This window comes from Megalops cyprinoides, chromosome 7, assembly GCF_013368585.1.
Source record: "Megalops cyprinoides isolate fMegCyp1 chromosome 7, fMegCyp1.pri, whole genome shotgun sequence".
Classification (NCBI taxonomy): domain Eukaryota; kingdom Metazoa; phylum Chordata; class Actinopteri; order Elopiformes; family Megalopidae; genus Megalops; species Megalops cyprinoides.
In genome coordinates, this window is record NC_050589.1 from 32,574,710 (window position 1) to 32,718,564 (window position 143,855).

General features: G+C 43.8%; 6 protein-coding genes and 1 long non-coding RNA gene across 10 annotated transcripts; 2 read left to right on the forward strand and 5 right to left on the reverse strand.

Annotated features, from left to right (window-relative positions):
• Positions 1-4,219: 4,219 nt before the first annotated feature.
• On the reverse strand, positions 4,220-19,576 carry eif4ba (eukaryotic translation initiation factor 4Ba). 3 transcript variants are annotated; one of them, XM_036534027.1, is made up of 15 exons: positions 19,552-19,576; positions 16,055-16,195; positions 15,565-15,770; positions 14,410-14,526; positions 12,912-12,966; positions 11,947-12,084; positions 11,726-11,857; positions 11,099-11,260; positions 10,642-10,882; positions 10,174-10,262; positions 9,458-9,707; positions 9,102-9,136; positions 6,678-6,807; positions 5,111-5,183; positions 4,220-4,588 (listed from the first exon to the last, which is right to left on the reverse strand). In XM_036534027.1, the coding sequence occupies exons 1-15, from the start codon at positions 19,562-19,564 to the stop codon at positions 4,508-4,510; spliced, it is 1,863 nt and encodes a 620-aa protein (XP_036389920.1). In that variant the 5' UTR covers positions 19,565-19,576; the 3' UTR covers positions 4,220-4,507. The 3 variants fall into 3 exon arrangements, with proteins under 3 accessions (XP_036389920.1, XP_036389919.1, XP_036389922.1); XM_036534026.1 differs by having other exon boundaries at positions 9,096-9,136; XM_036534029.1 differs by lacking the exon at positions 6,678-6,807 and having other exon boundaries at positions 9,096-9,136.
• Positions 19,577-28,489: 8,913 nt separating this feature from the next.
• LOC118780159 lies at positions 28,490-40,748 on the reverse strand. Of its 2 annotated transcripts, XR_005005068.1 has the most exons (4): positions 40,605-40,748; positions 39,309-39,389; positions 34,462-34,583; positions 28,490-29,150 (listed from the first exon to the last, which is right to left on the reverse strand). It is a non-coding gene; the product is annotated as an uncharacterized LOC118780159 (long non-coding RNA). The 2 variants fall into 2 exon arrangements; XR_005005069.1 differs by lacking the exons at positions 28,490-29,150; positions 34,462-34,583 and adding an exon at positions 37,301-38,438.
• A 10,605-nt stretch (positions 40,749-51,353) lies between these two features.
• LOC118780133 (keratin, type I cytoskeletal 18-like) lies at positions 51,354-54,796 on the reverse strand. Its single transcript, XM_036532455.1, has 7 exons — positions 54,587-54,796; positions 53,978-54,060; positions 53,433-53,589; positions 52,511-52,675; positions 52,056-52,181; positions 51,657-51,877; positions 51,354-51,570 (listed from the first exon to the last, which is right to left on the reverse strand). The coding sequence occupies exons 1-7, from the start codon at positions 54,785-54,787 to the stop codon at positions 51,450-51,452; spliced, it is 1,074 nt and encodes a 357-aa protein (XP_036388348.1). The 5' UTR covers positions 54,788-54,796; the 3' UTR covers positions 51,354-51,449.
• A 2,475-nt stretch (positions 54,797-57,271) lies between these two features.
• krt18a.1 (keratin 18a, tandem duplicate 1) lies at positions 57,272-62,406 on the reverse strand. Its single transcript, XM_036532454.1, has 7 exons — positions 61,899-62,406; positions 59,641-59,723; positions 59,374-59,530; positions 59,007-59,171; positions 58,548-58,673; positions 58,150-58,370; positions 57,272-57,733 (listed from the first exon to the last, which is right to left on the reverse strand). Exons 1-7 carry the CDS (start codon positions 62,322-62,324, stop codon positions 57,610-57,612), a joined length of 1,302 nt encoding a protein of 433 aa, XP_036388347.1. The 5' UTR covers positions 62,325-62,406; the 3' UTR covers positions 57,272-57,609.
• A 19,235-nt stretch (positions 62,407-81,641) lies between these two features.
• Positions 81,642-88,047, forward strand: krt8 (keratin 8). Its single transcript, XM_036532932.1, has 9 exons — positions 81,642-82,124; positions 83,814-84,022; positions 84,728-84,788; positions 84,924-85,019; positions 85,453-85,617; positions 85,895-86,020; positions 86,184-86,404; positions 86,549-86,598; positions 87,178-88,047. Exons 1-9 carry the CDS (start codon positions 81,714-81,716, stop codon positions 87,411-87,413), a joined length of 1,575 nt encoding a protein of 524 aa, XP_036388825.1. The 5' UTR covers positions 81,642-81,713; the 3' UTR covers positions 87,414-88,047.
• Positions 88,048-121,998: 33,951 nt separating this feature from the next.
• On the forward strand, positions 121,999-127,682 carry krt5 (keratin 5). The gene is made up of 9 exons (XM_036532930.1): positions 121,999-122,681; positions 124,526-124,734; positions 125,011-125,071; positions 125,183-125,278; positions 125,462-125,626; positions 125,746-125,871; positions 126,039-126,259; positions 126,420-126,490; positions 126,843-127,682. The coding sequence occupies exons 1-9, from the start codon at positions 122,109-122,111 to the stop codon at positions 127,070-127,072; spliced, it is 1,752 nt and encodes a 583-aa protein (XP_036388823.1). The 5' UTR covers positions 121,999-122,108; the 3' UTR covers positions 127,073-127,682.
• Positions 127,683-130,580: 2,898 nt separating this feature from the next.
• zgc:171775 (STKc_p38 domain-containing protein) lies at positions 130,581-140,146 on the reverse strand. The gene is made up of 12 exons (XM_036532933.1): positions 139,960-140,146; positions 139,123-139,252; positions 137,476-137,534; positions 136,590-136,701; positions 136,381-136,410; positions 135,928-135,975; positions 135,033-135,147; positions 134,343-134,414; positions 132,636-132,715; positions 132,048-132,126; positions 131,303-131,476; positions 130,581-131,211 (listed from the first exon to the last, which is right to left on the reverse strand). The coding sequence occupies exons 1-12, from the start codon at positions 140,076-140,078 to the stop codon at positions 131,150-131,152; spliced, it is 1,080 nt and encodes a 359-aa protein (XP_036388826.1). The 5' UTR covers positions 140,079-140,146; the 3' UTR covers positions 130,581-131,149.
• Positions 140,147-143,855: the final 3,709 nt, after the last annotated feature.

A 143,855-nucleotide genomic window follows, 5' to 3' on the forward strand; every position in this document is an offset into this window, starting at 1 on the left:
ATTTTGTGCCCAGGATGGACAATTAAATCCATCTATAGCCAAAGTGAATTGCCTCTGTGTAGACAGGGGCAAACTAGTTTTTGCAGTTTCGCGATATTTGCAGGGGTACCTACAGTCCCCGGAGTGCACTGGGAGACACATCCAAAACCTTTCCTCTTAGCCAAAAGAATTATTACACTTTCAACGAGCTTTCCTGTTTGAATGCTTGCTTCATGTTAATGTCATTATTTTACTTGCAAGTTGTGCAGCTAATTCTGCCCCACTGGATTCTTGTCCCCCTGCAGTCCTGGTGGACCGGAGACAAGCATCCATGTGAATGTGGTGATGCGTGGACGATCTGAGGAACAAATCTTTTTGGGCTTGTTGAGAAAAAGAGGGAAAGGAAAACAACAGAAAGGCACTGGATTAAGAAAGACTGAAGGCTCCTTGCAGATACGTCAATATTAAATGTGAATGTTACATTGCTTCATTTGGTTTAAATCTGCTGGAAATGCTTTTGCTCAAAACATAACACACCCATAACTACTATCCAAGTGTAGTTTGGTGAATTTAAAGGACCAGTCTCATTCCAGTGGCCACTGCTCCGAGGTGCTTCGCAACACGTTATCACTGGAATTTTAAGAAAGGGCGACATAATTTGGTCTCTATTTAAAATTCCAGCTTTCCGGCTGGTGGCAAAGGACAAACGCAGAGTTGAGCCCGAGCCAGGGTGTGGGCACCATTTCAAACCCAGCAATCAACAATTTACGCAAAAATGCATCAACAGGAAGGGATGCAGAGCTGTCCAGCTCCAAAAAAGAGATTACAAGCCACAAAATAAAATAAAACAAAACACGCAAATTCTTCGCAATAACGGTCTTAAATTGGACCTTCTTTCCCCCAAACATCGCCTTCCCTTAGTGGACACTTCCAGACAGATACACTCCCATCCTGTTGCATTACGCAAGAGTAATCAAATCAAAATAAATATGGAGACTGCCACCACGCTGACAACTCCCTTTTGTGTGTGTGTGTGTGTGTGTGTGTTTAAGGGGGGGGTGGCAATTTGGCAACTGCTTAAATTTCAAAGTTCTGGCTGCCCAAACTGGCCAGTCAGGAAGGAAAGGAACAAACACCAATCAATCCCCTGCAAAAAGAGGGTGATTTCAAACAGTCATGTATGGATTACTGCCGGCCAGGAACTTGAAACAAAGGTTCATTATTCTCAGACTCTGGCATACAGAAGTCGGAAATGGAACAGGCTATTAATAGTGATAGAGGCAGTATTAACGTCAACAACAGAGGATGCCCAGATGGCCAGTAGTAGTATGTATGTACCTGTGTATGCGTGCGTGTGTGTGTGTGTGTGTGTATATATATATATATATATATATATATATATATATACTGTCTATAGCATATGTACCGTATATAGCATATAATACAAATATATAGAGCATATTGCCAACTTATCTTTGAGGCTTAATAAAGCAACCAACAGCTTAGAGGACATCAACCTCCTGAGCAAATGTTGGTTACAGAGGTTAAAGGTCAGAACAGGAGTGTTTTTGTAGCAAACAATCCAGAAATGTCGAAAGAGTTGTGTTGTCAGTTGTCACTTTAGATAACACATGCTGCTGGTTCCCCCTGGGGGGGGGGGGGGGGGGGGGGGGGGTATTTGGTGAAGGAAAAAAAAAATTCAGACCCATTTGAATCTTGAAAACTTTCCCATCTTGATTTGAGGCGACTGCATTTGGTTTCATTTAGTGGAACACGCTGCACTTTGTATGGGAATCAAATGACAGGAAAAGAAGGGGGTTGCGATGGGCACGCTGCCTATACGGTGTGTCCCTTGGAGGGGTTTTGCAGCGCTTGGTGGGCTAGACGTTTTACAGCTGGAACAGAACGAGCTCATAAAGTATCCCGTTCTGATCCCAGATCAGCTCAACACGGACGCGTCCTCCTCTGTTTATGACCACCTTTTCACCTCCACAGCGCCTGGTGCAGGCTTAATTTACGGGCAGGCCGGCCCGCGAGGCTTCCTCGAGTGAGGGCCCGTCCGCCGCGCGTCTGAGAATAGACTATATGGGAGCGGGGTGAGGAGACGCTGGGAAAATGTCAGAGTTTAAAGAGCAACATGCGGTACAGGCAGCTGTTGGGCTCGACTCGCTGGAAACTGTGGGTTCTCGCCGCCTTCCCTCGCCGGGGGTCCCATGGCACGGCCAGTTTCCCGTCCGCATTCCTCAGCTAAAAACTGAAACGTTCCGAGGGAAGGGGGGGCAAGTGGGGGGGGGGGTAGCTCTCCGCTTAATGGCCATCTCAGCCCAGGCCAAAGGTCAAAGCCCAGGCCCCCGCACAGCTGAGGGCAACAGGGACACTGGGGAAGGGGGGGGGGCAGTGCTTGGGATAGACAGGATGTTACCAGATGACCCTTTGTACAAATTCTTTTAAGTCATGGAAAAGATCTCTCCCGTCTTGGTCCCTCTCCAATTCACAGACACACGGCTTTGAGCACATCATTTTTTTAAAAAACAAAATACAGCAAGCTGTTCAGCTCTTGTTTAAATGAGACTGATTTCTCTTTTTCCTTAGCCAACCAAAACATCCTTTGTCAGATAATTGGAGCTACTTTTTAAATATCTGATAATGTAGCATGCTTGCTCGTTGTTACTGTTGTTGTAACTTCTTTAACCAGATACGTAGTGACCTATGTTTGGGTGTGTATTACAACACAAGGCAGATAAGTCCAGTTCCTTTGCAGGAAATGGAGATGGAGACCTCCAGGAATCTGCTCTAAAAAAGGAAAAAATACACACATAAAAGCCAAAGAGAATGCCCTGTGAATGACCGCCTAAGGGTATGAAACAGGGCCCAGATTCAATCCATCAAGTCACTCCACAGACCAAGATCAGACCGTGTCAAACTATACTCACATTGTCGGCCAGGACATATTGGGTGTGGTCTATATGCACGCACACACACACACACACCCTGGGGTTTGCTTTGTGATGAAATCTTTTTCATCCTTTCTGGTAAACATTCCTTGCTCTGGTAGAAAAAGTCCACATGCAGCATTCATTACGGGAACCTCATTCCACCACAGTGAATGAACTAGTTGGGTCATTTCATATTCTCATGGAATTCAAGGTTACATATTTGAACCCCGAGTTAGAAATATGCAGTGTGATGAAACCTATTGTACACAATTTTTAGCTTTAACCTTGGCTGCGGCCCACAGCTATAATTTTGCGTGGGTTTTAGAGGATCGCTTATGAAAACCTGCAATAGCACAAATTAAACAGGCGGCCCACCACAAAGTAAATGAGTTTAGTGACATTAGAAAAGCCAACCCTTTCACAGGCGCTTAAAACCCTCCATGGTTTATTTTGTGCCTTGGGTTGGCCTACCAAATACTGGGGAGCGGAAAAAAAAAAACAAAAAACAAAAACCACACACCAAAAAACACAGTGCCTCAACATCACCACACGAAACACCACCTACACGATGTGATTCAAAGGGTGCCCTGGGACTCCCCCTGGAGGCGGGTGTGTTTGTGCGTATGTCTGTGGTGAAGCCTGCTCTTCTGCTCCTCCGCTCTGAGTCACCAGCCTCCTCCTGCCAGCCGCAGCTCTGAGGATGCCGCCTCCGCTGCGACGAGCATATCGCTTTACCACTCAAGCCCAAGACAATGGCACATTTCAGGGCGATACCCTTCGGTGAAAAATCAATAAATGGCCCTCTGCCCCTGCCAAGCACACATGCTCTTCTGCAAAGTGAGGAAATGGGTATTAATTTTAGGAGCTGGTGTATCCATTATCTACTGCAGCTCGGTGTGTAGTGTAAGGTCAAATGCGAGGCTGGAAGTACAGAGCCGACCGCCACCAGATCAAATGAACAGAAACTGCAGGGGTCTCAGTCTGCAATGAGGATCAGAACAGACCAGAGGAACATGCACAGAGAAACAGTTTAAAAAAAAAAAAAAAAAAAAAAAAGAAAATTAGAGATGCACATTTACCAATGTGGTCCTCTCACTGCACAGAGGCAGCACCCCAGAGAAGGGGGTCCACGCTACCCTCCATGGCCCCCCTGTGGTGTGGACAGGGGTGCGACTCTGAGCCGGGAGGCGATGAAGGCTGGTCCCCTTTTCCCCCACACTGGAACCAGGACCATAGCAATGACTTAACCAAGGTTTTCCCAACTTTTTTTTATTTATTATAATTATTTATTCCAACTTATTCCAACTTTTTTGCGCTTTCCATTTTATTTTAAAACAAGTCCAGTATTTTGCTATGTTTAGATACAGAGTCCTGAAGAGGGACTGAGGACTGGGCTGTTTGGGGGCAGGGGCTGGGTGGGGGTGGGTGAGATTACGTATGTGTGTGTGCGTGTGTGCATGTGTGTGTGTGTGTCTCTGTATGGAAGGTGGGGGTTTGGGGAGGGAGAGGCTTCGGTTCTGCTCCGGTGTAGAGGTTGGATTTATTTCTCATGAACTTCCTTTAATTCATTCATTTTTCTCGATCCTGTTTTATTATTCGCCGTTATCTTCCGCTTCGTCTCCTTGCTCGCCGTCCATTAGCAACGCGGCGTACTTACTGGCGGAGCTGAATTTCTGTGCGGAAAGACAGGAGACAGAGACAGCTCATGGCACAGCAGCATGGAGTAAACCTTAAACGTACCTGTACAAACCAACACTTAACTGTTTTCTTACAAAGTGAAGCCAGCTGGAATAAGCCTTGGACGTGTCTTATCTTCAGCAGCTAGTTTTGTTGAAGCTATGTTAACCCAGCCATGTTTGTGCAAGACTAAGATTTGCCTCAAAAAAAGTGTAGAAATGAACCTGTTTGCTGCCTGTATCGAGTTAGAGGCTTAAGATGAACTGCTTGAATAACACCCCCAGGAACAGCCTGACTTCAGATGGACACAGCCCAAAGACTGCACTTTCCAACATAAGATCACAGAAGTAGCTAGAAGCATGTGTCAAATTTATCAAATCATTTTCAGTTTTTTTTAAGGACTAATTGGAAGACAGACCACACGAGGGTGCCAAGTAAAGTTTCGAAGAGGACTTTGAAGATAAGAGGAATGAGGATGGCTGGGTGACTTGGGAAGAGGACGCAGCACTGAGACTTACAGGGCTGGGAGACTCCTCGTATTTCTTTGGCTCTGGTGCTGGTCTGAAGTCTCGTTCTCTTCTGCCGTCCTTTCTGCAAGCAACACACGGCAATGAGACCGCGCCACTGGCCCTGTCAGGGCGAGCACCTGACTGTCACACAGACACACGCACGTACAAGCACAGAGCCACACACACACACACACACACACACAGACATCCCATCTTAATTACAGTCAGACACACATAAACAACCACACAAAGGAACACACAAGCACATGGTCTGACACACAGACACAAAGGTATCTTATCTTGAGCACACGGTGAGATGCATGTACACACGCACACACAGAAATGTACTTGCACAGTCAGTCACACAGACAAAAACATCTCGTCTTATCATAAGCACACAGACATACGTGTACACACACGTACACAGAAAAATACAAGCACGTGGTCAGTCGCACTGCATACAGTCACGCAAGAGAAGAAATAATACAAGCACACCGTCTCTCTCGCTCACACACACACACACACACACACACACACACACACAAAAACACCTCTTCTTAAACGCACGGTCAGACACGCATACAAAAACACACGCAGAAACATACAGGCAAACAGTCAGACGCACGATGTACAGAGAGGAATGTCTCAGCGCGTGGTCAGGTGCATGTGTACAGACACACAGGAACATACAAACACACAGTCAGGCACACACAAACTACTCGTCCTCAACCGAAGGCGGGCACAATGCAGGGCTTTCACGAACCTTGCCCGCTACAACTGACATTTGTATTATTTGGTATGCTCAATGCCATCACACCTCTGACCTGATTCATTCGTCAATCCGGTGACTCTGAACAGAGTTCTGACAGGTTTACATGTCCCTCTAAGCTGCCCTCAAAACCAGCTCTTATTTTAAAGTGAAAAGGTACAAATTATCTGACTGGAACCTCAATGAATTCAAACAGACTTGTACAAAATGAAAGTCAGGAATGCTTTCAGCTATAATTGTGCATGTCCTGCTAATGCATGAAAACAAAATAAAAATAAATGGGCTAAGCTACTTACAAACGTAAGGGACGCTGGCCATTTCCTGACCAATTGCATCAAACCCTTTTGGCATTTCACAGTTCGACTGAATTTTTCAATTAACCTTTTGCTCTTAAATCCTCAGGCTTACTGAGAGAGGAAGGAGGGGCCGTGATGCAAGTGGGCACAGGAAACGCCAACAGCGCTGACACTAATGCAGGGTTCTTAAACTCCGCCTATCTCAGGGTACAGGGGTGGACCCAACTGGCTCCTTTCGGAGTCCAAAACTGAATCATACAGCTTCCAGCCCAAAAAGCTGCGCGTCGCCCTCCACACCGCTGGGCAGAAAGCCCATTGAGCCCTTATGGTTCTGTAGCTCACGTGAGACTGGCTGCCTGTGGGTATCTGAACACAGGCGTGGTGTTGAATGGAAAGACAGGGTGACAGAACCCATACTCCCACAACCCCCCTGCTCACGGCTGGGAGAACGGCGGAGCTGAAGGACCCTGCACCGCTTCTGCCCCTGCACTAGGGGGCGCCAGTGGCTGACCTGTCTGCCTCCTTCCGCCGGTCTCTGCTGGCCGCGTCTCCTCTCCCCCTGCCCGTCCCGGGACCCGCTGCCCCTCCCCTCCCCCGCGGAGGGACCCGGTCCCGACGCACGCCTTCCGCCTTGTTCTCGTCTGTAAGGAGAGCCCGACATTTAGGAAGGGGTAAAGGGGGCGGCGGCTGGAACTCCTGGGCAGCACTGCCTCATTCCCTGGCCTCGCGGCATCCTCCCCTGACCCACCGGTGATCAAAGCAGGCTTCTCCGTCACTGACCCCAGCTTCAACTGGTATTACATGCCGGGTCACCACCATCCCCAACTCAGCATCATGGCTGGCCATACGTGACAAAAGGGGCAGCAGTGTTGTATAGTGGTACTGAGCAGGGCTTGTAACCGAAAGGTTGCTAGTTCTACTCCACTCTGGGGCAGTGCTGTTGTACCCTTGGGCAAGACACTTAACCCACAACTGCCTCAGTACAACATCCAGCTGTATAAATGGGTAAAATATACAAACTGTAACCTGTGCAAGTTGCTCTGGACAAGAGCATCTGCTGAATGACAATAATGTAATGCAATGTAATGTAAGAGACTGTTGTTATGATAAACGCTGATGGGGTCAATTGCAACTCATCTTCCAATGCCGGGGGGTCATTTTACATGCAACCGTAACAGACTTGTGGCTTTGCTGAAATCAACCCCCTTCTCAAATACACGGCTACCACGTGGGTCTCATTACACTGCAAACCAGCAGGATTCAGGGTGTGACTTTTATTGACTCAGAGTTCAACAGAGGCACAGAGAACTGTGGGGGTGGCATGAGCATTTTCCCATGCTGTCGCAAATTACTACAGTAAAATGCTGATGAATATTCTTTAAAAATAAGACACCATGTCCCCTTCCACCTTAATGTTCCTACACCTAGAATCCATGAACGCTTTCAACTGTCCACTGCAATGACACGTACTTATATCAACTGCTGTGACTGAATGCATTTTAACGATTCATTCATACGCAGCACCGATCAGAGTAACCCCTATCACTGAAAATGCTGCGCAGAAAAAGCTGATATTTTCCTCCCCAGAAGGAAAGTTAAAATGTGCACCAGCACCTGTGGTTATTAAGTCCTCCAGCGCCAGCTCAGAGTGTAAATTTAAACACTAAGTGACGGCCATTTCCTGAGCGGCACAGATCGGTTTCCAGCGCACACAAACTGGCGGTACTCCGCACCGATTGGGCGAAACGTCTGCAAGCTGGTCACGTGACGGAGAAGAAAGCGGTCTTAAGGTGGGCTGGGATTAACCCTCCGAGTGCCGAGGGGCCGCGGGAGAGTGGAATGGAGCAGTGCTGGTCCGCAAAACACAGGGGGAGGCAAAGCGCAGGCAGACGCACCCACCCCACCCAAACACCCCCCCCCTCCCCCTTAAAGGAGCGACAGGAATGGACACCTCTCTGGATGTGTCCTTATCCTCCATTACCGATTCAAACAGTATACAGTATACATGCTATTTAAGAGGCTGCAGCTGCTGACGAGGTCCATTTTGTAATGTATTTATCCCCTTGACGTCAGACCCCCCCCCCCCCCCCCCCCCCAATTTTCTCCACTGCGAGTGCTTTTCAATACACAAAAGACTGAAAGAAACCCACCGGAGGGGTGACGCGGACGTGTTTACAGTTCAGGGTGATTACACTGGCGGACACTGACGCAAAAATCTCAGTGGAGGGGTGACCCACAGCTGTGCAGTGGGCAGTTCACCGAGTTTTAGCGTAGAGGAGCCAGAACTCACTCTCCTGCTCCTACGCCCAGGGCGTGAGCCTTGGCCTGCTGGACCTGTCCACAGTGATGAGTGTGTGAACCCTGAAATGGGTGGAGCTGTCATCTGTCACCACTGACCGCTCATTTTAACAGGTTCCAATGTTTTAAACAACTGCATTCACAGAGTGAGTTTTACGGATCTTGAAGCTCGTTACTGAGGGTAACGAGTGTTCCAGTAACTTCACTGTGGAATCTGGCCTTCTGCTCAGTCCAGAAGGAACAGTGCCCCCTACTGGCACACCGTCACCACTTCTGGCAGCAGGCGGGTTTTCCCAGGAGGCCTCCAAGCACAATGCAGGAAAAAGGTACAAACAGATGCACTGCTGGTGATTGGTTCAGACAAGCCAGTGACAGCTATGAGGAGGGCGGAGCTTCGTACATCCCATTACGGATGGCACACCGTAATGACAGTTACACTCAGTCGGACTGCACAGCACAGCACTGCTCTCCACAGCAGAACAGTATGCACAACTGATGGCAGTCACTGATGGAATATGACAGCTGCCCCCACTAAGGGGTTAACGAAACCTCGCCCATCACTCTCCGTTCTCAGTTAGTTCTGGCTTGTGTGTGTCACTCGGATCACTGGCGAGGGGTTGACCGTCCTTACCTTTACCTTTCACTGAGACTTTCTCATCAATGGAGCTCGAGCTGTGGAGAGAGAGAGACACTCATCAGGCACCAAATACAATATCTCTAGTTAGGGATGATACCAAGGGAGCTTGCTATTATTCAACCACACAGCAAAAAATGCTATTTTTACTGCGCCATAATTATATTCAATTTACACTCTTTAGAGAAAAACAGCAGGGTCTCAATACTGAAACGTTAACAGAAACAGAGTATTAACAAATTGGATTAATGGAAATGCACTTCCTTAGAATACACAGCAGAAATAAAAATAAAAATGTGACAAGCAATTTAAAATTAAGGGTTATTAAGATTAGGGTTATGACCGCAGAGGGGGCTGACCTGCTGAGTTTCGGGGGCGTGTTGCTGCTGGGGGAGATGGGGGAGCGGCCCTCGCCCTCAGAGGAGCCCCCGCTGATGGCGCTGCGCTTGGCCCACGCGTTCTCCTTGGGGGGCGGCGCCGGCACCACCTTTAAGGGCAGGCCCTCCTGCTTGGAGGGCGGGGCCCGGGTGCCCGGGGAAGGGGGGTCCTCCTCGCGGCCGCTGAACACCTCATTCTCCACCGAGCGCTCGCTCTCCCTACGCCGAGAGCCTGGAGGAGGGAAGGAGGGGTGTTACCATCCAAAACTGGATATAAGGGAATTTCTGATACAGCAAAGTGACCCTGGTTTAGGGCAACCTTGGCTGGTAGAGTGCCACAGATGTTACTGATTTTATTGTCCAATCGGTTCTCTTAATCACATAACTGGATCAATCATTGAAGTTAAACTGATGCAGGTGACCGTGCGCTCAAAATATTAAGTCTCTAAATCAACTCCATTAAATTAACGTAGAAATCAATCTGTTTACATGATTCAGAGCCTGGACTGGAGCAAAAACCAGAAGCGTCTCAGCGCTGTGGGACCGGGGTGGCCTAAGCCTAAGTCAACTCATATCCAAGATGGTGCACCACGAAACTGCGTAACAACTGCTGCCTTTAAACGGAACTGAGAGTGAAACTCCACAAGCTCTGACAAGGCCACCGACAGGTCTCCTGGCAACGGTCGGCGATCCCTTACCTCTGCCAGAAGTGCTGCCTGGCTGCGATGACTCACTTCCTGTCCGGGAACGCTCTGCAGGTTGGTCCTCGTTGCGCCAGCTTGGGTGCCTGAGGGGGGTGAGGAGGAGGAACACACAAAAAAAAAACCAAAATGAAGCCAAATTTAGACTGTAGGGAGGCTTCAGTCTTCAAGGGTGTAGTAAAATAAGAGGCTTTTGGAAAGGTGGTGTCGTCATGGGTACAGAGGCGTCATCGTTTAAAAATGGAACCCCCAGGATCTTTAGCTTTTCATATTTGCATGTATTGCTTTTTCCCCCTCACAAAAAGCATGATGTCAATCAGCTTACATTTCCAATATTGACTTATCTCCAGCCTAGGACAGCTCCCAAGTTCCAAACCAATGCTGTAACAGGCATGCAGTGAGTGTTCCAGGCCCGGATCTGGGCAGACCGGCACACGGCTCCCTCCTTCCCCCCAGGGCCCTCACCTCTCCCGGGGCTTGCGCTCCGGTCCCCTGCCCTTGTCCTCCTCCAGCTGTCTCTGGAGCTTCTCCTGCTCCTTCTTCAGCCGCTCCTCCACCTCCCGCTCCTTGGCCGCCGTGTCCACGGGTTTGGCCCCGCCGAAGATGGAGGCGGCGCGGCCCGTCTGGGCGGAGGGCGCCCCGCCCTGGTCCTCCTCCTTGGGCACGCTGCGGGGCTTCAGGTTCAGCTTGGGCCTCTGAGGGGGGCCTGCGCAGGGGAGGGGACGGGGTTAACGCACAGCGGGTTCGGCTGGCCGTTCTAACGCCTGCTCTCCGGCGCGTCGCATTTTAGAGCTGGTCTGCAGAGCGCCAGGTGGGTCTCTGCTCTGCTCACTGTGCATAAAGCCATGAAAAGCTGCCTGCGCTTAGCGTGTTAGCGCTGACCTCTCCTGGCTGGCTCTTTTTCGGAGGCCGATTCCCTCACCTCTCTCCTCGCGCCTATCGTCCCGTCTCTCGAACCGGTCTTCACGGTCACCGTACCGGTCGCCATACCGGTCCCCGCTCCGGTAGTCATCACGCCGGTCGTCGTAGTCGCGACGGAAGCCGCTGCCAAACGGGCGCCGACCCCCGCTACGAGAGTCATAGCCTGGAGGGAGGGGTTAAGCAGGTTAAAAAAAAAAAAAAAAAAAAAAAAAAACATTAAATTCAGGCAATGTTTTATTCAATGAGATGTACTATGTAGGGGCACAAGGTACGTGCTCATAACTGAACAGACACTAAAACCCAACACACATTGATTATTTAGATGGTGCATCAGCTCATTCAGGTTTATCCGTTATATCCAGATTTTTGTAAAATTTTGTAATTTTTATAATGCTAGAATCACATCTTTCCTCTGTGCTTGGATAACCATGAACTCTGTAGTACACTTTTTAACAGTGCAATGTGCAATATATCCTGTACTGTATATAGGAAGAGCATTACAGAATTGAGTTGTGGTTTTTGAATGTGTGTTTACAATAGGAGTGCTATGCGAGATCTCAGCTGTGTGCCACTGTCCAACTGCAGTTCGGACAGCAGCAGGTTACAGACACAGGATGTTTAAACTGACCTCTGTCGTAGTCTCTGCGGTCCCGGTCGTCGTAACGCTCGCGGTACCGGTCTCTGCCGCCGCCGTCGTAGCGGTCGTTGTCCCGGCGCGGGCCGTCTCGGTACCGGTCCGACTCGTAGCGGTCCCGTGACCCTGCGGGGGGGGGGGGTATCAGAACGGGTCAGCCACTGCGCGAGTGGCGGTGCGGGTCTTGACGGCGGCGCGGGCCGATCGGTACTCACGCTCCCCGAAGGCGTCGTCCCTCCGTGGCCCCTCATCGCTGTCACCGCTCGGTCGCGCCCGCCAGTCCGAGTCTGTCTTGTCGGGGCCGCCGTCGCCCCGGTTCCTGTCCCGCCCGGACATGGAGCGGTCCTCTCGCTCTGCGGGGGGGGGGGGGGGGGGGGAGTTTGGATCACACTTTAGTAAAGATGAAACGGACTCCCCCTGTGTGCTGGTGTTGGGGAATATCTGTCATAGCAGAGGTGCCTCAGCCACTCACAACTATCTCTATTACGCTGGGCCTTCCGTAGCACAGTGTCGTCCTCAGAGAAAAGAGAGGGCCAGAGGGGGGACCTTCCACAGGGCTCAGTGTTTCTCACAGTGTTCACCCTACCACTTTAAGCACAGAGCAGAACTATGCTTATTCAGCTGGGATAATTAGCGCTATCTGGATTTTCACTGGGCCCTGGGGATGGGATTTCACACACGAAAAAGGGGGAGATTCGAAGATGAGGGTTGAACAGATTCATGTTTAACCAATACTAGATACCAGCACCACAGATATTCTACATTATGCCCAGATATTGAGTTCCAGCATGCTTATGGTTTGTACTTCCTTTGTACTTCCTTATCTTGATTTCAGCTTGGTAACAGGAGAACAGGGTACTGTCTGTGTGGCTATGCTAATTATGAATCCTCTGAATTAGCCCATGCACCTTCAGGAACGGACCTTCATCACCTATGAGCACACCAGAGCACTTACAGCTTCAACAAACAGGAGAGCCAGAAACTTGTGAATGTGAAGCACACAGAGTTGACCATCTGGCCAATATATGGAATGTCTTGTGCTGCAATAAGCTGGTTCGAGTGTGAAGGGGCCTCTGTTTAAACCTATGATCTCTGTGAATATACGGCGAGAGGGGAAACATATGGTGCCCCTCGATCCACAGTCACGCAGAGGCTGACTGGTAAACCTCCATTCGCTTACCTTTCTCATTAGACTGGTCTGCAATGTCCACACGGATCCTCCGGTTCCCAAGATTCTGCAGGGAGTTCACAAGAGTAAAGTGAGACACAGAAAGCAAACACTGAAAAAGGCAGCCTTGCTTTAAGTATCTAAGTTAAGAACTTCTTTCTGAAATGGTTAACTTGCGCCATCTGGTGGTGCCAGGTGTTTTGTTCAATTTTCTCTGCCTTTTTCCAGAAGCATTCAGTGGCCTGTGGTTGTATTATCCACTGGTTTGACATTTACACCCAACAAACTGAAAATAATGCAGGCTGGTAGGAATTAAACTGCCCCAAAACATCCAGCAACACATGACTTCTAGTAATTCATATGGTCTTTCAGTAGACTTGGTCATACTCTTGCAAAGAGAAAAAGCTCGCAAAACCGAAAAGGGAAACTGTCTAATTACCATACTTGCTTAGTAGAAAGCCTAAATCTAGGGTGAATGACAGATCTGACATTTCGCATGCATACATTCATACAGCCTGATATTAACTGAAGCAATTCAGGTTTTGTACCTTGTTTAAGATCCTTGACTAAAATAGCACAGCTCTGCCTACGATTCGAACATGCAACCCTCTGGATTCAAGTCCAAGCCCCTCACACTATTCTGCCTTAAAGGCACCGCCTTAGCCAACTCTGCAAATGAATGTGGGGGTTTATCAGAAAAAAATAAGACTATTCAGGATTCAGGATTACAGTTAGCAGTCGAGGTCTCTAACTTCAATGCTACACTGATCTTCCTGAAGAGATCATTATTCTCATTCATATTCGCATTCAAATGCATATGACAACACTTGATTCTACTCCACTGAAGGGTAAATGACACACTGAAATGCCTTCCACAAAACGCCTGCATAATCCCAGCACTGAGAGTCCACCATTGGACTCTGCTCATTCACACCAATGACCAAAGCCTGAACTTTGCTTGCAAATTACTGTATCAGCCATTCATAGCGCACTGGCTACTGTGTCTCCAACATTTTATCACAATCATTCTTTTATTAAAATTATGATGAAACAAATTCAGATTACAACATTGCACTCACTTCTCTTCCCTTAGTAAATGAGGCAGAATTAAAAGCAGCCGAATTCATTGTTTCAAAATAAAATGATCATTTTTTCTAAATCACTACAAAGCACACTCTTGGACACAAGAATAAATAGTGCATATGACTTTCTCTTACGTGCAGCTAAAAAAGAGACTTATTACCAGACCAAGCTTGTGTCAGTGTATCCACAGCAGGGAAAAACCAGCATTATGCATTAAAGAAAACCAGTCATTGCCTGCTTCATAAATGTGTGGACAATTTAAAGTCATAAACTGGAGCTATGGACACAGCCAACAAGTTCCAGCAAGCCATTTGCCAACCAGTCAGGCTGTGCTTTCCCTTTGACTGGCGGAGTAGAGTGACGTTTTGGGCGCATTTGAGAGGGGCTGGTGGACTGAACCCCCCCCCCCCCCCAGCATGTGACTCACCTCCTCATTGAGGCTGAGGGCCCGCAGGAGGGAGTCCACGTCGTCAAACTCGGCGTAGCCGAAGCCCTTCAGCCGCTCCGGGTTACTGGGCTCTCGCGGGAGACGCACGGCGCTGATCTGCAGAGAGGGGCGCAAGGGAGCTGGGGGTGAGGGGCGCACCATGGAGACACTTCCAAAATGGGATAGCAATGCACGCTCACTTTTCCTCACTTCAGATGCTCACAATCAACACATACCGCTCATTTGTAACAACATACACTGTTACACTGCCTTAAGTAAGAACCAACAGAATTATACTGAGCCAGAGTCTGTGTGGGGAGAAAAGGGACATTAGCACCTGGAATTAAAACATTATTATAGTTTTAAAAAATTAAACAATAAAAGAACATAAAAAACCCTTCCTGGTACCCGCTTCCCTCCCAGCCGCAGAGCACACAGAAGAAACACACACTGCCTCTAAGCCACGTAACCTGCGGCCATGTTTACACCAGAGAGAGGCGCTGTGCCAACGAGTATCACTGACTCTGTAATGCTACACACCGCAGCACTACTTAACACAGCTAAATATAAGCTTGCGGTCTCAAATACAACTCGGCGCTGCGTCCAAATGCTGGGAACAACAATGCCAAACCCTCTGAGCACCTAGGAAAATGTATTCTGAACAGCAGCTAGGTGGCACGTAGTCTCTAACTAGAGTCCAGCAAGATTTTGATATTTTTCTTATAAGACGTTCGGGACCATGTCAACAATATAACTGAATAAATACTAAAAATCCACCATGAAAAGTGTAACTAGCAGCTCTGCTCGTGCTATGGATTTTGCAATAGAGATGACGTACGGCACACTGTGCCATGACATTGTTTTATCTTGAGGGCAGAAAAACGTTACATACGTTAGGGTTCCCGTATATTTAGCTTATCTGACCAGCGCAGCCATGAAGCAGAGAGGGGAAGTATACATGACTGTGCAGAGGTTCTTCATCAAGTATGGAATACGCTCACTTACCATGGTATTTAGATTAAATATACAAATGACAAAAAAAAGGTTACACACATCATTGCTGGGCCCTCCCTCAAACATTAAACCACCTCTTGCTTCTCTCTGATTTGCAGGGGCACCTGTGACCGGACCGGTGAGCGGCTCTGTGACACTCACACTGAGTCCGCGGAAGAAGTCCTTGATGGAGTCCTCGGTGACGTCGTAGGGGAGGTTCCCCAGGAAGGCCGTGTAGGGGGGGCTGCGGGGCAGGCGCGACCGGTCCACGTTCGGCTCCCGCGCGGCCCGGGGGGCCGTGGGCAGGATGGAGCGGTCGATGGGAGGGGCACGGTAAATATCATCCTCTGTGTGCCAGGAGGTGGAGACTAAGGGGGAGGAGTGGGGGAGACACAGGGGGAGGGGTGATTCAAATAAGATGCAGTAGTCTCACATAAATCCCACATGCTGCACATCTCCAGATACTTATAAGAAGCTGGAGGGGTGTGGTTCTGCACATCCCTCAATCTCATCCAATGAGCAATCTGCTCTTATTTAAGTCTCATTTAACAGTCACCAGTTTCAAACATGAAAAACTGGAATTGAAAAGAGACATAGGGAGGTGGTGGTGGTGGTGGGGGGTGCCGAGGAGGTATTGCTCCCTGTTCCTTACCGTCACCTTCCAGGTCATCTGTCTCATCTGCCCAGCTAGTGGGCTTGGTGGGGGGGTAGCTTGGGGGGGCACTGCCCCCGCTGTCCTCCGCAAGGAAATCAGTCAGGGTCAGGGTCTTCCCCTTCTTATTCTTCTTCTTAGCTGCACAGGCGGAGTCAGAGAGAGGTTAACAAAACGTTAACGCGCTTTCAAAAACATGACCAACACACTGTCTCTGAAGACTCTGAAGAAGGACATTAAGTTAATGTTTGACTTAACAGTAGATTCGACAAACTATGAATGTTCTTTAATCAGCAAAAATTTAACACCTGAAACAGGTGTGGTTAAGTGCTATTGCATCAAAATTGATTCTTGGAAAGGCACATAGCCCCGCCCCCAGCTGGCTAGGCCAACATTTACAAATGAACACGCAGTCACAGTTGCTCAACACGACGTGGGAACTCAAAAGTCCCCATCGATTTTGACAGCTGAGGGCAAAGATGATGTGCACGCACATTTCCCAGGAAGAGGACAGAAAGAAAATACAGGCAAATGCAGAAATTTGGCAAAATGCTGAGACAACAATGATTGTTCCGCAGTTTCACAAAACTCCTTGGCTTCGCTTAAAAAAAAAAAAAAAACCTCAGGCACCCCTGTAACAGCAGACCAATTGATAATGTTAAAAAACCTGAGTCTCTTTAACATTTCTACCTTTAAGGCTGTGATATTGAGTCTACCCAATGAGCACTGCTGCAGAGCCGTGTTGTGATACCCAGTCCGTCTGACAGGGGAGAGGCACAAAGGGACAGTCAGACAGGTGAGCAACAGGTGACACTTCATTTATACGATTTTGACTATCTTGAGGAGATAGGCAAACACACCGACACCCCCAGTCCTAAAGCAATAGGTCTGTGTGTGGGCTATGGCAGTGGTTCTCAAACTGGGCTGGAGAACTCCACAGGGTTTTCTGAGATGTCTCCAGGGAAACATTCACAGAATGTGTGAGTTTAATTCAAGACTTTATTTCCTGCTGTTTTCATGAAATGCTGCTCAATGTGTTTGAGTTTCTGATACTCAGGAGTGCACTTACAATTGGCCAAAGAGCACACCCACGTACCATTAACGACACATCATTGTCATCTCCCCCTTTACATCTTAGACACAATCCATACAAATGGTGAGCACTCTGACGTCATCTAAATCCTCACTCTGTTGCTCGAAGGACTGTTATTCGAATATAGAAAAAGCACCTAAACTATAAAAACTAACTGCAAGACTAATATGTCCGAACATGTCACGAATTACATCCTGCGCAGCAGCAATTCCTGACGATGGTGTTACGTGATCCTCAACGTGTCAAGGTACGGAGAAGGGAGGATCGGACGGGTGTAGATTTCAGACAACGCACATCAATGACAACAACAGTACGGGCGCAGCACACCCTTTGTCAGGTACACTACACAGCTGTGACATCACGGCCACACGTTGTTTCAGACACGGGCTGTTGTGATCGTTTAACAAAGAGGCCGCGGAGTCTATTGTGAGAAAGCCTACAGTCAGGACATTCTTTTAATGGGCAGTGGAGAATACAGTGTGTTTACAGACAGCGCGGGACTCCTGAAAAAGGGGTCACAATGACCACAACAAAGTCAAAAACACGTTAGTTGTAATAGTCATTAGGGTAGTTGAGCTGCTTGAAGAGGGCGTAGCCGAAGTCAAGCAACTTACTCATTGCTAGCCGAAGTCACAAGAACATTTGGTGATGTAGTTGGCTACAAAATGGGTAACAATTTGTAACCTAGCCAGACTGCAACTAGAGTACGTCTGACTAAAAGCAAGCAACAGGCTAATTAAATATCTCCATATCACCTTTGACTTGAGTAATATTACAACAAACCAAAAGGACAGAGACCGAGAAACCAGTATAACATGCTATCTAATTAAGCTAGTAAGATAATGTGCATTATGTCAGTCATATATCTGAATTGAATAAGAACACGTTTAGCCTTCTCAGACCCAATTTCAATTCGTCAAGAACTGCAGAATAGACGTTATCTATGTATCTGATGTATCAAGCGAGTAAGGTGATTAGCTGCCAACGTCACAATAATGACAAAGATAAAATTATTTGCAAGCAAGATAGTGAATTCATAGCCACATGTGGGCAACACCCATACGCTTATCTGTAGGAGCACTAACGTTAAACACCAAAATGGCTTAGCTGCAAGCGAGGTAAATTAAAATGAAACCATGCGGACTTCTTTCGCTTTCTTCCACGCAACGAAGCATTAATTCGGCAACGTGCAACTAGCTGGCGGGCTAGTGAATTCAACGTCATCGGGGAGCAAGCCAATTACAATAAACAACACTGTTAAAATACAAAATCGGTACATCTAGTTGGCAACCAGCTAGTCAGTTTGCTCGCTAGATAGCCGTGTCTCGTCAAAACTTGTGCTGGGTTTCGTCGTGATCAACGTGTGCAAGATTACCAATGCGTATGCAGTGCTCACGTTATTCGACAATGCTGCCCAGGCCTCAATTAAATAACACTTCTTGACGAAGTAAGCAACCCCTTTTGAAAACCGCATTTGATGTGAAACACAGCACTAGAGCCGTTTCGGGCCTACACATATGGTACTGTTAGGCTAACTGCTAAGATAGCAATTAGGCGCTCCCTTGCCAAATAGTGTCCTCCCCCTCCCTCCCGACTCCACGTTAGCCTAGCAGGCCTAGCATGACTACTTGCTCTGGGACAGTTTCATTTGTGATTACGGTCGGGTAAAAACTAGTCAGACAACAGCAAGGCGACGTTAGCGACGACCGACACATCGCCATCCGACGCCAACGATAATCAGAATATGAAGGAGCGAATGAACTTGGATTAACTGATCACCCCGTCTCAATTAGCTAGTTTACCTCCCTTGTCCCCCCCCCTCCCACCAGTAGTACACGTGGGGACTTGCTAGCCCCCTCCACAACACACAGCCCCTCCTTCTCTGCCACGACGCATGCGTGTAACAGCACCATTGAACAGTGCGCTTACTTAGCTAGCTGGCTAATTCAGCGCCAGGAGGCGGACACAATGTGGCAAGCCCTCCAAGTACTGGCGCAGCAATACCCTCAGATGGCTACATTAGGTTTGCCGACCACTACCGCCAGAAATACGAACAAACACTCGGACAAACAAGAAGCCTTATTATCTGCAATACCTCGATGTTGCGTGCCATCTGTGCGATGTGGCGCACATAGGTAGGAGGCTCGTTAAAGAGTAAAATCGCTGTATGTTCACCCCCTGGCTACCCCTCGCCTCTACTTCCCGGCGCTGCGTCTAGTCCTCACAAACCAAAAACCTTTCCGATCCACCTCTTATCCGAATAATACAAGCAACGCTGACATTCCCGTGCTCAGCAGTTAACACATATGTTACCACTCTCGGGCTACATGTGTCCCGCCACCAACCGCCCATTCCCTCCGTATTATCCACACCGGCCCAGCTTGCCTCCCCACATAATCCTCACCTGACGCCGCCATGATGGAGAGTGAGTCCGCATCAGTGTCCCGGATGGAGGCGTCACATGCTTACCGTCGGGGGCGCGCATCGGTGTCCGCGTGCAAAGTGTCCGAGTCGGTACAACCAATGGTATGCATTAGGATTATTTTTATTTATCAAATAAGATTAAATGCTATTTTGTTTCCGTGACAACAAAGATGAATAAAAAAAAAAACAACAAAAAACGTCCGTCTGACTTCAGCAAGAATTACCTTTACAATTGCGGCCACTGCTCCAGCTCGCTAGTAACTCTGCTACCTGTAACGGGCATCATTATCCATAAAATGTCATTTTTCCATAATTGCAATTTACACATCATAATATAGTCACATATTGTTATCTATCTATATCAATACTCGACAGCCTCCTTTCATGTGGCATATTATGTCCATGAATTTGGTCTAAGCAAATCATAGACTGTCATACTTTCTTGTAGAATGCAAATGCAGCTGTTACTAAATTGATTGAAAGTGATTCATGGTCTAACCTCCTTCTCTTTTGAACTTTAAAATCTGAATATTTCCCCATGAAGACGACGGGAAACTTAAAGAAACAATAGAACACGAATTTCTAGGACAACACTAGCAAAACAATCAAATCAAAGAAAACAATCAAAGGAAGAAGCGGGAGGGGCCCTGAGTTGAAACAAGGTGGACCTCATTCCACTCTCGATCATTGCAATTGCAGCGTTCAACCAACAGCTGTACCATTCTGTAGTTCCCTCTTTTCAAGCCGCTGAAACCAAACAGATCAATTGAGTGGATTGGAGACCTCCGAGGAACACCGTAGTTGAATTTAATGCCGACAGTATTTGTTAAGTGATGTTTTGCAATGATATGGGTCGCCCACTGCTGATTTAACAATGGATTTTTACTAGCTTTGGCACCTATTATCAGCGAATCCATGGCATGTTGCGTAATGTTTTACGTGTTGCATTAACTCAAGGTTGCTCCTTAAAGTTCAGGTAGCAGACCAGTAGGGGTCACTCTTCCCCTTGGCATGCAGAGTCAAAAACAGGGTTGTCATGGTAGTGTACCATAGGTGGCTTAAAAATGTCAGATGGGTAGGTAGAAGAACATTCCTAAAACATTTTAAAAGATGAACGTTTTTGTTTGTTTGTCTTTCTTAGCATGGTGTAGCACTTCTTATTACCACAATGTCTATATTTGGTGTTTGTTGGGCTCTGAGAAAATTATATACAGATAAGGTATATCCAAACAACAGGAAATTTGAGCACTCTAGTTGAATAGCTTGATGGTGGGAAGACATGAATGCATTTTGGGTGAATGTGAAGGAAATCACATTCACCCAAATAAGTACTTTGCAGCAATAGAGAAATAATAATGGTAAAATAACTGTTAGAAGTTTTAGGTGCAGTCTCTTATCTGTTCTTATTGTTTGAACAGGTCATGCCATAATCTATGTCCCAGTGAAGTGTGGGAAATCTTGTAATATTAGGGACATTGTTTTCCTATGAGATGTTCAACTGAGGTTTCAAATCTCTGAGATTGCCACAGTAAAAATCCCTTGGTGCTTATCAGTGATTCTCATGTCTCATTCATTGCTGTGGGTGCACAAACAGATATGTAATAAACATAGAATTTAGAGGTTGATGGTAAGGAACAATGGTTGGGCCAGAAAGGGGGTCCAGGACACATATTTAATGGCAAACGTCTTACAAAGTCAGACTTGAACAGTCAAAAATCTGACTGTATCTCCTGTGAACCTCAGACATTAGTAGTTACACAGTATAAAACCCATTTTGAATTTACTGGTTAAGTCTGACTAAAGAACTTACTGTCTGTAAATCCTCTGCCTTTTGATGAGACCACTCTTCAAAAGATACCCTCCTGTTGTGGGCTGAACTTCTGCACATCAACGTGATGAGCCGTGGTAAGCAGGGGTTGTTTTGGAATTCCCCACAGGTATTGTTTTTGATGCCTCCTTTTGCCTTTATCCTTCTTTATAGGGGTACCCCAAGGCTCAGTCCTTAGTTCATTATTATTTTCCATTAGTAACCCCTTGGCCTCATTTTTAAATATTTATTATTTTTTCTTGTTTTTCATGATGATACAATAGTGGTTGCATCTCTCAACAAGGGTATTGTGACTTGGATTGGGCTTGAAACCAGTCAATGGCTGTCTCTTTTAAATATCTGGACCAAGTGAAAATGTTGTAATGCCGCCATGGCATGGCATGGCAGGAGAGAAAAAGGCCCCATTCCTAACAATACATTCTGCCAACATTTAAATGATACATGTCTTTCTCAAAACATTTCACGCCTGGAGAAGTGACTGAACTTCAATTACTGTAGTTCATTAGGGTTCCACTAGAGTGCAGTCTTTCTATTGTGTAGCCTGCTCTGAAATACTATTCTGGAAATTACATCTCTTATTCAACAACATGTTAAAGCCATGTTTGTGTTTGCTCATCAACCACAAATTGACATTTGTGTACAATAATAGACAATAGGCTAGTGTCTGATTTAATCAACAAATAAATGAGAGGTTCTTGGAAGGCCAATGCTTTAGTCTGATTTGTCAGTCTTTTGCAAATCAGTTGCACTTCCCAGTATTGGCTTCATTTTTTAATCACCTCATTCATTTATTTTGTTAGTTGACTGCATTGGCTGTCTGAGCTGTGGATGGTTTGTTAAATGCAGCCTAGAATTTTCTGTCTTATTTGCAGAGACACTTTGCAAATATATTGTTCTAGTATTGCATGTTGTACTAGTCTATTGTACTAGCTACTTGCACTAGTCTTATTTGCCACTTATTTACTTGTAATATCACTATGTGTTATGGATATTGGTTTAGTGACATTGAGATATATGGTAGTGTATGTACATAATGGCTCTCCATAGTTTGCTAGGCTGTCTAGTTTCGCTTAACTTGTTTTAGTGCTTGAATGGTGTTGTACATGTATTCACTGGTCTGGGAGTATTGTTAGCCTGGTGTGACACTGTTGCTCATTTAACTTTAATTGATAGACTTCTATTCTCTTGTGCTGGAAGTCACTCTGGAAAAGAGAATCTGCTAAAAGAAAGTAATGTAATTCCTAATGCTAGCATTATGTCAATCTAGTCATGATGATTTATAGTAAGGTTATATCCTGCAAACTAGTAGTGATGGCCAGAGTTAAAGGGAGGCAAAGTTCTACTCCTCCGTGCATGCTTCTGTATTGTCATGGAGACCAAGTTCTGGAAAAAATTCACGCCCACCAATGTTTTGACAACGGAAATTCTTCCCAAGCTGATAAACTCCATAGCCTTGAACTCACAAGTGCAGATGATTTACATCACGCAATAGCTGTGGCTTGGGTAGTCAAAGTCAAAGTAATGCAATCTACTGACTCCTGTGAAACCTACAGCTAATACAGCGGGATTGTAAGAAAACTACCAAAAATGTATCTCCCGTACATGCATCAGCCCCAATACAGGTTATCAAGGAATTCCTCTGCTTGCTTTTACGTCTTATATACTCAAACTATTTGATAAACCTGCAGGAAGTATTAAGTTAATCTTTGTGGTTAGTACCTATGTTGAACATGGGAAAGTTGCAATTTTAATGCTTATAATACTTATAGAAAGACTAGAATCAAATTAAACTGGAACATTATTGTTATCATTATTGCTTTAAAAGGTGTATATACATACTACCACGAATCAGAATCAGAATCAGAACAGACTTTATTGTCATTGACAGTGGAATTGTACAGTTGTATTGAGGTAAAGGTTTGGGGGGGGGGTCAGTGTTTGTTAGCAGTCCGTATGGCCCAGGGGAAGAAGCTATTAGTTAGTCTGGTGGTGTGGGACTTGATTGACCTGAAGCGCCGTCCAGAGGGAAACAGGTCAAACAGGTGATAGGCGGGATGTGAGGGGTCTCCTGTGATGGCCTTAATTTTACTGAGGCAGCAGGATCTGGATATGTTGGCCAGGGAGGGCAGAGGGCAGCCGATAATTTTTTGGGTGGTGTTAATGAACAATGCTGTGACACAACAGATTACACATAGAATAGAATACCCAAAAGAAGATAAGACAAAGCAGAAAAGAAAGTCAAAAATAAAAGAAAGAGCTACACATACACAGAGCACAATTTTCAGTGTATTTAGTATAGCATTGTACATACTGTATTGCATCCTATAGTACACATAACACTGTCCATAGAACAGTTATAAATGATATGTGTCAGGCTGATAGAGATTATTCCTACTGATTCCTACCTTATTTCTGAAATAAATCTGAAATCATGCTTAAGTAGGGGCTCTCTATCTCCTCACACATATTTATTTTGTGATTTATTCTGGAGATATGTTGCTTATGCAGCTGTTGGAGCTGAACTGGGCTATTAAATGGAATAGGAATTTCTCATATACCTATATATTAAAAAGATACACAGTGTATGTATGTACATAGAAAGTAAAAGTTTCTTAAAGAGTGTTGAATATTCTCTAGCTTGTCTGTGAGGGATGTAGCTTCCAGATGAGAGACCTTGGCCATAATACTTGGGAACAGTTAGTTTAACACCTAACTCAGTATCATACTGACCTCTTGTAAGACTTCTCGATAACTACTCGGCATAGTGATGCACTTATTTGGAAGTCACTCTGGATAAGAGCGTCTGCTAAATGATGTAACATAATGTGATGGAACAGGCTTAAAAAGGTAATTAAACCAGCCTGGCAACAACTGTTGGCCAATAGAAATACCATGAGAGCACATGGTGGTATGCAGAACAGAAAAGATGATAACATGAAGCAATCTAGTCCAGTGTTCATTAAAGTTCATCTCACTTAGTCTTTGCATATAGCTGCAGGTGGTAATTACAACGATAAGACAGATCACACTAGTGTTACATTAGTGCAGCAAATGTTTTAAAAGTGCAGTTCTGAGAGTTTCCCTCTCTTAATTTGTCTGAATATTAGTGTAAAGTCATTTAATTTTCCCGAGAAGAAACACTCACCCGTACTCTGCATGTCAGTTGGTCAAATTAGTGCCTGGTTTGGCTTTGGAGCAAATCAGCACACCAGTAAATTTTGTGCTGACTGCACTGTGTGTGCTTAGTGACAAAACAGCCAACACCTGGTGTTCCCCAGGAGCCCGATCTGGGCAAGCACACTCAGTGTTACTGCGTCTGAATTTGCCTTGTGTGCACTTTGTGTTCTGCCAGCACTCCGTCGCATTTAACACGGACAGCGCTGTTTAAGGGAAGCCCGTCGGGCAGACTTGATAAACAACAGGAGGAAATGTCGGAGGCCAAGATACTATTAACGAGCTGGCCGAGGAAGCCAGATATGCTTACTGTAGTTTTAAATCCCTTAAAACGAGGGAGGTGATCTGCTGTGAGGCACACTACTTATCAACAGCTGCTGCAGCGGCAATAACCATTGACTCTGTGGATTCTGAGGTACAATGAAGGGTGACGCACACTACTGTTCCGTTCAGCTCAGGCCTGCCACTTCCGACTAATTCTATGTTTGAGCTTTGTTCTTTGCCCACTCAGCCTCTGCTACCGTAATGTGAATGTCACTTGAGTGTTGCCCCTGAACCTGAAACGAGCAAATAGGTTTTCTGTCCAGGGATTTGTCATCGCTGACAAATCTCTCTGGAATTTTCCAATGAGTCTGCAGTGTTGTTGTTTTTTCCTGTGAGAGCTTAGGGACTTATGAGAGGAAGATGCTGCTTATTTTTGTTGCGTGAGTGTTATTAGTTGGTCACAGATTCTGGAGCAGTGTACACATCTAAAACTCTGTACAGGAAAAATCTTAATTTGTTATATGGATTCTTGCATATTAAATGGCCTGTATTTTTTCTTGACGTGACAAATAACCCCCTGAGCCATGGTACCACTTCATTAACAGGGCATGTTGTCATATTTTGTGCATCATGGGTTAAGTGCTGTTGAATAGCTCTTGAACAGTCAGTAGCCTTACAACAATATTTATAGATTTTTTAGGTGCTGTCGTAATGCATCTGTTTTTTACAGGAGCTCTTCACAAGAGTCTGGGCTAGGTGCTTTACTCATAACATTGCTATCATGCTGTCATGTTTTAGATCAGGGGTACGCAATCCAGGACCTGGAAGTATAGATAATGACATTATCACTGTGTTCTGATGTGCAATCCACACTGTATCAGCTGCATAGTTTTCAGTCAGAAAGTGTTTGACCAGCCCCATAGAAGTAAGTGAAGATGATGTTTTACATATTTTTAAATGAGTAAAACTCATTTTGCTTCTTGCAAAGGAAGTGAGGCTGCTCTAAGATCAGGTCACAGCCCAGCATATTAGTGACCCCTTATGGGGAAGTTGCTCATTATGTAAGAAAGTTCTATAGGAAGGATCCCTATGGTGCTTGGAGCAATTTACAACTCGAAGGAGAGGAAATAACATTTTTTTTTTCCATGGAATGTTCTGATGGTATCTTGAGTGTCATGGCTGTGCTGCAATATTTGATTTCAGGCAAGTTACAGTATTTGCTGTAACATCTCCCCGTCAATGCTGCAAAAGACAGAATGGCAAACATTGCAAAAGACACGCAGGCAAACTGTGTGGTCAGACGAGGCCCCCAAGACACTCCTTAAGCCTTCCCAGGCAAACACTGCCAAGAGAGCAAACAGACGGTGAATTACTTTCATGTAATTTATTATGATAAAGGAAAATATACAGTTAAAAACAGTCCATCTTTAAGCACTGAGGTGTGAGACAATGATGTATATTACAATAAATGCTTTGTTATACTGCTCACTCCCCATCAAAGAATTCCTGTCTGGCATATGACCAAGACAGATGAGGGTTTACAGATGTCGGCTGTTCTGAGATGCCTTGTCTTTTTATCTTCAGAAACATTCTTGCGGAACACTCCTTTTTCAAAGTGAAGTTGAAGATTTTCATTTGTGTACAAAAGAAGAATGCAGCTCACTGGAGGTTGAATGTGCGATTTAATGTTGCCATGCTTATTGTAGATTATTTAACAGCTCCATAAACACATTGTAAATGTGCCTTTTCAAGCTGAGAGGTGTTTTAGCTGGGGCGCTATCGTAATGCATCTGTATTTACAAGAGCTCTTTACAAGAGTCTGGGCTAGGTGCTTTACTCATAACATCGCAGTCATGCTGGCATGATTTAGATCAGTGTTTCCCAATCCTACTCCAGGAGGCACACTGTTGCTGCTTGATTAAATCAGGTGTGATCAGCTAATCAAAAGTGCCACTGGTGAGTTCAGTCGGATAGGTAGAGCAAGGATAGATATGCAGGACAGTGTGCCTCCAGGAGTAGGATTGGAAAACACTGATTTAGATCAGGGGTACACAGTCCAGGACCTGGAAGTTCACATTCCAGGTTTTCCAACTCGCTTTAAAGGACCAATGATATCAAAACCAGGTGGAGTGATTTAAGTTTGACCCTGTTAAGGCAGTAATTAGTTGTAACAAGTGCTGAGTGGGAAAAAAAAAAACAGACAATGTTTTTAAAGAGGAGAGCTTTTTCTAGAGCTAATCAAAATCCCTGGCTACGGTTTAGTAATGATAGCGATAATCCAAGAGGTAAACCACCAGGTACCAAGCACCACAAGAACATAATTGCATTTCCCCTCTGGACTGCCATTTTTCCCACAGTAAGGCTTAAAATCTCCCCCCTGATCTCATCTTTGGGAGCGTGCATTAGAATGACATCATGGAAACTCTGGAGGTGTTGAGCCAACGCCTGCCCTGACACAGGTGTGAATGTGTGATTTAGCCAGGCTTCATTCTCATTCATAATAATTATCTCAGAACGTGACAATAAAATTGCCGGTGGTTTACAGCCAATGTTATGATTACTTATGGGGGCTTACTGCTATGCATGTGCATCAACACTGGGCGGACACATGACTGCTATGCTAATTAGGGTGGGGCAGTGGTGGTTTTGCTTTGCTCTTTTCTCCCTTTTTCTGCTTATAACAGATGCCGCACCGCATCTATCAAGTAACAGTTCAGACTATGAGTAGATCTCAACTGGGTGTTGAATGGGAGCAGCCCACAAAAGATGCCTAAATCTCAGGTGCCCCACGTTCACATTGAGATCATCATCTCCTGCTGGGGTGAAAGTTTGTGAAGTGAGTATGATGTCATCAGGATGATAAAGTGGCTTTTGGTAGAGGGTGCGTGAGAGCGTGGTATATACTTGCGATAATGGGTGTTTGCTCTGTGTGAGGTAACCGGCAGGCACTGTGTCCCGACCGCAGCTCCACCACTGGGATAATACCTCCTGGATGCTTAAAGATAAATCCAGTTCACTTCCATCGTTAGCGCTGACAACCCATGACTCATCCAACCTCGAACAGACCTTCGTGTGTATATATGCCATGTGTTTTTATAAGCCTTATGGAGGCTGCTCCCTGTTGTCCTTAACTTGTTGGGACCACGGAGAGGGTGTCATCTTGTCTCCAGTGTCAACACATCAGGAGAACAAGCAAATACGCGTGGTGAGGGAGTGCATCTCTCTGCCGCATAATGGATTATAGGGTTTAAAGAGTTTCTCTTCAGTGGGAATCATACACCTGGACCCCTGTTTGTGCAGGTCATGTTTTGTGTAAGCAGTGATTAGATAAGGTCGTTTAACTGCTCCCAGATGAATTCTCAGCATTTTCTTGCGTTTCTTGCTGAACTCCTTTCTTGTGCCCTTGGGGTTTTCAATCAAGGAGCATGAGTGAGTGAGTGAGCAAGAACAAGAGAGGGAGAAGAGAGAGAGAGATGGTAGGATTTGGCAAGAGTATGCATGGAAGGGGAACCTGGAAAAACAGCAGATTTATTGAAGTTGGAGATCAGAAGGGGAAGATTTTCTGCAAATACCAGGCCTTCTACACCAACTCTCAATACCACCCGCCCGCCCCCCACCCACACACACAGTGTCCATTACATTTAGGCCTTGGGAGACAGTGATTTAGGCTGTCTTCAGAGGGATTCTTAAACACTGTGTTATGTATCCATGGGGATTTCTAGTTGGATGTGGCATTTACATGCTATTTCTGAACTTGCTGGTTTCAAAGGAAGGCATTGTGGTTTAAAATATGATGTCCTCTGATGTCCTCTCTCCACACCATCTGTATGCCATTCTTCACCTTCCCTTAACTCCCACCCTCTTCATACTTTTTTACTTGGAGAGAGGTTTTGTAATGTGGAAATTACAGTCGTTAAATGTGTGTTCTCATTGCTCTCAGCATAGCTGCAAGTGAGAACCAGATTGCTCCACTTTGCTTTAGGTGAGGGTATTTTGGAAAGCAGTGGATACAGACATAAACATAAGCTTTTGTCATAGCAACTCAGGAGTGGGGTAGAGCATTCTGTCTGTGGCAGTGGGACTTTTATTATATTTTTTAAATGCACCAATGGCTCATTTTAAATTTACAGAAACCAGAGCCAGGTGGAACTAGGACCATGAGCAATGAAGAAAAAAAGTTGGCGAGCATCCCAGCTGTTTCTATGGCATTTCCTTTCACAAAGCCACACAAGGCCACTCCCGTCCACCGCAAGGCCCGTCCAATCAGGGGAGACCGAGCAGTATCGTAGTTCTTTCATAAGATGGCAGGCAGTCTACAGAGGAAATAAGCAGAGAAGCAAGCAGTTATTCTTGGAGAAGGGCCAGATCTTTTGTTACTCACAGCATGAATTATTTGTGTTTAATAAGTCCTCAGATTGGCCAGCTAAAATGCTAAAATCTGTTTTCCATTCCTGACGTTTTTATGTCTACACCCCACCTCCAATCTTTAGTCTCTTCTTTCTCAAGTGGTGAGGTAAGCACTTTTGGCAATTCTGGCTGAAGTTAGGCTTCACATTATTTTCTGGTAGTCTGCCGTTCACCGAGCTTTGCTTACACTATGCTGGGATGAGTGGAGAGAGTCTAAATATTGGCAGCAAAGACAGCTCAGTAGAGCTGGCTTGTATAGCAGGCAATAACAAATGGCTATAATAAGCGACAGGATGCAAGCATGAGTTGGCAAATCATATGACAAAACACAGATAAAATACTGTACTTTAAACAGCAAGCACTGCCTCAACATTTCTCCAAAGAGTAATTTTCCTTTCTGATTTTAACAATAGTTGGCATGCTAGCTTTTAAAAGAAATTTGACACCTTCCACTCTCATGTGACTAAGTGGGCCTGGCCACTGGTGAGACCTGAGCTCTGGTATCAGTGTGTTTGGGTGTGTCTCTCCGTGTCCACTTGAGTGAACATCTGTGCAGCTCTGTCTACTGTGGTTGTGGGTATCTTAATGCTGTTAATTCAATTCTGTGTGTGTGTGTATTTGGGGGGGGGGTTAAATGTCTTTTCATACCTTATGTGTGTGCGTATGCTAAAGAGCCATTAAACAAATCCTTATTTCATGAGTGTATACATGCATGTGTGTATGATGGTATGTGTGTGAGATTATATTAACAACACAAAGATTATATTAATCTCACAAAGAGATCCACACTAAGGTTTCCTGACTGGCTCACCTTGGTTCCCCTTTACCCAGACTGGTTTCCAGACACACACACATGCCAGAACAGTGCAAAAGATCAGATACCCTGCTCTACTTGTACACCGGCCAGCATGCTATGAATCACACATAAAGAAACTGCAGTCGCTTTAGTGAAACCCAGCCCAAATAATCTTCTTGATAATTGACAACAGACAGAGCATTTCCTGCTAAAGATTACAAAGAGTGTTGCCAAAGCCTGATGTTCTCCCCCCTCACTGGCAGCTGCGTTTCCCATAATGCACCAGGCTGAATGAAGCTCAGAGCAAACCCACAGCTTTGATGGTTCCAGAAAATGTGTTTGCCACCTTTTTTCTCTTCTCTCACAAACCAGCAGAGGGTAGGTCTCCGCCCACCCCCCAAACTAGCCTTAGTCGAGGGGGGAGTCACTCCAGGACGGGCAGACACAGGGAGGCACTCGTGAGCCATCCCTTCTCTGACCATGGCAGTTTTGGCATGCCCCTTTCTGGGGATTTACTCTGATATCAAACAGCGTTGTGCAACATTTTTCCCCTGTGACCTGCAAATACTTTGTTAGTTTTCCTCCATGCGAATGAGTGGGTGTGGAGACTGTCTGCATCCCAGTAGCAGCAAGTCCCCTTTTTTGGTCATATTTGAGGAAGGGGAGGCCATAGGCCAACTCGTCCAAAGGCAGGAACGCCTTGTACAGTCAGGAAAACCATATCTTGCTGCATCTTGACAAGGTCCTGCCTTGTTCTTCACCGGAATTTAATATTTTGGAAAAGCGAGACAGCTGAAATAATATTCCTCTGCTATGTAAAAAGGAACCTAATTGTTAATTGTTTTTATTGTTCCAAAGCATGTTCTTTTCATTGTCCTCATTGTCTGCTTCACTGTCAGAGCTAAAGGATCTTTCCCACTGGCAAACAGAAACAAGATAGATCTGCTTTGTGTCAGTCTTGAACATGAAAGAACGACGACCCAGGTATCACAGCGTGATCATCTGGTATGGCAACAAGCCGTGCGCCCCTGTTTGCAAACTGTCTGTCCTCCCAGCTGCCTGCTGTGCAAATTCAATGTGAAAACAGGAAACCTGGCTGAAAAGATCCCCTCGCAAACTGAATTAACCTCAAACCTGTTTTTGGCCTGTTTTGTTCAGAGTTGTGTATGTGGCTTAAGGTTGCAGTGTCTGATACTCTGCCACACAAAACATATTGGAATTGTTTGGCGATCTCAGTTTTCTCTTTCTTATGTTCTCTCACCAAAAGCTTGCTTTAACTTTCTGTCTCTCTTGGTTGCCCTTTTTGTGTAAAACAGCCACAGTTTAATAGAGTAATGATTTCTGTTATCATTAATTTAAACTTGTGTTCTGGGGAAATTTCTGGAACAAAATAAAAGGTTGAATTTTCCCACATGGTAGAACTAAATGTTGGATTTAGTTTTTTCATCTGACAGGTTGGTATTTGCCTGACTTCAGCTCCTGCTGGACTGTTGACCTTGGGTTCATAATCTATTAGATTGTACCACATTCCTAGTAAGAGGGAGTCAACTGCTTCTTATTATGTATGTCTCAGCTCTAAAACAATATGACAAAAGCAATCAGTTTCTCTTCAAATATCAATTCTCATTTGACAATGCCACAGATAATATTGGTTTTAATACCAAAAGACCAATGTTAATACTACAGCACCGGATATGTACATGCATACATAAATGAGTACAAATGTTGACATAAATATAAATGTCACATAAATATAAATCCAAGATCCCCCTTCAAACAAAATAAAGCATGGACAGTTTCTACACATTAAAAATATAACTTTTAGAAGACAAATCATAAGGCCTTGAGTTGTCTTTCCCATGACAGAATTAAGTGAAAAATTCAGGATTTGAAATGAAATGGATCACATTAAAAACTTACCCTTATACTGATAGCTGTTCAGAATGCTATTTTAAGTTGTTTTATGTGATTAGCAATCAACAGCTGATTGTTTTCACTTAATTATGTTTAATGTGGTGGCAGCTGCTTTACTCCACTCTAGTTCCACTGGTACTTGATTAACATTACAGGTGTGTGCTATGTATTGTTGGGGGATGGTTTGACTTGCTCTCTCATTGTAAAACGATATCAGCCTCTCGGATGAAGAGGTGTTATGGAAATTGTCATTACGCCATTGCCATAACCACATCAGTGAATCTGTTGACTGGTTGTGTCTCCTGTCACCTAATTCATCAGTCAACACACAGTCTCTCCTGTGAATCAGGTTATGAGTTTTCCACATCACAATGCTGGCCAACACCTGCACACAGGTCAAGTGCACGGTCCATTTAAAGTCTTGAAAGCCAGGATGTGTTACGACCCAGTGTGCAGGCCCCATTATCGGCAGGGTCAGGGATGTGTCCTTGTTGACAGGGGCTGGAGGCTGATGGTTTCTCTCAGCACTGCTGCAACACTACCTGACAAAGACAAGCCTCCAGGTGATCAGGCCTGACAGCAAATCCATTGACAACCATGCCCTAATCTGAGATAATATATGCAAAAAAGCGGAGCTGTCAAAAGCAGCATGTGTCTCACCCGCTCAATCAGCATGCAGTACACATTTCTCATGGCATAAGGTGGGGAAATACTTATCTCAGTTAAGCACAAGGCTGCCACCATGATACATGAGGTCCATTGGAAATGGCGTCCTGGTACTTGTCTAAGAGAGGCTAGACAAGTACTGGCATCTATCACTAAGACAGCCACACCCAACCACTCAAACCCCCACCCCCCACCCCACCCCGTTTACTGTAAATGTTTATCAGAAGTGCGCATTATTTTGGAGGACTTTGTTTTCTCCCCCCATGCTGTGTTCTCGGAAACAGGAGCGGGTGTTTTCCAGGTGGGGAGACCCACTCTGCAGTCCAGACCACAACAATGCAGGCCGGCAAGATAAGAGCGTGCAGGAATGTTTTTGTGATGGGTGGGGGCGCTTGGCGGAAGCAGCGGAAGACCAGTGTGGCCTGCTAAGGTAAACAAAGGGTGGGGGGAGAGGGGGGTAGAGAGGGGAATGCTGGTTGCATATTCTGTCCCACACAGGCCTGCCCCACGGAGGGCAGGGCCCATTAACTCACGCTCACGCCCACGCCCCCTGACCCCCATCACCCCGATCTTCTCTCTGCACTCCTCTGCCCAGATAAGCCTGTGGTTTTCCATTTCAGGAAGAGACGACAACAAAGGGAGCTTTTTTGACCATTGCTTTGGATTACCTCGCATTTTGAGTTACGCCCACAAAGACTGCAGGGTGTTAGGTGGTTTTTCAAGTTGCTTCCTTCTTGCTTGTTCTATTTATCTGTTGTATTGATAGGTACCCTTATGGTGATCACAACACTACCGTGACCTACCATGCTATAGAATTATACAGGTGTTATTAATAGAAATGAATAAACTTTTTACTGTAAAGTTGCAGGGTGAATTCTCAGGTGGTATGTTTCCATTGTAAGGTATTTATCCTGAATTGCTTCAGTAAATACTCAAGTGTTTCAATGGACTGTAGGTAAAATGCAAGCTAAGTAAAAACTCCCAGGATTAGGTTGTCTACTGAGCAAATTAATATTGTAGTATGAAGTCTTATAGTACTAGTACAGTGTGGAAACACTAGATTATTTTTTTTTTTTTAGCTTTCCCTTATCTTAGCTGCTCTTCCATCTGGGGTTATTTTTCAAGTTGAGTAAAGCAGAGATTTTGCTGTGCTGGTCTTTCCTGCTGCTGTCTTTTATTTATTTGTCTTAACACCAACCAACAATATACCTTTTTGTCACCAAGGACTTTTATCACTGATTGGATGATTATGTCACTGTAGTACTTTTGCTGTTTTGTGAACACAGTGGAATTGGAGCAGTAATAACCAGACATGTAGTCAAAACACACAGTACCCTTAGAATACCCCTCTCGCTGCAGTACATTGGATGTCGAATCTACTGACCCAGAATCAATTTTGAGAGTGTTAGCAGTTTCATTTAATGACCTGGCATTGTAATTGTGAGTTTGAAAAAAATTGCACCACAGAAGTTGACAGGAAAATTGTATTGGATTGAATCAAGTTCACATAAATATTTCAAAGGAAATGGTAAATAATCACTGACTGAATAAAATATGACCTTCAGAACATAAAACATCTATCCCATGCCCTCAGCCAGAGGACAACTAAAATAAAGCCTCCTGTAGTTACAAGCAGCACATTTTTGCTTGTCAGATAGTCTGTAACACACACCACATGCTGTTCCTGCGGAATGTGTGTAATTTGTGCTCAGGGGTGAATGCCAGTGCGTGTACCTATGTATTTGTGTATTGTGTCAGTGGTAAAACCGTAACTTGTATGCTTGGATGTTTCTGTGTGTGTGTGTGTGTGTGTGTGTGTGTTTGCATAACTCAGTAGTTACCTGCTGCCCAGATTCCACAAGGCGATCACTCCTCCATGGCTCTTTCTTGTCTGAAAACAAATGACTGATGAATTTGTTTTGTTGTGTCTGCAGGAGGCCCCATTGCCTGCAGCTCTTCAGACCTGGGGAAAAAAATGATGGATGTGGCTGTCCATCTATGAAATCCCCCTCTTCTCACAGTGCTGATCCTGTCTCAGATCATGCAGGCTCGACTCTCAGCCCTCAAGCCCCACAGACTCCTGCAGCAGCATGCTCCTCTACAAATCACTAACCATTAAGACTGCATAACTCAGTAGTTACTCATAAAGCCAGTGGCCATTTGTTGAAAAAAGGAACCACAGGTCAGCAAGTTCTGGAGGTCACCCAGGTGTTCGCAATCACTGAAACCATAAAATTACACTCTTCCTAAGTCCTTGTAAACCTGTTTTTAAGGTGATCTATGATGTCTCCTTTATTGAGATCTCAAAAATTTGAGAGGCATATAGCTAGAGGCCTTATAATTTGGTGAACTAGGTTTACATAATCTTTCACTGTTCAAGCGTCAGCAACCACATACCGCATACCTGTGTGTGCGATCTGTTCCCATGGCAACCCAGACTGAGCTGTGTTTGTCCAGCTTAAAGAGCAGCAAGCCGGTGAGACAGGGAGAGTGGGAACATTCATTCGGTAGGACTGAGGAAGTTTAGAAAGTTTATGCATTTTTTGTGTATTATAATGTGCTGTACAACCTGTATTTGTGTCCTACACTGTTTGCTGTAGTCATAGCTTAGTTCTCCAGCCCTGATTAAGACTGACTCCTGCATTAAAGCTGCCAAAACGGTTAGCTCCTTCGGGTCTCTTTGATTCCCAGCCCTCCTGGCTGTACAGAGATGAACAATGCCAAGGAGCCATGTCCACACTGCAGCCCTGGCCTGAGTCATGCTATTTCCACACACCTCACCTTTGACTTCAGTTGCAGGGCCTGGAAAGTGATGAGTCACTGCATTGCAAAACACACCCACGGGTTTGTATGGCAGAGGATACTGGGCTCTGGGACACATGTGCATATATGTACGCTGGTGGGTGGAGGGTGGAGGTGAAAGGTTGAAGGAAATCTGAAAGAGGTCTTAAAATGTTTATCGCTGGAGAAATTCACAAGGAAACGTAACACTTGCAATGTAGTAACAGGAGCGCAGGGACAAAAGCTCTTGGTGAAACGGAGCACTTAACGAAATGACAAGACGAAAACTCTGAGGTAAAAGCTCCACCCAAGCGGAGCTCTGGATCTAATCCCGTGTCTGAAGCCCCTGCTGGAGAGGAATGCCGGGTATTTGAAGTGGAGGGGTTCTGTGCGCTCTGCTGTTCCCTCTTTCTTTCACGCTGTTAATGCGCTGCAGGTGGAGCGAGCGCCGGGCTCAGCGGTAAGGAGGAGCCTGCTGCATGCTGGCTCTCTAAAGGGTGGCCTGCGCTGACCTCAGGAAAAACCACTGCAGAAATTATGGGATGGAAATTTTTTTTTTTTAAATGGAGGGCCTCAGCATGCAGAAGAATGTAATGCAAATAAACAATCCAGTTCAGGAAGATGGACATTGACTATTCAAAATGTTTAGAGATGGACATTTGTTTACTAATTAGTCCTTCATAGGAAAAAAAGAGTTGCACATCAGTATAAAGTGGAGACAGCTGTTTACTCACACTTAAATATTGTGCCAGTGTGATTCAATTGTTTTCACCAAAGGGCCCCAGTGGTTTTACCAGCAATGTCTTTAAAAAGGTAGTGTATAATGTTTATACAGCTAACCTAACACTTTTCCTGCATCTCATTTTTCCTCGAACTGCCCTAATCTTTGAAGGGCTTGCTCTGTAAATCTGTGATTGCATATTCCTGTTCATCCTCATTAGCAACCAGTGAACATCCAATAGACAAATCCCGTTTTTTATTGACATCCTTTGCCTGCCAAGTATTTTGAGGCCTACCCCACTATGTTATCATTTGACCTGGTGTAGCAATGATATGGTTATCAATGGAGTGCTGAGAGCTTTGAAGTGCTGACCATAAGTTGACCACATGTCTCCCTCTGTTCCACTAATAAGTGGATGTGGCTGCCCTCATGTCATTGATGGTGAAGCCCAGTGAGATTTAGGAAGCAGTCTGAGTTATGTATGTAGTGCTACAAATTGGACGGAAGGTGCTTAACAATGATCCTTGTGGGAAACAAAACACAGACAAACAATTAAAAAAACAGTAATCATGTGAAACTAGAAATGAGTCACTCTGTGAAAGGCTATGGGAATGTTTAGTCTGCACAGTAGCAAGGGAGCAATTCAGTGTATCGGGTCAAATGTAGAATAAACAGAAAATTCCAGAGAACATGAGAGAAAAACATGCCCATTAAAAGTGCAAACAGAAAATGCTTTAGGAATACATTGCATGGCAGGATGCCAAGGCTTGGAGGGAATGCTGTATGTACGTGACATGGAACGGGTCTGACAGTGACAAATGCTCCTCTCCGAATATCAGCTGAGAACATTGGGGAAGGCTCATTTTTAAAGAACTGTGTGTCTTCACTGTCTGTGTGCTTGGTTTGGTCAATTATATACAGTATACAACAGCACATCTGTTTTTTTCAGCTGCTCTTTGCTGGAGGGGTTGTGTTGCTCTACTTTTCTCTTTAAAATACCCCAAAGGTGCTCTATAGGATTCAAGGTAGGCGAAATACTTGGCCAGGTCATTGAAACTGAGGGGGCAGTTTCACCCGTAACTAGGTTCAGGCTAATTTGCTGTCACAGTGGGGTGTCGGTCAGGACACAGGAGTCAGGTTCCGGGTTCAGTTGTTTATTGGGGATTTGGAATGGGTGGATGTGAGGGTTTGTGTTGTATGTGTGTGGTTTCCTGCAAGGAGTAAGCAGGGAGAATAAATCAGGACTGATGGTTACATTGAATGTGCAATATACAAACAGGCATTCAAGCAGTGCTGCAAAGTACATTGCACCGGGATAACATTGTATGGGACATACAGGCTTTGACTGCATTAATGGCTATGGAAATCAAGGACACACTATCTTAATTAACATGCACACACACCCTTCTCTCTCTACAGTTCAACAACCAGTTGGGCAGGTTTCAACCGAGTTGTAAACAAGTGCCTGTGAGAGGCGGGGGTGGTGCGCAAACAAAGACAAAGACAGAAACAGAAACCTGTGGCCCTCTTCTACAGTCATAGTCTTCACTTTTGTCTTCTTTAGAAACTCTTGCGTGATTTTGGTAGTGTGCTTTGGATCGTTATCATGCTGGAATATTCCTCTTCTGCCAAGCTTCTGGAGACTGGGAGTCATCTTGTCAGCCAGTATTTTGGTATATCCACAGGCATTCATGGTGCCATCTATAAGTGTCATCTCCCCAACACTTTTTGCGCTCATGCAGCCCCATATCATCACACTCCCACCTCCGTGCTTCACTGTTGGGACTATGCATTCATTGTGGTAGTCCTGGCCAGGTTCACCCCAAACATGCTGGACCTCATCCGAGCCAAACAAATTTATCTTGGACTCATCTGACCAAAGAATGTGCTTCCAATACTCATCAGGCTTCTTTTCATGTTCTTTAGCAAAGTTTATCCTTGCAGTTTTGTGCCGAAGAGCAAGCAAAGGTTTTTTTCTTGGACGCCGTCCATAGAGGGTAACGTTATGCAATGTCCTTCGCACTGTCTGAGCTATCACAGAAACTCAGATTTCCATTGATAACCCCTGTGGCAAGTCTGAAGCACTTGCCCTTCCATTTTTCAGAGCTACATTGTACAAGTAGCGCACTGTCTGTGGCGTCATTTTAGGAGGACGGCTACTGCGGCTCTGATTAGTGGTACTATGGCTTGTTCTATACCTCCTGATTACTGCTGCAACTGTGTTTCGACTGATGTTTAGTTGGTCACCGATCTTCCTGTATCCTTTTCCATCTTTGTGAAGTCTCACAATCAGATTTTTCAATTCCTTTGGCAATTCTTTTCCATATGGAGCCACGATGCAGACATGCAGATAGACACAGCCCATAGGTCCAAAATTGAAAAGGTTCTGGTGTTCACAGGCCATTTTATAACCATGTTCATGCAATTAGGCTAATTGGAAATCACAGGTGTACTCAATTTTGTTTCAATGATCACAGGTTTTCTAACTTGTGTGTCAGTGATCACAGGTGTATTCACTTTTGTTGCACTTGAGTTTCTACTTTGAGGCCTGTATTTTCAATATAGTCTTTCTAAAGTTTTTCTTTTTTATTGTTCATAAGAGGAAATACTCTACTTGTCAACTTAGAAATAATGCAATTATTGAGAGGTGATACAATTTTGAATCATTTGACATTTAAGTGACATTGACACATTCACTTTGATCATGTGTCATTCTGATAACCTGTGCATATAGTGATAGTCCTACTGTTACTATTATGACAGCTTATTACTATTATTATTATTATTTCATCATCTTCTTCATCATCCTAAAAAACCATAAAAACATACTATTTTGTGAAACAAATGTTAATGTTTCTAAAAAGAGTTCGCAAACTTCAGCTACTTTCGCAAATCTTCTCAAACTCAATGATTTTCATGATGGACAATATGGTGATCGAAGCGCCCTACAGCATGGCCCCTCGTAACAACTTTTACAATACAAGAAAGGAGCATCTTAGGAAAAAAATATGTACCAGAAAGCAAATCTCTCCTGGACTCCTAGTTTCAAATAACCAAAATCCACACAATCTTCAAAATTTGCAGCTGACCACAATGTGCCTCTCTACTCTCTTGTACCACTGAGTATGGTCCATGTCAGGATATGCAGCAGGCATACCCACCAGGTCTGCTTCTCTAATGGCCTACCTGATGTCCCTATTGCCAAGCACCCTTCTGTGAGCTGTGACCTCTTCCTCCAAAACAAAACAGGTCCATCCAGCAACAAGACTGTGAAACAGGACAGACGGCATGTTGTGACATCAACTTTTTAACCACACCCTCTCTTAAAATTCCAGCAATGCAGGGTGAAAGGTGAGAATCATTTGAATAAAAGAAATGGAGTCATTTCTGAATATGACAGGGCTGATTGTCATGAGGCTAGACATTTTTTGCAATAAATGAGCAGTAGCAGTAATAGCAGAAAAATATGTATTCTCTGTAACTAGCTAGCAAGCTTATCCAGCCAGTTAGCTGGCTTCTTTCTTTCCATTAAAAGAAATAAAGCAAGACTTTATGCATGACAATGTGCTTGGTTGAGTAATTATTGTACAGTAAGTTATGAGTTATGAGTAAGACAGCAGTTATGAGGTAAAATCCTCCACATCCATGAAGAAATGTTGAGATGCCTCATAGTCTTGCAAGTGGGGAGATCTTGGCATCAGTGAGGCAGAGGGGCAGCTTATGTTCTGTCCTCCTGTATGTGTATTGGTTGCATTGATGTCCCACTTATATGCTCATAAGCAATAGTTCTGTTTTAGAATGACTGCCTGACTGCCCCTGGTATAGTTCAAATGTGTTGAACTTTGACTTGGTCGTTGACCCCATTTTTATGGTTACATTCCAGAAGCTGTAAATGCTGTGCAACAGTGCTGACATGGCTAGCTAATGTTATCTACCTACCTAACTAAACAGCCCTGTCGGTCAAAGTGAGACATGAAAGAGTGCTTGTTCATGAAATATCAGCCTTGTTTAATTGTAGGAAATCCATGTCTCTATGTTTGATACAGGAGATTACAATCGGTAAAATAAGGAAAATGCCTGACTGACAATTTCTGCCAGACAGACTCTTGAGTGATACCTCTGCTAATAAGGAATTACTTTGCCTAAAGTATTGAATTTTTCATGCATGCATAAGCTCATCAGAAGTGTCTGAAGGTCAGTGGAACAATAAAACACACTCTGTATCAGACATGCTAAGATAACGAGTGTTGCAGAGTCCATGCAGTGAACATTACAAGTGTACACATCGTGAACATAGTCTGCCTTTACTAATGTTGGCCATACACCTCATTTCTCAGGTGTGCTAAAATGTGAAGGATTTTCTGCTAGCTGGATCCAGAAGAACATCATGAACTGCTGCCAGTCTGTTGAAGTGGACCCGCAGTCGTATTGTAGTGGTGGTGAGAAAAGAGCCAGACGGAGTGCTGTGGCTGTGAGGCTCACCTGTTTGTCCAGTTCGTCCTCATGCTGCATGGTCACGATGCCGGAGTCAGGTGAAGGACAGCCCTCAGTCCCAGCGTCACTAGAACTCAAATGTTCTGCGCTAGAGGCCCTGGTCGCTTGTCGATCTGTTCCCTCGTTGACGCTGGTATATCTGATTGCAGCCACACAAGAGCGCATTGGCTCTGTGTGGACAATCGTTGTACGATATGCCGGCTGAGATACTGTACATCTGTCATCTGTCACAAAAATGTCAACGCTTTCTGCCTCAGCAAATGACATGCTGTTGCTGCGGGGTTGTTAGACCAGTTGAAGAACGAGTCAGGTGAGCTGGGGTGTAACAGCCCGCGTGCAGAGACAGTAGCAGTGTTACACGCTGATCTGTGCTTTTATGAGGGCTGCTCTGTTCTTCACCACACCCAGGCCCTTATCACTTCCTTTCACCCCTTCCTTAGACCCTATTTCCTGCTTCTTCCCAAGCTGACCCCAGACAGAGGGAGAGTTGGAGATTCATAATTTTTATTCTAACTGCTTTGACGTATTCCTTACATCACCTTTCAATTCTGCAACCCTCTTAAAAGAAAATAACAAACTTGAATTGTAGAACTTGAACCGTAAGATGTGTTTTATCAGGATAACATACAGAAAGCAGAAGCTCCTCAAGTCTTCAGGAACTCTTGTGTCCTGATCTGGCAGTGCTAATTTGGAAGAGAACTTCATTATTTGATCATTTTGGGTTAGGCTCAGTACCAGGAGAAAATTCAGAGAGGTGCAACTGCAATCCACAGAGGTATGGGGCGCCAAATGTAAGACCTTTTTTCGTGGTCAGAATGCCTTCTGTGCTACGAAACGCATAAATTCATTGCGAAATCGTAGCACAGAAGGCATTCTGTCCACGAAAAAAGGTCTGTTACATTTGGCGCCCCATATATTACACCGTAACGCCTTTTGTCCACGAAAAACACAAACGCGTTAGCATTGTGTCCACGAAATATTGAAGAAAGCACATACTTTCGTGCACACAACACAAAACGGATAATTCCTTTCCTGTACTGAATTCACCGTTGTGCTTTTCATTTTGTGGACAAAAGGCGGAATGCACTTCGCACTATGTGGTCAAAAGAAACTCATTTTGTAGACAAAAGTAATTCTGTCCACGTAACAGATGTCCTAGGTCAGCATTTATGCTGTTGTGGCACGAAATGCAGAATGCGCTGTACGATCATCATTCCGTGCCATCGAATGTTCATTTTGTTCACTTAACTGTTTTGCTATATTACTGAAAGTATGATGTGCACGAAAGGGATTTAGCACAATATATTCCGTGACTCCGCAGTTACAGAAGGCATTCCGTCCACGAAAGCAAAGGCTGATTGAACTTTCGTAGACATCAGTGTTATATGGTTTCGTAATGAATGTATGCGTTTCGTAGCACAGAAGGCATTCTGTTCACGAAAAAGGATCTGTTACATTTGGCGCCCCATACGGAGGGGGGATCTTAAAAAAATGTAAGAGATACTATGTAGACTTCGGGATGTAAGGAGACAACTGGGGTTGCGCTGAGGTGCAATGCAAACGTAAGCATCCCCATAGTGCTGGCTCCAATCTGGATATATTCAGTGCTCTTCACCACCTGCTCCACACTCCCCATTTAACTGTCCTATAGCAAAGACCCACACTCATCCAGGCTATGGATGAAGCAAATGAATACATTACATTACAAGGTACAATTGTGCCTAAACAGCAGCAGCTTGTAACAATATGGACTAGGCCACAGAAGTCGCTGGCCCTGGGCATGAATGTGGTCAACAGCCAGGAATGCATTATATTACAGCTTGTAGTGCTCCTTGGTGCACAGCCTCCCCAGCCCAATTTGCTGTAATTTGGTCAGCTGTTGCCTCATTATTGAATAACACTTCATGTGTTTATGTGAGGAATTACAGAAGTTGCTGAAAAAAAAAAAAAAAAAACATCTTACTGTAACACTTCAGTGAAATCATTTTTACATGCAGTTCTCAGGATGGACAAGAAAGACAGTAATGGCAGACTTGGCCATATGTACAAGTGGTTTACAGGCATGTCAGAAATCTCCAAAAATGTTGATGTTATGTAAGGCCAATTGTCCCTATCGTGCATACTTTTAATTGCATATTTTTACTTTTTTGTTTGTGTTGTGTCTGTAAGTGCCATGTATTGATTTACTACTAAGTGTCTATAGCAGCCTTTCCCAAACCTCTCCTGGTGGACCCCTTGTCCAGCATGTTTTAGATCTCTCCCTGCTCCAACACAGCTGATTTAAATGGTCAACTTGTTATGTACTCCTGAAGATGCTTAATAACAAACTGATCATTTAAATCAGCTGTATTGGAGCAGGGAGAGATCTAAAACATGCAGGACAAGGGGTACTCCTGGAGAGGTTTGGGAAACGCTGGTCTATAGATTAGGATGACTGCTGTTTTACTTAAGGCAAATTACATACTGGGAAAATCACCTTCACTACTGCAACAAAAGTGAATTTCAACATGCCTGAGTACCGTAAAAGTGTGTATATAATTTTATGATGCTTACCACATTCTATCATTTTTTTTCCTTTGCTCAATTTTTGTGGAAGTTAGAGTCATTTGCATCTGTGCTCCCATTATCATGAAAATGCATGTGTCCATTAAAGAGACAGATACTTTTGAGTACTGACTGTACTGCTTTATTGTGTCTAGACTTTACAGATGCATTTGGAAACAATGTCGGTTGAAAATATACAATAATCTCAATAACAAAACACAGTTCATCACAACACTTTCTGTGCACGTGCCACATAATAACAGAAACAGTACAAAAGAAGCAGAAGACTCAAACAGAGCAGCAGTGGTTTGGCAGCATGGAAAATATTTGGTTCAATTCCAAAAATGTAAAATCAGAGGATACATCCCAAAATTGAATGTGATTGGAGTATGTAAGGATGGCAGTGAACTTTTTCTTTTGAAACAAATTTTGGTTTCAGTTCCGCTCTAAAGAGCACAACAATTCAAATACATGAAAATGTCTCTGTGAAAATTCCCCTTTTAAATTTTCTTATTCTGTCCTTCAACAGAACTTCAACTGCACAAACGTCAGACAATGTAGACAATATGGGAGACAGTGGGAGAAGCTAGTGCTACAGGCATTTTAAGGAAATTAAGGTGGTTAATGTTTTTTTGACTGACTGGTCGCTCTATTGTCATTTGAGTGAAGAGAAATACTCAGTATTGGCCCTCCTTGGTTTCTGTGATGAAGGACACAACCTTCCTGTCCACCAGGGTCTGTTTGCATGTCATCACTTTTGTCTTCACGGTCTTCTCTGTGAGAGCATCTTCCAGCCTGTGTGCAAAGTAGAGAGATACTGGGTGTCAGGTTAAATTATACTCCACTACTGGACGTTATGCTTGACATTATGCTTGGTTGACAAATTATTGTACAGTAATCCCTGCTCAACCACGGTTTCAGCATCTGCAAATTCCATGTTTCCATGGTTTCCCCTTAAATGGTTATACCATATTGTTACTTTAAGTAGTTGAGTTTTGTGTATGCATGTTTAGCAGTGTGGAAGTGTGCAAGACAGCAGTTATGATGTAAAATCCTTCACATCCATGAAGAAATGTTGAGATGCCTCATAGTCTTGCAAGTGGGGAGATCTTGGCATCAGTGAGGCAGAGGGGCAGCTTATGTTCTGTCCTCCTGTATGTGTATTGGTTGCATTGATGTCCCGCTTATATGCTCATAAGCAATAGTTTTGTTTTAGAATGACTGCCTGACTGCCCCTGGTATAGTTCAGATGTGTTGAACTTTGACTTGGTCGCTGACCCCATTTTTATGGTTACATTCCAGAAGCTGTAAATGCTGTGCAACAGTGCTGACATGGCTAGCTAATGTTATCTACCTACCTAACTAAACAGCCCTGTCGGTCAAAGTGAGACATGAAAGAATGCTTGTTCATGAAATATCTGCCTCGTTTAATTGTAGGAAATCCATGTCTCTATGTTTGATACAGGAGATTACAATCGGTAAAATAAGGAAAATGCCTGACTGACAATTTCTGCCAGACAGACTCTTGAGTGATACCTCTGCATGTAAGGGTTCAGCATGCTTTCTGCCGCCCCTGTTCCCTCCACTGAGAAGCAGGCTAACACACACACCCACACACAAGCAAACAGACACATACACAATAATACACATTTGCACACATAGGCACATTCGCACATGCAGACGCATGAAGTGGACATGCAGAAATAGAAGCACACACAAACATGAACATGAGCACACACATATGCAGAAGTACACGTGAAGGTCATTAACATGTGTGCATGTGCAGGAATGGGCACAAGCACACACAAAAACACATGCTTTTAGACGTGTAGAGGAAATGCACAGAGGAGGGAGAAGAAGTTTTTTCTCATGCCAAGCTTTGAGCTCGATATGTTTTATAAAGTATGCACTAATAAATGGATAGACATGGGAAATACACATTTTAAAATGGATAACTGCCACACGGTTTACACCCTACTAATAAGGAATTACTTTGCCTAAAGTATTGAATTTTTCATGCATACATAAGCTCATCAGAAGTGTCTGAAGGTCAGTGGAACAATAAAACACACTCTGTATCAGACATGCTAAGATAACGAGTGTTGCAGAGTCCATGCAGTGAACATTACAAGTGTACACATCGTGAACATAGTCTGCCTTTACTAATGTTGGCCATACACCTCATTTCTCAGGTGTGCTAAAATGTGAAGGATTTTCTGCTAGCTGGATCCAGAAGAACATCATGAACTGCTGCCAGTCTGTTGAAGTGGACCCGCAGTCGTATTGTAGTGGTGGTGAGAAAAGAGCCAGACGGAGTGCTGTGGCTGTGAGGCTCACCTGTTTGTCCGGTTCGTCCTCATGATATCTGGTCACTGTATTAGACACAAACGAAGGGCACCCTCCATGAACGTGCCACCAGAACTGGAACGCTCTGTGTTGGTGGCCGTGGTCGCCCGTCGATCTGTTCCCTCGTTGACGCTGTTATATCTGATTGCAGCCACACAAGAACGCATTGGTGGTACATGGACATTAAATCCAAGGCGCTCCCACGCAGTTGCTCCTACGCTTGCTAATTCCGATTTGGTATGAGACATGCTGTTGCTGCAGGGTTGTTAGACCAGTTGAAGAACGAGTCAGGTGAGCTGGGGTGTAACAGCCCGCGTGCAGAGACAGTAGCAGTGTTACACGCTGGTCTGTGCTTTTATGAGGGCTGCTCTCTTCACCACACCCAGGCCCACACCCAGGCCCTTATCACTTCCTTTCACCCCTTCATTAGACTCTATTTCCTGCTTCTTCCCAAACTGATCCTAGACAGAGGGAGAGTTGGAGATTCATAATTTTTATTCTAACTGCTTTGACGTATTCCTTACATCACCTTTCAATTCTGCAACCCTCTTAACAGAGAATGGCAAACTTGAGTTGTAGAACTTGAACCGTAAGACGTGTTTTATCAGGATAACATACAGAAAGCAGAAGCTCCTCAAGTCTTCAGGTACTCTTGTGTCCTGATCTGGCAATGCTAATCTGGCAGAGAACTTCATGTGGGTTAGGCTCGGCACCAGTAGAAAATACAGAGGGGTGCCACTGAAATCCACTTGAGAGGGCTGATCTGGGTATATTCAGTGCTCTTCACCACCTACTCCACACTCTTCATTTTACTGTCTTATAGCAAAGATCCACACTCATCCAGGCTATGGATGAAGCATGTGAAGACATTACATCACAAGGTACAATTGTGCCTAAACAGCAGCAGCTTGTAACAATATAAACCAGGCCACAGAAGTTGCTGGTCCTGGGCATGAATGTGGTCAACAGACAGAAATGTATGACACTAAACCTTGTAGTGCTCCTTGGTACACAGCTTCTCCAGCCCTATTTGCTGTAAATTAGTCAGCTGTTGTTTTGCTATTGAATGACACTGCATGTGTTTATGTGAGGAATAACAGCAATTGCTGAAAAAACTGCTGGCCGTAGCACTTCTGTGAAGTCATTTGTATATGCAGTTCTCAGGATGGACAAGAAAGACAGTAATGGCAGACTTGGCCATATGTACAAGTGGTTTACAGGCATGTAAGAAATCTCCAAAAATGTTGATGTTATGTAAGGCCAATTGTCCCTATTGTGCATACTTTTAATTGCATATTTTTACTTTTTTGTTTGTGTTGTGTCTGTAAGTGCCATGTACTGATTTACTACTAAGTGTCTATAGCAGCCTTTCCCAAACCTCTCCTGGTGGACCCCTTGTCCAGCATGTTTTAGATCTCTCCCTGCTCCAACACAGCTGATTTAAGTGATCAACTTGTTATGTACTCCTGAAGATGCTTAATAACAAACTGATCATTTAAATCAGCTGTATTGGAGCAGGGAGAGATCTAAAACATGCAGGACAAGGGGTACTCCAGGAGAGGTTTGGGAAACGCTGGTCTATAGATTAGGATGACTGCTGTTTTACTTAAGGTAAATTACATACTGGGAAAATCACCTTCACTACTGCAACAAAAGTGAATTTCAAACATGCCTGAGTACCGTAGAAGTGTGTATATAATTTTATGATGCTTACCACATTCTTTCATTTTTTTTCCTTTGCTCAATTTTTGTGGAAGTTAGAGTCATTTGCATCTGTGCTCCCATTATCATGAAAATGCATGTGTCCATTAAAGAGACAGATGCTTTTGAGTACTGACTGTACTGCTTTATTGTGTCTAGACTTTACAGATGCATTTGGAAATAATGTCGGTTGAAAATATACAATAATCTCAATAACAAAACACAGTTCATCACAACACTTTCTGTGCACGTGCCACATAATAACAGAAACAGTACAAAAGAAGTAGAAGACTCAAACAGAGCAGCAGTGGATTGGCAGCATGGAAAATATTTGGTTCAATTCCAAAAATGTAAAATCAGAGGATACATCCCAAAATTGAATGTGATTGGAGTATGTAAGGATGGCAGTTAAAAAGAACTTTTTCTTTTGAAACAAAATTTGGTTTCAAATCCGTTCTAAAGAGCACAACAATTCAAATACATGAAAATGTCTCTGTGAAAATTCCCCTTTTTAATTTTCTTATTCTGTCCTTCAACAGAACTTCAACTGCACAAACATCAGACAATGTAGACAATATGGGAGACAGTGGGAGAAGCTGGTGCTACAGGCATTTTAAGGAAATTAAGGTGGTTAATGTTTTTTGACTGACTGGTCGCTCTATTGTCATTTGAGTGAAGAGAAATACTCAGTATTGGCCCTCCTTGGTTTCTGTGATGAAGGACACAACCTTCCTGTCCACCAGGGTCTGTTTGCATGTCATCACTTTTGTCTTCACGGTCTTCTCTGTGAGAGCATCTTCCAGCCTGTGTGCAAAGGAGAGAGATACTGGGTGTCAGGTTAAATTATACTCCACTACTGGATGTTATGCTTGACATTATGCTTGGTTGACAAATTATTGTACAGTAATCCCTGCTCAACCACGGTTTCAGCATCTGCAAATTCCATGTTTCCATGGTTTCCCCTTAAATGGTTATACCATATTGTTACTTTAAGTAGTTGAGTTTTGCGTATGCATGTTTAGCAGTGTGGAAGTGTGCAAGACAGCAGTTATGATGTAAAATCCTTCACATCCATGAAGAAATGTTGAGATGCCTCATAGTCTTGCAAGTGGGGAGATCTTGGCATCAGTGAGGCAGAGGGGCAGCTTATGTTCTGTCCTCCTGTATGTGTATTGGTTGCATCGATGTCCCACTTATATGCTCATAAGCAATAGTTTTGTTTTAGAATGACTGCCTGACTGCCCCTGGTATAGTTCAGATGTGTTGAACTTTGACTTGGTCGCTGACCCCATTTTTATGGTTACATTCCAGAAGCTGTAAATGCTGTGCAACAGTGCTGACATGGCTAGCTAATGTTATCTACCTACCTAACTAAACAGCCCTGTCGGTCAAAGTGAGACATGAAAGAATGCTTGTTCATGAAATATCTGCCTCGTTTAATTGTAGGAAATCCATGTCTCTATGTTTGATACAGGAGATTACAATCGGTAAAATAAGGAAAATGCCTGACTGACAATTTCTGCCAGACAGACTCTTGAGTGATACCTCTGCATGTAAGGGTTCAGCATGCTTTCTGCCGCCCCTGTTCCCTCCACTGAGAAGCAGGCTAACACACACACCCACACACAAGCAAACAGACACATACACAATAATACACATTTGCACACATAGGCACATTCGCACATGCAGACGCATGAAGTGGACATGCAGAAATAGAAGCACACACAAACATGAACATGAGCACACACATATGCAGAAGTACACGTGAAGGTCATTAACATGTGTGCATGTGCAGGAATGGGCACAAGCACACACAAAAACACATGCTTTTAGACGTGTAGAGGAAATGCACAGAGGAGGGAGAAGAAGTTTTTTCTCATGCCAAGCTTTGAGCTCGATATGTTTTATAAAGTATGCACTAATAAATGGATAGACATGGGAAATACACATTTTAAAATGGATAACTGCCACACGGTTTACACCCTACTAATAAGGAATTACTTTGCCTAAAGTATTGAATTTTTCATGCATACATAAGCTCATCAGAAGTGTCTGAAGGTCAGTGGAACAATAAAACACACTCTGTATCAGACATGCTAAGATAACGAGTGTTGCAGAGTCCATGCAGTGAACATTACAAGTGTACACATCGTGAACATAGTCTGCCTTTACTAATGTTGGCCATACACCTCATTTCTCAGGTGTGCTAAAATGTGAAGGATTTTCTGCTAGCTGGATCCAGAAGAACATCATGAACTGCTGCCAGTCTGTTGAAGTGGACCCGCAGTCGTATTGTAGTGGTGGTGAGAAAAGAGCCAGACGGAGTGCTGTGGCTGTGAGGCTCACCTGTTTGTCCGGTTCGTCCTCATGATATCTGGTCACTGTATTAGACACAAACGAAGGACACCCTCCATGAACGTGCCACCAGAACTGGAACGCTCTGTGCTGGTGGCAGTGGTCGCCCGTCGATCTGTTCCCTCGTTGACGCTGTTATATCTGATTGCAGCTACACAAGAGCGCATTGGTGGTACATGTACGTTAGGTCCAGCGCACACCGGCGCAGTTGCTCCTACGCTTGCTAATTCCGATTTGGTATGAGACATGCTGTTGCTGCAGGGTTGTTAGACCAGTTGAAGAACGAGTCAGGTGAGCTGGGGTGTAACAGCCCGCGTGCAGAGACAGTAGCAGTGTTACACGCTGGTCTGTGCTTTTATGAGGGCTGCTCTCTTCACCACACCCAGGCCCTTATCACTTCCTTTCACCCCTTCATTAGACTCTATTTCCTGCTTCTTCCCAAACTGATCCTAGACAGAGGGAGAGTTGGAGATTCATAATTTTTATTCTAACTGCTTTGACGTATTCCTTACATCACCTTTCAATTCTGCAACCCTCTTAACAGAGAATGGCAAACTTGAGTTGTAGAACTTGAACCGTAAGACGTGTTTTATCAGGATAACATACAGAAAGCAGAAGCTCCTCAAGTCTTCAGGTACTCTTGTGTCCTGATCTGGCAATGCTAATCTGGCAGAGAACTTCATGTGGGTTAGGCTCGGCACCAGTAGAAAATACAGAGGGGTGCCACTGAAATCCACTTGAGAGGGCTGATCTGGGTATATTCAGTGCTCTTCACCACCTACTCCACACTCTTCATTTTACTGTCTTATAGCAAAGATCCACACTCATCCAGGCTATGGATGAAGCATGTGAAGACATTACATCACAAGGTACAATTGTGCCTAAACAGCAGCAGCTTGTAACAATATAAACCAGGCCACAGAAGTTGCTGGTCCTGGGCATGAATGTGGTCAACAGACAGAAATGTATGACACTAAACCTTGTAGTGCTCCTTGGTACACAGCTTCTCCAGCCCTATTTGCTGTAAATTAGTCAGCTGTTGTTTTGCTATTGAATGACACTGCATGTGTTTATGTGAGGAATAACAGCAATTGCTGAAAAAACTGCTGGCCGTAGCACTTCTGTGAAGTCATTTTTACATGCAGTTCTCAGGATGGACAAGAAAGACAGTAATGGCAGACTTGGCCATATGTACAAGTGGTTTACAGGCATGTAAGAAATCTCCAAAAATGTTGATGTTATGTAAGGCCAATTGTCCCCATCGTGCATACTTTTAATTGCATATTTTTACTTTTTTGTTTGTGTTGTGTCTGTAAGTGCCATGTACTGATTTACTACTAAGTGTCTATAGCAGCCTTTCCCAAACCTCTCCTGGTGGACCCCTTGTCCAGCATGTTTTAGATCTCTCCCTGCTCCAACACAGCTGATTTAAATGATCAACTTGTTATGTACTCCTGAAGATGCTTAATAACAAACTGATCATTTAAATCAGCTGTGACTGCAGAAGACTCAAACAGAGCAGCAGTGGTTTGGCAGCATGGAAAATATTTGTTTCAATTCCAAAAATGTAAAATCAGAGGATACATCCCAAAATTGAATGTGATTGGAGTATGTAAGGATGGCAGTGAACTTTTTCTTTTGAAACAAATTTTGGTTTTAGTTCTGGTCTAAAGAGCACAACAATTCAAATACATGAAAATGTCTCTGTGAAAATTCCCCTTTTTAATTTTCTTATTCTGTCCTTCAACAGAGCTTCAACTGCACAAACATCAGACAATGTAGACAATATGGGAGAAGCTGGTGCTACAGGCATTTTAAGGAAATTAAGGTGGTTAATATTTTTTGACTGACTGGTCGCTCTATTGTCATTTGAGTGAAGAGAAATACTCAGTATTGGCCCTCCTTGGTTTCTGTGATGGAGGACACAACCTTCCCATCCACCAGGGTCTGTTTGCATGTCATCACTTTTGTCATCACAGTCTGCTCCTCTGTGAGAGCATCTTCCAGCCTGTGTGCAAAGGAGAGAGATACTGGGTGTCAGGTTAATTGCACTGTACCACTGAGGTCACAGGTAGATCCCTGCCTATGACTCACCTGAAGTTCCCGCCGTCCAGCAGCCTCCTGTAGGTGGCGATCTCGGCCTCCAGCTTCATCTTGATGTTGAGCAGCGCCTCGTACTCCTGTGTCTGCTGCTGGATGTTGGCGCGCAGCTGCGTCAGCTCCGCCTCCAGCTGCAGGATGATGGTGTTGTACTTCTCCATCTCCATGTTGTAGCGCATCTCCGTGTCGTGCAGGCTGCCCTCCAGAGAGGCTTTCTGCAGGAGGAGGGAGAGGAAGAGGATGTGAAGAAGACCGGACAGGTATGGGGGAAAATCGTGAGGGATTTTACACATGCCTACTGCCAGAAACACATCTCTGTGAGGCAGTGGATCTCCAAGTGTTTTGACTGAATCAAGTGAACCACGTTGAAGGACAACGAACAGGATGTCTTACCAAGCTCTTCTGCGACTCAAGCTCGATCTCCAGTGTCTGTAGCTGTCTGCGAAGGTCGTTGACCTCTGTGCTTGCACCCTGAAGAGCTTCTGTGCTCTGAGTCACCTGCACCTGTATCTCTGATATCTACCCCGACAGATGAAGACGGAGAACAAGAGAGGGAGAAACAGTGAGAAAAAAAGAAACAGAGAGAGAGGGAGAGAGAAAGAGAAAGGTTTTAAATGCTACATATACAGCAGATATGCCTTGTACAAGCAACATATAGATATGCCTTGTCCTGACTGATATGACTGCCCTATAATCTGTCCTTTCGTCTGCCACCGGAAAGGTATTTATTTCTACTCTTTTCCTCCCTTATGGCTTGGAAAGTAAAATTAACAGTGAATAAGGATTAACTGAATGGTCACACTGCCTTAGTCAGAGGAATGAGAGGGAGGTCAGAGCAGGAGGAATACCTGAGATTCATGCCAGGCTTTGAGCTCTTCCTGGTCCTTCAGCGCCATCTTCTCGTACTTGGCCCTCATTTCCGCCATGATCTGCGCCAGGTCCTGTCCCTTGGGGGCGTCCACGTTCACCTGGACTCCGGAGTGGTCGATCTGGTTACGCAGCTCCAGGACATGCTGTCATTGGTAAAGTTATCAGTCTAGGCCCACTGCTGAAGCTGCCTTGCAGTTTTTTGTTTTCCACATTGTGAAGAATGCAAATGTTTGCAAATATACAGGCCTATATAATCGAGTAGATCTTAATTATCAAGGGAAATATGGAGATCATTAAATTGGCATTAATAATTTCTAAAGATGCTCTATGATATGAATATGTGTTGTACAAGTGTGTTCAGTGATTTTGAAATTCAATTGCATAAACAGATGAACTAGTGTCATAACCTCTGTTTTTCATGGCTGTGAATTACTTTTCATGCTGAATTGATACAGTGAATGAAATATTTTAAAATCACATCAGAACTTGCTTATTATCTCCTTCAGCCTATCAAAGCTACCCTTCTCCTCAATGTGTGTTGGTCATAATTTACTGTATCTGTCTTGACTTTTCCATTAAGCTTACTATATATAATGTCTGAATTGAATTATGTATCCTGCTACAGGGATACAATGGAATGTAAACTGTAATTACAGTGTAAAAAGCTGTACTAGGATATCTTTTTTGCCATTCTCTTAGACCCAAAATTACAGAGTATGTCTCAGCCCTTTAAACAATCCTGGTTTGGTTATCATTGTAATGGGGTTATAGAGGGAATTCATGGCCAATATCCTGCTAGACATTATCCTTCCTAAGCCTTTCAATACTGAATGATTTGATTATCCACACAGCTATAAAGGTAAAGGCCGAGACACACCCATAGACCTGAAGTAGTCCCACCTCCTCATGATTCTTCCTCAGGACAATCAGCTCCTCCCTCAGGGCCTCAATGTCACCCTCCAGATTCATCTTGTCCAGGCTAGTTCTGTCCAGAATGCCTCTACAGGAGGCTATTTCACCCAGGCGGGCCTGGCAAAACCCAGCCTCTGCCTCCAGCCTTAACAGAAATAAATATGCTTACCCAACGGTAACTGACACATACACACACACACATATGTTTGCACACACACACTTGCATGCAAACACAGACATGCATGTGGGCATACAGACAGGCATGCACACACGTATTTCCACCCACACACGCACAGCCAGCCACTCACATGCATGCACACGCATACACACACGTGCACGCGTGCGCACACACACGCACACACACAGGCAAGGGCACTCTTAAAGAAGGCATGAGATGTACTGGTCTTCTAAGATATCCTGTCATTTATCTCATTCAAACTATTTTGCCTCTACAGTACAGTTTTCACACCAAGGGATATAAATCCTTTGAGATTCAGGGCTTGAGAGAGTGAGAGAAGGTTCTGGAAACTCACTTGATTCTGAAGTCTTCAGCAGTGAGCATTAAATTGTCAATTTTAATGGCAAGATCGGCATTGCCTGCAATCATTTCCTTGATCTGTAGAAGAGATTGTACTATGAAACATTTTCGTTTGCATTCATCGTAAATACTCTGATGGAGTATCTTGATGTTTCCATTTGAAATTAAGGAATGCCCAAACGCAATATGTTCTGTTCATCAATAAGTGGATAGACATTTGAGTTGTGAGATCAATTACATTATAACTGTTTCAAGGTTTATACCCTTTGAATAAGGAAGTACCTTACCCAATGAATTAAATTATGCACATACACATATGCTTATAACAAGTGTTTAAAGGTCAGTGGAAGAGTAATAAAACACACCCCTTCATACACAGTAATGAGTTATGAGAACTGCAAAGTCCACCTTGTGAGTACTATGAAATGAAAGACTGGGAAGACCCAGGTGAGAGGGAATATTGACTCTCAGGCTGGAGTTTTACAACTTACAACAGACCAAAAACAGCAGCCTGCATGTACTCAAACGTGCAAATGAGCTGGAACAGTGCTCTGGTGGTACAGCGCTGGTGAGAAAAATGCACTGTGGGGGAAGGAAGGCTCACCTGCAGCTTGAGCTCATCCAGGATGGCGTTGTAGCGGCTGTAGTCATGGACGTCGGGCCCCTTCTTCTCCAGGGCATCGCGGATCTGCAGCTCCAGCTTGCTGTTGGCCTGCTCCAGGCTGTGCACCGTCTCCAGGTAGGAGGCCAGCCGGTCGTTCAGGTCCTGCATGGCCTCCTTCTCATTGTGCGTGATCGTGCCCATTCTGCCATCACCCCCACTGCTCTGGACGTTCAGCTTCTGAACAGAGAATCCAGTCCTGTGCATTGCCACTCTCATAGAGTGCTCCGGTTCTATATAGACAGGCTCCATATACCTGATAAATTTAGCTGAGATGGATGGTAATTTTGGAGAAATTTGGTAAGAATCCTGTCTGGAGAACGACATGCTATTACTGCGGGTAAGTTGATCCAACAGGAGAGAGATGGAGATGGGGGATACAGCAGGCTGAGGGCAGAGACTGTGGCAGTGCCACATGCTGGTCTGTGCTTTTATGGGTGCCGCTCTGCTCTCTGCCACACCCTGGCCTTTATGGCCTCCTCAGCTTCCCTAGACTCTGTCCTCTTCCCGTAACTCAACCTGACTCCAAGATTTAAAGTAAGGGGACAGAGAAGTCCACAGTGGACTTCAGAAAAACTACAAACCAATAAAACCCCGCCAAGCTGCAAAGAAACCTTGTTGCTGCTATGCTTGGGTAGCGGTCATGTTTTCCATGCTGCGAATGGCTTGATGTTATGCTGATCCTCGCTTTTAATTGTCTGAAATTCATTTGCCGGTACAATGAAGTCTTTTTAGACATGCACCTTCTTTGGAAAGACTGTCTTAGGTTAGCTCCTGGTGATCTGCTACGGCTCAGATTGCGTTCATACTCATCAGGCATTTGTTTTTTTTTTTGCTCATGGCTCCATGGCTGAATGTCATAGTTTTCTGTGATGCCTTCTACAGTTACACTCTCCAGGCGACCACTGAGAAACCACTGATCTTCTTTTTGAATGTGTTCCCACCTCCCTTTTCACCCCTAATGTTTGAATGGTCAATTACACATTAGGATCGTCTCACCATGACATCCTCTGCACCAGTGCTATTGCAAATGTAGCTCTCTGAAATACATGTGTATCTGTCACGAAAGTTTTTCGCACTGCAAACAGACAGCCCATCAGGAGAGTAAATGGGGAACAGAAGGTAGGCGCATGTCTCTGGGGTCATCTGAGAGACTCATAGGTGAACGGTTAGTGGCAGGGTGCCGAGAGTGGCTTGGCAAGGTATCCCTGGCTGATTAGACCCACCCTACCCTGGGGGGATGAAGCCAATTGTGTTCGGTGCTGCGCTGCCCTACCAGGACAAAGGGCAATAACTGCCACAACAATGAAACCTAGAGAAATGACTTCAAAGTTTATTTGCCCAGCTTCTCAGTTACTACTGCATGTACTGCTAAAGTGAGTGCCCTGTTTTTTTGGTTAGAGGGTGAACCTGCATCAGGAAACTCATATATAACACAGATAAGATGCCACAGTGGCCATTCCAAGTGATGAGTCAGTGTTCACAAGAAGCGCAGTTACTGCCTTTTACCTTTGTATGGTAGAACAGTCTCCCACACATTGTTGGTGAATGACACAAATCAGACTCAGACTTGGGTCTGAGCTGCAGAGGACTTAGACTTTGCTTGCAACAAGTGCCTTAGCCAACATAACCACTGTCCATTTCATCTCCATATGTATCAAGAGGCAAATGAGGCCAGCACAGACTAGGGCACACTGGTTCCTTATAGATTCCTGACTGACTATGAGCTTGGTTGGGCTTGGAACCAATAATGACATGAATAACTTGTAGTGCCATGGTTATTGAACAAGGTGCCGTTGAATGAGGTGCAGACGGACACACTGAATTGTATTTGTGAACCAAATAAATCATTATGTTCTTCTGCTTTGTTTCAATTCTTTGTTTTGCTCCAAGGCAGTGGAATAGACTGCCCTTTGACGTACAAACTCTTATATTACTTCCCATAGTCTTCTAACAATGATTCTCTCCAAACAATGCTGATTTATGCACATGTACTTACCGACTTCTCTATTTGTAAGTGTCTTTGAATAAGAGTGACAGCTAAGTACTATTATTATCACCATCATGACTACTGGAATCACATTCAAGTAATACAATAATAATTATATGATAGATATGGTATACTTTAATTGTCCTTTTCTTTGCTGAAAGTAAAGATATGGCCATCCAGTCTCCCATTATAATGGAACGTGTTATATCTTGCAGCAATGGTTTCTCTTTATCAAACACACGTGCCATATTCATCAGACACACCAGGTTATGTTGTCAAGCCATCTATTAATGGATTGCAGTGATTAGTGACAAATGTGTATCAACCCACAGGTATGAGGAGGTGCAATCTGCTCAGCACAGGCACTAGGTTATTGTGCTCTTACTACATTTCCTTTATTTTTTGTTTTGGAATATGAAATCTTGAATATTACATCTATTATAGGATTGCATAATATCCCATTTTCTCAAGAATGATAGCGAAGTTAACCAGTACAACAATGTATGCCAAATCCTACTGTTCTTAGCCTGATGAAGAAAGAAGACACTCAGAAGACTCAAAAAGAACGGCAGTAGTCAAGTTGCATGTAAGACGATATTTGCTTTTATTGCAAAAAGGGGGAAAAGGGACACAAAGCAACAAAGCAACACAGAACGGAGTGAAATTTGATGAGGAATGCAGGATGAGGACACTTACAAGTAAACGTTTCTGTTCCAAATCAATTCAAACCCATAAAGACTTTTCATAAGTAAAAAATTCCCCTTTGTTTCTCTTCCTTATTGCTTATTACAAAGGAACTGCACTGTGTTTAGATGACTCAATTTAGACAGGCAGACAAAAGGTGAAGCTGGTGTTGTGAACGTTTAAGGCATTTAATGCTTTTTGTCTGACTGGTCGCTTGATTGGTTGCTACATTGGCCTGTGTGTCGTTGTGCTGCTTTGTTTGGGTGAGGGAGGTGGAGGCGAGAGTGGAGGCTCAGGACTGGCTCTCTTTGGTTTCTGTGCTGGAGGACACCACCATCCCATCCACCAGGGTCTGTGTGACCGTCATCACTTTTGTCTTCACGGTTTTCTGGGGGTTTTCAAGGGCATCTTGGAGCCTGGGAGCAACGGGGAGAGAAATGAGGAGCACAGGTTCAATTGCAGCCCATTACTGAGGAGGTTGTGACTTCCTACCATAAGGATGAGTACAACCACAGGCTATCTCTATGTGCTGAATTTTTAATACATGAATTTTTGCACATTTTTGTGTCCAGTGAACTCTTGATTCTCTGACACTTGTTTTGCATGGGGGTTATGCTGATATTGTAGTTCCTATAGATATAAGTACCTATAGATAGTATTTTCTCTAGTATAGAGATAGATAGATACAGTGGACTATAGATAGTGTAGTCTCTAGTATTTTCTCTAGCCCTGATTCAGAATGGTGCTGTCTCTGTCTTTATCTGCTCTTGTCCCCTCTTCTCCCTCTCTTCTGTAAGTCCTGCACTTGGGTGTCTCCTTCACTGAGACTCACTTGAAGTCCCCGCCGTCCAGCAGCCTCCTGTAGGTGGCGATCTCGGCCTCTAGCTTCATCTTGATGTTGAGCAGCGCCTCGTACTCCTGTGTCTGCTGCTGGATGTTGGCGCGCAGCTGCGTCAGCTCCGCCTCCAGCTGCAGGATGATGGTGTTGTACTTCTCCATCTCCATGTTGTAGCGCATCTCTGTGTCGTGCAGGCTGCCCTCCAGAGAGGCTTTCTGCAGGAGGAGGGAGAGGAAGAGGATGTGAAGAAGACCGGAGAGGTGTGGGGGAAATCGTGAGGGATTTTACACATGCCTGCTGCTAGAAACACATCTCTGTGAGGCAGTGGATCTCCAAGTGTTTTGACTGAGTCAAGGGAACCACATTGAAGGACAACGAATGGTATGTCTTACCAAGCTCTTCTGCGACTCAAGCTCGATCTCCAGTGTCTGTAGCTGTCTGCGAAGGTCGTTGACCTCTGTGCGGGCACCCTGAAGAGCTTCTGTGCTCTGAGTCACCTGCACCTGTATCTCTGATATCTACCCCGACAAATGAAGACAGAGAACAAGAGGGGGAGAAACAGTGAGAAAAAAGAAAGACAGAGAGAGAGAGAGAGAGAGAGAGAAAGAGAGAGAGGTTATTTAAATGCTACATATATAGTAGCTATGCCTTATCCTGATTGATGTGACTGCCCTGTAATTTGTCTGTTAGATTACAAGTGGGTAACTACCAGAGATGGAGAAATGTATTCCCACTTGATTCCTCCATTACGGTTTGGAAAGTAAAATTGATTAGCATTGAATAAGGATTAACTGAATGGTCATACTGTCTTAGTCAGAGGACTGAGAGGGAGGTCAGAGCAGGAGGAATACCTGAGATTCATGCCAGGCCTTGAGCTCCTCCTGGTTCTTCAGTGCCATCTTCTCGTACTTGGCCCTCATTTCTGCCATGATCTGCGCCAGGTCCTGTCCCTTGGGGGCGTCCACGTCCACCTGGACTCCGGATTGGGCGATCTGGTTACGCAGCTCCATGACCTCCTGTTTTGTTGGGGGGGGGGGGGGGGGGTGTAACAAGTTAAATCTGCAGCCAGCCACCTCAGTCTGTATCTGTATCATCAGTCTATATCATCAGCAAACCTTTGACAGGAAACTCCCGTGAAAACAATGGTTAGCGATCGCATGGCCATTTTCAAAGATTCGTGATCGGTGCTGGGGGGAGGGCGATCAGAGGGGTGCTTACGTTGTCGTGGTTCTTCTTGAGGAAGATCAGCTCCTCCCTGAGCGCCTCGATCTCGCTCTCCAGGTTCATGCGGCCGATGTTGGTGTCGTCGATCACCTTCCTCAGCCCCACGATGTCGGCCTCCACCGACTGCCGGATGGACAGCTCCGACTCGTACCTGTGCACAAAGTGGTCACACCGTGGTGAACATACAGGTGGCTACAGCCATTCCAAACAGCCCGTGGGAGGCGGTGGAATATGGTGGCGAGCATCGTGGGCTTCACTCACTTGACTCTGAAGTCGTCTGCGGCCAGGCGGGCGTTGTCAATCTGGAGCACGAGACGAGCATTGTCCACGGTGGCGTCAAACACCTGTCACGAAGAAAGGGACAGTGTTGTTGAGTACTGCATGAGATTTGCAACACGATAAATTGTACATGCAGATCAAAGTCAGGCTTGAAGGGTTTTGACATTTCATTTTGGAATAGTCTGCACCTTTAAATATCCCAGTCAAATATAATTGTACTGATCAGGTAAAGCCAATCATATCTGTATGTGCTAATTAGAGAATGTGCTCACTGGAGAGTAGAGTGAATGCAGAGCTAGTAGAAATATCCCTCAAATTTCCATAGTACAAAATGTATTTGTATAGCGCTATCTATGGGAAAGACTAAAGTCTATTAGCTGGATTACGTTGTCTGGAGCAAGCGAAGGTGAAAGTGGAGCTGGGCTAAATTTATGGCTGCCGGGATACGCCCACAACTTCAAAAACTTCACCTCCCACATGAGATATGGATAGGGTTGCAGGTGACAAAGTCCAGGAGATAATGATTGATGAATAGCAAGCCATCTGGAAAAGTGGATTACGCGTCAGAATCGACTGTTAAAATAGCATGGGTGGGGAAAGGGATGGGTTTCCTGTTCCTCCTTGCGTGAGAGCGATTGTTTGTCTAAACCCAGCAAATAATTACAATTCACATCCTGGTGTAAAAGGAGTCAAGCTTAACAGTAACGGTTTGCGAAGTTGTTAAGTGTCATTAGTTCTCCGCTTCTTTCCCTAATCGTACCCAATCTGTTTTATGTTGAGATTATGAAATCAGATGAAAAATAACCTGACGGGGTGGAAGTGCTTCGAATTTTTCTTTTTTTTGTACATTAATTATGGCTTCTGGTTTCCTGGCAACAGCTTGGTCTCCAGCTCCATGTTTGGAAAAGAAAATGACTGTGATCCTTCCTGCCTAGACTGGAAGCGTTTTCCTACTTTGCATGGGTGAATGAGCTACTGATTTATCAAAAAAAAAAAAAACATACCAACTCCATGAATACACATCAAATACAAAACAACATCGTTATTTTATCTTTACATTAAACTTAATCAAGCAGTAAACAGATTATTTGAATGCTCAAAACTGACTTTTGGAAGTTTTGACAGACATGTTAAATCCTACCTATATTGTTACCTAGGTCCTAAATTAAATCTTCTTGTGCCAGAATTTTCAGCTGTGAACTAAAACTGTAAATTAAAGGTGACTCACTGATAGATTTTTAATTGCTTTAATTGAAGCAATTAATGTATAATATGTCAATGTGTATCATCATAAAATGATGAATTGTGTATATATGATAAAATAAATTGCAAATTGAGTGCTATGTTCTTATTCATTTTTATTGTGCTGTACATTCAGAGCATTGGACATGCCCCACCCTGAGGTAAGATTAATGCCTTATAAGTAACGGTCAGGTGTGTATGTCAACACATTTATCAAAGCTGAAGCTGTGTTGTACATTTTACTCTCCTTAATAATTCTCCTAGTAGGTAATTTGACTGTATAACAATACATCCATATTGAAGTGAAGACCATGAATAACATTACAATCATTCAAATGTGTAAAACACTTCAGATGGAATCTTTTTTAAGATGAATTTAACTGCAACATCTGAAAATGTGCTTGTTCAATTACAGCAAATTTAAAATAATAACACAAAACTTTCCTTTGTATACTACTTGAAAGGCAGCTGGAGCTATTATCTGAAATATAGTTACCTGAGCAGTTTACCCCATGACACATTTGAACTTGAAATAACGAAATTCTGACTATTTGACCCAATCCATATGTTAACCATATCTCTAACACAGTGCTAGGTGCCGCAGATAGATGTAGAACAAACAGTGGGGGTATGGAGAGGGGACGGAAAATCTAAATCTAAAAGACACTTTCCACCTTTAAGTATTACCCGCATTCCACAATGCTAAGCAGAACGCATTTTACCTGTTAAGGACATTCTTTCCCTGTAAAGTTTCTGCCCATCGACCCTGGCAATCAGCCATCCCTCTGCAGCCATCCCTGACATGCTCCGTGGTTTATTTGCATAAGTCTACAGGTCAGTTTCTCTTGACAATAGAGGCCTCTGTTCCTGTTCCTGCCGGTAACCACTCTCACGCAGAGCCCTCTCCTAAAGCCATGCAGCTAAGCCTGAATGCCTCCGGTCTGACCCTCTGTCCCCCCTCACCGCACTCCCCCCCCAGCCTGGTCCCCACGCCTCACCTTTTTCCGCAGGTCATCCAGGATGGCGTTGTAGCGGCTGTAGTCGTGGACGTCGGGCCCCCTCTTCTCCAGGGCCTCGCGGATCTGCAGCTCCAGCTTGCTGTTGGCCTGTTCCAGGTTGCGCACGGTCTCCAGGTAGGAGGCCAGCCGGTCGTTCAGGTTCTGCATGGCCACCTTCTCATTGCCCGTGATCACCTCCGTCCCGCCGGTGCCCCCGCTGCTCACCTGGTAGGAGGAGGAGAAGGAGGTCCCCGGGGCCACGCCGCTGCGGACCCCCGAGTAGGACACAGAGGAGACGCGGGATCCAACGCCGCCGGCGCCGCCGTAGATGCTGACAGCCCGGGGGTTCACCACCGAGCGGAAGGGGCTGACGTTAGGTGCAGTGCTGGTGGAGCGCACGGAGTACGAGGTGGCCCTGACACTCATGATTGCTGGAGCAGGCTGACGAAGGGGGAGCTGTGGAGTAGAGTTCAGAACACAACTGCAGTGACTCAAGTGCACAGACACACGGGGCAGAGGCTCAGTGAGCCGCTCTCTTTATATACTCCTTCTGGCGACAACGACCCGCCCCTGTAACCCAGTGCCCACCCCCCACCCTTCCTAATCCCCTCCTACTCTCCCCAGGCTGTACTCTCTCCTGCACTTTCTCTGGAGTTTTACTGCTTTTTTTTTAAGAAGTCATACTTACAAATACATACAAATAAATCAACTTAATTTTTTTTATGTAATGCAGAAAGGCTGCCCGCTTTTCTGAATGCAGTTTTTAATGTAAAAAAAAAAACTAAAAAAATCAGACCAAAGCAAAAGGAAAAACGTTTGCTTCTACTTTGTTTTAACACTGGAGAAGCACTGGTTGATGATTTTATTTTGCATATCCCTACAGGCGGCAAAATACAATAACTGAAATTAAATGCCACATTAATAATGATGACTCTCTGAAGGCTTTGTAATGTGGTAAGTTCTGGGAATTCTGACACGCACAGTCTATTACACCATAGTGCTATTCGCACCACCATCTCAGAGAACCAGGAAAAAAAAAATCATTCATTTCATGTTCAGACAGAGATACTATTTTATGTTGCATCACATTTCACAGCAATTTCTACAGAGGCATGCCAGAATGTCATACTTGTGAAGCAATTAGGCATAATGAAAGCCGGTAAATAAAATTACGGGCGTAGAAACTTAAGAATACATGTGAAACCTTCCAAAAAAAACTTCCAATGAATTCTTTCCACACTACATTGCTGTCATGGCTTTCTGTCTCCGTGTTCTTTGGCAAGGGAACAACGGGTCATGCCTCTGATGACACCTGTGAGGAAAAAGCTCGCCTTGCGTTTATTTTACAAACACCCTGTGGAAAGACCTCTACAATGCACGCTGGGACACAGTCCACAGAGACATGCAAAGCTGTGACCAACTCTAAACAAAGGAAAGCTGCTCTGTCTCCCTCACTCTCTCTTTTCGGAATATTTACTCTTTCTGTGGCAGTAAGAAGATAGTAGAAGGGGGGAGGGGCAGAGGAGCCATCTTTTTGTACATACTGTTTCATATATACATGCATAGAGTATACGTTTATATATATATATATATATATATACATATATACATACATATATACACACACACACATACACATGCACACAGTGTCTTCCATATTTATTCATATCCTTATTTATATAGTGACAAAATATTCAAAATGTATGTATTGCATAATTTGATAATATTATAATATTATACTTTACTCTTAATAGCATTGCACAAAGCAAAGTTGTTAGATGTTAGACAGCTAGATGGATCCAAAGGAGTAAAAGCAGAAGAGTAAGCTAACAAAAGAGTGAGAAGATTAATGGTTGACTAGAGGTCTTTGCCCTCCGTCGATTGTATTTGAAGTATTGCTGTGGGAACCAGGAAGAGATGTTGAAATTCCAGATATGGAAGAATTCCTCACAGTGATCTCTGTGATAGGAGTTGGTCCATGATTTTGTTCATTTTCAACGTGTTCTGGGGCTCAGCTGCTCCTAGCACCCCAAGCCTCCAGCCAACCCCCTTCCCCTACACTTAAACACACACTGGCTACCTCATGAAAAAAAAAAGTTTTTTTTTGTTTGTTTAGCGCTGCCAGTAAGTATTAACTTTTGAATATCTTAAGTTTTAAACATCTAGCTGCTCATTTGGCTTGATTAGTTTTCAGATTATGCTCCTCAAAATTTGGTTTACTAGCTAGGTGGCTGCATGAGCATTATGTGTAGTTTCAGTTTTTCCTGGCCAGTTTCAACATGCTGCCTGGTGTAATCTACTTCTCTTAGCTGTCTAGGGCTGACTAACATAGCTAAGATAGCTAAAGAGCTAGCAGGCACAGTGTATCACATAGCTCACATTAGCAAGATAACAGATCAGAAAAAAGAAGTAAAACATTCATAAAAATATTTGGGACATACTGCTCTTTCTTGATTGTTTCTCCTCTTTTCTCTGCTTTGTTACCTGGAGGATCTAATGGTCTAAAAGATGTAAAAGGATCTAAATGGTTTTAACCTATTCATGATGCATCAATATTTCGCTGCTTTCCACATCTATCTGCCTTACTGTCTTTCTCATCAGTTGTTGTTATATATGGGTACTGCCACTCACTTCTCAGAAGGTGCAACTTACTGCTGCTCGCTGCCTTCAGTTCAGGCTTAGTTGCCCCTTATCTGTTATAAGATGAAACTAACAACTGGTCCTGTGTCAGCGGCACACTTTTATCCAAAGGGGGGCGCAACTGGACACGTAGTGCCTCCTGTAGTGTACAGAACCACAGGTGACTGCCTATAGGGCTTATAGCTAGGGCTTAGAATAAATTTAAATGTGCGTTTAAATACATTCCAAGATAAACAACCCATTGGTCTTAAGACCGGTTTTAGGAAAATGACCGGGGTGTCTGTTCTTGCCCCTGCCTGCAGGGATCCCACTGACCATATTCAGGCTGCAGGCAAAGACTAGGATGGACCGCTCAGCTGGACTGGATCAGGTTTTATCCCAAAATGAAATGTTTTGGTGGTATTTTTGTCAGACCTTTATCAGATCTGATATGGCCCTTACTGTAATTACTACAGAAGTGTCAGGTGTCAGAAACCCCCTGTAAACCTGTAGGTTTCACAGGGTGTTGGGCCTGTTCTTGCCTCACCTGTTCCGCTGTTTGGGTGGTGCGGGCGATGTGGGATGCTGAGAAACAGATGTGATCCATCAAGTTTGGGCAGGTTTGTGGGTCTCATGTTACCAGCATTGCAGGTGACACAGGTCTGATGCCATGTCTACACACACAGGCTGGAAAATCATCACCTCTCTTACTGAAGCCTGATGCAATCATGGGACTGGTCTGGGAGTTTTGCCTCCGCATGTTGTGTCATAACATTCATTCACACACGGTCCCTTTTTTAATCTTCTTAATTTCTGACAAATCCCCAAATATACAGAGGGATTCCTTTACCGGCTGCGGTGTTGATGTCGTGCGAATTGGGTTTGGTTTGGATTTCGTGTGACTTTAAGCTTTCATGAAGTGCACGCTAACTGCCTATGTGCCAACAAAGTGTTGCCCCCGCTGCAATAGATTAATCTTTTGGCTTTCGATACACTGCCAAACATCAAATTTGGGCTGTTAGTGTCCCTCCTGACCTGGATAAGGACATTCTAGTGAAACAACGATCAACAGTCACCTAAGATCAAAAGCCCATTTGTAATCGGGATCCAACTGTTTCGCGAGATAATGGCCGGCAAGCCTGCAGACTCGTCACCCCAGGCACAGTTCCCGTTTATGGTGATTACTTTATTTGCATTGAGATAAGGTAGGCTGAATCACAAGACAGGTGAGTCATGCCTGCGTTGTAAGAGCGCGCATCTGGGGTTTGGGTTATTGTTTTTGAGCTTTTAATCCGGTTTCCTTGTCCAGGGACACCGGCCCTGGACAAGGACTTGGGTTCTCACACTCTGGAACCACTCAGCTGGGTGAGGGCCCTGGCATGCCATCAAAGGAGACCCTCGCCTTGGCACAGCAGCCCATTGCTCTGGGAGAAAGGGATTATGGGAATGCCCCGGGACCGCCAGCCTCTTTCTACAGGCATGTCCATCTTGATCATGGTGGATCCAGCATCAGAATTAGAGAACCAGCATCAGAATGAACAGACGCTGTGGATGCTGTGGGTTCTTTTCTTGTTTTTAAACAGCCTTTCTCATTCATGGTGGAAGCCTGACCTTCGCCACATTTTGTCTGATTTGGCGCCAAGGTCAGTCGCGCCCCCGGCACCCAACCATCTCAGCACAACGTGCAGTGTCTTTTCACATTTCGATACATGATATCTAGCCTAAGTATTAAGGGAGTGGAATTCCTGATACTGATCTGTGTTGTGTAGACATCTGAGTGCACGCAGACGCTAATGAACACACACAGCTGTGGTATTCCACCTGAGGACACAGCTTGCAGATGTGCCCGAGATTCTTCCCGGGTTGGGTGTTCCTCCCCGCTCTGTCCTGCCCCACCCTGCCTCAGCCCTGGCACATTACTGAGGTTGTGTTACATTAGCTGAGCAGCGCCAGCAGCGGAGGGAGGTGGGGGATGGGGGGGGGGGGGGGGGGGCGTGGTGTCGGGCCCCTTTGTGAGAACACTGCGATGCATCATGCAATGGTCTGACTGTAAAGCTGGTGACTCCTGCATTCCTCTGCAGGCCGGTCAGGTCTGGAGGGGGGGAGGGGGGTTGCTTAGGGAGGGGCCAGCGGCAGACAGGGTGAGTGATGCATGAGGCTTCACAGAAGCTCGAGAACTTTCCACCTTTTCACAAGTCTCCAGGCTCTGCTCGTAAGGGAAAAACAGGAGCCAACAGCGGCATAGTTTTACTGCTGCACCCTTTTTCCCATGCATCCCCATGGAAACCGAGATCCCTGTTTATGGGATTTTCCCCTATTTTTTTCATTCATTCTTAGCCACCCGATCTTGGCAAGCAGCGGCGAAGCGTACACATCAACCGTATGTGAAGTTGAGCACTTGTGGTTGGAGTCATCTGGTCTGCCTCTTCATTATAAAAACTGTGTTGTGGAGAGGGATACAGGGACAACTTTTCCACAGTGCAGTTCACTGTGATCAGACCCATGCTAAGGCAGACAATTCAGTTAAAAGCTCTAATCATTGGCCAAAAAACTGGCAGGGGGTCTTGTGTGCAATCAGTTCTGTTGAAAACATGAAACGAAACAAAACATGCAGTTAGTGAATAAGAAATGCTGCATGCTGTGTTTGGAGGAACACAGAGTGCTCTGTGGCCCTTAAAGTTTTCGGGGAGCTCATCTGGAACGGTCACAGCCCCCCAGCCCCATTTTTCCACAGTGCCGCCGCTGTGGTCAGGTCCTGGCAGACGTCTGGACAGAGGCGGGGAGTCCGCACGCATGGCTACCACTCTTGCGTCTCAACGCCCATCGCCTTGAAAAACCATGCGGTCACTCTCCTCTACCTCTTTCATTTCAGCCTGCAGCATCACAGAGCTCAAGCTTATTCACTTTTGCTACAGCAGCATAATGCTCAGGTTTATTCACTCTGAATATCCTTTTTCACCCTCCTTCCATCCTCTGGACACACACACACACACACAGACACACACAGACGCACACACAGACGTGTGCAGAGTTTGTGAAATGTCTCATGTGTATGCTGACACCAGCAGAGGGATGCTACTAGCTGAGAACTGTCCAGTGTTGGACGCAAAGCTTGCTTTCTTGGCATTGATTGACATCAATGGCATAATTATCAGGGACAGAGAAGCATTAGTCATTCACAAACACAATGGTACAGAAATGGTCATGGCTCATGGCTCATCAGTGCTCTCCGTAGCAAGAACACAAAATTATTATTGTCATCATTGTTGGTTTAGGGGTTTAAATTACCCCTGTTTCTAGACAAAGCAAGTAACTTTCACGAGTGGTCAGTGTCTGTGTTTGTCAACGTGTGTGTGTGTGTGTGTGTGTGTGTGTGTGTGTGTGTGTGTGCATGTACATGTTTGTGTGTCTGCCTGCGGTTGTGATTGGGCAGCTGTAGTGGAGCCGAATAATGTCTCTCTGGGTGTGACCTTTGCCCTGGGAGAGGTCGCCCTGAGCTGTGGAACCTGCCCGTGCTAAAGTAGAAACAGCTGACAGCCCCCCGCCCTTACTGGACAGACAGGCTTGTTGTAAAGGAGGACTTTGATTGGCCCCAGGGGTTATATCTTTCAGGATGAGCACTGGGGAATGTAGCCTGTGAACACAAACATGACCTGGGAAAGATGGTGGAAGAAGGAAGAATGTGGCTGGAATCACAGGCTACTCTGAGTCTAATGCTAACGGAATTCAAAGTACACACCACTCACAACGGGGGCATTCTTCACTTCTGTTCTTTAAGCATTGACATTTGTACTGGCATCTGAGGCTAGGGTACAAAAGCCTGGGGATATATACAACAGCCTTATTTGCCAGGGAAGTGTGCTTTGTATCTTATGAAAATTCTTTTCGAATGTTTGCCTGTCCACCTTAAAATTTGAAAAGCAAAATGGAGTAGGACCAAGATGTATTGTTTTTCTTCTCCTGCCCCCTCCTTCTCTGAAGGTTAAAAACAAGCACTCCAGACCAGTGTCCCTGCTGGTTTCAGTTCCAATCAGGCTCAAATAATCAGCCCTGATTGGACACTGTTCTGAATCTGACATAACCTGACACCAGTTCATTGTGAAACAAATGTGTAATTGTAGTTGTGCTTTTGCCACTCTGAGGGTAAAAGCAAGATGATTTCTTATTTTTTAACATCTGCATCTCTGTGTCCCCTCAGAGCAGTGTTCCGAGCTGCTTAAGCTTAATAGTGTTTCATAGGATTTAACTGTTCTTGGCTTTGTAACAAATAAATCTGCAGATACATTAAGTGATCAATCAATTTACCTTGAATTAAAAATGTATTGCTAATCAAAAAGACACAAATGGACAAAAACGAGTTGAGAAGCACCTTTATTTGTGGCTTTCGGCAGAAAGAATGCACCCCCATCTACTCAATCCTTTCGCAAGTGGCTCTTAAGAAATAACTATCGAGAGATGTCAAATCCAGATTAGATGTCAGGCAGCAGCTCAATCAGCCCAGATTAACATGGCCCTGCTGGTACTAAAGCCAGTATGCACAGGGCTGTGGCTCCATTAATGTTGGCATCTCTTAATCAACCGCAGTCAGAATTCTGAAATCCCCCTGGGAAAAAGGCCACTGTCCAACAGTCACAATGTTTTTTAGGCTGCTGTGCTCCCATTGATGTGACAGAATATCAGATCAACAGCATCTGAAAATATCAAATTAGGGGACTTTCCCAACCTAATCCTCTCCTGAAGGACAATTTCTAATGAATTGCATTGGGTCCAAACCTGTAATTACTTACAATTAGTTACTAATGTTAATTACACAGTGTCAGGGTATTCAGTAATTGATGCTTTTGGGTTGGGGGTTTCAGCCCTAATCCTGGATGGCTATTCTGTAAAGGTTTTCAGTTAGTGTCACCTTCCTTTCAATTGATTAATGGAGAAAAGTAAAGATATAATTTTTCTGCAAACACTTTCGCAAATTGTGTCAATGTGCAAGAGATGTATGCATTCTTCTCAAACCACACATGATCATTTTAAGGCCAAGAACAAATAATTTGTTAGGGAGTAGCACAAGGTAAGCTTCAATAACATGTATGTGTCTTTGGAGCTTGAAATTCATTTTATATTCTTTGGTCAGCACCCACATGAAAATGAACTCTGTAGAAAATGTTTGGTTGGATGTACCAGTCACACACTAAGAAAATGGGTCTCAAAAAAGCCAATTTATAAATGGTTGGCCTTTCAAGAGCTGGCACTCAAGACACTGAATGTCTTGGAACTGTGGGTAAAGGGTTACCAATATGCTAACAATGCCATTTGGCAAAAGATAGGGCTCTGACAGGATGTGGATTGCAGCCCACGGCTTTAAGTGGTTTCTGTAGATGCAGAGCTTTTGCTGTATAAGATTTGGGTTGCATTTCCATGTCCTTTTGCTCTGCCTCTAGCAACACCAGCTCTCAGGTGAGTAATTGGACCTGGTCTTGGTGATACGGAGTTCTCAGCCATATCTATCAGAGGGCATTAGCACTATACCTGCCTGGCAGGTCAGAGCTCCTCTGCATGCAACTTTACACCCTGACTTTCAGTACACTCCCAATTCCATAAAGTATGGCTATACTGTCTCTGCAAGTGGTCATTATACTATGCAAAGTATAAAAGTGAATACCAGAGATGTGGCACATTGGTGACCCTGGGTACCACACTGCTGGGTCTAATAGCAGATCGGCCATTGCATCAGTGGTTGTGGGATCAACAGGCTGGAACCTACAAGGGTCTTCTCTGCCATATCATTGGCTTGTTGCCTCAATGGTTGCTCCCAATCACCACAGCAAGCTGTGAGGACTGAGTTAGTCTTGAACTCAAGAGTGTTATATACAGTACAGGGGCCATACTCTGTGCATATCATACTTGTGTGATAGCCCCCTGGAGGCACTTCCCCTTTAGGGCAGCAGAGGGCATAAGCTGGTCGGTAGATTCAACTGCATTTGAAAATGCAATGTTAGCATTTTCATGTGTAGGTAGGGTGGGCGTGGCCGGCAGGTAAAGCCCGAGCAGGCTTGTGCTTTAACTCCACCCTCTCGCTTTATGATCACATGCAAAGCAAGGGTGCACAGCTTTCTGGTTTCATCACCAGTGAAGCAGAAGTCACCAGATGTTTTGCCACGCCTGCTTTTGCGCGTGGTTAGGTCCGTCCTTTACCCACCACGGGTGTTCCTCTGGTGTCTCTCTTAACAGTGCCGTGGACAGTGTACAAGATTGCAGCTGCTTTCACTGTTTTTCCTAACAACATGGGGAGAGCAGGAAAACAGAGGTGCATTCCAGCATTTAAAAGTATCCAGCTGCTATCGCAGCCATGCATGCTCTCATTAAAGGAAATGACACCCAGGCCAAATTCCCTGTTCTCTCCTCCCTCTCCCTCTCTTCCTCATTCACATTATCATTTTGTTCCTTATCTATCCCACCATCTCTCTCTCTCTCTCTCTTTCTCTCTCTCTCTCTCTATCTCTCTCTATCTCTCTCTCTCAGGGCCCTCTGGGAACAGATCTGGAGCTCACATACAATTCCTCCCTCATTATACTTTCTATTTAACCCCTTCCTTGGCCCAACATCCGGTGCATAATTGCCACTACCATGTTTTTCACCGTGAGGGTACTTTAGCATGGCTCCCCACTTCAGCAGCACTCTCCCATGAGAAGGCAAGTCTTGACAGTGCAGGAACGATAAACATTAAGCAAACATCCAACTGTATCTGAGGACAGTGGCGAGCAAACAGCCGCTAAATTGCTTTGGAAAATGTGCTGTTGGCACTGGTGTTGCGGTTTTCTTCGGGCCCCGGGGTAATAGCCCAGAACCCGAAGCTGCGGACCTGGTTTCAAACAATATGTTTCAACAAAGACTAGGGTGTCGACACAAATTCTGCGTATAAGGTCAGTCCTCCCATTGCACCACTGTGACTAAGCTAATCAATCTCCATTGAGGCTGGAATCGGGTTGGGTCCAACAAGCTGTTTGATAACATGTTCGGTTGTCTAGCTGTAAAGAACCACATCAGTAATTCAGTCAGATTACACAGGAGCTCCCCAAGGCTGGGAAGTCCTGTTATGCTTTAGTCGACTGTAAAAACAGTCATTTTCAAAGTGCACCAAATGAGGAGCATTCCAGCTGGAAACACTGAATTAACTGTAATGGGTGGAAAACTTTTCCCATTACGAGTGAGTGAAGTATTCCCTACTAACCCCTTTTCCGTCACAGTCCCTATTTAAGGCAGTCTGGTTGAGCCCGCTTTGTAATTTGCTGACTTGTCCTCTTCCAGAGGGAGTCCAAGAAAAATATGTGAGAGGTTCTGAGCCAGTGGCAGTTTAAGACATGTTGCAGAGAAATCTTTTCACCATGTCAACAGATCAGGGCTCATATCGGCGGATTGGATGGGACCCCCAAACCTCCCAGTGAGCCCTGATGTTTTCATCATCACATATTGAAACACGCCCTAATCGATAAGCTCCAAGGCAACAATCTGTGACAAGCACCTGCAGGTGAAAACCAGACAACAACCCAAGACAGTGACAGTGCCTTTACCAAAGAGTGTCTCCGGCTGGATGCCGATGCTGTTGCCAATGGTTACTGTTCTTTGATTCCTTATCTTAGTGTTGTCTGAGTTTGGGTGTTGTGCAATCCAAATCAATACTCCTCATCTGATAAGATATGCATTGTGCAATACAACACACTTAAGCTCTTGGTTTCTTGTTTCAGAACAGGTCCTATCTAGTTTTTAGAAAAAGCCGCCTAAGCCGTTAATTGCTAATGAGTTGTAGTTTACATCTCAGTCTTCCTGTCTCTGTTCAAACTAAGGAATCCTGTTCTGAGGGCTGAGAAGTTGCAGCACGTTGGCCTTCTGACTGAAACGGCCAAACATTTTTCCGAACAAAGCGACCTCAATAGGTCATATTCACAAACTGTTTGCTCTGCTCAGAACCATAAATCATGAATGGGTAATGACTATGCACAACAGCTTGACATTATGTGTAAATATAGATCAGTGAAAACTCTGAGAAGAATCATGTATGATTCATTTCGCTGACACAGTGACCGGTTGTGCGGCATGTTCTCGTTCTGCGCGCCCTGCAGCTGGAGACAGATGACCGGTCTGTGTGTGCGTGCGTGTTCTGCAGAAAGGAAGGCGAGGAATTGGACACTCTGGCCTGTCAGTCCTACTCCCTGGGCCGGGCCCTCTCTCAGGGTAATTCACCTCTGTCGCTCCTGCCCTGCCCACCCCCCGCCCGTCCTCCTATCGTGGCGCATTCCTATCCCGGGCAGTCATACCTGCGAGCTTTTCACACAAACCCAACTTCTCGGTTCCCCTCGTTCCTCCAAAAGGCCAAGGACAAAGGGTCCGGTGTTAGGAGATTTCTGCACCATGCTGACATCCGAGAAAAAAAAAATAGAGGAGGGGGGTGTGTGGGGAAGGGTGGTAACTAAGGCAACAGTGGAAAAAAAACATCCACAGAAGTATTTTCTAGAACATTCTCATTTCCCCTCTCCGTGCCTTTGATTTGCACAATATTAGTCATTGGGGCTTGGGGTAGCCCAACCCAGCTATCGAAATACAGTGAGTGGCTAAAACAGCGCAGCACTCCTCGACCTAAAATAACGCTGGAGATTTCTGATTCATAGGGGTTGGTTTGAGAAGCACCAATTTAGCTTTGGCAAGGTTTTAACCATGCCTAGTCATTTTTCCCAACGGATGGTCAAGACATGGAGCTGGGCACACCCTCAATCTCTGTTAAATAACAGCTAGTTAAGCCGCAAAAAGTAGTTTCTGTCTAAATGTGTGCTTGAATGTGGGTGTGATAGTTAGCTTAAATGTGGGGAAAATATCTGACAAAATAAATGCATTTTGTGATATCCCATACCTGAATCCCTGCCTACATCTGTTCATATATGTGTATATTTTTGTGCTGGTCTCTTTGTGTGTGTGTGTGTGTGTGTGTGTGTGTGTGTGTGTGCGTGCGCGTGTGTGTGCGGAGAGGACAGGAGGAGGGTGAAAAAGGATGTTGGCATGTGTGTGTATGTGTGTGTGTGCATTTTGAATGTATGTTGGCAAATTACATTCAAATGCTGTAGCTATTAATCTGAATGCTCACAAATCTTAATCAACATGTAGCCTCTGTGGAACTCTATTTCTTGTCAATATTGCAGACTTTCAGACACTTTCTGGCTCATGCAGGAGCATAATAAGACTAAGACACAGCTATACAGCTATGCTAGTGATGATGTTATCATTGTTTATGTTAACAAATGATGGATTTCCTGTGTCTTCAGATGCAAAAGACCCATATATAAACAAATGGTAGCTTCATAGTAGTTTAATCTTATGCTGATCTCTGTACTAGTGTGAGATCAATCTGGCACCTGAGAACTTAGTGACTCACTAGCCACAGTGTTCCAGCACTTTCCTTAGAATTAGAACTTGCCCCACCTCCCAGAATGCTTTCATGCATGATCTCCAGACAAAAAAAGATAATATCAGAAAAAACACAGGTTTTCATTGAGTGCGAAGTGCTCCACCACCATTGGCCATTATCTTTGTAAATGCTGATCAGTAAATTCCCATAATGCACCATGCGTGCGAGGTGAGTGAATGTATTACCCACTCTGATAAAACTGTCCTCATATTGATTTCATGCTACCTCCCAGGGGTGGGTGGGTTGAAGGGCCCAGATTTTTTTTAACTGTTAGCATCATTTTATATATCTCACAAATCCTATTCCTCGATTTGGTGCAGTCAAACGATCAAAGGGTCTCCATGTCATTGTTTAAACACAATGCAGTTCCGTCATAGATCAACAGATATTAACTTGCTACTGTTGAATTTGCTGCACAACAGTGTGATTCTGCTAAAAGGGTGGGTGTGGTTCGTCCTCCCTCTGTTGGGTTTTGGGAATGTTCGAGGCAGCTCTCGCCAGAAAATCCCATGTGCGCTCTGCGGTTGGTAACTGGCTGCGAGGAGATCAAAGAAAGATAATGCCTCCTGCAAGACATTTCTCAGCACAGAGGGAACAAGACAATGCCGAGGAAAGTCTTTAATTCAACAGCCATTCAAATCCACCTTGAATGGTAAGGGACACGGTATATCGGTTGTATACCTTCTACACATTTGGCAGCCAAGTTTTTCCAGTCCAGGAGATACATGAAACATCCAGATCGCCAAGCTATGTTATTCTCTTACTGATTGTATTCTGAGCCTGCCGAAACATGTGTGCAGGGTCTGATGTGAGCCGACAACTGCCCGCCGGCAAGTACGAACACAATCCTAATGAAATGAAGATGAAATACACACCCATGCACATGCTCTCTCCCACACATGCATTTACATCCCTGCCCAGATGATGGTCTACAACTCACTTCACTGACTCGTATTGATGCATGCACAAGACACACACACACTGACGCTCATACACACACACATGCACACACACACACACACACACACACACACACACACACACACACACACACACACACAAACACACAAACACACATACACGCTCATACTCACATGCACACACACACACACACACACACACACACACACACACACGGCCACACACTCCCCTTGCCTTCGGCAAGATCTGTCAAACCTGCAATTGCATACTAAAACATCAGTCCTAGCCATCAGACAAAATTCCATTGTTTGAGAATGTGTACCGTCTCCAGCCACAACCATTCATAGAGAATGGAACGGAACAGAACACCTGAAGCCATATAAGTCTGTCTTGCTTGGCCTATCTCTGGCATATCTGGCTTGTCAGTTCATTCACCTTTTCATAACATTCACATCTTCTTACAACAGAGTGCGGATGAATTATTCTGTTGATTTGCTTATAAACAGAGGATGTGCCCCAAATGTAAATGTTATTTTAATCTTCACAATAGCCCATATTTTCCTGTTGCTGATAACACCTCGAAGCAGATGATGCCAGCAACGCCATCCTCTATTTAAATCTTGACCGCAGATTTGACTACCGGCACTGAGCCCTGCGCAAAGTAAAAGTTAACACAAAGAGTCCAGATGTGAGAGGATACTAAATGAATAGCCCATTCAGGACAAACAGGAGCCATGAGCAGGACAGTTCTGAGGGGAGCTGCCAGTAACAGTCATTGAAAGGTGCCTTGAATGTGATTCCGTTTAATCTCGACTCTGCTAAGACTGACCTATGGCCTCTTGGCTGTCTCACAGCTCAGTCTTTGTTCGACTACATCCTTTCAGGGTCAGTCTAGATAAGACTGGCATTGTTGTGCACTTTCAGGGTAGAGAGCTATGGAGTTGTCCAATAGCCTTGGAAAAGGGTGCATTTGTGATTTGGGTTCCCTTGTGGGTCCACACTCTTGTACATTGTCTGTGAAGTGCATAGAGTCTGATAAAGCCCGCTCTAAAATACATATGTATTCCTACTGCTAGGCTGATTCTGATTCTGATTCTCTTTCCAATTCTGTTTGCTAGTCCTATTCTTATTCCTACTTTTACTGTTATTTATTCCAAAGGGGGGAAAAGTATAGGAAAGTCTATAGAAACAAGGAGAAAGTAGATGGACCTGTGACTCAGCGCCGTGAGGAGAAAGTCTTAGTCATGCGTCTGTCATAGATGTCAGGGACGATGGGTCTAGCAAGTGACAGGGGTGTGCCTCTGGAGAAATGCGACCACTTGCACCGACACACCTGCTTGTGCTTTTACAGCAGGGGAAAGCAGTTAATCAGAGCTTACCCCAGCGTTTGCTGTCCACTCAAGGACAGGGGCGGGGTTTAAAGTTGCTCACCTTGCACTCAGGTGAGAGAGGACTGTGCCCCCGAAGAAGCCTTATGCCGACTCCCCCCGCCCACCGTCCCATGGAGTACGTCTGACCGACCTTCCCCAGCCCACAGGAATCTACATTAGGCTGGAGTGAGTTTTACGTTTACGTGACAAACCAGCGTTCTACGATGAGTCACCGTCTCTGGAGTAGCAGCCAGCGTGGGACTAGCAATGCGGACAGAGACGTGACAGCAGGCAGCAAACAATGTTTCATGAATGAATAACACAGGGGACTGTGTGAATCTGCACTGGCAACTGAGTCAGTGTGTTTAACCCAGACATGAGAGTGAATGCCCATCTGCCTGGGAGGGTCCGATTGGTTACTTGAGAGGTTCGTTCTGAGGATGATTTCACGGACCCCAAACGTGCACATGCACGGGCACAGGCACAGGCACACACACACACATGCATACACACCTCTGTGTGAACACAAGCAAGCAAGCACAAGAGCTGGCACATACATGGACACATGGGTATTCATCCACCATTACATCACAGAAATTGGACTTGGAGTAAATCGCTCTGGACTTATGTCCGAGTAGGTTAACGGTTGCGGACATAACTTCATAATCATTAAACCAGATGAATGTATATTTCCATTTGTTGTTTTCCTGTATCCTTGTTATCTGTTGGGCCACATTCCCTCCATCATTAGTCAGCTTCCTGTCTCAGGCCGGGAGAAACACCCTGCTCCCTCACCCTGATACTCCCACGTGCCCCTGTCCGCCACCTCCGCAGCCATCTCAATCATCACAGTTATGGCTATTGCAGCCCATTTCTGTGACAGTCACAAACAAAAATGCCGAGACATAAATATCTCTTGCTGACGCATTGTACAGATTGCTCTCTTGATGTGACATGGAGATCACAATCAGAACCTACAGTTCCGAGTAGTGCGGAATTGCGTATTTGTCGTGTTTATACTTTCGGGTGGGCAAGTCCAGACGGAGCCCCATAGGCAAGAACAGATGAGGCCAAATATAGAAGTTTTTTTTTACCCACAATGGGGCACCTTTCTCTTTAATTGGGGAATCAAATACGACTTCAATAATTGGGGTTATATGAGGGCATCCAGTTGTATCTCAACCAATCCGAAACGCAGGGGTGGCAGGAACTCAAACGGCAAAATAGCGATGTATTTGAACAGTAGATCAAATATATATTCCCTTACAAGGTTCAGTTATTGATACTTTCCCCCCTGTCTTTATTATCTAGAGAGATTCTCTGAACAAAGAAACAGGCCAGTATCAATAATATCTGCCCCCGAGGATGTACAGCTAAACACTACAACTATGAAACATTTAGTACATCTTTTGTTTGGCTTGAATGAAGGGTGAAAACTAAAGGAGTTAAAGATGTTTTACATTGTTCATTGTACAACAGAGAGAGGTATAGGAACAGAAGACTGCACAAGGGAAATACACAACAGTGGGAGGTAAGTCTTTACATTATATAATGTGTTATTTTCTTTAATCTAATGAAATGGCAAAAGAATGGAAATGTCAGCTTGGCAAACAGGATCCAGTTCTAGTCCATCCAGCAAAAGTGACGGCACATTATGCACTTGTGTGCATTAATGCAGAGGGCGTGTTCTGGGCTGTGTGTGGGTGTTTAGGGAATGACAGGTGTGAAATACGAGTGTTTGCTTTTGCTCCAGGAGTAAGCCTTGCTTGAACCTGCTCTTGAGTGTACCTGACCAACAAAGGCGGTAAACTGTAATCATCTGTCTTCGTAAGTGGTCGCACTGTACTCCTGGTGACTGCCGTGTCTGTTTCTCTTTCTCTTCCATCTAATGACACACCCAGTCTCCTCACACAGTTAGAATCAAGCCGTAAGCACGCATCACTCAGCAACGAGTTCTTGGCTGCTCTCTGGTAACCTTATTGCCATAACAACAGCAGGGCGTGGCTTGTTCTGTAAAGCGTGAAAACTGAGGCTCCATTTACCCTTCCCCTCCTTCAGGCATGGGGCCATGCATTAGCACAGAAAGTGGCCACTTCTGGTGACATACTTGATGGGTGACCCAAGCTGCGGCAGGGCTTCAGCAGTTTGATGTCAAGCCAATCATATCACGCATTTTTCACACAGTCTTCAGCAAAAATTCTGCCACTGTCCTCATATGGTCGGGTTGGGAACATACCTCAGCAAAAACCAGTCCTCCGAATCCCACTTTTCCGGTAGAGTAGGAATGCCTGATGGACGTGCAGCAAGCCCCGGGCCTGACTGAGGGAAGCCATTTACATGATTTACAACTCCTGTCCTGCAGGTCACCTGACTCTCATAACCATTTGCAGGTGGCAACTCTGATTGGGGGCAGTGAGAGTGTAATTCATCTTATTGTTCTTGCCATTTTCATCTCAGAAGTGGATCGCCCGGTGAGGCTGCAAACGGAAAGCACGCAATTCGAGACCATGGGTCACGTTTCACCTGCTGCGACATGGAACAGTGGGTAAGGTAAAACACAATGGCCCTAGGGCCCTGAGGTCACGCCGGAGCCGTCAATGTATTAAGCAGCGGCGAACTTACCCCCTGAACACTGACAATTTTCCCTGAAGCATCTTACAGACCAGACCAGACCAGACCAGTTAATGTCCCAGTCCCCTGTTGAAAAAGACCATTTAAAAACCGTTACTACATTTCATTTCTCTTGTTCCGTGTGTGTCACGGAGACGTGAAGTGAAATATATCTGGCCTACAGCAGGAACGATATGTAACAGTAGGCTGCTGCACTGACACCAAGCAAGGTTCCTGCTATTCAGGGTGGGCCACAATGTTGGCGACAGTGATAAGGGTCAGCTTCCGCTTTACATGAGGTCAGATGCAGCCGTCAGTTTTCATCCACAGAGAATGCGATCAATGCCCTGAATTTTCCCCACCCTCCCTCTGCTGTCAGCACTGATGGTGCCTTGGTGCAACTGGGCTTCCATCCAGCCAGGAGGTGCAGCCCTCAGACCTGTACAGAGAGCCGTGCAACGGGCCTCAGTTTCAGAGAGTCTCTCGCAATGGTCAATCACCTACATTCAAAAGCGAATTGTACAATTGCACGGGCCTGGATCATAATCACAGCACAAACCATGAAAACACCGTCCCTCATTATCTGCCAGCTATGAAAAAGTGTTTGTTACCTTTCGGTAACTTCAAAAGTTGTTCCAACGGCACTCAGCCAGAATTCATGAAGCAATCAATGAAGGGTGTGGGTGGGATCCACATTCTTTTGATAGCAGAATGCTGCTTGTGTTTACTTTACAACCTGTGGATCGCAAGAGAATGAGAGCAAGCCCTGATGGCCTTGTGAGGGTAATGTGGCTTGTACGCTATGTGAGACCAAGGCCATCTGAGTCATCAAAAATTCCACAGCAGAAATGACTCCTACAAAAAAACACATCAGTGGTTGGGTAACGAAAAACAAAATAAAATTAGTGTCCTTATTATTTAAATTAGACTAAACAGAAGTACAACTGGAAGAAAAAGATCCAACAATATGAAAGCATTCATAGCATCGTTTACCTTGGCGGCACAATTGTTGCATTCAACGAAATGGCTGCATTTTCTTAAAAAAAAAAAGCGGGAAGTTCATACAATTACTTCAAGATTTCCATGTGGGTTGTTGAAATATGGCCGGTATTCTGTTTGCATTCATCGCGGTTTCACATTTGGTTATATAGGCTCATCTTTGCACAAGCACAGCTTCCAGTACAGTACAGTAATGTCTATGTGCAATAATTTCACTGCAAGCGATGTTGCAAAGCAGTGCATGACAAAGTCCAGTCACATGGTAAAGTATTTGGTTTTATTATTGGTTTGAAGTCAAGGAAGTGAGTTTATTGCCTAAGATTTTCATCACAAACAAAAGCCGGGAGACTTGGCTCAAGGAGAGGGATGGGACTTGGAGCCAGGGCCAGGCACCAGTGACTCACTCCCAGAAAACTGGAGAAAGGTGACATGAGGGTGGGGTGAGGGCGGAGGGGAAACGGCTGGGTGCCAGGCTGCCCGCGTGACCACCCACTGCAGCATGAGTTTCCCATGCACCAGCAAAACGGCAGGCCCCAAAGCCCCCAGCCACTGCAGCTTCTGGAGGTATCTCCTTCAAACCCTGACAGCAAGCGCAGCAGGAATGATCCCACAATGCATTGCTCCTAGCCATGTTCCCAGTGGCAACTGCCAGGTAACAATCCTGTGTCCTGGCGGTTGATAATCATTTATCTGCATGAAGCTAAAACCTCCTTTTGAAGGATCCTTGGCATTTGCCCTCTCTGTCACCCGGCAGCCATCAGCCACTCTGTGTTGTCAGTGCTGGGGCACGTGAATTCATGCTGACGATCTACTCTGCAGTTATCATGCTTTTAAAGCTCCAGCTGAAAGTATAGGTCATAAAGCAATAACCATTAGCAATATCAAGTCATCACAATCCCAATGAGTTCCACATATAGGAGTTATAGTATGCAAACGCAGATACTCAGAGCATGGGTTTTTAAAGTGTAGAGCCAAGGAAGAATTAGCAATAGCAAATCCAAACTGCAGCCTGCATCTCCAGATGGATTGGATTAAAGAATAAGGAGAATATGCAGAAAGTAATCATGCAATAAGTTAAGAAATCCTTTTTTGGAAATGTGCAACTGGAGAACTGGCTTCTGTACTTTTGTGAAGCCCATGTGTATTTTGTCCAATGAGAAAAGGCCAGGCATTGCTCTCGTGCCATATTTTTATTTTAATTATTTGGAGGGCAATGGGGTTGTATTTCTTAACAAAAGATGTAATCATATGAAGTCTTTGATTATGTATAAATGATCTGAGATTGAACAGAAACATCCCTGCAGCTTGTACACAGACATTGCATCTTACTGGCTTTTATTTTCCAGAATATTTTTAGCTCATTTTTAGTGTGTAAAGGAATATTGTGTGTAATTATCAGGTAACTACAGCAGTGCATGACATGGCCCAGTTAAACCCCTCTATACTACTTGCAGGAACACACCTTAAAAAACTTCACCTGAGGCTTGAATATTCCATTAGGAAGTCTGAATTACCTAAATATTCTGGAACAAGAAAAACAGACCCCCAAACGAGTATGAAAGAAAAGACCTTTGTTTTTTAAAGAAAGCAGATTCAACAATCAGGTAATAATTGGGACTAGTATTCCAAAGCCCTTCTGTCCTGCCAAACCTCTCTCCGTGACCCACCCCCTCCACTCTGAGCTCCGGCCAATCAGGCCCCAGTCAGACTCCTCCCTCTCAGGCAGGCTCATATAAAGAGGGGCAGAACCCGGCAGTTACTCCATCTGCTCGAGTCTCTCCAGCACAGCAGACAAACTTTCCCATCTCTCGCTCTCTCCTCACCCGAGTGCTCCAGCCAGCCAAGATGTCTAGAGTCAAGTCCAGCAGCTACTCTGTGGTGTCCTCCAACGTTGCTCCCCGGAGCTACAGCAGCATGTCCTACTCCGGCCCCGGCCCCCGCCAGAGCTCCGTCAGACAGAGCTACAGCGTGCGCAGCTCCTACGGAGGAACCAACCGGGGCATGGGGGGCGGCTTCGGGTCCAGCGGTGGCTTCATCTCCAGCTCCTCTGCGTACGGTGGCGGCATGGGTCTCGGCATGGGCATGGGCATGGGCATGGGCACCGGCGCAGTGGCCCCCATCACCGCTGTCTCCGTCAACAAGAGCCTGCTCGCCCCCCTGAACCTGGAGATCGACCCCAACATCCAGGCCGTCCGCAACCAGGAGAAGGAGCAGATCAAGACCCTCAACAACCGCTTTGCCTCCTTCATTGATAAGGTCAGTGTGTGGCCACTATTGGTCTTTGCTGGGCAGGAGGAAAGATTGGGCTATCTATCATGATTAGTGTTTTTTTTACCTTTGTAGCATTAAAAGTCTTCTTTCAACATTGTATAGTTGGAACAGTTATAGACTACTGTCTTTAGAATACTGTACCTGGCATATCTGTTCACAGTAAGTCAGTGACATTTAGAGCTTTTAGACTGATGCGGGATCAGCAGTAGGAAGACAGTGGGGATGTAACGAGCGCCATGACAGCTGCGTCCTGTGTTGAGCCGTCACTTTAAAATTTTATCAAGACAGCAAACACTATGCACGCAAGGGCTAAAGAGGCAAGATCCTGCCAAACTTGCCAAGCTCATGCACTGGAGAAACTGACAGATGAAACAACTTATAAGGAGTTTTGCCCTTAAATCAACTAGCAGAAAAGAACCAGGACTGACCTCCTGGATTTTGGATTCTCCCCCCGGCTTTTTGATGATCATGGAATATTTGTCCTTTTATAGTTTTGTAAAGGAGACTTGCAGGAGGCAGGGGGGGAGGGGTATAAGGTTTGTGGAGCAGGGTGTGTCTGGTTTACCTTGGGACTGGCCTGCCTGGAGGGGAGGGACTGACTCACTCCTTCTGTACCTCCACGCACCAAAAAAGGACACGCACCTGGAACACTGGCTTATTATATAACAGATGCGTGTCTCATTTGTTCCCCCAGCTATTTCAATTATATGGTTAGAGACAGCAAGAGGCGTTACAGGAGCAACACTACAACAGAAGTTTAAGGATCTGATACCCTCTTGGCACAGTACACAAATCGCTAGAAGCATAGCAGTTTTTCACATGGCCTCCATTTTGTCATTCATGCAGAAAACCATATGTTTCTTGTCTGTATTCTGGTTGTGTGTCACGCTCGCGCAAAGAAACTACAGCAGTGAGTTAATATTTAAAAAGGTTGCTGGTGTCATGTTGTAGTGAGTGCTAGCAGGTTACACAATGAGTTCAGCTTAAGACAGGAAATGAATTAAAGGGATTTTTTTGCCTTCTCTCACCATCGCATAATGGTACAGGGCCGGGACAATGACTCGCCAACACTCCCTCACCTCAGTCTTGTGAAATTCTTCCCTTTTTTTGGGCAATGTGAAATGGCCGTGCTGCTCTGTTCGATTTCTGGCTCCTCATGCCGTTTGTGTGAACACCTGCAGACAAAGAGGGACATATATAGTCCGCCATAAATCTAGTTTCTATGCATAGTGACGAGCTGATATGTCTGCTTCCCTGCCCTTCACCTGCACGCCCACGCGGCGGTTAAATATTTACCAGAGCGGCCATCTGGACCGCACCCAGCTTAGTCGCATTCTTCTCTGGCCCAGCTGCCCCACCTCCTCACCTCGCCCTTTTAAAACAGGAAAACGGAGAGAGGCCAGCTCTCGCCAGCTTCCTATTTTCCCCTTCCCTCTGGTTAGACAGTGCATCACGTCCTCCCGGGATGGGCAGACCCAAGCTGCCCGGCCGGAAATGCATTCCCCCTCCCAGCAGTGAGCAGGACACACACGAGCAGCAAGCATCCCAAAGCAGGCAAAGGCTGCTGGGCTTTAAGATTAGCAAAGATGGGGTTTTTCGTTTGCGCTGTATAGTGCCATAGCACGTGTGAATAGCCTGCATGGCTAACCCCTCCTCTGTCCCCGTGCCCCGCAGGTGCGGTTCCTGGAGCAGCAGAACAAGATGCTGGAGACCAAATGGAACCTGCTCCAGAGCCAGACCACCGCCCCCTCCAACATCGACAGCATGTTCGAGGCTTACATCGCCAACCTGCGCAGGCAGCTCGACAGCCTGGGCAACGACAAGATGAGGCTGGAGGCCGACCTGCACAACATGCAGGGATTGGTGGAGGACTTCAAAAACAAGTGAGTCATCGGGTCCAAGGTGTCGATTACAACCTGAACAGGGTGCCGTAACTCCAGGGTAATTAGGGCAGAGACTTTCTCCTTGCAGAAGTATTACACTGCATTGCGTGTTTTCCTACAAAACAGTTCACGTCGGTAGATATGCTATTATATTATGTATAAATTGAAGTGAAAACTATTTACTTGACTGAATTTGCCTGACCATATGTCCTTAAACTGGTACAGATTTGTCTAAGGCGATGAAACACTATCTTTTACAGCTTTTTGACAAGCTCATTAACTGTCTAGGCCTCCAGGGAAAAGAGACTTGAAAAGGAGACACCCTTCAGACACATTCCAAGACTATGAATGAATGGGTCTACAACCACAAAGCTGTGCTGCAACTTTCTTAGCACGCTGCTTCCCTCTAGTGTCACATTTTTAACACTGCGTATTTGACAAGCTCAAAGGTGTTTGCATTGCCATGAGTCCTTGCCCTGGAGAGCCAAACTGGAAATTTACAGTCTAGTCCACGCAATCAACAATCTGGTTCACTGACCTTCACAACACAAAGTTAGTCTTTTTTCTCTGTCTAAGGTGACCAATTCCAGAATCAAAGCTGAGGAGCCCTGATTTATTCCCTGATCCAGTAAGAAGTACAGATACATGGTTGATACATGGTTCCTCAGTATTTGACTAACATGACTCTCTGTCTCTGCCATCCAGGTACGAAGATGAGATCAACAAGCGCACAGAATGTGAGAACGAGTTTGTGCTGATCAAGAAGGTCAGTGCATTGACTTACTTGTTTCAGATTCTTCATGTAATAGTGACTGCTTTGTATCAGTCCCAGCCGCAGAGACTGCATGGATTGATGCGAACGTGAGATGTGAGTGTCTGCATCTCTCTGTGTCCCCTGTAGGACGTGGACGAGGCATACATGAATAAGGTGGAGCTGGAGGCTAAACTGGAGAGCCTGACCGATGAGATCAACTTCCTGAGGCAGATCTTCGAAGAGGTGCGGCACTTGAGCCATTACAACACACATCCCACTTGGAAACTCTTGAACACACCCGACACACACACACACACACACACACACACACACACACATACTCTAATGCATTCCTGCTTCCAGAGCTTATCCTCAATGGATTCAATCAAACCAAAAAATGCTGTTTCCTTATTGTTTGGAAAAACCCTGCAACATATTTCATAATATAAAATGACGTTGGTTTAGGTCATAACATGACTTTTCACTGAAGGGACCCTTGGTGTTCATTGCAACAATACAGACTGCAGAGTAAATTCCCTTAAATCATATTAATGGCTTGACTCGTGGTCTGCTGCATTCAGTCATCATGAAACCCTTTTTCTAGAGGCAAAGAGTGGTCTGTAAGGTTTGGAACGTCCCTGACAGAATCGATCTCCCTTTCTCTGCGTTCCAACAGGAGCTGCGTGAGCTGCAGGCCCAGATCAAGGACACCTCTGTGGTGGTGGAGATGGACAACAGCCGCAACCTGGACATGGACTCCATCGTGGCCGAAGTGCGCGCCCAGTATGAGGACATCGCCAACCGCAGCCGCGCCGAAGCCGAGACATGGTACAAGCAGAAGGTGAGCGTTAAGATCTCCACATCTGGCCCCTCTCCGCTGAGGCTGAGGCCTGGTACAAGTCCAAGGTACAGCCCCACTGCCCCTGTTCTCGCTCTTGCCATCAGTCCACAAGCAACTCAGATTTAATGGCTCACATCCATGAGCGTCTCATCCTATCACCGACACATCAAAATGCAGGGAAACTTCTCAACATACCTTCTCCGAAAGCTAATGTTTTTCATGGATCCTACTCATAAAGATGTGTTTTTTTTTTCCCTTCGACCCAATCAACGTGTAGTATGAGGAGATGCAGACGTCCGCCAGCAAGCATGGTGATGATCTGAGGGCAACCAAGACAGAGATCTCCGACCTGAACCGCATGATCCAGAGGATTCAGTCCGAGATCGACTCTGTCAAGGGACAGGTAACTCAGCACGCCATGCGCACTTACTGTGTTTCTGTAACTTCATACCTGTAACTGCTCTAGCAATCTATCAGCGCTTTCACATGGACGCTGGATTTTTGATGAATTTGGTCAGTGCAAATGTAAAGGTGAATGAAGGTCTCTCGTCTCTGTCCCGGATTAGCGCGCTAACCTGGAGTCCCAGATCGCTGAGGCCGAGGAACGCGGGGAGCTGGCAGTGAAAGACGCCAAGAACCGCATCAGGGACCTGGAGGAAGCCCTGCAGAGAGCCAAGCAGGACATGGCCCGCCAGATCAGGGAGTACCAGGACCTGATGAACGTCAAGCTCGCCTTGGACATTGAGATCGCCACCTACAGGAAGCTTCTGGAAGGAGAGGAGAACAGGTGAGCCCTCCGTTTGCCCCCTTTGCTTGCTACACACCACAAGAGGAAGTGACAAACTTCTAAGAGTCACCACTCAAGGACAGACCACCTGTGTCCTGTACAACATAGAAGCTAAACTCTCTCCTCTCCCTCCGTCTCCCACAGGCTGGCCAGCGGTGTCAAGGCCATTAACATCTCCAAACAGAGCTACGGGCGTAAGTTGCTACTTTTTTCATTTGCAGTTTTGCACTTAATGGTACAACTGGCACAGAATACTCCTCTGAATCATTCAGCAAAGCACCAGCACTCCCGATCTCATTAGAGGAGGACCCAACGCATAGGTCACAGGAACCGGAAGAATGCGGGGGGGTTAACCAAGGGTCACATCACTTCAGTGTAGCCAACACTGTAGGCTCAAATTTGAGGATTTACTGAAAGAAGCGTGGTGCATGTGTATGAGTATAAGCAGGGAACTGCAAAGCCAGCTAAGCCACCTCCGTTAGAGATTCCCCTCTCATCCCCCTTGACATTACCATATGCCACTGCTGATGATGTCAGGACACACTCTATGACCATTTACAGAAAAATGATCAGTATCTTAACATAGCATATACAAGTTTATAATTTATACCGCATTATAAATATAAAACAAGTATTTATATAGTTATGCACATATAAATATATTCAGAGAGAGAAGATTTATAAGTGTGTGGTACATCCAGCCCAACACATGGTGCTTTTTGGCATTCCTGATGTTCCATGCATTAATATGCTGCTGTTCTCCGCCCTTGCAGCGAGCTTCAGCTCCTTCCCCATGGAGAGTGCGAGCTCCTACAGCGGCTCCTACAGCAGCGGCTACGGTGGCGGCTACGGCGGCAGCTATGGCGGCAGCTATGGCGGCAGCTACAGCAGTGGTAGCGGCTACGGGGGTGGCAGCAGCACCCAGAGCAAAAAGAGCGTCGTCATCAAGATGATCGAGACCAAGGATGGCAAGGTGGTGTCCGAGTCCTCGGAGGTGGTGCAGGATTGATCGGGCCGCACATCCCCTCCACCCGCTGCCGCCCTACCACTCTGTGCCTATTTCCAGTCACTCAAACCATCACATAACCCCACCCCTCCACCGCCCCTGCAAGGTCGGGCCAACCCTCGACGAGTCTGTAACAGGTTATAACAGGTCCTTAAAGCAATAAGCCATTCACTGCAACCAAATGTTTTTGAGAGAGGGACCAAAGAATGTTCCGGTCTGAACGTGCCTTATGCAATTTTGTCCCATCCTTCAGTAAAAAAAAAACAAAAAACAATGCCTTCTGTCTAGTACACAGGCTACATGTAAGCTTCTTCTCTTGCTGTTTACTGGCCGGCCTATCCATGAGCTGGAGCTCTCTGATACGCTGTAAGCCAGTCGAAGGAGTGCGCCTGTGTTTTGTAACACTGTGTTATGCTGTTGCGATGTAGTCCATGTCTTCGGTTTGCACGCATGTGGGCTCATGGAACTGTCTGCGATGTCCTGTTTCCTGGAAATGCTGTCTTTTGCTACCAAAGAATAAAATGTGTTTACTGTAACAGCAACAGGTGTTGGCCCTGAAATGTGTGCTGTCAACTGTCTTTAATGTGTGTACGCTGTCAATAAACATCGTGTGTGTCTGGACACAAATATAAAAGCACATAACCACGCCTATTTTCTTCTTAAAAGGGCACCAATGTCAAAGCAGCTCCTTACCTTTGGCATTCAAATGAAACACACTCAATTGTCTCAGGGGTAGAGAACTCTCCTATTGTTTTCTTAAATTCTACTTGCTAAGTATCATTGCAAGAAGTAAACAGTGAAGGGGGTTCTGACTTCCTTCCTCTAGTCAGTATCTCATACAAGCCCTTAAAGCATATTTATAAGGCTGCTGTGGACCACGTTTTAAAGGGAAGTTATTCTTTCATACAATTTCCAGTTGAAACACAATGATGCCTTCAACATTATTGCCCTCCGCCACCAATCCACAGCAGACATAATGAAGGGGTTTGAGGCTGCTCCCTCTATTTCGATCCAAAATACCATCTGGAGTTTGCATGAAACTTTGACAGAAACTGAAATTAGCTCATTTTATTACTTCAATAAAAATTCCCACTTTAGCAACAATGAGAAACAGCACATATATTTTTTAAATATTGTTGAATTCTGCACAGCTTTTTCACACCAATCTAAAAATGAGTGTTTAAACAGCTACATTCACAGCAAGAAGGGACCCCTGTCTGATCTTCTCAAACTACAAAGCCTTTCACAAAATTAGCGTGGGAAATCCAGGCCAAGTCATTAAAGCCGGTGAGAACAAATTCACCACTGTAATGTTCTTCACATATGATTACATAACAGTGGTCTCCCATAGAGGCTCATTTCCTGCCAAAGTATTGCAAGTGGTCAGAATGAAAAAAAAGAAGTGTCAGATTTAACCACATGCAGTGAAGAAACATCACACTAATATTACTTTCTTCTGCTTCAATGCATCAAATGAAAGAGATGATGATGATTATTGTAATAACACAGGCAAGAAATTACAAAATGTCTCAATATACAAGGGATTAATCAAATGTTTCATTAGATTACTAGGCTGAATGAATATTTTCGTGTTTATACTTTTCATGTTTATACTTGCATGTTTATGCTTACACATAAAGGACATCATTAATATTAGTATTCAGACATACACCTCATTATTGTTCAGCAATGAATGGACACAGAACAGCAAGATGCAAATCATGATCTTCAGACCTGCCTATCGAAAGTGTGAGTTACAGCATGCATGCGTAAAGCATAACATGAACAACTGTTCCTCTCATAACTGTAATGGGTTAAGTGTTCCTGTGTTGGTTCCCTGGTGATTCTGTTGTTAGCAGCATGTGCAGTCAACAGTTTTATTGGGTGGTTTGGAAGATTTGTTTTTCAGAGCACAACACTAATAGTTATTAACTCAAAAGCATAAAACCGCATAAAAACAGATGCAGGTCCATTTGCAAAAAATATATATATATATATGTTACGCATTACCTGGTGAGGTAGCAGCCGAAAACATCCTCAAGACATGTGCCTGTGTACGCACATACTGCACACATGATACTGAACGGATATATGGAACCCAACCTGCTGCTCTACATGCCCTGTGCTTCTATGCTGTCAGCTATATCTGTTGCTCACCTCCAACTACTGCAGTGTGAAAAGTAGGAAGCCTTCAGCCACAAGGACCAATGCATGTGTTCAATTATGTTTATGAAAGCACTATAGAATGGTACCATATTGCAGGTGTTATGTTGTGGTTGGTCTCTGAAGATGCTGCTTTAGACTCTGAGAAATTGCCCAAATTAGAAATGCAGGAAAGAGAAAAAAATCTCCTTGAATGAAGCATAATCAGCTGGTTGCAACTGGGTGGCTAGCTAACAGCTGATAGTTAGCTGATTCACCGCCTTGGCTATAACTGTCACTTTTATTTGGAACCAGTAGCCTGTGGATTTAAATCCTGAGCATGGCATAAACTGTTTTACTCTTGAGTAAACAACTTATCCAGCTGAGTTTATATATATATATCTGCTGTGCAACTATTCTAAGGCAGACTTGGGAACCCTAGAGCACAGAGACAAGTAAGATAAATGCTTAATGGCATGAAGAGCTGATGGCTTTTGTAGTAGTGTGGAAAGTTAAGCAAAAAAATTTTTTTCCCTTCTTTTGAATGAATATTTATAAAGGGTGCATGAGGCGTTTGGGAGGGGTAAACCTTCACACCCTCTATAGGAGTCCATCCTTTATTGCTTCCCAGGTGCGCTCAGCTCTGACCTGTATATTTAAATACTCATGAGTAGCCAAACATTGCTGGCCCTATTCAGTGGGTGGGAACAAGCACGAGAGCAGCCAATGGGTCTCAGATCCTTGATGAGCTGGTGACACATCTGAGCCTGAAAGAAGACACAATGCTCCATGGACTGCAAATTACTGGCTGTGGAGCAGAACGGGGACTGAGCTGAACACTGCAGCCAAAACGATTCCCCCAAAATAATTAACCAATGTATCAATAAAATTATGATTGATACGGCATTCACAGTTAGTCAATGAGATTCAATAAATCACCTAATCAACCAATGGAATTGTATTTGATATAGGGCGTGCTACGAAAGAATTGGTCCAAAAGAACCGAGATGTGTCACATATTAACATCATCAATTCAAGCAGTGACAAGACACAATGTAAAGCAACGAGATACGCCCAAAAGGAACACTTTTCTACTCAGGCTAACCTAAGGTGAATCTGAAGTTGCATATTTGAGCACTACTGATAATGAAAGCATACCCAGACAGCCAGGGCTCAATGCTACAGATCCAGAATTAGCACAACAGACTTTAGATATTCACATTATTCAAGGTTCTGGGAATCAGGAAATGGTCACAGCAGCCACAACTGCATTCACAAATCATTTGAGGTGTCCCTCGTCACTCCAGCGATCAATGAACTATCAGAGAGAAGAACTATGACTCAGAACTTTTAATCCCTGATGGAATCTCTACTGATCGTATTCAATGAAGGCTTGGAACTGAGGATGAGTTGATTGCATTTATGTACAGCCTATGTTTATGATGTCACAAAACTTTTGTTTATTTGAACCGTACAGACATACATCAAAATTCTTTTTGAATAAACCAGCTTTTTTCATGTATCATGTCATTGCCCAGACCACAACTACTCCGAGTTCCCATGACAACCCCTATTAAGTGTGGCATTGTGATATGCATTGCTATGTTAGAAAAAGAGAAATAAATGACAGACAGACTTTACATTAACCTCACCCTTACATGTAACTCTGTACTTGAGTTACTAGTACATCTAATGCATTATTTCACCAGACATTCATGACCCTTATTTTCCAGTACACAGCGAGTACCCACTCTGCCTTGCTTCGACATGATGGTGTTTATAAATCCACCGGGGGGTAAACACTACCCTTTGACAACACTAGAGGGAGACATTATCAAAGGAAAAGTCCACTGTGTCACAGCTGGCATCGCGTGAGCTCGATAAGTAAAACCAAAGGTGCTGATGGGAAATGTGGTCCCATGCACGAGAAACCAAAGGTGCTGCTTGGAAGTGCAGTCTCAAGCTGTTTACAAGTACTCCACATCTGCTAATTAACTACATCTCCCATTGACATCTACATAAACTACATCTCTGAATTTTTTCTCCCTTCAAATCTGCTCACATCAGCCATCTACACATACGGTGGATATTCCATCTAAGCCCACTTTCCATCTACAGCTTTGTTTCCTTAACAATGAATAACAAATTTAAGAAGTGGTTATCATGTCGTCATGAGTACTAGAGCCACCGAAATGAAGCACAAAAGCATTTGCATTACACATTTTTCATTCCCTGATAAGCTAAAATGCAAGTCAATTCAAAGAGTAACTTACCAAGGTTTGCCATTAGGGGGCAGTGTTTTCCTTTTAGATGTGAAAAAAATTGCAAAAGGGCGAGGTCTTTCATGTTGTCAGCACATTTTGACACCAACAGAACACCACAAGCCGGCAGGTAGCAATTTAAGCAGGCAGCTGTATGTATTATGCACTGCCAGTAGGCCATCCCTCCCACCTGTCAAATTACCTTTCCTGGTCTTATTAGTGAGACTCGCCACACCATTAGCTTGTTATGTGAGTGCCCTATTTGTAGTTGGGTTGTGCCTCTTGTAGAGGGGACGAACCTGCAATGAGTGGGCAGGAGAAGGGCTGAAACGGAGACACGCTCAGAGAGTAAAAGTCACATCTGAGCCTATGCTTCCAAATGGATCCCTGCTTAATTTCCATTCCTCTGGTGAGCCCCATACAATGCTTTGACAATGCTTGACAAACATCATATTTACAAAAAGACAATGTAGGGTAAATCAAGTCTAGCAAAACTCCAGGAAGGAGTCAGTCTGCGACAGTTCAATGGCAAATGGAGAGAGTACAAGTGACTAGTTAGTACGAAGTATGATGGTATGGTTTGCCATACAGTATGGAGGAAAATCACAGCTAGTGTTGAATGAGGACTGATAGCACATTCTTGAAGAAACAATAATCTGGCCCCACATGTCCCAGCCTACCTTGTGCAAATGCCATCATGTGTACACATTACACACATCTATGCTTTGCATGTGTAGGTCATGCTTTCCTAGCATGGATCCATATGAACACCCTGGCTTCCTGACGTAAACTCCTGACTTGAACCTACGGGATGCTCTTGGCATATGTGTCATTGTCAGATAAACAGATATAACTTGTGTAAAGTCATCAGAATGGTGCTTGCTGAGTTGTTTGCAGTACTTACCACTGAGCAGAATATAATTTCTCAAAGAGAAATGTACATTCCAGAAGTTGATACCACGTGAAGCGTGAGCATTGCTAACAGAAAATGGAAGACTCAAGAGGTTGAACCTGTGCATGGGAAAAAAAATGACCTGCTTTGGTGTTTCACCTTTTTTGATTTTAGTACAGGTATAACACACTCCCCCACCCCATCCCCCAGGGCTGGGGGCTTGCCAACTACACCAACTTGTTTTGTAGCCTTCTAGGTTCTTTCAGGTAACTAAGTTATGGTCAAATCTTAAGCACAAATGCTTTATTGCAGCGTTTCCCAAACCTCTCCCGGGGGACCCCTTGTCCTGCATTTTTTAGATCTCTCTCTGCTCCAACACAGATGATTCAAATGATCAACTCATTGTGAACTCCTGTAGCTGCTTAATCATTTAAATCAGCTGTGTTGGAGCAGGGAGAGATCTAAAACATGGAGGACAAAGGGGTCCTCCAGGGAGAGATCTAAAACATGCAGGACAAAGTGTCATCCAGGAGAGGTTTGGGAAATGCTACTTTATTGGAATGATCTTAGAAGGAACAAAAAAAGATTCAATGTATCTCAGATAGGAATGGATTGCACATGGGGCGCAATCCACACCTCAGTTAAAGTCTGAATCTTGCTGGATTTTCTACACTGGCACAAATCTTATGTGTTAGCCTGTAATTTATTTATGAACACACCTGTATCTACTAAGAGTCAATAAGGCTTTCTTGACATTAAAATTCCCACCAGTCCATTATAATACTGCATTCACATCCATTGCCTAAGCATGCAGGGAGAGTACACAGTCTATTCAGGAAATTAAGTTTTCCTCTCACATTAAATTGTTGCAAACCCATTAGATTACAAGTAAGGTTTGCAAAAAGGTCCCCCATTAGGTCTCAGAGAAGGTCCCATTGCTTCTCTTCACCTCTTGTGTCCCAGTCAAACCTTTGCCACAGTTGTCCAGGTAATTCTCTGATTAACTAATGATTTCAAGACAAAGCAAACTGACTGGCAATCTGGTGACAATTAGTGACCAATGAAAGCATGCACACTATTTTAATGTGCCTCATCATAATGTGCAGTCCACCACACTCTGAGAAATAAATCCCTCTCTTGCTATATATATGTATAATAAAAATAATCTCTGGCCTAGCATTTTCTGGCTTAACATTATGTAAGCAAAGTGTGGCACGGCAAATGTACCTTCATCTTGACATAAAATTCTGCATTTCTGAACATCCAGCTGGGGGTACTGGAGCCTAGCCCTCATTCTGGCCTGGGGCTTATGGGATAAATGCTGCCACTGCAGTCTCTTCATTGTACTCAAATCATGTGATAACATGCAAGCAGGTGTGAGGATCCCACAGACGTTCCTCAGGCTGCTACGCTGGTATGCAAGGAGTGTGCAAGTGCAAATCCGGCAGGGAACACGGAAACCTTTCGCGTGTAATTACATGGCTTGTGTGGCCTTGCTTCATTACCAAATCAAAGTATCGAGCACAAAGACAGAAAGGTCAGGCATTGAATTTGCACCAAAAGGTAAATGTCAGACAATTAGCCTCAGTAAGTCATATGCAAGGAATTTCTTAAGACATGGAGTCAATAGCTTTATTAAAGACATGATGACCCGCAGATGGCATTAAGCATAACCAGGTATATATGCAAATTGCATGCCTCCATGCAGTTTCACTGCGTCTGTAATTCTATCAGCATCTCAGACATGTCACGACTGCTTTCATGGAAAGCAGTTCTTTTCAGTCTTGCACAGTTGAAGTCATCTCTCTTAGCAGAGTAAGATGCAAACAAGATGCTTTGCATGTTAGTCTTTTGTTTTGATCCAACCATTTTTTTGGGGGTGGGGTGGGGGTGGGAGTTATTCCAGCAGTATGCCAATGTAGAAAACAAAAGAGTTCAAATTCCAGGTGGAGCATGCTGTTGGACTCTTGAGAAAAAAATACTTAACCTGTAAAATCTCATCAAACATTCAGCTTTATTAATGGGTAACATGTAAAATATTACCAGGATCAAAGCAGCTGCTGCACATCTGTGCAAATAATCAGTAAGTAGGACAGGTAATAACATGGAACAACTAATAATCTGGGGTAAAACGACATCAAGACATACAGGATTAGAATGCAGTTATGTGCAAATGCAACTAAACATCATTCATGGTTATTTCATATTAGCAGATTGTAATTCATTCATTTCCAATATAATCAATGAGCAGGCCAAAGAAGAAGACTAAAAAGACTAAATATCGCAAATTTACATCTGATGGTTATAATCATACTGAGATAACAATAAACCTGTACAGCTACGTTGATTAGTCTGAGCAAAGTCTTCAACTGTTTTGACATATTGTGATGTGGTGTCTACATTTTTTGAGGGGTTTGGAGTAGAGTGACATATTGAGGAAATTTAAATTGATTTATTTCTTTCTCCTGGGTATGTTTTCAAAATATTCTGTGCATATAGGTAGCTTACTCGTTCAGTACATTTGTTTTGACATTGCTAAGAAAGACAATGACCCGCTACTTTGTGAAGATACCTGCTACAAAACTTGCTTCTCCCTGGTTCTGTCCTCTCTCCTCTCTTTTTCCCCCAGCTTTGTCAGAGTGTATTTAGCTGCTGATCAGGGGTCAAGTTAGCGATCTATCTTGCTGCAGCTGTGGTAAACTTGTGAGGGTGAAAGCTCAAACTTGAGACCATTTCATAGAAGAGATAAATGGTGTGTCAGTTACCAGTTGTCCCTGATGAACATTCTGCTATCAGAGATTTATGGGACATCATTAAAACTGAACTCAGCATTGCAATCAATGTAGCAAAAACCCACAGAGCCTGTTGCTGGTGGTGTTTTCTGTGACTACAGCACACCTCAGGGGTTTTTGCAAGATGGCTATCACCACACCAAAGTGAAAGCTGTTTTGCTAAATAATGAACTTATCCAACTAGAAATACAACTGCAGCTAACCATCTGATGATGTGACACAGGGTCCACACATCCTACAGGCAGACAACTCATATCTCAAACATAAATGAAAGTGAATAGAATGAATATTTTCATTTGAGAGATTTATGCCCCCCCCCCCCCCCCAATGTGCTTGTCTTGGCCTCGAACAACCCACCTCTTTTTTTTTTTTTAAACTATTCCCTATTCCTCCTAAAAGATTTTACAGAAGTGTATCGGCCGTAATGAAACAGGTCCATACACCATCTGCACAGATCTAACATTTCATGATATTTCCTTACCGTCTGACTTTTGGATATATTTGACCAGAGCGATGCAGGACAGGAGCTACAGAGCTGAAAAGATGCATGTGGTGCAGCACAGGGGGGGAGCTGAGGGCAGTGCAGGAAGCAGAACAGGACACATCACTCTGAACCCATTCTGTCTCATTATTTACCAAAGCCTAAGGGTATTGCTCACTGGTTTGACAGGTGAAGCGCAATTTTTTGCAGGGCACGGCTTGCAGCCCTCTTCCTCGGGGCTCTACCTATCAGCCTGCTGTCATGAAACAACAGTATCTACTATTGTTAAAAAAATGTTTCCTGGCTGAAATAGCTATGATACCCACAAGGCTCTTTTTAAAATCTCAAAACCTGCAAACATATCATCGAATATAAAAACAGTGTCCACAAGTGACATAGTTTTCATTGCCTTTAAACTAACATTTGTCCTGAACACGTGCTTGATTGTTTTGTGCGATCAGCAAGTGTGTCACTCTCCATAATCATCACCATCTGCAGCCGATTCCATTTCAGCTGATCTCACTGAAGGTGCTAGCATTGCATTGTAGCATTGTAGCACTACAACAGAGAAACTGTTTTATGTAGAATTAGATTATCTGAAGTGCACAAAGTTTACAGAGGTATATGCATTTCATAAATCGCATACTTACCTTTATTTAAACTGGCCCACTACTTGTTCATACAAAAATGGTTCAGCACAGCTATGCTGAATCCCTGTCTGTATAACAAACTTCATTAAGGGGCTCAAGAAAATAGAAAACATTTCCAGGAGTGCTTTTCCTTCTAATCTTTTGTCAGACAATCAAACACAGGTTCAGCAAATCTGTAATAATGAGATCAGAACAGATACTGGTTACTCTCACATGTGTTCAATGAACATATCAGTTAATCCTAATTAAGAGAATTCAGCTACAGGAGAAAACCAGCATACATGAGCAAGGTTGAGAAACACTGTCATGCTAGCGATCAGACTGTGGGAAGCACATGCTACTAAAGGCCAGCCATGCCGCTGCTTTAGTGAATTTGCTAATAGTTATTTTTAAGAGCAGAGCATATTGATTGCACCGAGTCAATATTTCAACCTCTTACCACAGAGCTCTGTTGAAACCTATGATCAGGCTTACGTGTGCATGACTATAGCAGCTTTATAGTTTTGAATGGTTTCTCCTGGAAATTGTTTTCCTGTATGGGATCCACCTGCCGGTACTTCCCTGTTTGCCTCATTCACCCTGTTCATGTGTATGTAAGCTGATCATTATCTTAGCACTAAACTAGAGTTGTGTTCCTTTTGTCTCTGTCTCTGTTGCCTGTGGCCGCCCCGTGTTTTCAGCGCTGATGTTGCTTGCCGTAAACGCCTCGTAAATAGCTTTGGGTAAAAGTGCCTGATAAATGAATAAATGTCATGTAACTATCATCAATGGCCAAGAAACTCGGGTTCAATCGGGTCAATGCCTTTCCTGCCAAGCTGGATACCAAATCAAAAGGGCAATGGTAGATTATTCTGTGCAATCTCACCAACAAGTTGCCACAAGACATTTTGACATTTTAAAAAAAAATTAAGGTGTGGATCCCTTCTGTCAAGGAATGTGCATGCATTGATAAGCCACAATAATGATGGATATCTGGATGATAAAGGTTAGAGAGGATGCTTGACTTGGAGTAATATAAAGTGCCAGGGCTTATTCCATATGCTACCACACCTTGACCTGTTTTTAAACAGGTGTTGGCCTCATAATAAGGGTTAGTTTGATCTGTTTGTATGGCCTTTTCCCCAATAAGCTTTAGTTAATACAGCTTTTCCCAAACTTTCTAGAATTGAAATTAGGGGCACATTCTCAATTTCACACACATTTACACATTAATGCCTTTGGCCTCATGAACCACTGCATAAAACCCAGCCTATGAACTCCTGCACAGAGCAAGTATTGAACACCTCTTGCATGGTCATTGTTCATTGTGTTCAATGCAATAACAGCCAAGATGGCTGAGGATGCATAGTACTCAATTGTGCAAGGTCTGCTTTCAATTAAATAACTTCCAGCATGCTTTGCAATATATCCATGCATATGGTTTGGTATTAAAGCCTACTTTATGAAGATTGTTGGTAGCCATCTGATTGCAAATTGACTTGTGCTGACAATGAGATGAAAGTTGCATTAGTTTGTAAATACAATATTAATTGAGACAGATAATCCAAACGGTAAACATATGCTTATGTGCACCATCATAAAGGTGGTTTGGTCCTTTATGATGCCATTGGATCCAAATGTTGAAAGTCTGTAAGGAGCTAAATAAGCTACATGTAAACTGTGTCAGATGATGTCTTTTATTACATTTGATTTGATTTTCAAATAAAAGTATTTTCTTTCATTTCCTAACATTGAGGTATTATTGAATCCACTGACAAAACAAGGCAAGACCTGTAACTTGGTCATCTTACGTGTATCTTAATTAACAGCTGCTGCAATTTCTGTAGCTGAATATGAAAAGGATCGTGTTAAATAGAGGTACTGTGCTATGAGAAATGTTTAGTGGTCTCCTGTACCTTGAGAGACAGAACATTGTGAACCCAGTTATATAAGCAAACCCTATTAGTCGATTAAGCCATCAGAACATTATATGCTAGTACTAGCTCTGAGAATGCATTGTTCTTTCTATCAGCTTTAATGAGGCCTGCCGCATAGTATGGACTATTCTCAGAGTGTAAAAATCTCAAACGATAGCCCCCAGCACAGATGACAGGCTTAGACAGGTGCGGTGTTCTGTCCCGGAGCACCTTCTTGACTCGGTGGTGGGGAGCAGGGGGTGCTTTTTTACACCTGAGCTTGGATTCCCACTGCTGACACCTGTCCCAGCCTGCCTCGCTGCAGCTACTGGAGTCGGGGACAGCCCCACCCCTCTGAACTGCTGCACCCATCCCACACTTCCGGTGTCTCCTCCTTTACCCACCCATGCACCACCAGAGCACATTAGGGAATGCGGTGCCTCTGCTGGATCACGCTGCTTGCCTGTTTGAAGCTGTTCTCAGTACTGACAACGGCCTCTGCAGATACAAGGTTCACCGTGGGAGCTCTCAGTCCTTCCCCATTCTCCTAGCTGCAAGGCGAATGCTTCCCTCTCAGATGAGAGCCTCTCACTCCAGAGTATAACCACCGATCTCCTGACTGACCGGTAAGTGGTGTGGCTGCATCTCAGACACGGATCAAACGGAGATGGACGCCGCCAAGGCACGAGGCCCAGGCTTGGAAGAGAGGGAGGCCGATGCTAAGAGGAAGCTCTCGTCATCGGTTGCTCCTGTATCAACAAGCGCACCTTTGGTTAGAGAGCAGTAACATGCATGAAAACAGAAACTTTGCATGTGTTTGCCTAAGGAACTCAGTGGCTCTCACCATTGCTGATATGATGAAAAAAAGGGTGTGACCTAATGACCTCGACAGGTGAGACTAGCCTCTTTCCCTGAACAACACTGCATTAAAATCAAACCCATCCACTACCGTGGCCGAGTGCACTCATCCTTTATATTTTTGTGTCATAACAACAGACTACAGCATTACATATTCATGGAAAATTCATCTTCTGCCCCTTTTAAGCAAACTTGCCATCCTTGCCATTTTAGATTCTGATACCATTCAGTATGAGAGCTGCAAAGCCAGTTGATTTCCTTCTACTGCTTCAATGCCGATCGCTCTTGAAGACATGAGCTGGAGACGACACTGGATTTTCTTTGTTTAAAAGAAATGTTAAATTGAGCTGTTAATAAGCTTGCAGCCTGTGGAGCACAGCACGTGAGTAGTGATTACAATGGACGTCAGCCACAAACACAGGCTGCAGGTTCACATCTTGACAATTTACAACAGGAACAAGCTACTACTACTTGAATTTACCGCAGTGAGAAAGTTCATATTCCAAGAGCATTACTGCCCAAACATACATGCTGAAACACATCTGGGTTAGTTTTGTAAACACCAATCACGACACACCAGACAAGAAGATACGAGCAGAAAGGGGGAATCCACTACGATAATTTTCTCATCGTCATTGCTGACAGTGTTCAACGCTTGACTTTCTATGTTGGAAAACACAATGACAGGCTGACATAGGTACAATAGGTACAATGCTTTTTTTTATCACAATTAACCCACAAATCAGCAATTGTAGTGTGCAAAATTCTGATGCATATGAAAGGCCTTTTTTGCACCTCCCCATATAAATACTATAATTTAATTAGCTTCCAATAAGTAATAATTGATATTGATAATTTCCTTGACATTGTAACACACACCATTACACATGCTGACATTCTAAACCCCATAATCACATCAATTAAATGTCAAGACATGCAGACAGAATCACAAAAATCAGAAATCATTACAATTTTTTGAGGTCAGGATGTTCTAGCTCCATGTCTGACATGTCTGAGATGCTGATAGAATTACAGACGCAGTGAAACCGCATGGAGGCATGCGATTTGTATATATACCAGAATGAGGGCTAGGCTCCAGTACCCCCAGCTGGATGATCAGAAATGCAGAATTTTATGTCAAGATGAAGGTACATTTGCCGTGCCACACTTTGCTTATATAATGTTAAGCCAGAAAATGCTAGGCCAGAGATTATTTTTATTATATATAGCAAGAGGGGGATTTATTTCTCAGACTGTGGTGGACTGCACATTATGATGAGGCACATTAAAATAGTGTGCATGCTTTCATTGGTCACTAATTGTCACCAGGTTCCCAGTCAGTTTGCTTTGTCTTGAAATCATTAGTTAATCAGAGAATTACCTGGACAACTGTGGCAAAGGTTTGACTGGGACACAAGAGGTGAAGAGAAGCAATGGGACCTTCTCTGAGACCTAATGGGGGACCTTTTTGCAAACCTTACTTGTAATCTAATGGGTTTGCAATAATTTAATGTGAGAGGAGAACTTAATTTCCTGAATAGACTGTGTACTCTCCCTGCATGCTTAGGCAATGGATGTGAATGCAGTATTATAATTGACTGGTAGGCATTTTAATGTCAAGAAAGCCTTATTGACCCTTAGTAGATACAGGTGTGTTCATAAATAAATTACAGGCTAACACATGAGATTTGTGCCAGTGTAGAAAATCCAGCAAGATTCAAATTTTAGAGTCTATTTTATGAAGATTATTGGTAACCATCTGATTGCAAATGGACAATGAGATGAAAGTTGCATTAGTTTGTAAATACAATATTAATTGATACAGATAATCCAAACGGTAAAGATATGCTTATGTGCACCATCATAAAGGTGTCCACATGATAACGTAAAGCAGTGGGTGTGCAGTTGGCTTTGAGTGATGTTGATACTTAAAAGGAGGGTCACGATGAATGTTAGTCACCGCGGGATTCGGGGGAGTAAAGTAAACTTAAGAGTTGGGTAAAGGCTTTTTGTCAAGGCTGTTCTTGACTTTGACATCCATTACTCTGGACAGCCAATACATTACATCAGTGTAAGTCACCAGACAGACTTACATAGGTTACAATTTTATTCATTTACACAACTGGATATTTACTGAGGCAATTGAGGGTTAAGTACCTTTCCCAAGTCTATAGCCGCATTGCCCCAGTGGTCAATTGAACCAGCAACCTTTTGATTATGATCCCTGCTCCTTACCACTATGCCACACTGCTGTACACATCCTTATTAAGACTGCCAAATCAGGTAAGTTAAAAATATACCAATGCCCAAAATGCTATGTCAAAACAAAAGTACCTCACAATAATAAGATGGGGTTTCAACTGAATGTTTGCTACTTTTGCACTGGTGACTGGTCCATGAATTCAAAAGGCTCTTGATAGGATCACAACAAAATAACAATCAGACAAACCAAATGAGCAAAACAGACTTTCTCCTGTCACCTGACTTTGCCAAGTCATCTTAAGCGGGAGCACTACTCACTAAAAAAAGCCCCTCCCATGTTTACAATGATGTGACCCCTGGGTTCAGTCAATATGGCCAGGCGCTCTGAAAGTAGGGACTTAGGGGATTTGATTGAACTGGTCACTTCATTTTTGATTCGGTATGGTATAGCATGATTCAACATGTCGTATCAGCTAAAGTGGTAATTACAATCAATAAGACCTTAAATTACTCATACGAATCTAGTTGTGTGGGTGCACATATACACTTGCAGTATGGGTACAGCATGATGTTCTCAGTCAAACCTTCAACAGACAATGCCTTTTGTTTCACACACAAACCAACATGACAAACATACAAGTTTGTAGGTCCACAGCAGTGTTGACAACATTAGAAGCTTTAGGAGGTTCTGCTTAATTTCAAGCTTCAACCAATATGTATGGAGATCTCCACAACAGCTAGTTATATAATTCCTTAAGCTTTAAAATGAAAATGGCAGGTAACATGGATGCAATATTCACTGTGCTATACTTTGCGAGTTCAGCTTCCAGTGTGAAACTGTCCCCTGCCTCCTGTTTCGTGAAGGAGGGAGGGATGTCATTGGATTTTGGCTCAGGCCACAGGGTCCCGAGGGCTTCTGCTCTGAGCAGAAACAGCCCCGCCCTCACCTCTCGCTTCCCAGTACTATGAGAAATTATCATGACAGTTTAGAATTCCGCCTCTGGCGTTCTGCTGTTCCCTGACGCTGGCTGAGGTAACGCGTTGGCAGTCATGTGACTCGCTACATTGCATAACCTTTCACAGGAGATGCAGACAGTTGTAGCTCCATTCCCACTGCAGGGCGGAGAGATCAAGTAGGTCTGCCGCGATGGCTCATGCCAGATCGGCTACCCCGTAAGGGTGGACCCTGTGTCTGGTACCACACCTGCATGATGACTCACACACAAGTTGCCCTGAAAAGCAGGTCACTTTATCAGTCAATGTGTATATTTTATTCCTCTTATTTTGGCTTAAATTGCTCTGTGTTTAGGCTACACTTAGCGGAGCGAGAACACAAATGTTATGTATATAGGTGTGCCATACAGAAATGTCACAGAGGATTTGATTGAATTGATATGCGGTAAATGAACAATCTGTCGAGTAGTGTACTGGATTCTGTACATATTTGCCTGTATTATTATTATATATTAATATAATATAATACCTATATTTAACTTAACTTATAACTTAATATAATACTTATATTAAGTTCTTGGTCATGGCAACACAGAGGCAGGTCTTTCAGCTCTCAGGACATGGCAAATTCTTTAGCCAGTGCTCCAAAAGGCACTTATAAATGTTAAGTCTGAAACCCTTTTTTTTTGCTGAGGGATCAGATTATGCAACAGAACATATCTGAGCTAGACCAGCCCCGTATATTCAAATGTTGTGCTATTTTATTAATTTTGAATTTTTGATAGCATTTTTGCATCAACCAAATCACTATGCAATGCTAATGCAATGTAGTACAGTAACATCAATCGCAATGCTGCAGTAAGTCCTACCAAGACCTTGGTTTTCTATTTTCTAAATGAATAATTGGGAATTCAGTCATTGCATAATGCATTGTAATTGGTAATTTGTAATGCTTGTGACCCAATCAGTTTCATCTTACAAGTAGGACTGGAATTCCTGGGCATCTAAATTCCAGCCCTGCTTGTAAGACAAAACTGATTGTCTGATTGTCAAAACTGTGCCATTTCAAGAGAAAGCAATGGAAAGCCATTACCATGAGCCATGAGTAAGGGTTCGAGTCATTTTTAAGAACATTAATTTCACCTGAACAGAGATGAAACACCTGCTCTGAAGCCCAAAGGTAAAAGAGTTGCAGTATTATTGGAAAAGGTAGCTGAGGGGGACTTAATGTGTTTTAAAGTTTGGAACAATATAAAATATGTATTTTCTTTGTAAAGAATCCTTTTAAATACTGCAGTATACAGTTAATCTAGAGACTGTAATGTATGTGTATCTTTGTGCAAATGCATTGATGTTTATGACAGAGCAACTATAAGTACTTACTACACAGTATGTTTCCACTTCAACTAAAGAAAGTTCCAGACACAGAGAATCTTCACAATGCAAATGCTAGTCTACAGATTTCCAGGGCTAGTGAAAAAGGTTCAGCAGGTGCCTTGTTTAAGGAATCCCATACACAGACCAGCATAAGATTTCAACTTTGAAATCACTGGAAGTATTTTTACAAGAAATATGAGGCACAAGCCAAGGTAATGGCGCTTACAAAGCAGATGTATTTATTTTTGCTGTCCAACCAAAAACTTTCCTAGGATTTGTTTTCTTATTGAACAGTGCTAGGTGTGCTTCAAAATGACAAAGACGTTTCACAGAAGGAATTTTGTTACGGTTTTTAGTTGTTGAATGGCTGCACTTAACCTCTGACCTCTCTTTTGGAAGTCTGACCTATTCACATCCATAACCTTCCTCAGAGGCCTCATCTGCTGTCAGTATGGACAGGCCTCAAACCCTTCTCATGATCTGACACATGAGGGCCTGTGCACAGTTTATTTGTTTTATAGTAGCATACATGATTGGGAGGTTAAGGGGGAAGAGATGGGCAATCAAATGCAAAGGTGACAAAGGTCTGAGCTGTATTCAGCTAGAGAATAGACCTGAAAAGAGGGGGATTACAAGCTTGTGTTGCCAAAAATGACAGACATTTTCAACAGGTGTGGCCCTATTACTTGTTTTCTTGAAAATGTTAGGCATCTTTTATACATTAAGGAGGGACAAGTTCCTGGGGGTCAGCGTGTGTGTGTGTGTGTGTGTGTGTGTGTTAGAGATGGGCAAGTAAAACTAGAGAGTCTTGAATAACAGAGAAGCAAGGTGTGAGAGAAGAATGTTATACCTTGATATATGCCTGAATGCTTTGAATAGATAGGCAGTGAGAGTGACAAGGCTGAGATGAGAGATGGTAGAGTATGTGCTAACCAATGATCTAAGGAACACAGACCTGAGCAGTAGTTTGCTTTTTCTATGGGTGATCAATGAAGTTTCAACTGACATTTCTCCAATGCAAAATGATTGCTAAAAAATGCGACAATGAACAGTAGGCGTGTTTTTTCAGAGCCCTCAAGCATAGGGAATTTAATGTACTTTGTGAAAATGATCAAAATCATCAAAGTATTACCTGCGAGTGGTAGGAAAATCCATAAGTAACCCACAGGGTAATTCTCACTGTCTCCTGTTATAGTGTGAGAACGCTCCTTGAAGCACTTCATACAAATGAAAATGTATGAACTTTTGCAAAGCAGGCAGGGAACTGGCAATTTGCCTGCATTTAATGCTGAATGACATTGACACCTCTTTAAAATAAAAAGCACAGTAGTTTCACATGCCAATAAGTCACAACCAATATCCCATGTTATTTATATTTTAATGTCAAATTCCACCGAACTGGCAAATATGTAGTTTCTGCCCTTTCAGAAATGATCTGTCAGCAGGGTTGGGGAGTAATGGAATACATGTAATGGCATTACGTATTTAAAATGCAAAATTAATTATATGTATTTATTGCAACCCTAACCTCCACAAAAAATATGCAAATGTTTATAACATTTTGTGTCATGTTTTAAGGTGTTTAACTTATTTTATGCTATGTAGCGTGCATGTTATGTTATATGGTTCGTTATGTTTTCATTAGCGTTTTTAAGCTTCACAAAGTTTTCACCGTTTTCATTTTTTAATGTTAAATCGCTGTTTCCTCAAAGCTAAAATTAGGTAGAATTTTTCCAATCTCGTGTTCTAATTGCACTGGTGCTAGCATACGCGGTAAACAGCTAATCACACCGGTGTGACCGTATGCGTGAAGGGATTTTAACATCCATCTTTCCACTTCAGTCTGCTCCTCGAAAATAGTGTTGCTGGCCACTTGAGGATGCTGATGCCCAAACAGTATGTCGATTTTTTTACATTTGGAAGCCTGTGTCTGTAATGCCTCCTTTCTCTAATGTTTTTGGCCTCTCCTTTACTTTTTGACATTTTCTTTTCCATGGCTTTCATTGGCCGTCTCACTGCTGCAAGCTACTTTTGCATTAGTCTAGAATGTTAATTATACTGTTATTGCTATATGCTGTGAATCTGGTCCATTTCTTTCCATTTGCTGGAAAGAATGGAGATATGGGAAGCCAGCTGGCTGGCTGATTAATACAGCATTAAAATTTGAATGAGCATGTATCCCATGACAGAGACCTTTACCTTGATTTAACCTTTTGCGTTTAGGCAATCTCAGTAGTTTTTGTCTTGCCTCTCTGACATCATGTGGCAGCAGGAGATATGAATGCCCCTTCATATGATGTCAGAAGTCCTCAAATGAACTAGCCACTCAGCACAGGGCCCTGTCCAATCAACAATAACACCGCTGTCACTAGAGTTGCTATATTATTTTCTATTATAGAAAGTCATTGCAATTTCAGCACTGAAATTTGGAAGACCTGACATTGGTTTGTTTCACTTATCTATAATCTATAATAAACTCTTTTCTTGTATACATCACATCATTTGGAAATTAATTTGTTTGGAGGGTCATTTTAAAATGTATTAACTGCATCACGTGCAAGCCTGAAAATGTACTACAACTCCTGGAGGACAATGGATGTGCAAGAGAAAAAAAAATACCTGCATGACCTGCCAGTATGAGGATAACTTTGACAATCTGAGCATTCACATAGGCTCTGTTACATAAATGTTCATGAAAATAAGACTCTCTGTCCCATTGGGATTCAGTCAATTCAAAGACCGCAATCTTACTGAAGATAGTTCCCATCTTATATTTCAGTCCTCACACAAAACAGTACATTAGTCTCAAGGGTGTTGGGCTAAATATCTGTTATACAACTGATGACAACAGGGCTACCTTCAGTGTCTCTACAGAGGTTAAAACCTAAGACTGCTTTCTTGCAGAAGTCCACGTTTGAATAGGAAGTCCAGTCATGTTTGTATAACTCCCACAGGTATCCATGTTTGAGGAAGACTGAAATTATAAGATGCATTTTGGTGTTGCACTTCCTTGTTTGTCTTTCTGTGGGTGAGTATAATCTTAAATCCCTGACAACTTACCCAAGTTCAGCAGTGGGCACTTAAATGTCAACCCACAGATAGCAGAAAATCCTGCCAACCTGCACACAGCAGGAAAGTGTGTGGGAAGAGGATGGTAAGTTGCGATAAAGAGGTGAGTTTGCATTGTTTTCCCACTCTCACTCCTTGTCACTATTCACTGCAGATGTGCCTCTTTAAATAGGACATCAACATTTACAAATGTATGAAAACAACGAGGACAATGGAGGACATGGTTTGACAGAAACCAAGGAGGAGGACAGAACATAATGATCCCAGAGGACTATAATGGGTGAAGAAAGAAGAGATATCAAACAGTATGATGACCCTCGTCTTCTGAAGCCACTTAAAGCAGGAGCTTGGTGAAGAGGTCAAGAAAGAATCCAGAAAGAGAAAAGATATGCTTTCTAGGAAAATTCTCTGTTGACTGAGGAGGAGGCAGGGAGTTAATAAGGTCAACAAAATGCACTGATCAAGGTGAAAAACAACCAGTGACAGTTAAAAATGTTATGGACAGGTTCTGCTTCTGTAATATTAGCCAGGAAGAGACAAGGAGTCAAAGAAGATTTAAATACAGAGAGGTACACTATATGGACAAAAGTATTTGGCCACACCTGTTTTTCAGGGTTTGGGCTAGGCCCCTTATCTCCAGTGAAGGGCAAGCTTAATGCTTCAGCATACCAAGACATTTTGGACAATGCTATGCTTCCAACTTTGTGGCAACAGTTTGGGGAAAGCCCTTTTCTATTCCAACATGACTGTGCCCCAGTGCACAAAGCAAGGACTATAAAGACATGGTTTGATGAGTTCGGTGTGGAAGAACTTGACTGGCACGTACAGAGCCCTGACCTCAACCCCATCGAGCACCTTTGGGATGAACTGGAACGGAGATTGCAAGCCAGGCCTTCTCGTCCAACATCTCGTACGAGCACAGAAAATAATTTGATGAAATTAGAGGAATAAGCAACCGTGCAAAAGGGTATTCATTATAGTCTACTCTGACAACGTGCTTCTGCATCGTCAGCATCAATGTTGTGTTTGTCACCTCCCTCTCCACAATGATTTGTAGCTCAAAAAGTCAATTCCTTCTTGCAATCTAGTGACGACAAGCAAGCTTTAAAGAGGTGTTAACACATGACTGCTTTGCACATGCAGGTAAAAATGACAGGAAAGTGTCCAGCTGGCTAGATGAAGATACACCTGGCACGCAGAGCCATGGAAGAGTACGCCAAGTGTCTCAACGCCAAATTCCAGTTTCTCACAGGCCAATTATACTGCAGCTGTGAACTCAGACCTTGCAGCGTGGCTGCACCATCGCCACTTCGCAGCAGGCCCTGGGTGCTGCAGGGCGAAGGCTGGTGGCGTGGAGACTCCCCCTGCATTTTTAGGTACTTTTAAGGCCACCAGCCCAGTTTCAGACCCCGTCTCCATTTGTGTCTGTGCCAAATGCCTGATGGATGCGAGAGGGTGTGGCTCCACGCTGTGACTTTATCTCTGCTCACACTGGCAGAACTGGATCCCACTTGGCCTGGTTACATTTTATTTATTTGCATGTTAGTAGAGGGAGAGCTGCAGGGCTTCTCTCCTTGTTGGCGTACTGTATTCTGAAATAATGCGCCAAGTATCGACACCGCTCTATTAGATCAAAGGGCTCTTATACAACCTTTTTTTTCCACTCAGGGGAGAGAGGTATGTGAGAATAAAGGGAAAAATTAACTTTACCTCTGCAAACTGACATTCAAAACTATATGAAAAGAAATGCAGACAGGATCTGAAAAAATTATTATTATTAGTAGTAGTAGTAGTAGTAATGGTAGCAGTAGTGGTAGTGGTAATAGTAGTAATATTACACACACACATTTACATTTACATGCATATGCATGCATATGTCCAGTGCAGAAACTGTCCATGTGGTTCATGTGATTTTATATCTTTTTAAGTGAGTGAGATAGTATCAGAGGGTGTGCACAGACCAAGAAAACAGATGTGAAACATGTCCTTACATAGTCACTCTTCAGCTAGGATAATAACCTTAATGCCTCGGCGTGTATGATGGGGTGACTGCTTCATAAACAACAGTCTCGATGAGTGACAAAGTGTGATGCTCCTGCCACTACCCGCTAACCACATGAAACAGTCCTTGTATATCCATCTTGAATGATGGCACAGTACACAGCATCAGCCAAATAACATGTTACTACTATTATAAACAATACTACTCCTACTACTAAGAATAAAGCTCATAAAATATTTGGACTTCAGTGGTAATGCAGCCATTATCTGGCATTATTCTTCCACCATGCCTCCTCTGTCCGCTCTGTTAAATAATCTCTAATTGGAGTTACGTTGGAGTCGGGGGTCGGAGTGCTGAAGGGATGAAGACACGGCCTCTGTGTCTCTCTTGCTTACGGAGAACATTGCCTCAACAGGAGCCTGTTGTCACATTGAGAAATTCACACTGCATGAATGATCGTGAGTGTGCTGATGGAGTACAATCAAGTCCTGAGGAATTACAAAGTGATATCAATGAGCCAACATGTACAATAAATGTAATATGCTTTATTGCTGACTGGTCATGTGAGCAAAGATAATGGTCGTGACCCCAGTGAGTGTCTTTCAATTGTACAGTTATTTTTAGATGAAGTGTTACACAATAGCGTACTACCACTTTGTATGCCTCTACCCCCTCCATTTGCAATAAATAATATTTACTGTTTCTCATCAAGACATTTCATGTCATGTCATGGCATGCCTGCTGAGTCCCCGTCCTTGAAATTTACAACATTCAGAACTCCTCAGAGCACCCTTCTCCCCATTTTAAGTTTTTTGACTGTGTCGACTGACCTGCAAGCTCAACCAGTCATATTTTGTTGTTGTCCCATGACAGGCCAGGGTGATTGTTTTAACAGCCTGCCAACTGACAGGCTGATCAAAGAGCTAGACCAGTGTAGAAGGTTGTTTTGTGGGCTCTGCACATTATTTAGCATGATCACTCTCATGAGTTAAACTGACTTTCATCAAAGCACTGTGTCCACACAAATTCATTTCATGCAAATACACTGAGGACACAGATACATATGCATGCACTCAGGCACAAAAATAAACCCCATGGGGCGTGTGAGTTACTTCTATGTGTAAATCTGACAGGATGAAAGAGAGCAAGTAGACACAAACAGATAAGCTGTGAAACATGCCCACACAAAGTTATTTCCAGTCATGGACTGTGCCTTTTGTTGCTGTAATGTCTGTGATGGGCTGATTAAAAGCCAGCCAGCCAATGTACTAGGGCATGGCACACTGACATTGTGAACACACTGCCTTCCCTGTGAGAACCATATTAAATAGTTTTTCTTTCCAAGGAGCAGGGAAGGGAGTTGAATTTGAATCATTTTTTAATAACCACCAGCATGCGCAAGTGCTCTTTAAGGTGTGCCCTGCCATTGTTATCCTGGGCCTACCATCAAAACCCTGAGTGCCACAGTTGACTGCTACAGCTGATATGACAAGCCTAGTTGGGCTGAATGGCTTACTCTGGTTATTAGACTTCTTATGTTCTTAGGCTCTTTTCATCCACCGTGCCCGCCTTTTGACCCTGAACACGGCACCTTCTACTATCACACAAAAGCACTGAAGCGACACTGTCGCAATCCCATGCTGCACCTGCCTGCATCCAATGGCTATTGTTCAGGTTTCCCAGCATAGGGTTCATTTTTATCTTACATATGAAAATGCAACCACAATGAATTTTTTATTGCTCTATATTCCATGCATAAAGCTAGTCACAGGCAAGCACTCAGCTGTGTGGGAAAGGGGTTTGGTAGGGAACTGTTTCTTTTTGAAAAGAAGTTCAAAATTTCAAAATTAAAATTCAGTAAAATTCAAATTTTTACCCCTCAAACAGTTCACTGAAAAAAGATGTACATCATTTATGTAGCATGAGGCAAATCATATAGCAGAAGGGAGAGAATAGAATCTATTGCTGCATTAGTGCCAGCAGCTCAAAAATCAGAAACTAAAGGATAAGAATCTTGGTGCTACCTCTTCGTCTTGAAATTCAACCAGGTGGTTTGTTGTTTTGTGATATTTCAATTCCAGATCAGCTCTAGCTCTTTAGAGGTGCTAGACGAGCTGGACGAGAAAGAAAGTTATGCAAATGAGAGGTGGGGGAATTGCATGAAAGTGCCTCAAGAAAGGTAATGGATGTGAACAAGCAGAATCTCAGAATGTTCATCACCTGACATACCAAAGACTGGGAAGCTTGGCAACTGATCCAACCAGATCTCCAAGGGTCAATAGTTTTGTCAATCATACATTGCGTAATGAGAATGTATAGTATGACGATATTGTCGTTTCTAGAAATGTATCTCACAGCTGAGAGACTGACACTATTATTTGAAAACTTTGCATGTGAAAACTGAATTCTGCAAGGCAGTTTTGCCTTTGGTATTGACTTTTATCTGCAACAAAACAGTTTCAAGAAGTAATAGATTTACATGTCTTACATCTCTTATTTTGTTGCAGCTCAGGAAATATTCATATTATTATTATGATCATTTAGGCATTTCATAAGTCTTTAGCTCTGCATAGGGACAACTGATGAAACGAGCAGGGAGTATGTGGTAGCTGAAATGGAGAACAGGCTCAGAGATCAACACAAAGCAAAACACTTGCATAAAAATGAGAGTACACTAATCCCGTTCAGGTATGTGCAGCAGTGGGAAAAAAAAACAGTAAATGTCTGTCCTTCAGGAGCAGTTACATTGCAAATGGCTTTCCCCTAGAGTCTGCCTTTAGGCCAAAGCCACTGAAGATTGATACCATCAAGAATGATACCATCTCTCCCGTGGAGCTCTATGAGGACATGGCACCTGACATGCAATGAGTGAGAGCAATGAAAGAAAGTATGTGTGTGTGTGTGTGTGTGTGTGTGTGTGTGTGTGTGTGTGTGTGTGTGTGTGTTCTGTGTTTAATAGTTGGCTGTAAGGGCCAGGGCCTTGTTTGCTTGTATGAGGAGTACTGCAGGCATACCACATCCCTGCTGATTAAGGTCAACAGAGTGCAAGTGAAACTTGTTGCAAGTGCAAACACAGCTAGTAAGTGAGAATCAATGGTTGGAATTCAGACTGCTTCTCAGCTCCACTTCAATCCCCAACCCCTAGCACCTGCTACTTGTATTACTTGCCACTTATTTGCCTGTAGTATGGCAATGTGTTATGGATAATGTGATCTAATGACTGAGAAATACAGTCGTGTATGCACTTGACTTAGTTTTCTAGGTTGTCTAGTTTCAGATTAGCACAGGTTACCTTGTAGTAGTGCTTGAATGGTCTAGCGCATGCACTCGCTGGCCAGGGAGTGTTGTTAGCCTGATCTGACACTGTTACTCTTTAAACTTGATTGGATACACTTCTGTTCTTTCGTGCTGGAAGTCTCTCTGCATAAGAGCATCTGCTAAATTAATGTAATGTAACATAATGACTCACACAAACATAGCAAGGGGTGGATACAGATAGCATTTGCTTTCCGTTCAATGCAGTAAGTTTATTGGGCTGTTGCAGTGTGTGAGTTCTCCACATATTCACATCAGAATTCATCACATTGTTCACTCTATTATTTTGCCATTTTTGTTCTGAGCCAATATTTCCATTTAGCATGCGGAATCTCTTTTGGGTGGGGTAGGATTTACAGGAAAGACTGTAATGAATCAATGGGTGTATGAGGGTGGGTGAGAGAGCTGCCTCACCCTGATGGGATTTCTCCACATAATCTCAACAAAATCTGACTCAATACATTTAGCATCTCCCCCATACACTCACTCTGCAGCCAATCACTTAAAAAATTTTAGCTTTAACCAAAACTACAGCAGCTTATTTTTCAGGCCTCTCCATTTTTAAGGTGATTTCTTCAATTTCTTCAACCCTATGAACACCTATGTTGTACATGTACTTGCATATGAAGCTTATGTAAAGTCATATAAAGCTACCTCTGAATGAGAGTTTTCTAGGTGATGCCACAAACTACATTATAAACTGTGTAGACATGTATCTGTGGGTATGTGCTTTTGTGTGACTGTGGCATGCCTAGAATTTTACATATAGGGGGCAGATATCAGGCTAAGATTTACTCTGAGGAGAGCCGAGGATTGGTGTAACTGAACAGACTTAGACTGCACTCCCAAACACAGTAGTGCAAACTGCATTGTAGCCTTGTTTGGTTCACCACAAGCTCATTTTGGCTCATTACAGCTGAGGAAGGCAAAGGAAGCTAAGATATTGAACATGTCTATCTGTGCCTCCTTTCAGGGCCCTAATGCCATACGAGACATTGATGTTTAATTGCACCTAAAATTTCATGAGCGTACACATTGCTTAGTTGAAGGGATATTGCCAGTTAGAACTTTCACTGTCAAATTCCTTTGGCATTTAACAGGACCCACCCTGTCATTGGAATGTTGCTGAAATGGTCAGAGTCACAAGGAGAATTGTAACATGTCGGATACTAATAAAAAAATACCAGGACATTTTTCAGAGATGACATGGTATATTTATTCTGGTAAGAGACACAAATCGCAAACCTATGCTGTACATTCATTGTATCTCTTCATTGTATTGAGAATTTCATTCAGAAGGAAACAATGAGTCTAGTAGCCTAGTAGATGATTATTTCAAGTAACAGGTATTTACAAGTAAAAAGTAACAAGATATTATTACTATTATTATTATTATTATTATTATTATTATTATTATTATTATGATTATGATTATAAGAAGTAGTAGTGGTACTGTAGTGGTATGCTCCCGGTACACTAGGATCTGGCCAGCATGTACATGCAATAAATTGGCTAGCATAAACACTCATTGTCCATGGCATTACCCTCTAAATAGCTCATGTCCTGTTTGCGCACATCCGCGTTCTTGTCCTGCTCACCCCTTTCAATTAATGTTGGCAGAAAGCAGACACAATTAATCAGGACAGTGGTACCACAACTGCATTAAAAATAGGCATACTGCTAGTCATGCAACAGCTGGCTACACCTCATGAATTTCATCAATATAAGTGTTATTTTCCCAGTATGTTGACATCAGTTCTACAAAGCTGCATTCCACCTTTAATATAAAACGCCACCAAAACCATGCTAAAATAAATGTGCCAGCATTGTTGGCGTGACAACGGCTTTATAATTTGGCGTGCCTCTCTGTCTCGGTTGCAAATAACTCATAAACCTTTGGAGGAGCACAACAGGAAGCCTCGCCCATAGTGCCAGCATGGTTTGGAATGCAGTATACTCAGGCGTTCCAGTAATGCTCAGCGATGAATCAATCTGCATCTGTCTGAACAAGAGCAAGCACAAATGCTGGCCGGCCCAAAGATAACAAGCAAGTGTCCCATATTGCCAAAGGAGACCAGTCAGCCAATCAATCATTTCATCAATAGTCCGGTCAGAATTAATTTGGTCACACATATTTTTACAATTGCATTGTCACAAACCACTAGACAGATTACATAGGGAATCATAATTATAATACTGATAATTATGAAGAAACACTGGAAAATTATTCCCTGATATAAAAAGGCAAAAGACTAACTACAGGCCACAAACAGTAGAACAGGAACTATGGAAAGCTTGTAAATTAATGCACATCATGCAAGGGATTGCGTATGTCTGGAATGCAGAGATTCTGGCGGCATCAAGGACTGATTAACCACCAATAGTTATGTCAATGCATTTACCTGTAAATGTGTGTGTTTGCCCAGTGGACATATAAATAATTTGCCCAGTGGACATATAAATAATTTGAAGGAAGATTATTGTCTTGTGTTGCCAGGGATGGGTTATAAGGAGAGCTCCACCAAATAATAGTTATTGTAGGTACTGATGTCTGACACTGGTCATCTTCCGTTGCAGCCTGAAGACCCACCACTTCAGACTGCATCTCGGTTCCAACTCAATCCCTACCCCAAAACACCTGCTACTGATGTATCATAGTGTACTTGACTTCCGTTGCCTAGTCAGTTTGCACAAGTTAACTTGCAGTAGGGCTTGAATGTTGTTATGCCCACGCTCACTGCTCTGTGAGTGTTGTTAGCCTGGTCTGACACTGATGCTCATTTAACTTGAATGAATACATGTATGTTCTATTGTGCTGGAAGTCACTTTGGATAAGAGCGTCTGCCAAATGCATGCAATGTAATGTAATGTTATGTACTCCAACCTCAACTACATCCCTAAGTCAAAACCTTAACCTCATCCCAGCCCTTTATCTGACCAAAAGTTAACCCTCATAATTTGTGCAATTACATAACTTGCATAACAATATGAAACTGAATAGCAATGACACAGTACGTGCTTGCAATTACGTAGTACCTAAGTAGCGTAATACCTGTAGTGTAATAACATACATGTAAATTTAATATTAAGTGTGAACAGTTTTTGTGTGAACAACATTTTTATACATCATGTCATGGGTGGCATGTGAACATTTTAACATAATGTCCATTGTGATCATTATCATAATTCTAAATTGGGATCTATCTGAAATATTTGTCATGAGGTCATTGTATTGTCACATGTTGATATTTCTGAGGTGATTTTCCACTCTCGTGTTCCAGAATTGTTTCAGCCTCATTGCACAGGTGTGCACAAAAAACATATTAATTGGTTGTTAAATGAAGCGCTTAAGTCCATACCTTTGACGCATTAAATGTCAGGTCCTCAGATGGGTTTTACTGTGAGTGGGTGTATCGAGGCATGACATTTCGTATTACTGGGCCTGTTGAAGGAATGTGCAAAAGCTGCATGCGGCAAACAGATTTAAATGATATTTAAAAATTAGGTTCTCAATTTTTTTTTGTCCTTGTATGTGAAGGGGTGGCCCTCAAGTTTTTTTTTTATTGTATGATCTTAATGCATAAAAAGTTATTCAGTTCTGAGACCTTAATTCTTGATAGAGCTTAACTTCTCATTAAACCTTGACACATAATTTTGAAACCTCAGCTTCTGACAACAAAATCATCTCAAAAACAGGTTGCTCTTTGTTCTCCTATACAGTTAGGGACATACATGTCTCCACAAATTTACAGAACATAAAACCTAACTTTGTGTGGTCAGAGGAAAGATCTGAATACATTATTTATATACCACACCCATGGCTTAAATCAATGAGAAATAACATAATTATGGCAACTCCCATTTTAATGCTGTTCTCACACAAGCAGACTGTTAAGTCATGTTAATGCCTGGCACCCCTGTTTCTAGTGGAAGAAGAACTGCAGCTTTAGCTATTGCTACCAGGACAAAATAGCGTTTACCAATGTGATTGAGATGGGAGATTATATATGATATGCTCATTTGAAAATACAGGAACCAGATATTTGGATTGAAAATGCATCTCCTCAAATTAGCATTAAGGGCTCCAACCTCCTCAGCTATCCCTCAATGCAGAGGGATGGAAAACGTGCTGAATGGCCTATTTACTTTAAAAGAAAAAAACTACAGTAGGTATTAAGATGTTTTGAATGAGAAGCTGATTGCATCAACCACATACTCAAAACAATGAGATCGAGACATTCATCTCTTGCAATTAGCCGTGAAGAGTTAATCCCAACATCAACACAGTCTAGATGTGCTATGCAGCATGTGGCTTCTGATATTCCTGGCCTTGAATCTTTACCTCAAAATTTGGCACATTTCCATTTTGCAGCCACTTTGCTGTGCGAGATTACTTAAATTCTAGAAACCTGGCGGGCAACTGCAATACAGCCAACATAAGTAACCCACCATAAGGGCAAAAATCCCTAAATCAATTCAGCTGAGATGTGCCATGTTTGGATTTTGGTTCTGTACATTCAAATTTTTAACCCGTATCTCCACCATGTGAGATCAATGAAGTTCCAGTAACCGTGCCAGCAACTCCAATAAGGCCTACATAATTTACCCACCGTGAGGGAAATACCAGCACGTTAGCGTGATTGTGCCCTAAGTCTCAATTCAGCGGGTTGAGGCAGACCCGTCTTGACGGGTTGCCATGACTGTCCCTCTGGAATGAAGTCTCTCACTATGAGCCAGAAATTTCTTTTATTCAAGCATGGCGTGACTCACCCAGGCACCTGATTTCACCCACAATCAGAACCAATGAGCAACAAGCAAATCAAAGCCAACCACTGTGCAGTTGGCATCATTACATCTGCCACACATGGGCAGCCATGTTGGTAACGCCACAAGGCCTTTATTACAGGCAAGCGTGAGGCTTTGGGTGGTAAAGAGTCTGAGTTAAAAGGGTAATGACTACCTACTGTGATGGCCCTCACACCCACTGCCACTCCTCCAGGGCTCATCACTGTCAACAGATCAAGTCGTGCTTGCTTCCCTTCCCATGCCGGCTCTTTTTCCTGTCAGAGTCTGTGCTGGTTTCTCTCTGCATGCATGTATGCCCGCTTAGTCTGTGATGTGCACAAAGCAGGAGTCCATTGTAATTATCGAAAAAGTAAAATAAGTAGTTATCTCACTTGCTATGCAGTTAGCTGTCTGACTTACTGTTACTGTCTGACTTACTTTTTATGAGTGTTAGTAAGGCTGTGAAACAGAAAGTGCCAGTCAGCTGCTGAAGTGATAGGAGTTAAACTAAAGTTTATCATTATTTACATGAACTCAAGTTGATGGATGCTTTCATTGTAAAGCCAATGTTTACAAAAACTCGGGGGCTCCCGAGTGGCTCGGTTGGTAAAAGCACTCATTCTGAGTGTAGACTGAACGCTACAGCATGGGTTTGAACCTGCCCCCACTACCTGACAGTGACCGGTGGGTACGTCGGCAGGGGCTTCGGTCCCATTACCGACAGCGACCTCTGCTCGTTGATCGGGCACCTGTGGTCCACATGCCAAAGCTGCATATGAAATGTCTTCCTCCGACTCATCTCTGTGCTAGCTTGGCTTGTGGACCATAGTGTGAAAAGAAGCAGCGGCTGACATCACGTGTGTCGGAGGAGGGCAAGTACTTGTCCACGCTCTCCCAGATTGACAGCGGGGTTTGTGCAATGGGACCGAACATTGATGATGACAAATTGGACATTCAAGAATTCGGGGAATTGGCCGTTCCAAATTGGGGAGAAGATAGAAAAATGGGAAAAAAAAATTTACAAAAACTCAGTGCCATCCATCCTTACATTATACATGTAAGTGCAGTACAGTGAGCAGAAACAAATCTATATTGAAACCAAGCCTATTAGCCATGTGAGAATCACATGGCTATGTGACATCAGAGTGACAATTTTCACTCTAAATGGTTACAGATTTGGGCAATGGAAATGGCTATTTCAGTCATCGTGATTAATTTCTCAAAATGAAATGATGTAAATAATGTAATGTGTGTACAGTGTCTACAGATTCTTTAATTATTACACACACGCACACTCATGTACACGCATACATGCATGCCTGTGTGCATACACAAACACCCATACAGCAACAGCCTCATAAATGCACAAACAGTGCACACACACATACCCCTCCATACACACACACAAACACACACACACACACACGCACACAGAATAAGACAGTGAGACAGCATTTAAAGCTTTGCAGAACTATTTGCAGTTTGCAGGGTATTGCCTTATTAGGACATAGATTCCACAAGGTGCTCCCATGCGTGAGGAGCAGAGGGCAGAGCGGAGGGTGTGGCCCACCTGGGCAGGCGTTTGGAAGAGAGGGGAGAAAACCTCCTGTACCATCTTGTCTGTTTTAATCTGTTTCAACAGGCACCTTCCATTCCCCTTACTTCAGTCTCAATCCCCCCGGCACCGACTCCACTCTCTGCGCTATTGTCTATTATGTAACAGACTTTTTTTTTCATCTTCTTCTCATTTCTAAGTCATAAGATTTACAAGGCCAGCCTTAGCCCTAAATCTTCGCGTCTCTGTGTGGTGTCTGATGGACTGATCCATGTGATCTGCTCACTGTGGGCATAAGATGGTCAGCTAGCAGTGTTTTTCCACGCTGCCCATCAGCCTTGGCTTAAATAGAATCTCTTAGGATCTAATATGTGAGGTGAGGTTTGGCTCCACAAGGCAAACGATCGATTGACAGACTCATCCAAAACTGCTGGAGCTGGACCGATTTCTCTCTGCGAAAGCAATTGATGTGCAGTTACCACAAAAAGGCATTGTGGTCGTGAGGTCGAAGTGCCATCTCGGGATTTGTGAACGCGTTCTGGTGGAAAGTGCCTCTTCTTAGCCTCTTTTGATGTTGGGCATTGTAAATCATCCAGAAAACGAGTTCCCCGCTGCGGGGTGAGGAATGGGGCGAGGAATGGGGCCGTGGCTTTCCCAGGGCTGCTCTTTCGGCAGGTCCCGACACGGAGCGCCCCGCTCATCGCCGTTTACTGCGGGACGCCTCTGCTGGCACTCTGCCACGGCTCCTCCCCCTTATTTATTCATCCATCTTTTTTCACGTCCGCGTAACACGGTTCTCTCTTTCAACAGATGGCATGCCTGCCTGAATATTGTGCAGAAGCTAAAACAAAAAAAAAAAGAGAAAAAGTCACGTCTTGGCCAGTGTCCTTTCCATCGGCTCTCACTTCATTAGCTCAGTCTTCACATCCTATTTTGGCAAAACATGCTACCTCTCCTGTGACTAATTCCACAGCAGAGCAAGGTAGGTAGAGTGTTTAATCCCATCATCCTTTGCGGTGAAACTCCTGCCTGAAACAGTGCACCATTGTTCACTCTGCACCCCCCAGCAACTTAATCCACTCATCTTTTTTGTCATGTTTGCTTGTTTCCATCTGTCCTTGCTGTTCAAATGGATTCCCCCGTTGATGTCACCTGGCAATGCTACCTTTGTGCTACCTTACACTCGCTACAGTGTGGTCATAGCATGCTATAGTCTCTAGCCTGTTTGTTGCAGTTATTGTGCTGCCGCAGGGGAATTTCCTCTCCTTTTGGTGAGTGCTTCATTTCATAGCCCTTGTCCTCAGCCAAACTTCAGAGCTGCTGTTCAGTGCAAATATGTAGGAATGGGGTCTCTTGAGGGTCTCGCACTGCTAAACCTGTGTGTGTCTGCATGTGTGTCTGTGTGTGTGTGTGTGTGTGTGCACATGTGTATGCACCTGTGTATATGCGCACATGTACATGGACGTGTGTGCGCATATGTGCAAGTATGCATGAGCATGCCTGGTTCGCTAATACAATTTTATGTACAGCACATGAGAACTTCTAATGCCTTTCTCCTTTTCCTCCCATTCACCCCACTTTGTCTCTCCCTCCTTTTATGTCTGTTTTCATTCATTCATGCTAGTTTGATTCAGTTTGATTTTACAACTATTTACACAAGGAAATACAAGCTGGCAGAGAAAGGGATAGGGGAATAGAGAGGGGGGTGGGGTGTAGGGGAGAGATGGAGAGTGAGATTACCAGTACATGTGACTCCCACAGATCTTCCTCCACCTCTGTGCTTCATACTCTCTTCCCTCCCACGCCTTCCACAGGTGCCACACCCAATCCCCCACTGCCCCGCCTCTCTGCATGGAAAACAGCATTTACGACCAGCAGATTGCAATTAAACCACATGCAGCGACAAGTCAGGACAGATTCCCACCCCTTTGATACATTTTATTTAGGAATATCTCCCCTGTTTGATCCCATGAAACAGAAAGACAGAAGGCTGACTGAAACAGGTTTTCTTGAAAAGTAAAGGGTAGACTGCGCTCGCCCATTGAACCAGTACTAGGATGACCTCATCATTGTGTTTGTGCTAATCTTAAAAAATGTTTCATTCTTCACAAATGAAAAGTTCATCTCAGCCTTTCAGTCACATTTTAGATTACCATTGCTGGGCTCCACTTCAGATTACACCTTATACACAGTGAGCTATTTCATGTGCTGCACATACTGTGTAAATGCAGCGAAACATTAGCAATAATCCCCATTACAGGACAAGTGCATTGAAAGCATTAGGTGCAATACTATAAGACTTTATGAATGCATCGTTGCAGTTTGCCTCCTACAAACAATGCCATCTGTCTGTTTTCACTCCATACAGTTATTTGAAACTGTGATGTAAGAACAATATTGTAATATTGCAATAACACTTCCTTATGAAAAATGTTCATTTGCAACTTAATTTGTTCTCTTTACTAAAACTCAGAGGCATTGGCCATGGACTGCAAGCCTTCTCAAAGGAGTCAGACACAGCTGCCCATGGCATGACATCGCCACCTAGACGGAGTATGAGGTACAGCACCAGTGCATGAATGCAGTAAAAGTGGAACACTGGGGATCATCAGGGTCAGGAGCAGAATTTGTACCTGAAAGGTTGCTGGTTTGATTCCCTGCTGGGGCACTGCCGTTGTACTATGGACAAGGTAATTAACCTGCCTCAGCAAATACACATCTGAATAAATGCTTAAAATTGTAACCTTTGCAAGTAGCTCTGGATAAGAGCATCTGCTAACATAACAATAATAATAATGTAATGTAATTTAATGTATGTTTAACATAATTCTTCCAGATCATCACAATGCACAATATCTGAATCAAGGCAGGCTTGGGCTGTACTGGAGCATGCAATTAACAATTCTTCTCAATGCAGTGTTGACTTATATATATCTATATTTCTTTTCATTCAGTCCCCTTGCTGTTGTCTGTTGTCCACTCAGAAGAGCGCTTGCAGGTACAAAAGTGAAAATTCTTAAACAAATGTGCTATGACTGTACAAAAAGAGTATTAAAGATTAACCACTGCAGACATATGGGAAAGGGAGCAGTGTAAAAACCTGGCACAGGTTGACTGCATTTTTGCTTCCCCACCCTTCCTCCAGGAGTACACCCCCCCCCCCTCCGTTTTTTATCTCGCTGTGTGCCTCTGGGAGAACTAGGCCTGATCTGCTTACACTACCTCTGTACCTGTCCAATAACATGGGAGGATCCCTCCAGCAGTGACAGGTAAATGTGGTGGGTGGGGCCAGGGCAGCGAAAGGGCAGGTGGGCCCCCGCCCCCCTCCTTGAGCTGGATAGATTTAAGCGGCCGCCCGCAGCAGACTGTCACTCAGAGGGATCTGACTGTCCTTCTAAGTGAGCTCCCTTGCTCCTCGTTCTCTGTGCTCTCTCTTCTTTTCCCTCTGACACCCCACTCCGTCTCACCATGACCTCTGTAACCAGAACCAGCTTCAGCAGCGGGGGCAGCATGAGCGGCGGTGGCTTCAGCTCTGGCTTCAGCTCTGGCTTCAGCTCCAGCGGCGGCTTCGGCGGCGGCGGCGGCGGCGGCGGCAGCATCAGGAGGAGCTTCACCAGCGCCTCTGCCCACGCCGCCCCCCTTGGCAGCAGCCGCATCAGCACCTCCTCGGTCAGGCGCTCGGTTGTTGCGGGCGGTGGCGGGTACGGAATGGGCAGCGGTGGTGGTGGCGGCGGCTTCAGCTACGGCATTAGTGGCGGCGGAGGCGGCGGTGGCGGCGGCGGCGGCCTGGGACTGGGACTGGGACTGGGTGCGGGTTACGGCGGCGGTGCTGGCATTGGGCTGGGTTTCGGTAGCGGTTTGGGCGGGGGTTTCGGTGGCGGTGCCGGCGGCTTTGTGGCCCCCATCACAGCTGTTACAGTCAACCAGAGCCTGCTCGCCCCCCTGAACCTGGAGATCGACCCCAACATCCAGGTCGTCCGCACCCAGGAGAAGGAGCAGATCAAGACCCTCAACAACCGCTTCGCCTCCTTCATCGACAAGGTCAGTCCCATTTTTCACACAATACCTCTGTTGCTGTCATCAAAGGGCCCAGGACTGCTGCTTCTGGCAGGCTAAAGGATGGACGATCAGGCTGTAATCTGTGCTGTCAAAAAACAATTATCATGCCTGATCTGTTTTAGAGTATAAAATGCAAACTACTTATTTTCCACTTGGAGAAGTCTGGTTTGTTCAATTGATTAATGGCTGATGTGTCGCAAAGGCTGTTTGCCGTGTGCTGTTGTTACTGAGCTTCACATATAGACTCTTTTAATTGGCAACCAGTCAATTGGTCGAATTGGTCGATTGGAACAACTTTTTAAACATTTCACAACCGCTGATCTGAAACCATTGATCTAACCACCCCCGAGCTTGCAGAATGTCAAAGATAAGATCTGGAAAAGAGTGATTACAAAATAACAGAGACCAACTGAAACACTTTTTTGTTTGCCTTCATTCGAGGGCTGGAAGCAGTATCTGAAGTTTGCATTAAATATGAAAGCACCCGGAGTATTTCCTTTGGCAACCAAATGCATAGTAATTATCTCAGGTCTCTGTGTCCGTGGGGGGGGGGGTGAGTTTGGATGAGTTTGGAAACCCTAGCCTTGCCAGATCCTGTGACTGCTGCTGCTATCTAAATAAGGGTGGAGATCAGGTTATCACCTGTTCCCAGGCAGCCAGTTCTCTCTGTCTCTGTTTAAATAGCCAGGGGGCAAATATCTCTCCATACCTCATAGGTGGGCAGAACCAGACAACTGTATGCCGTGCTTAGCCGTTTTCAGATGCGAGCTGAGTCCAACTCAGCAGCCTCCACCAAGGAGGGGCCCCCGATATGCCCTCGCCCTCACCCTCGCCTCAGACGCTTTCTTCTGCCGTCCCTAGAGAACACAATAAACAACACACATTACCCTAAAATAAAGGCCGCATCTCCTGGCAAAACTACACAGGAAAAGCAGGAAAAAAGAAAACAGCCACACCTTTGCTGTGAAAATGCGTAGTCAGCTGTCGTGCAGCTGCGAACCACACCTTTGCTCATGGGAAAGATGAATGAACGTATCCTTTTACATGGAGGCAGTATGTGAAAGCAGATCATTCAGTGTGTAATTTTAAGCGTAGGAATAAGCCATCATTGAAGCCTTCAATATTGTTACAGCATCTTTCTTTTAAAAGATATTGCAGCATGAAGGATGGGCAGGAAAATATTCTGTAACTGCATACTTTTTCAATGTCTTCTTCAAGGTGTTATTAGTGGAGAGGAAGATTAGGATCTAACACATGAATTAATTAAAACCCAGTGTAATGATTCAAAGGGGAATGGGGTAATTGCCATTGGCTTTTTTCCAACAGTTTGGTTAGGTGTGGCAAGTCTAGGCAAGACTGCTCAGATCTGTGCTGCCACACCTCTATGGGTGTGCCCTGGGCCCTGCCCATATCCCTCCCAGCTATGTCAAGTTGAAGGAATTTTTTGAGAACGTTAGATGTGAGCAAGAACAGTCAGGACATGTTTAAAACTTGCGATAGTTTATGTGATGGTTCACAAAGAGCTCTCTCAAAGATTCCTCCAGCCACAACAGCTAACTGTGGAATTCATCATGTTTGCCCAACCCCTGCAGCAACACCTTGGCAACAGCCAACCAGAACTGAAAGAGCAGCCAGAATGAGCCCATCCCTCTGCTGAGGGTGTGGCACAGAGCAGTTATACCCAGGGGCAAGACAAATTAAAATGAGTGGCTTAATTTTTAATGAGTAGTCAAAACAAACAACAAGAAATTTCTTATTCATCCTAAGTTTTTATCCCCATATTATTCTCGTGTAACCCCTGCGATGGTTTCTCTCCCCACCCACAGGTACGTTTCCTGGAACAGCAGAACAAGATGCTCGAGACCAAATGGAGCCTGCTCCAGGACCAGACCACTACCCGCTCCAACATTGATGGCATGTTCGAGGCTTACATCGCAAACCTACGCAGACAACTGGACAACCTGGGCAATGAGAAGGTCAAGCTGGAGGGAGAGCTGAAGAACATGCAGGGCCTGGTGGAGGACTTCAAGAACAAGTGAGTAATGACAGTCCCATCAGTCATGTACCAATAATCCTGTTCAGATTTGACTTGAATGGGAGCTGATCTCTACTCACCACCAGCGCTTTACTTCTGTGAGAATCCACCCATTAGTCAAGATGAGCAAGCAATGCAATTTTTCAGGTGAAGTCATAGGTTGAGTTTCTCAGATGGCAACAGTTTGTACCTCTTAACAAGCAGAGGTTTTGCCTGGTTCCTAATAGTAAGTAAAGCAAGTAAATAAAGCAAAATTTCTTTGATTTACTCCTGCAGATATGAAGATGAAATCAACAAGAGAGCTGCAGTGGAGAATGAATTTGTCCTGCTCAAGAAGGTAAAACACTTTAACTAGATCTGTTTTTTTCAGCCAACGCTTCAGTTTTTCATCCAACGTCAAGTGGCATTAGCCTAAGCCCCCTCTGTGAATCCAACTCTTCTCTTTCAGGACGTTGACGGTGCCTACATGACCAAGGTAGAACTGGAAGCCAGAGTTGACGCTCTTCAGGATGAAATCAACTTCCTCAGGGCCATCTATGAAGAGGTAAGCTCCGCTCGTGGCAAAACCCCAAGGCAGCTTGAGGCATGATCTTTACAGCCTCCTCTATTCTGTGCAATGTTTCCATGAATACTTTCACTGTCAGCAAATACATCTCTTCTTCTTTCTGTGATCACCGCAGGTCCTAACTCATTTTTTCTCTCTCCCTCTTATCCTCTCCCTTTTCAGGAGCTGCGTGAGCTGCAGGGCCAGATCAAGGACACCTCAGTAATAGTGGAGATGGACAACAGCCGCAACCTGGACATGGATGCCATCGTGGCCGAAGTGCGCGCCCAGTATGAGGACATCGCCAACCGCAGCCGCGCCGAAGCCGAGACATGGTACAAGCAGAAGGTGAGCTTTAAGATCTCCACATCTCATCCCTCTCTGCTGGCAGTCAAAGCCTGAGCGAAGAAGGATAGATGTCTGGAGGATCTCTGACATGTTCCACTTCTCTCTCTCACCTTGTCAAGTTTGAGGAGATGCAGACCTCTGCGGGCAAATTTGGTGATGATCTGCGCTCGACCAAGGCCGAGATTGCCGAGCTGAACCGCATGATCAGCCGTCTGCAGAACGAGATCGAGTCCGTCAAGGCACAGGTGAGACATCGAGCTCATGCTGTTACTTTTAGAGGATCCGTAGGGCTTCTGAAATACAAAGGTGGTGAGAATCCCTTGCTGCAAGTGTTGCAGTGTCCTTCAATGCCTGCTAACTGTCATACGGTGGCACAAAAGACACTCCTTTGAAGCCCTCCTGTTTGCAATAGCGTACCACCCTGGAGGCCCAGATCGCTGAGGCCGAGGAACGCGGGGAGCTGGCAGTGAAAGATGCCAAGCTCCGCATCAAGGACCTGGAGGAAGCCCTGCAGAGAGCCAAGCAGGACATGGCCCGCCAGGTGCGTGAGTATCAGGAGCTGATGAACGTCAAGCTGGCCCTGGACATCGAGATCGCCACCTACAGGAAGCTGCTGGAAGGAGAGGAGATCAGGTGAGCAGGGTTGTAGCAGTAGTAGTAGTAGCCATATATTTTTTTTAATGGGGAAACAGGAAAGAAGACAGAGGCTTTGTTGACTTGAACATTAATTAATGATTAATGCCCATCAGCCTCAAACTGCTGTGTAAAAAGCCTTTTCAAATCTCTCCCAAAGACTGTCCTCTGGTGGAGCAACTGCTACTATCCATGTTCAGTCTTCTGGCGGTGGTGGCGGCGGCGGCGGTGGTGAGTACCCCACTTTATAAATGACTTACTCTGAGATTAACCAGCATTCATGGCGAAGATTAGGACACTGCTGTGAAGTATTCATTCTGTTCAGAAATCTGTCCAGTTCAACATGGACAAGACATTCGCTATAAGTAGCTGGATCAATGATCGATTTGTCCGCTTCCTTTCTCTGAGCTTCAAAGACCTGCAGAAAGAAATTTGATGTCTCTGTTAAAAAAATAAAACACAACAAAAAGGCATTAGACACAGAATAGCCTCCTGAGGAGGAAGCAACAGGCTGACGATGGGGGTGGTTTGGAGGGTCGTCCTCAGGAGCCGTTGTGTGACGAACTCACCTCTGTGCATGCAGGATACGGCCTGGAGAGCGCTGGAGGTGGCTTCGGCTATGGATCGGGCGGCGGAATGTCCCTGGCTCTGGGTGGCGGAGGTGGCGGCGGCGGCGGCGGTGGATTTGGCTACGGCAGCGGCAGCAGCATTTCCATGAGCGGAGGCGGCGGAGGCTTCGGGGCCAGCAGCATCGGAGGGGGAATCTCCATGTCCCGGTCCGCTGTGGTCTCCAGCTCCAGACGCCTTTACTAAAGACAACACCCTCCTCCCTCCTTCCCTCCCCCTTTCCTCTCCTCCCTCAGAACCTGCCTAGCACACCTCTCCATAATCGGGAATAGTCCTGACCTTCGCTCAATTGGTCCTACTTTCACCAGCTGAGTACAGGGCACCTATTGGTCCCTCCAAACCTGGAAAGGGCTTTTATATATTTCACAAGCACTCAATACAATTCAGTGAACCACTTGCTCATTGCATTTAGGAAAAAAAATATGAACAGACAAAAAAAAATCAGACTCAGTTCAGGTCATGGACTGTGACCGGGATCAATAGATGGCTCTCCTGCACTTCCTTGCTCATTCAAAGAATCAGAACTAACAGAAACCACAATATAATGGGATGTCAAGTATTATCTTTCTGTTTGTTTATTTTTGTGTGCGTGTACCATTTTCTTTCTAAAACAGCCTTCCTTCACTTACGTATATCTGATTTCAAAAAAGAAATAGAGAATGAGAGACAAGCAGCCGTGATGAATCCTGTCAGATCCCTTATTATCAGCCTGGCTGCTTGTTTGCTGCTCCAGAACACAAAAATGAGAAAAAGACAGTGCTACCCAGTCTCTGCAACAGCAAGGGTGACAGTACCACAGTAACACCCCGTCCTGTTGCATTTAAAGAGTAAAAAAGCAGAAAAAGTCTGGTAATAGCCCTGTGTTTTTCTCCTCCAAAAGCTGAGACAGAGGAGAGACAAGTGGCAGTATGACCTCAGAATCTGTAGGCCTCTGTCCTCTCCGCCTTAAGCTTGGTTGTGTTTTGTATCAACAAAAGCAGTCTTTCTGAGTTAGAAACTAAGCGGTGACCCTCCCATTGAAGAGGCAGTCTGTACTGAAGTAGGTCTGAGAAACCTTCAGGGTTGAATTTCTCTCTATACTTTTTTCCTCATCTCCCAGGGATGTTGGGTTCACCAGAGAGGTTTTAAAAATGGCTTTGTTTTGCTTTCATTGTATTTCGCTTAAATAACAAAAGGCTGACCTCTGTAACCAGATTTAATGACATGCAATTGACTGTGTAACACCAAAAACATGAATAAATCTGAGTTCCTTAAGTCTTGACTACAGCCTCTTATTCCAGTTAGACTTAAACCATTTTATGGCTTTATCTGCTATGTGTTTTCATTGAGCTGCATTTTTCCATTTTGCATATGTGAAGTCATCTTGTCTTTGTCAGGTGCTTAGATCATACTGTAGAAACAATCATTAAGAAGAAGCTGATAATATAACAGTTTCATATGCACAACTTACAGTAGTCAATGCTATTTAATATCAAAAGACTTCGTTCAGGGTGAGTTATAAAATATGCCTTTAAACCATCCGACCATCAGAACTACAAAAACAACTTCTTGTTGGAGATTCATATTGGCTATCATTAAAACCTGACCTTTAAAATGGTGTGTCTTGTTAGTTCTTGAAGTCCTGAAAGTTTTGAAGAGGAAAGGAAAAAATGCTAAGCATATTACAGAGGAAGAACCTGGTTATTGGTAACTGTTTTGAGAGAAAGATCAGAGAGTGTTCATAACGATCTCACAGCTTTCGGAGGGGAATGGAGGAGAGTTACAGAATGTCTATAATGTCATTTCAGAAGGTCTAACGTGTATAACATGAATGAAACATGGAACTGGGGATTTAAATGTAAAATATGTTTAAGTTGGTGAAAATGCTGTCAGAGAAGACTGGAAAACCTGGAATCTGACAGGAATAGAGAAGAAACAAAGCCATCTACATGGAAGCAATAAAAACTATTGAGACATATGAGGATCCAGACATGAAAGAGAAAGCTGAAGAGAAAACCAGAATGGACCCAACTCAGAACCTTGGCAAGAAAGGGTGATGATCAGAGCAAAGCAGTGGAAAATTGAATAAGGAAACTACAATATAATGAAAATCAAACAATATACATTATATATACATACAATAAATGTAATTAATGTATAATGTACAAAAACAATTGATAATGAGCTCAAGATTATAAAGACAGAACAACTGGGGGGATATCCCACTATACCGTCATCACAGAAGAATAATATAACTGAATAAATAATTTTTATTTATTAATCATTTTTTTTGGATCAGATCATTCTTGGTGATACTGGCAGTTATGCATGTTTCTGGACTGCATATGTCCTTAAATGAACTGTAACTTAGCCTTTGTGTGTTATCAAGAATTATAATGCAACAGAGATGACAAGAGTTGCTCTACAGCAAAATCAGATTTTGACAAGAGTGTTCATGCCACTAATCTCAGTCACTCAACAGGTAACTTGTGGATTCTCTGCCAAGGCCAACTCTGCTGTGAACACAGTGCACATGCCTAATGCTACTACCCATCAGTTTTTTGACATGTTTGGTTGAATGTGGACTCCTGAAAAGTCACCACCTGTCAAATCTACACACTTTTCTGGCTTACTCCTATATCATGTATTAGTCTGGTAATGGAACACTGTCAACAAGGATCATTGTGGAGTACTAAACATCTCTCTGTAGGAGCTGAGACACAGAAGTATACAGAGGTGTGATGGAAGTACAGTGGGAAACTCCCTGCTCCTCCAGGCCATTTATCCACCTTCTGCCAGTTTCACTGACCCTGTCTGTTCCTGTCTGAGCCGGGGAACCCAGAAGCTCTGGAGATCCAGAGTATCATGTTATCACAAGTAACAGGGAGAATGGCAGCTGCCATTCTCTTCAGCTGCCCTAGAATATTTTCTCAAAGTCCTTTTTCCCTGTTGTGGTTTAACATATACACTGTGTATGTTAACACTGTAGTTTGCAAATGTTTGGGGTGGAACAGTAATTTAATGTCTTAATGGATCTGAAAATATAGTGTTTCTATATGGCAAGGCAAAGTAAAAATGTTCATTAATGCTGCTTTGAATCTGGATCTGCTTCTTTCACTGATAATCTTATTCTAAAAACAAATTTGTTTTCAAATTTAATGCAGAAGCTTGCGCAGTTATGGTTGTTAATTCAGAACATCCTCAGATCCCTATCTCTTACCTCTTTAATTACACTGCCCTCTAGTGTACAAAACAAATTCAGCACTCAGATGACATAACCATATTCTGAACTTTTCCATTACAATGAGGCCCCTCAGGTGCCCCCAGGAGAAACAAAAGTCCTGAGATTGTTCTTTAAACCAATCTGGAACCTGTGTGCATTACACAACCAAGTGAATGAAGGATTCTAAAGAAATACTCCTTGTAGTTACTTTTTCCAGGAAGCCAAAAAGTAGCCGCTAAATGACATCACTTACACCTGCTCTGATTAAGCCCAAAAGTCTTTTTATGATCACTGTGATCAGGTGAGTCCTTTTGATATACTGTGGTGCAGCTACACACATAAACACTTTGAATTCAATACAATAATTACATGAAAAAAGGAAATGGAAATCTCCCTCTTGTTGGCAGGCCACAGAAATGGCATTGTGCTTATCAGCTGCATGTTGATGGAGGTCTCAGTACCGATGAACACAATGGAGGCCTGTATGCCAGTTACAGTACACGTTTATTTGGTGAACACAAGTAAATTACACTTATCATGGCAGCAGAACAATATTTCTTGATGGCTCACAACAGAACATACACAGTATAACATACAAAACATAATGTTCACAAAGACTGTAAGGGTCTGGTAGTAGATTTACTCAAGAGTAGAGTACAGGCACAGATCAAGTGGTCTCATATACTTTGTACATTGAAACATAATTGTATAAAACACAATATCTATAGTGTGTGTCATGCTTGAAGATTGTTACAGTTTTAAAAATAGTTACACCCAGTGCTGTTATGAATAATTATGTTAAAAATGGCTCAGAAGAGCAAACAGCTTTAATCTACACACAAAAGAGGAATAGTTTCCAGAACAATTAAAGGTAGTAATTGTGGACCATCTCATATGTCCATGATCTCTGAGTATTAGTGTGAAATGAAGACAACTGCAACCAATTGGCTGTGTTTTTTGTCCCCATCAAGTATATTTTTCCAGCTGTCTACCATCTGTGGATCCTGCAGTTCTTTGGTTGGTGACAGTGTTAAGACTCTCAGTTTAAGTCCTGTTGTCCCCTACGTTGCGGTTTCTCTGGGGTTATCAGGGTCGAAGGTCATGATCTCCATGTGGATAAGACCTAGTGAATACAGACAGAGGAAAGGAGCAACTGTTTAGCTCTACCATGCATGTATCTATATATACACACACACACACAGGGCTATACGTACTCTTCCACTCTCCCACTTCGAGCTCCAAGCTCTCAAATGAGTCGTCGTACGGCTGGGAATCGGGTTCGGACTCAGGCTCGTGGAACTCAGACAGGTAGGGGTGCGAGAGGCCCTCTTTGGCTGTCATTCTCTTCTCAGGGTCCAAGAGGAGCATTCCCTCCAGTATCTCCACCGCTAGGGTGGTCAGGGGGTGGAGGTGGACAGAGAGAGGGAAGAGTGAGGAAAGACAGAGGAGGAGGGGGAGTGTGGAAAATTGAGCAAAGGGAAAAGACAGCCACAGCATAAATTTAGGAAGAGAAATATCATGGACTAAAATGACCATATTACTATTTTTTTTTGTACAGAGATAGGGATCTAGTGAAGCCACTGGAAAATATATATGATTTTCCATATCATTAAAAAATTTATCAATTTTACAGAGAGAACAACAATTAGAAATTAAGCACATCAAGACATTCTCATTCCTCAAGTCAGTAAATGTGTGGGTGCTTTGGATTTATAAATTCCTGGGTCCAATAGGCTTGTGAATATATTTTGATGAGTACAGACAATCACCTAACAAATGGTCCAGCAGGCTAATACATGCATTGGTTCTTTGTGTGAGGAAAGACAGGATTGTGTTGAGAACTTTGAGAAACACCAGTCAAGAGCCCACTGCAGAAGTCCATTGCTTATTATTTGTCCACTAGATGGCAGCATCTCTTTATTGACAGGCCTAAAATAAACCGTAGCAACACGCACACACCTTTTCCATCCATGGAGGAGAACACCTCCCTGAAGTTTTTCTTCTTCTGAGGGGGGAGGGACTGCACATAAGAACGGGCCTGACAGGGAAACACACAATCAGCCTCTTCCACAGGGAAGCTATTACAACGTGATTATGGTTGCAGTTCAGATGTACCTTGTGCAAAGTTTATTTCAATGATATGCAATACTTCTGGCCTTTGTAACTAAGGTCTCGATTCAACCTACCTGCAGTATGCTTTGTTGTTAGCAGTGTTCCCCAAATTTAAGCCACACAAGTGTTTAGAGTTTTTATGAGGTCTGCAGTCACTAAAATGAATGCAAAACGCTGCAGTTACACTGAACTACAGTTCCCATAACATTGACAATAATCATACTGCTACATTGTGAGCGGATTTAAACGGCTTGTCATTACACGTGGTTATTCAAGTTGCTTCTCACTGGACAGTGCTATGGGCCACACAAGTTCTTATGAACAATAAACACTCTGCTTCTGTGACTCATAGTTTTTATGGCTTGGCCACTGTGCATTTGTGCCCATTGGTTCTGCAGTTTAGGACTGATAACAGGAATAAGGCCAAAACAGTACATCTTTACTCTGCATCTTCTGCACCAGTGAGGGGTGAGGCGTTCCTGTCAGATTAAGGATTTTCTTCAGCTGGTCGATACCTGAGTAAATAGTCAAGGAGGCTGTAAAGCAAACAGAGCTGGCCTGTGTTTTATCAAGGCAATAATTATTAACTACAACGCTGCCTGTTTCTGACATCATGTTTAACAGTTGTTACTACATGTTTGTATCACTGCACGTTTGATATATACACTATATGGCCAAAAGTATGCGGACACCCCTCCTAATTATTGAGTTCAGGTGTTTCAGCCACACCGATTGTTAACAGGTGCATAAAATCAAGCACATAGCCATGCAATCTCCATAGACAAACCTTGGAAGTAGAATGGGTTGTACTGGAGAGCTCAGTGACTTTAAACGTGGCACTGTCATAGGATGCCATCTTTGCCACAAGTCAGTTCGCGAAATTTCTGTCCTGCTAGATCTGCCAAGTGGAAGCATCAGTTCATCCACGAAGCGGTAGACCATGCAAACTTACAGATCGGGGCCTCCGAGTGCTGAAGCACGTAGCACGTAAAAGCCGCCTATCCTCTGTTGGATCAGTCACTACAGAGTTCCAAACTGTCTCTGGCTGCAACATCAGCACAAGAACTGTGCATCGGGGGCTTCAGTGAAATGGGTTTCCATGGCCGAGCAGCTGCACACAAGCCCAACATCACTATACGCAAAGCCACCTGACAGCTGGAGTGGTGCAAAGCTTCACTAGCTTCAAAGCTTCACGGTTCACTATCTGGCAGTCTGATGGATGAATCTGGGTTTGGAGGATGCCAGGAGAGTGCTACCTACCAGAATGCACAGTGCCTACTGTAAAGTTCGGTGGAGGAGGGATAATGGTCTTGGGCGTTTTTAAGGGTTTAGGCTAGGCTCCTTAGTTCCAGTGAAGGGTAACATTAATGCTACAGCATAGAAAGAAATGTTAGACAATTGTATGCTTCCAACTTTGTGGCAACAGTTTGGGGAGGGCCCTTTCCTGTTCCAGCATGACTGTACCCATGTGCACAAAGCAGTGTCCATAAAGACATGGTTTGATGAGTTTGGTGTGGAGGAACTCCAGTGGCCTGCACAGAGCTCTGACCTCAACCCCACTGAACACCTTTGGGATGAATTAGAGCGCCAACTGTGAGCCAGGCCTTGTCGTCCAACGTCAGTGCCTGACCTCATGACCTCATGCCTGACCTCATCTACAGAATGAATGGGCACAAATTCCCACAGCCACACTCCAGAAGACTTTATAGGCTGTTATAGCTGCAAAGGGGGGGGGGGACTCCGTATTAATGCCCATGGTTTTGGAATGGGATGTCCAATAAGCTCATATAGGTGTGATGGTCAAGTGTCCACATACTTTTGGCCATGTAGTGTATCATAACAAAGGGTTGTGCAGTTGTGCTAGAGTGTACTATATATTGTAATGTGTACTATGTGTGTACATATGTGTATGTGTGTGAATATATGTACATTTAATAACAAGTAAATGTGATCCAAATTTATGCACATTCCTGAACTCCTTCAAAATCAGCTTTGATATTAAAATTGTGCCATCTACCTGCACTTCATTCCCTACACTCCCTGAATAACTGATGTTGCATGGATCCCTTCTGTTATCAAACGATACCAAACCATCTGCTGTCAGTGCAACAGTGTGTAGTCACTTTGGACACCAAAGGATACTGTCACTGCCAGGGAAGAGGACTTGGCCTGTGATCATCTCAGCCAGAATACAGGCTGCAGACCACACATCCACTGTAGGGAAAGAAAAACACAGGGCAACACTCAGAGGATACTCCAGCTTATGTTAAGATACTTCCTGCAATATCGACAGTAGTTGTAAGACTACACTGTGTCTTGGTTGCAAAGACAAACTGTTGTACCCTCTCATTCTGGCCTGTTTTCTTAAGACAGATCAGAGTGCCACTCCATTTCCTTTATGCAATGACCGCTTGGCTTCTGTAACTTGGATATCTGCCCATTACTGCTCTGCAGGTTATGACTGGTGGAGGTAATAAATTAAGAGAGCTTGTCTGCTCCGATGGACTAATCTCCTAGACACTGTTTGGAATGCTGGAATGAGCCTGCAAGAGTGCCAGCTAAACAATACCATCCATTCAGAGTCATCTGGGACAGTGCTCTTCTGGCAGGTTAGAATGCTCAGTGACTTTGTAATGCCTCTGAAGAGAACAGAAAGGAACTGTGACATTATTACTGTAACTATAAATTATAGGGTTGTAAAGACAGTTCATAAAGATCTAATGTAAATGTAAAACTCAGTTCCTGGAGGGCAACACCTTTTTACTCAAGAATCCTGGCATACCTGTGCCACCTCTGCTACACCAGGTGTTATACCTGTGACCAATTACTCACCTGTCTGGCTGTAATGCATCCAGTTTAAAATGACCTCTGGTGCCCTGTACCAGCGAGTGACCACATACCCTGTCATCTCACTCTCTGTGTGTCTTGCAAGACCAAAGTCCAGGATCTGAGAATAACAGACAGATATAGATAAACACGTGTAGATGATAAACAGATTGAACAATCTTTGTTACTTTACTGTTATCAATACTGTAGCCATGACAGTCTCCCCATTACTGTGTGCTTAAATGTAGTCAGATACAGGGTAAAACAGCTACTGGCAGCAAATTATTCTTGCCATACATTGCTACGTAATTACGGGTAGCAAATTTGATGAGGATTTGTGAATCAAATGTTGCATTATTTCACTGTGGTTTAGTCTGCCAACACATCAGCACCATCTACCTTGCTCTTTGATGATATGTCTGTTTGGATGCCATTTGAGAAAGACAATGAGGGGGAGACAGAGTGTGTGCAGTTGCAAGAAGCAATGTATGCCCATACGCATTTCAACTTATCTTCAGACACAGAGAGAGACACGTTTCCACATTAGTTAACACATCAACAACAAGCAACGGACACCGGGCCCAAATCTCTGTACGCATTGATACAGCAAACGCTGCTGAAAGCCAAGCTGTGCGTCTCACCTAAGAGTGGTTTTGAATGACCACTAGCCTGACCCCAGATGCGTATCACACCTTTACCACACTCCTGTGTGCACGGTTTTTATGTTTGCTCACACATGACTGCTTGACTGTAAGGTTTCAAACAAGTGACCTTTTAGGTTTAGCTATCATCCGTGATTGTTGAATGGGACAGTGAGATCAAGTGTTATTAAAAAAAAAAAAAAAAAAAAAAAAAGCTGTGTCCCTTTTCAACCACTCATAATGGGCCTGTTTCACTCTACCTTTAGCTCACAATTCTCATTCACAGCAAGGTTGCTGGGCTTAAGGTCCTGGAAAGAAAAAGACAATGATCTCAGTCAGGTGATCTCCTGATTTTGTAAAACAGTATGTATTTTCAGGAGATAAAGAACAGTAACGCCCTTGAAAAAAAGCAATGGTTCTAAAAGAGGAACTGTTTTTCTTAATGTGTGTTTTGAGTGTTACTATATACTTGTGATAACGTATAACAAATGAATAAGGAATCTGATGATCTGGTGTACAGCAAAGATTCTGGTTTGAAATGTATTTGCAATGAGCTTGTTACTGGGCCAGTGGCTGCATGAGAACCAGCCAATCAGAAGCCTATGTGCTGAAGTTAATAGAATCAAATGACAGCACAAACAATGTCCCATTAGGCTGTGCTGACCCTTGGCTGATATCAGGATCACAATGGAACGTAAGAACTGCATACATACCCTGTGGATTATCCCTGCAGAGTGGATATACTGCAGGAAAACAAAAGATTCATGATTAATTCATGCTGATGCATGTTTTCAAACACCTCCCTATTTAATATTGCTATATTGGTAAACATTAATTGAATATAATTATTACAGATTCATTATTGATTTTTCCCATATGTCAGAACACAGGTAAAAAAGGATAAGAAGTAAACGCCTCATGCCTTTAGTCCCCGTAGTATCTGGTAGAAGAGGTAGGTGATGATGCGATCTGTCAATCTCCTCCTTTTCATAATGTGACCCAGGTCCTGAGCCACAAATGGCATGACCATGTAACTAAAACACACACATAGGGAATCACAGTGTAACTAAAACACACACATAGGGAATCACAGTTTAGCTAAAACACACATAGGGCATCACCATGTACTTAAAACACACACACACACACACACACACACACACATACACAGGATCGCCTTACACATTATTCTTACACAAACACACTGACGCAGAAGCACACACACATGCAGAGTGCAGGATCACAAATCAGCCACTGAATTATGTAGGCTTTGAGTACATGCTGAGTGCAAGCATTCTCAATTATAAACCAGCAATAACTGCTTTGAGCTTGTACGTCACAAATGTGGGGGAAGGAAATGAATGAGATTAGCCTTAAGAATGACCCTGGGGCAAAGTTCTTACATTTCTCACATGCTGTTCTCTTAAACTTTGTGCTACTTAACAGCTGTAATGCAAGCCACATCAGAAGTGACAATATGAACTATACGAACAGAACAACCCTATCACTGGAGAGTCCAAATGATGCAGCGTAATACACACATAAACATAATACATGCATACACACACACCACACACAATATGCCAAGCGCTGAAAGAGCATGCACTTTCGTGAAAAACCATTTGTACAGATACGTAAGACGCCCAAAGCTTTGTCTTATCAGGGAAAGGCACAATCCAGAGGTTGAATCCAGGAACTCTGGGAGTCGTCCCAGCTACCGCCACAGAGCTCGGCTACCAGGAGGCCTGTCTGGACAAGCGGGGAATCCGCAGTGTGGAATGCGCTGAATCTCACAGCTCCCTACTTACAAGGTCTGGAATTTCTCCAGCGAGGAGTCAGGTGTGAAGACATCCAGGAGACAGATCACCTTTTCCAAGTAAAGGGGAAAAAGGAGGGATAAGGAGCTGTCTCTCAGCATGCAGGGTAAACTGCATACGAGAAACATGTTTATTTCAGACATATTTATTGAGGAAAAAACAAAGCTCTTGCATCACAAACACTGACCCCAACCTATTCTGAGTATTGTGTGTGAGTCAAATACATTTACTGTTTGTGAAGGTATGATATATGTTGCCTTCCAAGGGTTTTGCAAACATAGACGGTAAAACCATAGGGGCCAGTGGACTGACTCTTTCCCAAACTTTAGCGAACAGGTTTGGTGAGTCTGCAAGGTGGCCATAAACAGATTTGCTGCACTTAACATAAGAGGATGATGGCTTTTACAGAGGTCACTTCAAGTGGTTTTCTTTCTTTTAAACAAGGTCTGTCAAGCCGGAGTCGATGTGTGATCCTATTCTGAAATGTCTGCCTTAACCCCTAAAATAAACACAATAAGTGAAATATTGCTGAACATACATGGCTGTGCATGAGCAAAAACATGTTTGGCAGGAAATGAAAAAAAAAAAACATGTATCATACCTACAAGGTTAAATAAGTAAAAAAGAATCCATTTTAGATATTCACAGGAGATGTGTCTGTGCCCACAAGCAGACATACTGACATTCGATAAATTCCTCAGCCACTTTTTTTTTTCAGTAGTTCCCCTCTCACAAGCTTCTCTGAATATAAATCTCAGTGTCAGACAGAAGCTCACTGTAAGGTGACAGCCTTATGGGTTTTTTCCAAGGTAATGTTGATGAGCAGACAATCACTGTGTTTACAGTTCAAAGGTCATTTTGGCTTCCCTGTGAAATCCTTCTCACAGGTCACTCCTAGAGCAGAGGTGTCAAACCTAACCACGACTAGAGAACTACCCTCATTTATGTTGTACACTGAATTGGCCTGCTCTATATTGTATATCTGTACATTAACTGACAGCTGAAAATGGACCAGGACCCCTAAGCAGGCCCATTAAAGATTAAAATCCATACCCTCTTTTAGCAACAAGTTAAACATGTGAGGTTTAAATTACATTTTACTTCTCTAGCTTCTCTCCCTGTTGATTTTCTAGCAAAATGTATAGCTGTATGTCGGTGTGCTCCTGTTATCTCAACACTGGTAGGATGAAAAAGATGAAGGCACTTCCTGTATTTACAGTTGCATGGTAACACACTGATTTATGAAATGTTCAGCACAGTTTTCTCCTAAAGCAGTGGTGTCAAGACTAAACAAGTTCATAGGATGTGCCTTAAGCTGTCCTTGTGCACTTCAGCTTTAATTAGGAAAAAAGGTGCTATTAATTTTCAATTTTCCAGAATGTAATACTTTCAGTGTGCAGCAGCCCCTCGAATAGTCGGATAAATAATGCAAAACGCATGATGAAGAGATAGGCAGTGCTGAACACCTGTCACACCGACTTTGATATAGCACACTACCCGGTGTTACCGTATTTACAAAATCCATGGCAAAAAATAAAGTTTCTTTAGTTCGTCGCTTAGAGGGAAGGACTCTTTCCATTTAACGACACAACAGAACACACAGCTTCAGGGTAGGGAGACTGACGGATCATACTGTACATTTTCATGCTGAATGTGGCGCAGCAGGCGGAGTTCGCGGTAAGCACGCTTGGCGTGGATCAGTGACTGGAAGGGACGATAGAGCTTCTTTATGGCCACCTTCTCCTTCGTTTTCTGGTCAATAGCAGAACTTAAGAGGAGAGATTGGGAGACTTAAACCTTGAGTAATTTAGGGTAAACTCTGCATTTAAGCGCACATATTGAGTAATGCAGCACTAATAATGTCTGTTTTTTCTGCCAAGAGTGGTCTATGAAATGCAAGGAATCGTAAAATATTTCTGATCAAGGTATATATAATATTGCCATATGGATGACTGTTTACACAAATCTATTGCATTATTATTTAATTATATTATATTCTCAACCTTTCAGTGTAGCACCCTCTTGCACAAATGCTAACAGAAAAGAAGACATTATAGCCATTATATCAGGTGGCACTGGTGAACTGAGTCGCCTCAAGTAGCCTAGCCTAGGCTTGAGGACTCCAGATGTTTATCTCTTCTTGGGACTTGCCTTCACTTGTACGCCCCCTCAAGGCATGCATATTTACTCAGGATTCGCTATAAACGTATTTCTTAAGTTTGAGCATTTTAGGAAGTTTACAAGGGATGCAGATAAATGCCGTCTTGTACTTTCCGATTATTAGAGGATAAAACATGCATTTTTACGTACATTCTCCCCATACTGTGCTCATAATATTGCAAATCAAGACTTACTTTTAAAGGCTAAGGAACTACTTAAATCGAAAAAATATAACAAATGATTAGAACGGCTATGGCTACATTCATCGTGTTCAAACATAAAATTGACATCTGACCGTTTCCAATTTTCTCTCACCATACTGTGCCGTATGCCCCCGAACCCACGGGTTTCAGCGTCGTGTATCGCTCCGGAACGTCCCACGTTGTATTTTGGATCTCCAGCCTGTGGAAACCTGCCTTTACAGGGGAAGCCATCACGGTCTTTCGTCCTCGACTCAATACTGGACTCACAAGCTTATTTCATGCCCGTCTAGATTCCTCAAAGTGACCCAGGTAACCGAAAGTACGGTTGGGAGACGCCCACCTTATAGCGCACCTCAGATAAAGTCGAGTCACGTGACAGGGAAACTTATTTGGAGTAAGCAGAGTCCGCTACTCCAGTACCGTAAACCAGTTGACCTCTGTTCCCTCATTGAAACGCAAATTTCAAGCCACTTTCAAGCAAGATTTCCAGGACTATATCGGGCCTTTTCTTATTCCCCTGTTGTTTTGAATCAACCGTCTTTACACAGGTACTTGCAGCTACCAAAAAAATGGATATGCGTGTTTCCCTTAATTTCCTAGTATTTTCCACTACTAGCTATTGTCGTCACTGAAGACAGCAAATTGACGTGTGAATACTGCACCTGTACGGTATGGCTGCTGAATGTCATTCATTACTATAAATAAACGGCCCTCCTGGACCGGGGTGGTGAGCCCTGTGAAAGGGACTGACTGCCCTCCACAGAGACAACGATGAAATAGAATCAGCAGTCATGTGGGACAGCCATTAATGTGTCTCATTAGAGCATCTGGTACTTATTATGCATCACATTTTAGAGATTATCAAAACATGTTACTTGTTAATAGACAGTGGTATTTTAGCACCACTGTGTTTTAAATATTTTGTATATTTTGCTTGCACCAAAAAAAAAAAAAAAAAAAAAAAAACTGAGCTGTAAAGTAAAAGGCTGCCTTTTGCATTCAGTGCATGCACAATATGCTAAGGAGATTAGCATATCCAGCCATTCACCTAAACAACTTTATTTATTATACTGCCCTCTAGTGGAGAATAATCAGTTTATATAGCACTTAGATGTAGTGCTACATACTTACCGATTTCCTTTCAAATGTCCCTTGGGTTTAGGGAAAAGGTTTAGTTGGATTTAGCAAGTGTTTGATTTAATCTTTTGTGTGCTTTCATGATCCAACAAAACACTGTCTGGGTATTTTCTCAGAAAAATGTGGATTTGTTCACTTTTTCCAGGAAGCCAAAAATTTGGTAATGAATCACATATATCAGACGGAAGGCTGTGTATTTGTACAACCTATGCAACCCTAGATCTCTGTTCTGAGTCTCGATTGAGTTGGGTGGACTTATCTCAGATTTCAGACTCTGCTCACCTCTGCTGCAACACCTCCTAACAGTTACTAGTAGCGTTTTGACGATGTTGATTGATGCACTACTTCTGCTAAGTATTAGCTTGTTGTACAGTGTGGCTTGAGGTGTTAAAAATAGCTGGGTGGATAGTGTACGAGTGCAGAAAAGGCGTGCACCTCACTTCAGTCCTTCCTGCGTGGGTGTAGGACATGTAGCTGTGAATTTAGTGGTGCATGATCATTTGATGATCACAGACATCTTGCTGCTACAGATATGTCTTGCCTGGGACAATGATATGTTATGTCTTCCTCAGGTAAACCTCAAGAGAAGCATTCATGTACTCTTACAGTTACATTTACATTTATTCATTTGGCCGATGCTTTTATCCAAAGCGTCTTACAAGTGAGGCAGAGTCCATGTATTCTGTGATGCCTTGGAGTGTGCTTAAGGCTTAGTGGCCTGTTGCTGATTGCAGCAACTTCCTGGCACCATTGAAAGACTTTACAGTTTTTTGAATGGTTTTACTTTTAATATTTGATTCTTGCCAGGCACATGTTGGGCCTTTGATCAATTAACTCTATGGTTCGGGTGTCCATTCTCCTTTTCAGTACTTTAGGTGGTGGAAAAGGCACACTACCTGCTGCTGTATTAGTGCTCTTCTCATACTTCTAGATATTGCCCAAGTAAAGACATTAAAATGAGGCCTTTAAGATAAAGTATTTTAAATGTCTTTTTAAATAAGATGTTCTTCCTCTTTTTGGCAAAATGTTGAGCAGGACAGATGAAGGTTTTGTCTGAGACCAAATAGCCTGCAGCTCTGTAGCCTGGGCCACTGTTTGTTGTGGTTGGAAATTGTGATGTGGGGGCTGGGTTTTGTGGTTTAACAGAGATACATTTCATAAGACTGGCCAGCTGAATGTAAATAAAATTTAGCTCTTTTATTTGTGAGGACTGAAGAGCTGTAAGACATTAATTTGTGGTTAGCATGTAACTGGAGCAGTTTATGCCACACGAGGAAGTTCTGTCTTAGTAGCTACATGTCACACAAAATGTAGCGCAAAATCAGCACTTTTTTCACTATTTTCACATTTTTAGATCAGTATCCCACGTAATTTAAACAAATTACTTTATACCAGTGAGAACTACTTCTTGCATCCTGCATCCTCTTTTAAATCTGTCCTTTTCAGAGTTACAGTATGTCTACATGATCATTTTCAGTCTGGCCAAAAACAGGAACAGATCTTCTCAAGAGTGCCAGAAACATGTTACTAGTGACAGTGGCAAATAGCCATTTTTCGCTAGTGGACAGTACACTTATGGATTAATGTTCAATTGTTGGTTTTTGTGATAAGACTCTGTTCAGGTCCAAAAGGGGTACCATTTTGTCACCTCAAATGGGGCTTCTTCATCAATTAAGTCACCACTGGAGACCATCAAGGGTCAGTCCTTGTCTTTATATTGGCCCATATATATTTGTAAACAGGTTTTGATTTCATATTAAAGTAGTATTCTTCCTCATATTAGGAACTGTTATGTATTGCAAAGAACCTGAGGAACTGTCATTAATTCTCATTAGTTTACAATATATAAAGATGCATTTTGCTCTACAGCTTTCATCCAAATAAAGCAAACATATGTCCTTGCTAGAATTCATCAAAACAACAAAAAAGCGATTTGGTTTTTAATTTAAAATAATGGTTTAATGGTCATTTAAATGGTTTTTGAATTAAATTCATCCACAGTATCAATTATAAAATGATATTGTGGAATAGTATTATTGTTTGGAAAGAACACGTGACAAACTTCAGTATGAGAAAAAAAACATTTTATTTTTAAGCTGTAGGTAGAAAGATATAGACAGAAAACATGTCAACATTGTAGACATGATTATTGAGAAGTTAAACATTATAAAAAAGTATATAATTAAAGCCTACATCAGAAGCTGATGATCAGTAAGAAAAAGTAAAAAGCATCAAGTGTGATGGATTGCCGCATAAGTGCAGAAGTCTTTCTGTGAGTCAGAAGTCATGCGCTTTGTCTTTTGCCGTTTGGTTACTGTGGGGATGTCTAATGTGGCATAGTGCACCCCCCCATCTTCCTCCTATCAACAAAAATAACAAAATTAAAAACTGGCTGATTTTTATGTGAGATTATTAAGAGATTGCTTAAAGATTATGTTCTCAATTTTAAAAAATTAAACATATGGAAAAACTGCCATGGAGAAAATTCAAAGGCAACAACAGTGCACAACTTTTCTATCAGTTAGCGCTGAATTGTAATGTATTATTGTGATTATTACCTGTGCTCGGACTCCACTGCCATCACGGGCTCCTGTTTGCTGAGTCTCACATCCTGCTGCTTCTGACAAAGCATTCAACATTTTACACAGTAAAAATTGTTTACATGGTAAATTGTTCTGTTACACAGTTGTGTTTTCTTGTTGTTTCATTATATACACAGTATTTTTATTGCTTTCTTTGCTGGTCTATAGAACCTGAATGGAACTAATGAATGAGACTTGATTATAGCTTTCGTATGTGATTTTCTGAATTCATTGTATTAGTTCATTAGCGTCATGGCATTAAGTATTTGCCCAGGGTTTCGTTTCATCA

What these genes read in the sequence shown, in the direction of transcription:
- krt5 (XM_036532930.1), top strand. Translation starts at nt 122,109, where the DNA reads ATGACCTCTGTAACCAGAACCAGCTTCAGCAGCGGGGGCAGCATGAGC. An exon ending in GTGGAGGACTTCAAGAACAA is followed by an intron (nt 124,735 to 125,010) that starts GTGAGTAATGAC and finishes TTACTCCTGCAG; the next exon opens with ATATGAAGATGAAATCAACA. An exon ending in CTGGAAGGAGAGGAGATCAG is followed by an intron (nt 126,260 to 126,419) that starts GTGAGCAGGGTT and finishes TCTCTCCCAAAG; the next exon opens with ACTGTCCTCTGGTGGAGCAA.
- eif4ba (XM_036534026.1), bottom strand. An exon ending in CCGCAGAGACTACGACAGAG is followed by an intron (nt 11,261 to 11,725) that starts GTCAGTTTAAAC and finishes CCCTCCCTCCAG; the next exon opens with GCTATGACTCTCGTAGCGGG. An exon ending in AGGCAGCACTTCTGGCAGAG is followed by an intron (nt 9,708 to 10,173) that starts GTAAGGGATCGC and finishes TCCCTCCTCCAG; the next exon opens with GCTCTCGGCGTAGGGAGAGC.
- krt18a.1 (XM_036532454.1), bottom strand. Translation starts at nt 62,324, where the DNA reads ATGAGTGTCAGGGCCACCTCGTACTCCGTGCGCTCCACCAGCACTGCA. An exon ending in AGGCCTGGCATGAATCTCAG is followed by an intron (nt 58,674 to 59,006) that starts GTATTCCTCCTG and finishes TTGTCGGGGTAG; the next exon opens with ATATCAGAGATACAGGTGCA. An exon ending in TTGAGTCGCAGAAGAGCTTG is followed by an intron (nt 58,371 to 58,547) that starts GTAAGACATACC and finishes CTCCTCCTGCAG; the next exon opens with AAAGCCTCTCTGGAGGGCAG.
- zgc:171775 (XM_036532933.1), bottom strand. Translation starts at nt 140,078, where the DNA reads ATGGCTTCCCCTGTAAAGGCAGGTTTCCACAGGCTGGAGATCCAAAAT. An exon ending in ATGAGAATTGTGAGCTAAAG is followed by an intron (nt 135,148 to 135,927) that starts GTAGAGTGAAAC and finishes TGTTATTCTCAG; the next exon opens with ATCCTGGACTTTGGTCTTGC. An exon ending in GATGCATTACAGCCAGACAG is followed by an intron (nt 134,415 to 135,032) that starts GTGAGTAATTGG and finishes CTTTCCCTACAG; the next exon opens with TGGATGTGTGGTCTGCAGCC.
- LOC118780133 (XM_036532455.1), bottom strand. Translation starts at nt 54,787, where the DNA reads ATGGGCACGATCACGCACAATGAGAAGGAGGCCATGCAGGACCTGAAC. An exon ending in TGAGGAAGAATCATGAGGAG is followed by an intron (nt 52,676 to 53,432) that starts GTGGGACTACTT and finishes TACCAATGACAG; the next exon opens with CATGTCCTGGAGCTGCGTAA. An exon ending in CTGGACGGCGGGAACTTCAG is followed by an intron (nt 51,571 to 51,656) that starts GTGAGTCATAGG and finishes CTTTGCACACAG; the next exon opens with GCTGGAAGATGCTCTCACAG.
- krt8 (XM_036532932.1), top strand. Translation starts at nt 81,714, where the DNA reads ATGTCTAGAGTCAAGTCCAGCAGCTACTCTGTGGTGTCCTCCAACGTT. An exon ending in GTGGAGGACTTCAAAAACAA is followed by an intron (nt 84,023 to 84,727) that starts GTGAGTCATCGG and finishes TCTGCCATCCAG; the next exon opens with GTACGAAGATGAGATCAACA. An exon ending in CTCCAAACAGAGCTACGGGC is followed by an intron (nt 86,599 to 87,177) that starts GTAAGTTGCTAC and finishes CCGCCCTTGCAG; the next exon opens with CGAGCTTCAGCTCCTTCCCC.